We start from the raw sequence: 110,000 nt of genomic DNA on the forward strand, positions 1-110,000 counted from the left end.
AGGGGGAGAGAGAGAGAGAGAGAGAGAGAGAGAGAGAGAGAGAGAGATAGAGAGAGAGAGAGAGAGAGAGAGAGAGAGAGAGAGAGAGAGAGAGAGAGAGAGAGAGACAGAGAGCGAGACAGAGGCTTTGGAGACATGGAGCCCAGGGCCTGGAGCAGAAGGAGTATCTAGGACTGGATACAAGTGTTGATAAGAGCCTCCTGCAGCTCATCCTCGGGGGAAGCCTCTGCAGCTCACAGGTAAGACTGCCGACTGGTCTGTGGAGGGGTGCTGGCTTGGGTCAGATGTAATCTGGTTTTTGAGTGGAATGTGCCTCGGCTGAAATAAAGAACCGCTGTTGGATTTGGATTGAATTGTACCTTAACTGAAACTGAAGTGATAATAGATCTAATATAACCTACTTCACCAATCCATATGTTTGGTAGGCTGAAGATGCTCGCAACATACGACTTGATGTTTAAAGTGAAGTTTAACCCTATATCCTATTAATGGGATAATAGTTGAAATATTCAGCGGGTTATTGCATGATTCATGAAAAAAGACGTAGTGGGCATTGTGTAAGTATCAGTAATTAAGGCTCAGAGGGAAGGACTGGGTGGGTGGATTCTGGTTGCTTTTCAGCCACTGATCCAAGCTCCTCCGACCCGGTCTTCAGACGGGTCTCTTGCATTCTGATGTGGTCTGAAAGGTGCAGGAATTCAAAGAGCAGATTTCAGATGCTGTGTGTACAGTATGAGCATGTGTGGTCATTTGGATCCAACAGGACGTGAACATGATCAGAGTGCGTTTGATGTCAGCTGTGTGACAGCAGCACGTGTGTGTGTGTGTGTGTGTTGTGTGTGTGTGTGTGTGTGTGTGTGTGTGTGTGTGTGTGTGTGTGTGTGTGTGTGTGTGTGTGTGTGTGTGTTGGGGTATAGCTGACGCCGGCAGGCCGAGTGCAGGTGGTCTCCCTCTCTGAGAGTAGGGCTCTGTGGGGATGTCACTCCCATCCATTTGGCGTTGGAAAAACACCACCCCACCCCCTGCCATGGAGGGGCCAAGCAGTCTCCGGCCAGATAGTGGCACCTTGGCGCTGCGTACGCTCTACGGTTCTCTTGGTGGTCGGTTGAATCCCATGGCCATTTCATATAACTCTGTGCCCTGTCTGGAAAGGAATAGCCTCCTATTGTAAGAGATGTTGTCTGTGGCATGTCCTGTGAAGATTTTATCATGGATAATTATTTAATAGGTTTGACATGTAAACAGTCATTTATGGTAGAGAGGCTACTGATTTACATAAAGCACCCGATTGTGTTTCTGCAACCAATCGAGTTGCTTTGCCACTTCGTTGGTGGTACTAACCCTGTTTTTCTCCATTCTTAAACGTCATGGATCACTTTTCACAAGGGGCACAATTTATGAAGTGCCAACAGGTGACAAGTTGTCATTCGAGTATATTTACGTTTATTGGCCTTTAAATAATATACTGCGTATTTTCTTTTTAAACTGGGAAATATCTCGTTTGACTGAAAAACAGACTTGTTCGGCTCCAAACTCAAGACTTTGAACAGAATATCTTGTTTTCTCTACAAGTAGAGCCTATCCTACATCGCTGAGCCAGCGTGAGCCAAGTCAAACATGCTGGGCTGGGCCAGACTGACAGAGAGCGCTGTGTTGGCTTGTGTGCTTGTCCATCATCCATTTCCTAGAGGAATAGAGACAGTAATTCAGACCAGAAGCGGTTATTTTTTCTGTGCACTTCTCAAGGGTTGTTAATCCAAGGCTCCAGTGTCTGTGATTTTGGAAGAGGGCTCCGTTTAAAAGACTTGTTGGATGGTTAAAAAAAAAAGGCTAAAAGTCATTGGCTTCTGTATTCACTCATATAGAAGACAGTGATTATTTAAGTTTCTGAGGTGCAGTTAGCAAAGCCTTGTTATAGAAAACTGTTGGACTAAACATTTTATTTTACATAACCATGTGACTATTCTTTCATTTTAATTAATTTACCAAGGACCATTCAAAATAAACATGTAGGCTATACATTGTGCGTCATGATTTCCTCCATGTTTTACATGACAACCACCCCCCCCCCCCACCCCCCCCCCCTCCTTCTCCTACACTCCTTGCCCCACCCCAGCCCTCTGTGGGCAGATCAGTCAGATATGCAGGCCCTGGAGCTCCCAAAGCCATGTTAACAAGCACCTTTACAAAAGAGAGAAGCTGTTAAACATTCAGGACCGCAGGGGTCTGGCCAGTGTGGAAGGGGGTGGGGGGGGGGGGGGGGGGGGGAGAGAGACTTAAACAGCTAACCCTACAAACTATCGCTCCCTTGTTTTGGGAGAGCAGCTTTAAAAGCCTGCTGCTCAAGTGATGAGTCAGTGAACTGGCAAGACCCTATAGGTGTGGTCAGCGTCAGCACAGTTGGCTTAGTTATTTCTCCTGTTGTCAGAAAGTGTTTCTGTCAAAGCGGGAGCAAAACGACATGGTGAAACTAGCCTGCTAGCAGATGTGGTTGTGTGGTTGTGTGTGTCTGAGAGAGAGCGAGAGAGAGGCATTGCTAAACAACACCAAGCACTCTACACATCCGCCGTTCCTCTCTGGCTCAACCCTGACATTCTGAGTCAGGTTTTGGCCGCGCGAGACGTCGTCGAAGGAGACTTTGGCTGACATGTGAAAGCAAACATCTTTCTAACAAATGCGGTGACTGAGTGAGTGTGTGCCTGATAGAATGTGAACCAGTGAGGTCAGAGTCTCTTGGCTCCAGACTGAACCTGCCTATAGTTAGCGATCTATCTCCCGCCTGAAATCCAAGCCACTCTTCTCAAACAAGGCCACATTTTTGCAGGTTATTTCGGTCACATTTGCAAGTCAATAGATGTGAATAGAACAAGAGAGCCCCCCCCCCCACACACACGCACACACACACATTCTCTCTCTCTCTCTCTCTCTCTCTCTCTTTCTCGCTCTCTCTCTGTCCTCTCTCTCTCTCTCTCTCTCTCTCTCTCTCTCTCTCTCTCTCGTCTGAAGACAGGTTATCTGGCTCGGGGGGGTTGTAACCGTTGCGGATGCGCAGATAACAGACCGCATCTTGAGGGCTGAAGAGAGATAAACAGACTCTTGACGGAACAAGCCTTTAGTTGATTCCGCACCACAAAGGCACCATTGTCTGAAAACAGCCAGACTTTTTAATGGGAGGTGTCATGAGCCAGTCTGCTGACCTGACACTTTTTGTTGCACAACAATGCAGTCAGGAACGAGGCCTACAGAGCCCACCATCCCACCCGCCACCCTCCGCTGTCCCGTCACGCTGGTGTCTCGAGGCCTCAGTCAGAGGTTGCAGGCTTGTTTTGGGGCATGCCAGTTGTTGTTGGCATGAGATATGGTGGTGAGGGCATGCTTGCTGACTTGTCCTTGGGGGAGAGGGCTTGGTATGAATAGCCAGCGGCCGCCTGGCCCGTCGTGGCAGTCAATCATTCCACTGGGGGCCCGGCACGCTGTGCTATCTCAAAAAGAGTCATCACTAAACGCAAAGCAGGAGCAGCACACAGCTGACACTTCATTTGCCAGCCCTCTGTCTGAGTGTTGACGGTGTGTGTAGTGTGTGTGTGTGTTTCTGGGAGCAACGTTTAGTGTGCGAGTTCAACTTTCTACCGGAATCGACCCTTCATCTCATCACCTAGAGGATAGATGTGCGTGTGTCCTCATCTCATCTGACATTCTAACCTACAGTGTCGTGCGTGCATGTGCACTTGTGCCGCGTGCGCAGGCCTGTGCGTCCATGTGGTTCAAGTGAGCACATTCCCTTCTTACATAGATGCACGAGGACGGCACACTGACTCCCGGCAGCCAGGCATACATGAGATTCCGGGGGAGAGCGCAGAGATGTTCTGGCCCTCTACTGTCACGCCTGTGTGTTCTTCAAAGTCTGCAGTCAAGTGTGCCTGGTTTTCTCAGCTGTCTCCCTGCGGCCGTGTGTGCCCTTGCTGGCCATAGGGGGTAGAGGCAGGGGGGGGGGGGGGCAGACTTCTGGACATTGGCTAGGATCCCATTTGATCTCAGCTAAGACCCCCATGAGAAATGACCACAACTGGACACACATTCATCATCTCCGGTGACTTGTTTGGCCCTGGGAGGCTTCCTGGCAGCTCAGCCTACAGTACAACTATGACGACGGCAAAGTCACATTCCATTTTCATTCCACACGCTCCGGCTGTGCACGGGTCCATCTATCCCTACAAACAATATTTAATGATCTTCCTTTGTGTTGGTGTGTGTGTGTGTGTGTGTGTGTGTGTGTGTGTGTGTGTGTGTGTGTGTGTGTGTGTGTGTGTGTGTGTGTGTGTGTGTGTGTGTGTGTGTGTGTGTGTGTGTGTGTGTGTGTGTGTGTGTGTGTGTGTGTGTGTGTGTGGGTGTGTGTGTGTGTGTGTGTGTGTCAATACACTTGTGTAAATGTGTGTGGTCAAACAGACACACACACACACACACACACACACACACACGTGGGGGGTCAACGTAGGGCCACTCTCTGATCTCCCTCGGCCCTATTTACATCTCTCCTTTTCGGTGTCCAGCCAAGAACCAGTCAGCCTTATCCATGCATCCATTCCTCCCTCTCTCCCTCCTTCACCTGTCTGGCAACGTGCCCTGTCTGTCCAACAGATGAAAGGAGGATCAGACACGGCCCTGTGGCAGGTTGGAAAACAAACAGCCCAAAGAGGAGAGAGAGAGAGAGAACAGAGATGAAGGGGGGGAGGGAGGGAGAGGGAGAGAGAGAGAGAGAGAGAGAGAGAGAGAGGAGAGAGGAGAGAGAGAGAGAGAGAGAGAGAGAGAGAAGAGAGAGAGAGAGAGAGAGAGAGAGAGAGAGAGAGAGAGAGAGAGAGAGAGAGAGAGAGAGAGAGAGAGAGAGAGAGGCTTGTGGACATTCCCCATATGGCAGTCTTATCCACAGGGAGTGTGTTTTCCCTAAGGCCGGGCTTGTGTTTATACAGACCTCCAGCTCCACTGATCAAGCCCTCGCTGGATCCCATGTGTTAGCGAGGCCCTCGCGAGACGGAGTGCAGCCGATCACCTCGACGAGCTAAAAATGATCTCTCATTCAGACATGTGCTCCGCAGATAAGGTTCAAAACCTTGACGTGCGAACGGGCAGAGTCTGGCGTTGCTCTTGTGTCTTCGCCGAAGAGGGAAGAAACTATTCGCCTCACACAAAAGGAATGCACGGTGTGGACGCGTCATAACCATAGAGTGTGCTTCCTGTGTGCGTTTTTAACAGTATAGTGAGTAGCAAAGCTACTTGGCTATTGTCACTAAAAACAAGTCTGGACGTCACCTCTGTAAAAAGAAAAAGCTTCTGGAATTTCCTAATGGCCCTAAAACCCCCAGAAGCCACACGAGGGGGACGCATGGATGACACACACACACACCACACCACAGCGTCAGTGAAAGGGTTAACAGTGCTCATTATGAGTCGTCTTTATAATCATCACCGGTGGAGAACCGAGGAAGGCGTGCTCAGATACCATCATGGGCTTCTGGAAGCGGGGGGGGGGGGGGGGGTTGTCGCCCACATGAAGGAGGCGCTGATGGTGTGATTCAGCGCCTAGACAGCAGGCACGAGATGGGAATGAGATGATGATGATGGTGGGGGGGGGGGGGGGGGGGGGGGGGGGGGGAATGGCATTGTGCAGGGGATGTGTTGGGATGTGTTGAGGTCATGGATCCTTAACTAACGTGTCATTCTCTCCATTTCCATCTCTCTTCTCTCCGTTTCCTCCCACGCCTCGCTCCACCTCTATCTATCACTTCTTCTCTTGCTCTCCCTCTACACATCTTTCATTCTCTCCATCTCCTTCCCTCTCTCTTTCCTGCCAGCAGAAGGAGAGGTCTGATGAGCTTGGAGGGTGCGGCGGCGGTGTCGGCGGCTGGTTACCAGGGCGGGGCCCGGCAGCGGGACGTGATGATGGAGCAGAAAGGCAACAAGCTGACCTTTGGCTTCCAGCGCAGCTCCACCTCCGATGACGACTCGGGCTGCGCCCTGGAGGAGTACGCCTGGGTCCCGCCTGGCCTCAGGCCCGAACAGGTCAGCAAGACAATGCGTGGACATAGTTACTATGCTGCTTGAGACTATTGTGGAAGGTGTTTCGCACTGATGCCCTCGGGCCAGAGGCGCTCATGTTGGCCATTCACATTCTTTTTGGTTCTGCAAAGGGTTCCAGAGAGTAATAAGACTAGAGGTGTGGGGGGAACTCAAATCACGTAAGAATCTCGATTCTATTACTACCGATTAAAAATCTCTGCATAAATTCCAAAAAAGTATCATCATCATCATCATTTTGCTTTGCTTTGTTATTGCAGAAGACTGCCAGTAACATGTTTCTGTTCAAATTATTGCATTTATGTTTCATATTGAGTGGACTACACTGGAAAGTGAATCTTACTCAAGGTTTACATATGATTCAGTGTGATTTATTGTGTGTCTACCGCAGTCAAATGGGGAAAGTAACAAAAAATAGTAATCTAGAATCAGATCTATGCATGTAGGCTATTGAGTCGAGAATAGATTTTTTATCAAATCATCGCCCCCCGGAATCAAAATCGAATCGTGAGATTTCCGAATCACTGCACCTCTAAATAAGACATTCTGTTTTGATCTGTTTGAATGCAATTTAATCAATCACAATTTTGAGACAACTTGTTCATTACAAGGCATATTAACAAATACGCTGATGACATGAAGCCTACCTGATATATTTATAAACAATATCAAACAATCTTTAGCCCCACAGCCTGCCGCCGATATTACATTCTGGCCTCCCAAGTCATTAAGTTACCGAGCTGAGACGCTCTTCAGCTATAGTTGCATGGAAGCCCCAAGTGAGTACGCTCAGTATGGCTATATTGAAAGAAATTACAGAAATGAAAACAGATTGCAATATTGAATGATCCTGATTGAGAATGAAAACAGCCGTGACCTGATTTTAAATCCCAACTTTTCTGTACCGCCCGCCAGCCCACTTCCCTGGCCCAGATAAAAGGCACATTTATATGAATAACATCCCAAACTTGGGTCTCTCGATAATGACACCAATGGGAGACACAACCGACATAAACTGCATAAACGTTTGGCCCCTTTCTCTAGTTTGGGGCAGACTCGTCAGGCTCGCCCAGCAGCCACTTAGCTGCAGGAAGTGGGCCTTTTTTTTTGTTTAGTTAATAAACTGTGTTGGGATGGCAAAGTCTGCTTGTGATTATCAGAGATCTGGCAGATGCCAAAGGAGGTTTTAGTGGATTGAGCTGCTCAGTCTTGGAGGGGCTGGCTGTCTCTTAACGGACTGATAAAGCGTGTCTGCAGGGCAGCCAGTGTGATGTGGCACTTTTCCCATATCCACAGGGGGGGGGGGGGGGGCTGTTTTTCCTCCTCTCTCTCCTCTGTTTCTCTCTTGCTGTGTGCTCCCTCTCTCCCCTCTCTCCCTCACTATTCATTACGTTCTCTCTAAATCCACCCCCTAACTTCAGTGTCAGTGTTAGAGCCATGCTTTGCTCAGAGCGCCAAGAACTCTAATCCAGTGGTTCTCAAAGTGGGGCCCGGGGACCCGAGGGAGGTCCCCAGCAGTGTACAGTGAGAGAATAATATAGGCATGACTATTCTGATCTCTCCACCTACAGTATTGACCTTGTTTTGTCACTCTAGTTGTTTCCCGGTTGCTTAACATCATGGCAAAGGTGCTAGCTAGTGTGGCTATTCCCAAAGTAAATATTACATATATGGACAAAACTACTTTGCTAGCTCATTCGCCTTGTAACAAAGATAATTGTGAAGAAAGAGAGCAAGTGGCTTGCCATTTATTTTCCATTTAAAATTGACAGACCTCGAAGGCTAATATATATTTTTTCTAAATACTCTTGTTACACACACATGCAAAGTGGAATTACTAAAGCAGTAAGATGGCAGCGTCCTTGTTGCCTAGAAACACAAGGTGAATAGACAGTTATGGAATTCTGGAATCAAATGCAACAATGAATGTATTGTCAGATAAGGGTCACTGGGATACAGTCTTATCAAATGGGGGTCCTTGGCCAATTCCATGTGAATTTGGGGGTCATTGACATGAAAAAGAGAACCAGTGCTCTAACCCATTGAACTACACAGGACCACACCTCCTTATACTGCTCCCCTTTAAAAAAAACACACACACACACACATGGAAGCAATGCTAGGGCAGTGGAAGAGAGAGAGCCCTAAAGCCCAAACACGCAGGACCCTTTGTATGGAAATGCATGGGTCAACTGTAATGCCTTTACTACAGTCATTCCCCTGAATGGGCTGCATTATGGGTGATCATTACAGTGGGTGATGGCTGACTGTTGCCCCCCCCCCCCCCTCCCCCAGCCCCCGGGGAGCAGGATGAGGGGTAATAGCAGCATGGAAATGTGCATAATTTACGGTGGGGGGCAAACGCTCGGGCTGATTGTCAGGGTAAATGGTCCCCCCTCTAGACTGCCCAAGCAGCAGGAAGCCCCCCTAAACGCAGGAGACCAGCACGTCCCACCTCTTTATCTGGCTGGCTGTAATGACCCTTCCCTCATAAAGCCCATGCTCAGCGGTCAGCCCCAAGGGTCAAAGAGACACTTGAAGACAGGCAGCTTTGTCCTGTTCCTATAGAGACAGGCATATGACAAGTCACCCCCCCCCCACTCTGCCTCCCTCCATACCACCTTGGCTTAATTGAAAAGGAGAAATACATATGTTATTCATATTAGACAGTTCAGTCTGGATTTATGAAGAACAAGACCGTTCCAAAGTGGCAGTGTGATCTGTAATATATGTATGTATGCGATATGTTGATATATGATGATGTTACTTTATCAATCCACTTGGGGAAATTCATATAAACATGTGCGATTCTGAACTGTTATCATAAAAGAGAAAAAGAAAAGGTTCATATAAAAGTTCTAAAACTAAACACCATCTATGAAGTCAGTGTCCCACCAGTTATAAATAGAGCAGCTGACGCAGAGTGTCTCTCGTCTCTCTGGTGTCTTGGTAGACAGCTGTTCGGCCACAAATATGGACTGACTTGTCAGAAAATATACAACAATGGGATTATGTTGTGGTCAGAAAGGGAGGTGTAGGTTACACCTACGCTTATTATCCCTGTAGGCCTCGATGCACTACACCTACGCTTATTATCCCTGTAGGCCTCGATGCACCTACACCTACGCTTATTATCCCTGTAGGCCTCGATGCACTACACCTACGCTTATTATCCCTGTAGGCCTCGATGCACCTACACCTACGCTTATTATCCCTGTAGGCCTCGATGCACCTACACCTACGCTTATTATCCTTGTAGGCCTCGATGCACCTACACCTACGCTTATTATCCCTGTAGGCCTCGATGCACCTACACCTACGCTTATTATCCCTGTAGGCCTCGATGCACCTACACCTACGCTTATTATCCCTGTAGGCCTCGATGCACTACACCTACGCTTATTATCCCTGTAGGCCTCGATGCACCTACACCTACGCTTATTATCCCTGTAGGCCTCGATGCACTACACCTACGCTTATTATCCCTGTAGGCCTCGATGCACCTACACCTACGCTTATTATCCCTGTAGGCCTCGATGCACTACACCTACGCTTATTATCCCTGTAGGCCTCGATGCACCTACACCTACGCTTATTATCCCTGTAGGCCTCGATGCACCTACACCTACGCTTATTATCCCTGTAGGCCTCGATGCACTACACCTACGCTTATTATCCCTGTAGGCCTCGATGCACTACACCTACGCTTATTATCCCTGTAGGCCTCGATGCACTACACCTACGCTTATTATCCCTGTAGGCCTCGATGCACTACACCTACGCTTATTATCCCTGTAGGCCACGTGAGAAGGTGTTCCAGTACCTAAATCTCTTGTCTCCATGTCCTGCTTCATCCAGGTCCAGTTGTACTTCTCCTGTCTGCCCGAGGACAAGGTTCCCTACGTGAACAGTCCAGGAGAGAAGTTCAGAATCAAACAACTCCTCTACCAGCTGCCTCCACATGATAATGAGGTAAGACAAATTTGTGTGTGTGTGTGTGTGTGTGTTTGTGTATATGTGTGTTTGTGTGCACATGCGCATTGCCTGTGTGTAAATGTAAGTATCATAAAATGCGTCCCGGCGGGACCCTCTCATTAAATGCATTGTTACAGAAAAGGTCCCCCTGCCTGGTCCCCCTTTTCCCATCATGGCACCACGCTGCTGCTCACCCTCCATCTTGTTTGAGTAGCTGTGTTGGTCCCCCTCGCCCCCCGCTGGAAACCCAGGGCGTTAACGGCCTCGCCATCTCCATGCCACCCCGCCCCAGTGGGCCCTCGGCATTCACGTTGACATCACGCGGAGGGGGATTTTTGTCTTACGGCCTTGTAGCCGGGGCGTAGGCACAATGCGACTTTTGACTGGATGATTTTACTGTGTTTGCCGGGAGCCCCCGCCGGCAGGATTCCTGTCATAGCAGTGGTTTTTTATGACGCCGGCCCGGCGGGAGGGAGGGAGGGACGCCGCTTGAAAAGAGGCTTTATTTGATGCCACCACCGCCGCGGCACCGCAGCTCGGCTGTCTCCCTTTGTTGCCCGTCTTCTTGATTTCACTCTAAACACAGGCCTTGTTTGTGTAAACGTCTGCTTTCTCCCTTGTTAAGGCTCGGGGAGACATCAAAAAGGACTGTTGTAAAAATACGGTTCTCAATCAGGGCCTGTGGGTGGAGACGTGTGTGCGGGGAGGTGGGGGTTAGGAAGGCCACGCTAGGGTCAAGAGTTGCCTTTGTTCAGCACGTTCTGGTATGCACTCTGCCCCCTCTCGTACTTAACACCGTCTGCAAGCTTTTTTTTTTGGGGTGACTGATGGTTTTTCTGTGGGTATCCCTACAAGCCCACTGGGTGTAACTGTTAAAGGGATATTCCAACAAACATCTACAAACCAGCCAATCAAGCAACAAACCAAACAAAATAACTACAAAAAATAAACTCTCCTTTCCTGGTATATAAAACAAAATAGTCCCAGTCGTGCCTTTAAATCCCCCTCTCTTCCGTTCCTATAGGTGCGGTATTGCCACTCCCTCAGTGAGGAGGAGAAGAAGGAGCTACACATGTTCAGTGTCCAGCGGAAGAAGGAGGCGCTGGGCAGGGGCACCCTCAAGCTGCTGCCCCGCAACCTCCTGCACAGCGTCTGCGAGCATGTGAGTGCAGTGTCTTCCTCCCATCACCTATCGCCGACACACACCGTGATACTGGACACGATTGCAAATAGGTTCATTAATTATTCAGTGGGAAGAGGGCAGCTCTCAATCAATCAATCAATCAGATTTATTTATAGAGCACATTTAAACATGACACATGTCGACCAAAGTGCTGTACAGAGGGTAGATACACATAGATCACATCTCTAGACAACATATAGACAACAATCACATCTCAGTTGTACAGGAGGGACACACAAGCAAACAGCTCTGACACAAAACGCTCAATGTCAAGAAGACTAGTCTTGTGCTGTAGTGAAACCCAATAGTGTTGGTGAACCACGGTAGTGAAAAGCTGATTTGTAGCCGTGTCCTCTATACATGTTTAGCTAATCCAGGGGGGTCGGTTTCAACTACGACCCAGGACAAGCCGACATAAAGAGCGCAGTATCGGCCGCGCTATGTAAGAGGTCCCCTAAACACACGCTGGATTTGCAGTCATGCAGAGCAGCGTCCAGAAGGTCTCACTGCCGAGTTGTTTGGAGTGGCTGGGCGCAGTGTTTAGCTCGCTATTTACAACGGTCGTTGAGCAGCCGAAGGGTGACCATTAAACCTTGTCAAAACACAGCCCCGCTGCGGTAGCTCTCCTCTAGATCTCACTCCTCTCTTTCCCCCCAGAAAAAAAGCCTTTATTTTATCCCCTTGTGGTCACATCTTTAACTGCACCAATTGTTACATTTTAACAGACATTGTCTCCTGACATGGCACACGGGCAGAGGGCAGAGGGCAGAGAAGCAAACAAGTGGACCACACTGAGCTGTTATGACGACCTGACGGTCATAATTCCACTCATCAAGAGATGCCACATACTGTACACTGCTGACACTGTCTTGCACAGATGTCTCCCGCACATTTCACCCCTCGTCTCTAGAGGGCAATGGGACTTAACAGCCATATGACACCCTGGTGTCTATGCGTCAGGCTGTGTATTCGATTAGGAAAGGGGCATTAAAACTAAGCCCATGGCTCCATCTTAATGTATTTGAATGAGTATTGGGTCCTTGCTAATTACAGTTTGGTGTAAAGCCATAGCTATGTCTATGTGGTTGGTAACCAATGAAAGGTTAGATACATGGAGTGACATATTCAGGCAGACAATTTCAGTTCATCCGATGACAGATTTCTCCAATACTGTAGCCATGCGTATGTATGTGCACCATATCCTAAAACATATTGTACGTGCATATTGCAGTGTGCCGAGAACATCAACGGGGGAGAAATGGCGGTGTTTGCCTCCAGGGCGGGCCCAGGGATGTGCTGGCACCCGGCGTGCTTCGCCTGCTCCACCTGCACCGAGCTGCTGGTGGATCTGATCTACTTCTACCAGGACGGCAAGATCCACTGTGGCCGGCACCACGCCGAGCTGCTCAAGCCCCGCTGCTCCGCCTGCGACGAGGTGAGAGACCGTCAGACTGAAACACAGAGAAAACAAGCCATATAGTCTGCAGTTTTATGACCTTTCAAAAAGATCTACTGTGTTGACTCATACTTTGGTTCATGTAGGCGATTCGTCCGAGCCAACGATAACATTTGTCTACTTATTTCCTCATCGGGTTTTTAATGAATCAAATCAACGAGCAACGTTGATGAATAGGCTGGATCCTATGAAAGCAAAAAGAGGGCCTTCTCATCTGAGTGTTGTGTCCTGTGTGTCCGCAGATCATCTTTTCCGACGAGTGCACCGAGGCAGAAGGCCGCCACTGGCACATGAAGCACTTCGCTTGTTTCGAGTGCGAGACGGTTCTGGGGGGCCAGCGTTACATCATGAAAGACGGGAGGCCGTACTGCTGCGGCTGCTTCGAGTCTCTCTACGCGGAGTACTGCGAGGCCTGTGGGGAACACATCGGTGAGACGCCGCTCATTATCACGGCAGTGTTAGTAATATGACGTGATATTTTCGGGGGCATGCAATCTAATCAACTGTATAGCATTTAGAAAAAAAATCACACGTTGCATCTTTTGCCAACTGTATATCCATATTTTACTCGTCCAGGTGTGGACCATGCTCAGATGACTTATGACGGGCTCCACTGGCATGCCACAGAGGGCTGCTTCAGCTGTGCCCAGTGCAAGAGTTCCCTGCTGGGGTGTCCCTTCCTGCCGCGCCAGGGCCGTATCTACTGCTCCAAGGCCTGCAGCCTGGGGGAGGACGTCCACGCCTCCGACTCCTCCGACTCGGCCTTCCAGTCGGCGCGCTCTCGCGAGTCCCGCCGCAGCGTACGCATGGGCAAGAGCAGCCGCTCCGCCGACCAGTGCCGCCAGTCGCTCCTCTTCTCGCCCTCCGTCAACTACAAGTGCCCTGGCTTCAGTGGGAACGCAGACGACACCCTCAACAAGTTGGCCCACATGAGCCTGTCCGACGAGCGGTTCTGGAGGGGCCGCGGTGAAGAGATAGAGGCCCCGGAGGACCAGGAGGAGGAGTGGGCCGAGCACGAGGACTACATGACCCAGTTGCTGCTCAAATTCGGGGAGCACGGGGTCTTCCAGCAGGCCGATGAGTCCAGACCCACCGACCCGTGGGTGAACGAGACGGACGTGAAGGTGAAGCAGGAGCCCTCCAAGGCCGGGAGCGGCGGAGCCGGAGGAGGAAGGGGGAGTCTGGCCAGTAAGAAGTACCAGGCCGACATGTACTGGGCCCAGTCCCAGGACGGGCTGGGGGACTCGGCCTATGGCAGCCACCCAGGCCCTGCCAGCAGTAGGAAGATCCAGGAACTAGAGCTGGAACACGGGGCTGGAGCTGGCTACCAGGCGGAGGAGCAGCAATGGTACGCTGACTCTCTGGAATGTATCACCGACGAGCTCAAGAAGACGGATCAGAGTGTCCGAGACTCCATGGACTCTCTGGCTCTCTCCAATATCACTGGTGAGTAAAGGTGACACTGCCAAAAATGGTTGGCTGCAATAAGACAAGCCATAAACATTGAGAGGAATTTCAGTCCTCTATTGATGTACAGTGTAAGATAACGTGACAATAAATCTGAATATTTTATTTAGAGAGTTGACTGGTACAATATTGTGTACATTGGGGCTTATTAAATACATTCTTAGTCGACTAATTGATTCGTTGATTTAATCGACAAATCTGTAAAATTTCTTATCAAGGAAATTTCCCACATGGACTAACGTCACGGTGACCAAGTGCGTCCACATTTTTATAGGATTCTATCACATTTTCATAACAATAGCGAATATTACTTACCCTGCGCCGTTTTCATTGGGGTTTCTTACAAATTAACGATGTTTTGTTTGTCCTTTATATGCGGATAACATTCAAATCTTAAATTGTACCATTATGTTCCCGTTTAGACAATAAACATAATGCTAATGATGCACTTTTGTTAAGATAATTAGTTTACCATTCGCGGTCACTGTACTGAGGTCGCATTAATAGTTTACCGCTGTTCAGATCGCGTCAAAGAATAGACTCGTCCCAGTGACCTGTGACCTGTGCTAACGCTCTTGGGAAATGTATTGTTGTAGATTTCAACATTTTCACCTTATAATTTTAAACCAATGTTGCCATCTACTGACAACAGAAAGTGTTGTGTAGCGTCACCTTGAGAGGCACTTCCGTAAACACCGTCGCCCAAAAGACATTCTAGAGATTCCCACTTTTTACTGGGAATGGGGCGTGGCCATATTTGGTCCCAGACAATAAGAGTGGCTGCGATTGGTCTACGTTCTGTTAATTTAGAAAGACCACTTTACATCTAGTGCTTCCCACAAATGTACTCATAATTCTTCAGTTAATAACTACCAATCAATCAATTCATTGACTAAGAGGGGGAAGGCCTTGTGGACATTTATTCATTTTCATTCTGCTTCCTCTTCCAGGGGCCTCAGTCGATGGCGACAGTAGAGAGAGATCGTTGGTGTACTCCTTACAAAACTTCCAGGAGCTGGAGACAGAGGACTGTGATAAAACCAGTAACATGGGAACCCTCAACTCCTCCATGTTACACAGAAGCACCACTTCCCTGAAGAGCCTCATGTCTGACCAGGACGAGGTGGAGAACGCTCCAGAGGAAGAGGTTCCTCTCCCAGAGGAGAGGCCCAAACCCCCTCACATGCCTGCCCTCAGGAGGACACGCTCCCAGTCCAGGCCCCAGCAGGTCAAGTTCTCCGACGACGTGGTGGACAATAGCCATTATGACGACCTGCCGGTGCGCCAGCCCCCGATGAGCGAGCGGACTCGGCGGAGAGTCTACCACTTTGAGGAGCAGGGCCAGGACCTTCACTCTGGCCACCAACACCCCCATCACCACCACAGGAGACGCCGCAGCCGCAAGTCTCGCTCGGACAACGCTCTCCACCTGGTGCCCAAGGAGAGGGCCAGGATGTACTACAAAGACGACCACAGAGGGCATGCTCCCGGCTCCAAGGGGCCCCAGGCGTTCTACGGCCAGCCCCCCCACGGTCACCCCAACCCCCATGCCGCCTCAGACTATGGCCTACAGGGCCCAGCCATGGAGAGGTTCCTGGGGATGTGTGGGGATGACGACGACTGGTGCTCTACCTGTTCCTCTTCCTCCTCCGATTCCGAGGAAGAGGGCTTCTTCCTGGGCCAGCCCATCCCCCAGCCCAGGCCCCACAGACACTATTACGCTGATGACTTGCCCAGCCCCGTGTCAGGCATGCCCTCGCCGCCTTACGGCCCACGGACTAAATCCAAAAAGAAGAAGGGACACAAGGGGAAGAACTGTATCATTTCATAAGACTCCTATTGGTCTCCTCTCATCAGCTTTGACTTGCGCTCTGCGATTCACTTCTGCCTCTCATTTGCCATTGTTTTGAATTAACGAGATTTGAATTACTGACACAGCCTGCTTGCAACTAAATGCTTCGATTCTACACGGCACTCTTTCCTGATGCACCAACCTATTTGTATGACACAATATTGTCCTTATTCAGATTCCACACATGTGTATGCTTCTATAACATCACACACACCGCCACCACCAAACAAAACAAAGTCATTCAGAGTAAGCCTATTTATAAACCATCATTTAGATTAACGGAGATTTTTTTATTTAACATTGCAGATATTAATGTATATATTGTAGAGTTCACAAACAGAATGGTTATTTTTATACCCCCCCTCCCCCACGAGTACAAAACTTGTTTTGTAGTAGAATGGCATTGAGATAAAACTGTTGGCAAGATGTTCCACCAGGGTTTCAAAAATTAAATAATGAGAATGACCTCCATGCATGCTTCTTTTGTACAGGCCTATGCAGCCCTAACGTACAGGGGACACTGTGTGTATTATCCAGGGCCAGTGGTCTATTTGTGGGTCATGTTGCATTGTAACAAGTCATTGTAATCTGTATAAATGTACAAACTGGAATATAAGGCTAAGATTGATGAATATTGTAATAAAAAAATATATCATGATTTGAATGTTTTCTCTTTATTACTATTCAACATTTATGGGGAATGGGCATCAAAACAATGAAGACAAACAACATGGTATATGAAAAAAATAACGTTTACATGATCAAAAGATATAAAACAATGAACATAATATGTTATAGTTGAAAAGACGTGTGTAAGTTGGCTTTACACTTAGAAAAATACAGATTGTAAATGCATCATGATTTCCACATTTATACCAAGATAAAGAGTTTGGTCATTAAGAATACTCCATTCTCTATAACTCGGTTGTCATATTGATTAGAATCAGCATGATTCAACAACGCAACAGTTGGGCCTTGAGCTGGGTGAAGAAGCGAAACAATAACTTCAAATATTCCAATAATTGGAGACTGGTTTCAACCTGGTTTCATCTTAGCCCAAAGTAGATCAAGAATTCTGTTAAAACCAAATAAATGTGATTTGCACAAAAAGGCTGTGTTACTACAGCCTAATATCAATAATGGTGTACAACATATATCAAATCAAGTGGGGAAATATGAAAAGCCTTCTGAACTGTGTGACCCCAATGGGATGAACTGTTCAAAATACCCGCTTTTACCTCCAGTGTCTTACATTCAATTACCTTGACAGGTAGTTCAACCACTGAGAACAAATATACACCAATAATCTATTCTTCAACTTGATCATGATCATGAACTGCTGCTGTATGTGCAGAAACGCCTGGATGGCTTGGCTCAAATCTCACATTCCTTTCAAAAAGCCCAGTTTGGGTCCATCAGAAGAACCACTTCAGAGACAGTGGTTCCGTCTCTGGCTCACGTTGAGGTCTCGGGCGGTTGGATGATCTGATCCAGCTCCTTGATGAAATGCTTGAGGTCGTCTAGGCAGCGCTGCTTGATCTCCTCCAGGTTCTGGTTCAGAGGGGCCTGCAGCAGCTGGTCCAGACTGGGCTGCTTGGTCACCAGCAGCCTCACCACCGTGCCGAACGTCTCACAGTCCTGTCTGTACAGCTGCATAGGAAGGAACACGCGGGGCAACCAGTCAATATTCATTATAATAATAATAATAAAAAAAGATCAGTTAAAAACAGTTAAGATTAAGTCAAACAGACTACTCACGGACAGACACAAGCCCACTTATTACACACATAATGCTGCGTGCTAACATATACCTTTGTATAGATATAATATACGTTGTGTATTATGTTTAGTGTATAGTGTAGTTTATAGCTCATTTAGTTTATAGTTTATATTTAAAGTTAGTTTATGGTTCGTTTGTATAGATAGAATATACGTTGTGTGTATTATGTTTAGTTTATAGTGTAGTTTATAGCTTATTTAGTTTATAGTTTATATTTAAAGTTAGTTTATAGTTAGTTTGTATAGATAGAATATACGTTGTGTATTATATTTAGTTTTATAGTTTACAGTTATAGTTTATATGTATGTATGTATAGTTATAGCTTATAGTTATAGTTTGTATAGATAGAATAAACTTTGTGTACTATATCTACTACGGTTGAGGAGCCGGGAAAAACAAGCAGTTTTTCTGAATGTATGTACATTTAAAAAAAGGTGTGGCAATAAAATAATCTGAATCTGAAGTCAAATAGCCCTGATGCCAGTCGTGAACACGCGCTTCCCTCTGCTCCAGACCAAGTCTCTCCAATTCCAACTGTGAACTTAATGAACCCATTCCTGGCATGTAGGTGTATTCAACAGAACAGGTGTGCGAGTGTGTGAGCGTGCGTGCGTGGGTGCGCGCACGCAAGCCTACACAAGTGTGTGTCCGCTTGAAAACAAAAGGGAGCCGAGGTGTCAGAGTATGTTAGCAGGGACCGCAAAGTTCTTTCACACCACATTGTAACAAGCTCTCGGGTCCAGCTCTGGTTTTACTGCCCCCTGCAGAAACGGCTGTTAACCCCTTTATTAGAGTCCCAGGTGCGAGCCCACAAGACCTTTATCACCTGGGGGCCAACGGGCTCATTGTGGGGCCCTGCATTTGATCCCTCCTTGAAGGGCAGGGTCTGGCCCCGCTTTCACACGAGCCTATCAAGTGGCCCCGTGCGTCCCGTCGAGGAGCAGTCTGGGACAGCGGGGTCCTTCAGGGTTCAGCTGATCCTGCCGAGCTGACGCGCTCCTGGGAGGGCGGCGGAGAGGAACGCCTGGAGAGCGTGGGGCAGGCGGTGGGCCTTTCTGTGGCTTAGAGCGGCAGCGAAGACTGCACTGTGTCGACGCCTGCAAATGACTCATTCCAGAAGAATCTAAATAACAGTGGTTCCATAACCATAAGTAATTAATATAAGATACACAACTTTAGAGGCTATAGTGTCCTTCCAAAGAAAATAGTAATAGAAAAGAATAAGGTATGCAGTCTGGACATCGTTAGAAGCATATAGAGCCTACTTTTCTTCTTCTTCTTTTTTTTTTATGGAAAACGTTTTTATTTTTTTATTTGGGGAATAATAGGCGGTAATGACTTTGTCAGATGGAAGACAAGAGTCATTCTTCACATCAATTCCACTAAAGTGGCAAGAGATGTGACCTACTTCTACATAGAACTGATTTAATCAAATGTTTTAACTGAGAGTTAGAACTGTGTCATGTTAAGACCTCATAGCCATTTTAGGAATCTGGGCTGCACCCCCCCCCCCGCCCGCCTTCTGAACAAAGAGAAGAAAAATGCATAATATTGTCCGTGTTGAAAAGTACCGGCTTCAAGTGGAGGTTCAAGGTGCAGCGAGACCTGCTGCCTGTCGACTCACATCAGCGCCCCGGCCGGAGCAGGATGTGAGGTTAACCACGGCGGAGAACAGGCTCTATTCCAGGAACCCGTCACTGTAACAGGGCCATTTAAAACCACTGTCGTTGTTAACTAGATATCATGTGTATCTAGGCTGACTCACAGGGGTGGGAATCACCAGAGGCACGTGATACCATATTATCACAATACTAGAGTCACAATACTAGAATATCGCAATATATTCGCAATACTGGAAAAAATAAAGAATATATATATATATAACATCCGTTTTATCTTATCCATCTAGTTTTTTCTCTATTATTATATAAATATCGATACTTGGCATCAGTGTATTAATATAATATTGGCACACAAAATATTGTGATACTATGCTGTATTGTATTGCTGGGAGGTAGACCAGTCGTCTGGTAATCCGGAGGCTCCCGGTTCGATTCCAGCTCCTCCCGGGCAGCGTGTTGAAGTGTCCTTGGGCAAGACACTTAACCCCTAATTGTTCCTGATGAGCATGTTGGCACCTTGCATGGTTGCCTCCGCCGTCGGTGTGTGAATGTGTGAGTGAACGGGTAAAATGTGCGGAACAAATAGTAAAGCACTTAATAAAAGCGCTATATAAATGCACCATTTTCCATTTATTGATTTTTCACCTCACCCCTACTAACTCATGCTTGTGTGTGTGCTAATCACAAGACCATTTATCAATCCAATTCATGATGACCACAGGACTGTTTATTGACTACTCAAATGACAAGGTTGGTATTCAAAGACAGTGTCATAAAGTAATATAGACTTGATACAGCAACGTGTGTTTGAGCGATTGTGTAGAGAGAAATTAAATAAAGAATTGGGTTAAAATCTGAATCTGGAGTCCAAAGAAAGGGGAGCGGTTTATACTGCTGTAATTAAACAGTTCAATACAAGACAGAGCCAATCTTCCAGTAGCATCACACTCTTGAAAGAGATTAAGTGGCTTACACTCAATTTACAAAACCTTCCTTGGTCTGACCCCTCCCTATTTGATACACTTGTTAAAATTGTCATCTGCTCCCTATAACACCAGAGCTGCTCAGTGCTCACCATATCTCGCTAGATGTTCCCCGTGATAACACTTCCTTCCGTCAATCCTCCATCCAATTGACCTGTCTCAAACCCTGCCCCTTTTCTTGATCCTCCAATCACAACTGTCGCTTACCTCGGACAAACTTGGTTTGTCCGAGGTAAGCGACAGTTGTGATTGGAGGATCAAGAAAAGAGGGCAGGGTTTGAGACAGGTCCATTAGCTGCTCCCAGCAGTTGGAACGAGATGCAAAATACTTAGAAAATGGACAAATTGATCCCCCTCACTACTTTTAAGGACTCCATCGCAGAGTTGTTTGGACACACCTGCAACTGTAATTTGACTGTTCTGTTCATGTATTACATACCATGTAATTTTATTTGGTTGTTTTAATTATTTCCCTACCTCTGTGATGTATGTCTATTTAAAAAAGAAAAAAATCCCCTTTCCCCGTTACCCTTCAAGAGGACCTTTTGTCATCTCACCAGGCCGTTATTGTAAATACGAATTTGTTCTTAATTGACCTGCCTGGTTAAGTAAGGGATAATGTATAGCTAGCTACGAGGTCATTGTCGCAAAATAATTGACCGACAGAGTTTAGAACACCGAGGCGCAGCCGAGGTGTTTTAAACGTCAGTGACGGTCAATTATTTTGCAACAATGACCGAGTATAGGCTATACATTATCCTGCTTATTACATGGCTAACTTACTAACAATATACCTAATTCATCGACAAGACAAGATCAAATGCAGACGCAGTTGTTCTGTGGCTCTGTCAGCCCAAATAAAGTGATTATTATTATCGGCAGGTCTGTGGTCTGATTGCATGACTGAGTGCAGCTGTGCATATGCTGAGCAGCACTGATACAGTGTGTGTAGTGGGCTTGATTGGTCCAGCTGCGCACAGCGGTCATTATTGTTCGGCAGAGGTCCGTTATCGAGTAATATCGGACCTCTGACGAGCGCTATTGACCAATCACAAGCAAGCATTTCGGCGAATGTGAAAACGCCATGTAATAAATAAAATTAACCTACTACCCCATGGCCGCTATCAAGCAGCTCACTGAGGACAACACCGGGAGGCAGCTCAGTCGGGTGTGTGGGCCAAGAACAGCCAGCAAAGGTCAAGAAAGGAGCGATGGGAACAATACGACATACAACTTGGAACAATAAGGTTGGAATTAGGCCAGGGCATGGGAATAGTCAGTGTTATCCAAGAGAAAATGTTGCACATTTAAAATACATAAAAAGAAAGAAAATAATAATAAATAAATTGGTTGACACCAAAGAGCTATGCTACAACCAGGACCTATTAGGATTAGCCTGCATTACGCTTTTAAATAGCTAGACCCAGCCTACTCTACTGAGAATCCCCATCCAATAATGTCACTCACAGGTGCATTCTAATTAGGAGTAGGGGCTGGGGGGGGGGGGGGGGGGTGAAATTGGAGTGAGCCAGGTAAGGTTAAGTGAAATTATACACACACTCCACTATACTCTCCTGACAGAGAAAATGAGGGGTCTTCCATTTTCTGCTCTACCTGCTAATTAAAACTAAATTAAAAGAGGAGCAATGCCTCCAGCCCTCAGACGTCTGAAGGTCTCCTGCATTCACTTTCTATCTCTCTCTCTCACCCCCCCCCCCCCCCCCCACTACCCTGAAAACACCCCTGTTGAACTAGCTTCAACATGTTCAGATAGTCTCTCACACACACACACACACACACACACACACACACACACACACACACACACACACACACACACACACACACACACACACACACACACACACACACACACACACACACACACACACACACACACACACACACACACACACACACACACACACACACACACACACACACACCTATCTGTTCATTCCCGCATCCTTTAACCCACATTCTACAGTCCGCAGGTCACAGCGCTGCTTGCTGTGCTTCAGTTAAGAAGACAAAGACAAAAGCTTCTGTTCCATCTAATATCACGGTGCTTGGCTACAGTGACAAAAACAACTCCGCAAAATGAAATTCCGTCTCCCAAACTAGTTAAAAAGAACTAAAAGGAAATCAGGCTCGGACCCGTGCCACTTTCTTCACTCGAGTATCAGCACAGACGGTGCCATGGAATCATCCGGAAGACCGCAAACTGTACACACAATAGGGAGAGAGAGACGTCAAGAGAAATCACGGGAATGCCGAGAACTCCCGACAGAAATATCCCCGCCTGTGGGAGATGTTTGGACTCTGCCCCGATGCTTTAATGTCTGCAGTTGATGCCGAGCGAATCCACGTCCCCCGCATAATGATAGTCCTCGGTGCCGAACCGCAGGCAGGGCAGAGTTTCACAACACGTGTGGCCAAGTAAGCCCAGGGTCAACTCCATCCAACACCAGCTTCTCTCTGCCAGCCTACGTCCACGACGTACCACCTGGCCCATCATAGAAAATAATTAAACGTCTTTTTATATATATATATATCTATATATATATATAGCATAGATCTGAGTTTTCCTGCATTGGAACCTCAGGTGGAAATGGACCCATCTCAAAACCCCGCCCTCTTTTCTCTATCCTTTGTTTGTCTGAGGGAAGCAACTGTTGTGATTGGAGGATCAAGAGAAGAGGGCAGGGTTAGAGATAGGTCAATTATTTTCCACACCATCTCGTAAGTGTAAAAAAAAAAAAAAGGGGAGTCCTTTGCAAAACATTTGACTTTTAACTCGCAAGCTCTTGAGTGTTAACAGCAGAGGATGGAAAATTGGTTCCAGGCTCGACGATGTGAGAGGAAGCATATAAACGAGACAAAAGCATGTGGTCCATGTCTCAATACCAAGTGCCCCTCCATTCATTTCTAGGACTGATTATGTTTGCCATCTTTCAAAACAAAAAACTTCCCGAAAGCTTTCCCCCCAGACTCGGGCGTGCGGTGACACTGATTATGTTTTCTCTTCGTTACGTCCCGTACACGCTGCGTTATACATTCTGAGGCTTCAAAGTGGAAGAGAGAAACAGGCCTTGTAACAAACAATGAGCTCAAATTAAATGATTTCCCTAGACAAAACCAGCAGCTTGAAAGACCGTAAGCCACCGCGATTGTGCGTGCACTTACACGCGCACGCACGGTTTTCGTGAGAGGAAGAGCCTCGCTCCATATTTGCTATAACACAAAGGAATCTAGGGAGTATTTTTCAAAGCGGGCTTCTATTCTCTCTGAAGTGCTCCCCTGTTGCTAAAACAAACAGGAAGGGTGCGTTTGACCCGCGCGCGCTCTGTGTGCCGTGAGGGGAGGTTGCTCGGAAGTTTGTGCGTGGGTTCCCTCCCTGCAGTGGGAGCCAGTGGGCTGATCCCAAAGCCTGATAGCGGAGGGCCACACAGGACGGGTTGGAGCCCCCCGAGAGACGGCAACAGTGAGGGGCCTGAGAGTGGGCTACCACCCTGATCGGAGGCTTGTGGAGGTCTGAGTTATGGGGTAACAGACAGGGGTGTGTGTTTGTGTGTTGGGATGTAGGGTGGAGGAGAGTTGGGGGGGGGGATTATACATGCGGCTCTCACATGGACGTTTACTGGAGCTCTGTACAAACGAGCGTTGATGCAGGCAGGGGTCCTGCGTAATAAGGGAAGTGGGGTAATGACTGGAGGGCTGGTACAAATTAGAGGATATTAAAAGAGCCATTTTAATCACTCAAGCTGCAAACCGGACCTCTCTGTGGAGGGGGCTAATAGCTGAAATGGATATGTTTCATTTGCACTGATTGAAATGATGAATGAACTCCTCTGAAAATCACTCCCAGGCACTTAGCCATGTCCTGAACGGCTAGTATCTGAGAATAAAACAATGTCCTGGGCGGCTAGTATCTGAGAATAAAACGATGTCCTGAACGGTTAGTATCTGAGAATAAAGCTATGTCCTGAACAACAAGTCCTGAAAACAGGACTTCTTTTTCATTCCCCGCTTGAAATTTAGAAGACAACAAATCAACCACTTCATTGGTCATCCGTGGCACCATAAAAGAGTGAATGAAGCTTTCTAAAGTAAACCTATTCCATCACTCCTGCAATGAAATCTTAAGATGTTCCAAATGTAATATGGCTGCATCCAAGCACCAGAAATGTACTGTGTCATAGCATAATTTATGTTTTGGTTTTCTGACAGCCTTTCATAACCCTGAATCACCCACATAATTTATGTATTACAGCGAGCTCTCGCAGTGACACAGGCAACTACACTGATGAGACAAACTCCCTGCTAGCTGAAAGCGGAGGCCAAGTCCTAGCGGAGTTGTATACATGGAGTCCTTCTTGCTCAGTCTCAATGGGAAGGAGCTCCAGCCGAGGGAGGGAGAGCTGAATGGGCGTGAAGGTGGGCAGTGAGCTCAGAAAAACTGCCATGGACGGGAGCCATCGCTCTAAATCAGCCTGGGCGGAGGAGGTCTGAGGCCGCACCAGCTGCTGCCCCAGCACCAGCATGGACCCGCTCCTTGGTCCAGTGAGCTTGGATCTTCCACTGGAGCTACGGATCTGTGTGTATTCAGCTGAGCTCGAAGGGGGCCAGACGTTACACAGTGAAGGCGTTACTGCACCAGAGGCTAGTGGGGCTTCGCACAGCAGCGGTAATCTGGTTAGAAATGGCAGGGTAAGAATGTGTGCACTAATGCCAAATAAAGTACCACACTGTGGGTGGGCCGCCGTCATCCTCCGGGGCAACTGGTGCCCTGCTCCGACGGGAACAGATAAGTGGCACTGTGGCGTTTACTGTGTGGAAGGGAGGGCAAAACCCAAATAGCACCGCAACCTGAGGTGCCGAGGACTTTTCTCCTGCCAACTCATCCTTCCTTTCTCACTCCAAACGAAAAAATAAAACACTAAAACAAAAGACATGTTACTTAGATGTGTAGGAGGCCAAAGCCAGTAAGACCGATATGAGAAGACACAGATACAATTACCCATGCAGTTTGCCTACAGAGCAGGGATTGGGGTGGAAGATGCCTCAATCACATTACTCAACATCCTGTATAAACCAGCGTTTCCGTTAGCCGGTAATTACCGGTTTTTGACCGGCAAAATATGTTGAAGTCCGAATATTTAAATATCTCCGGTCATAATGTCCGGTGAAAATAATTTCTCTAAGCACAATTTTATTATTTGAATTGTATTAAAATAGGCTCAAATTAAATAGCCTATGCGATGAACAAAACAATCATTACATGTTGCTTCACGCTGATAAAGCGCGGATGGCGCCGCTCGGATGTGAATCTTTTTTTCTTTCTTTTTTTGAGCCTGTCTGTCTGCCCACCACAGAGACCGCTGATGCCGTGGTGAAAGAAAACAGAAACAGAAATGTCGAGCGTTCAGGCCCGAGTGGAAAGTTTAATTCTCCTGGCTGAGGTGCGACATTATATCCACATTTTCCAGTTCACTGATCCAGCCAGGGTTACCAGTGACACAGTTCATTCTGGAACCTCAGATCCCCGCTGATCATGAGGTTCTACAGTATCGCGTTGGATCCATACACGTATCGATTTTTTCGAATGGTGATCAGGAATTGGAATATACCAGTTGGATACCATCTGATGTCAGGTAAGGACTCTATGTTATCAGTGTTAGGATAATCAGAGTAAGTTTGATGAAGTTATAAGCTGTTTTGTGAAATGTCTTCTTGTTTCGGTTTCACTAAAAGTCCGAGAGGAAATCAACAGGGCGATTATCCGCGCGCGGCCGTAATGTGCTTGCGTGCACGTATAATATTGATCATCTAGCGTTTATTTGAAAACGATTCATAAAAAGGCCGACGAATATCAACGTTGTGGAATATTCCACTAAAAGACTATTTTCATAGAATGCTCCAGAAAGAGCTGTTTTTTATCTGAAAACGGGGGCTTTTCTAACTGCTCTGAAACGGCAACGACGCAATAAACAGCCTTGACAGCACCGACTGGAAAATAGTCTTTGATAATGCGATGGGCAGATTAGACACATAGCCATAATTTAAAACATAGATTAGGCGATATTAACGTTAACATTGGCGCCGATGGTGGCATTCAGCCGGTAAAAAGGAAAACCAGGCTGACCGGCATTTCTCGAATATGTCCGGGGATAGAAATCTTGCAGGACATCCAGACCGGCACGAATATGTTCTAACGGAAACGCTGGTATAAACACCTAGAAGATCCCAGTACACATATCAGACTTTTGCTTAGGGATTTTCCAACACTATATAGCCACATGTTTTAGCTAGGAAACTGCTTATGTATTTTAATCTTGGTGTGAATTTTGTGTATTATAGAGTTTTTAACATGTAGGTCTCAGAGGGTCAGAACAGCGCTCCTGGCTCTCCTCAGGGCTGTGTCCTGTCCCCTCTGCTCTACATTCTCTACACCAATGACTGTAGACGTCAGCGGGAGGACAGGCACATCCTGAAATTCACTGATGATATAGTTATCATCAGCCCGCTCCATGAAGATGAATCTGAGCATGGGCCAGTGGTAGATGACGTGATGACGCCTTCCTCCAACTAAATATCACAAAGATCAAGGATGTGGCCATTGACTTCAAAGAAGGACATCTTCTCACCCACCATCTCAGACCTTCACCAAATGTTCTAGCATCAGCTTTGTGGAACAATATAAATCTCTTGGAACAGTAATCGACAATAATCTGAAATGTGATGCAAAATATATAAGAAGGGACAGCAGTGTATGTACTTCCTTAGGAAGTAAAATGCTTTTAATGTAGATAGGGAAATTATGTAATTGTTTTACAAGTAATTTATTGAATCTGTTATTTATTATTATTATTGCTTGGTACGGTAACCTGAGCATCAGAGATAGAAACCACCTGCGCTCTATAGTGAAGGTGGCTGGTGAGGTGATAGGTGTCCCACAGACTCTCCTGTTGGCTATCTTTGACCAGCAAGTTCTCCACAAGGCCAAGTCTATATTGGACAGTTTAGACCAGTGTTTCTCAACTGGTGGGTCGCAGGGCCATGTGTGTGGTAAAAAATATATATATATATATATTTTTGTTTTTAAATTATTTTGTTTGCACTACCTATCTTTGTGAAAGTGGCTTCTCAGCTCTGGTCCAGCTGAAGACAAAGCAGAGGAACAGATTGGACATTGAGCATGACCTCAGAGTTGCTTTGTCTACCATCACCCCAGACTGGAGACTCTTGTCAGGAGCAAACAACATCCCCAGTTATCCCATTAGTTCCCTAGGCCCTCATTAATAAATTTTTCTTAGAAAGTATTCTATTTTCATACGTAAGCACAGAATTTAGAATGTGTGCACGCACAAAAAAAACGGGATTTATCAACCGTGCGTACACAGGTCCTACGCTCCTCCGTGTTGATAAATACCTCTTTGTTCTACCGTCAATGCTTGTGCATGATTATCCATATATGGTCATGAAAGTGATGAAACACCCCCCATGGGATGTGAAATAATGGACTGACCCGAGCGGAACTCTGAGAAACTTCACGGGAGATTGTTCACTGAGGCGCTGCCCAACCAAGAAGACACAACGCGTGTTATGGGATAAATAAAAGGCTGACTTGTAAACGGTGATGTCAGATATCAATGGCTCCCTAAGACCATTGCTGCAATTCTGCCTGGACAGCTCAAAATACTAATAAAGACCGTTCGTTGACCACTGTTTGGCGTTGATGGTTTGATTGATTGATTGAAAAGTTTATTAACAGATTGCAGAATGGGTACAGTACAGTACAGCTCAATACATACAATTGTTAAGGGGATGCAGACCAGAGAAAGACTTTCGTCTTGTTTACATCAGGGTCCCCCATTTTCAATTCATCATGTGTGTGTCATTATAACCGTGCTGTAATATGAATGCCTTTATTAGTTGTGTTCGATTGGCTATAATATGATTTTTAGAGGCATCTATTTTGAATGAATGAATGAATGAAAACTTTATTTAACAGATTGCAGAATGGGTACAATACAGTACGGCTCAATACACACAATTGTTAAGGGGATGCAGACCAGAGAAAGACATTTGTCTTGTTTACATCAGGGTCCCCCCCATGTTGTTGTCGGTATTAGCCTAATACGGTACCGACAACAAAATAGATGCCTCTAAAAATCATATACTATTAGGTAGCCTATATGAATTACATATAATAGCAGCCATAGCCTACATTATGCAACAGTAACTTGCGCATACCAGTGTATGTGACGGACCAGTGTATACCTTATATCATATCATATTCATATAATAGTTTACTCTATCAGCATACCAGCATGTAATACGTTCTGAGTGTGTATCTACCTCAACTCATTATTTTGCGCATAGATTGCATAAATACGGGAACGTTTTGATTTATATTAAAAGGCTTTGACATTGTAAAACTAAATACGTGGAATTCTGTAAGCATAATACAAGTCATATCACCCACACGATATATGCTCTGTGTCCAGAGCATGTATGCTTTTCATTAATTTAAGACACATTATTGCAAGGGTTTTGTAATACACATACACTCTGGTCTCATTGCAATGCGTTTTTTATTCTTTCTTATACAGTAGGAAGGGGGAAGAACACTATATCGTGGGTGTTCATATGACTTGTATTCTGCTTACAGCTTCGAAATTCCACTTGTTTCGTTTAACGTAACTTTTAAATATAATCAAAACGTTCCCGTGTTTCTGCGGTCTGTGTGCAAAATAATAACGAGTTGAGTTACAGTAAGCGGAGCGCAGTCAGTCAGTACACCCCGTATATTCCGATAACGCTATATAAACCATGCTGCATTCATTCTGAGAGAAAATACCTATTATTCCAAATGCTATTTATAGGGTTTTGACCACTACTGTTGCTATTTTACAATGAACTATAATGAATTACGGTTCATACAGAACATGCCAGTGTTGAAACTAATGCACAGAAGCTTATTTCCTTGTTGTAATAATATATTCTACCAACGGGCGCCAGCTACGCATGGTCCGACCTGTGCTTAAATATACGCACAAAGTCAAGCACAAGTTCAAATTGATAAATCCCACACTTTGCTTAGAAATGATCGTACGCACGGGTTACGCACATATCTGTGTGTACGCCACGTTGATAAATGAGGGCCCTGGGATGTTAAGCTAAGAAGTCTGCTAAGAAGGATATATTATTTATTATTATTATTATTTTATTTCATTGTGTTTTTAGCCCTTGCACTTTTGTTGCAACCCCAGTTATCCCATTATTTCCCCCAAACTTACTGTAGGTCTGTTATGTTAAGCTAAGAAATCTGCTAAGAAGCATATTATTTATTATTATTATTACCGGTACATGGCGTTTTCACATTCGCCGAAATGCTTGATTGTGATTGGTCAATAGCGCTCGGCAGAGGTCCGTTATTACTCGATAACGGACCTCTGCCGAGCAATAATGACCGCTGTTCGCAGCTGCAGCAATCAAGCCCACTGACACACACTGCATCAGTGCAATCAGACACACCTGCCGAATGCCGGCGATAATAATTACGACAGCAAAGCCACACAACAACTGCGTCTGCATTTGATCTAGTCTTGTCGATGGTGTAAAATGAATTAGGTATATTGTTAGTAAGTTAGCCATGTAATAAGCGGGATAATGTATAGCCTATACTCGGTCATTGTCGCAAAATAATTGACCTTCACTACGTTTAGAACACCTCGGCGAGGCGCCTCGGTATTCTAAACTCCGTGTCGGTCAATTATTTTGCGACAATGACCATCATTGGGTTTTTAGCCCTAGTTGCACTTTTGTTGCAACCCCAGTTATCCCATTAGTTCCCCCAAACTTAGGTCTGTTATGTTAAGCTAAGAAATCTGCTAAGAAGCATATTTTATTTATAATTTTTTTATTTCATTATGTGTTTAGCCCTAGTTGCACTTTTTTGTGTTTATTTCATGTTTTTAACAGTGCATGAAAGATTGCGTATTACTGCAAAAAAAAAGATTTGAAATAAATCATAGTGGTTCAAAAATTTGGGTCGCGACTTAAAGGATAACTCCACTTTTTTTTTTAAATTAGCTTATTTAACATCTTCCCTGGAGTTAGACAAGAAGATGCATACCTTTTTTGTCTCTGTGCGTGCATTTTAGCTTTGGGAATAGACGCTCCGTTAGCATAGCTTAGCTTCATCACTGGAAGTGGGGGAGGACAGTAGCCTTACAGTGCCTTACAGTGTATTGCAAGGTCTGACATTGACCAAACTTGATATGCATGACCTTGGTGGGCTCTAGGTCAACTCCTGAAAAGGGGGTCAATGTCAGACTTTGCAATCAAAAGTTAGGGGGCTAATAACCCTTGCCATAATTTCAGTGCGCCCCTAACTTTTGATTGCAAGGTCTGACATTGACCCCCTTTTCAGGAGTTGACCTAGAGCCCACCAAGGTCATGCATATCAAGTTTGGTCAATGTCAGACCTTGCAATACACTGTAAGGCACTGTAAGGCTACTGTCCTCCCCCACTTCCAGTGATGAAGCTAAGCTATGCTAACGGAGCGTCTATTCCCAAAGCTAAAATGCACGCACAGAGACAAAAAAGGTATGCATCTTCTTGTCTAACTCCAGGGAAGATGTTAAATAAGCTAATTTAAAAAAAAAGTGGAGTTATCCTTTAATGACTAAGGAAAATGTTGGGTCCCGAGGCTAGACCAGTTGAGAACCACTGGTTTAGACCACCCGCCTCACTCCACTTTGGGACTACCCTCAGGTTAGGGCTGGGCGATTAATGGATTCATTCGAATTCATGATTTAGGAAGATAAAAAAAAAATTATGAAAATCGATTTCCTATTTTTAATTTTTTTAAGAGTCACCTTTTATTTTACAAAAAGTGATGTTTGTTGAAAGTTAGATTTGCACTTTATTAATCCCAATAGGGAAATTCATTCTTGTTTGATGATCAAGAGGCACCTTTTATTTGTTTTAAGTGAAGTTTGGTGAAAAAGCAAGTTATTGCACTATTAATCCCAATAGGGACATTCATCTTTGTTTGATCAAGAGTAACCTTTTATATATATATATATATATATCTATATATATATATATATATATATATATATATATATATATATATATATATATATATATATATATATATATATATATCAGTGGAGGCTGCTGACCACATTTTTAGGTGAAGCACAAATTATTATATTATATTATATATTAAATAATATTTTTAAAACATCCCCCACTGTGTGTCAGTGGTCAGTGGACACAGATGAAAACAAATTAACATTAGGTGACAGCGGACCTGACCAGATGAAAACATATTAGGTGACAGCGCACCTGACCAGATGAAATCATATTAGGTGACAGCGCACCTGATCAGATCAAAACATTTTAGGTGACAGCGCACCTGACCAGATCAAAACATATTAGGTGAAGGTGACAAGGAAGCCACAGACTCATACCCCCCCGGCACTCAACTAACCGCCTCGGACAGTCCTTCATACCAGTGGCCATCAGGCTCCACAACAGTGGGCAGCGACTGCTGCCAGACATCGACCTAGAACTAATAGGAACCCAAGTAGGACAATAACACTACCTTATGCATACTGCACCTTATGTGGATACTGTGATACTGTGAATAATGAATAATGTATATTTCAGTTAGTTAGATAGTAAATTATATTGACCTATTTGTTTACACTGCTTGTGTAGTTTTCACTACCTGTACCCCCCCCTTCCCCCATGCTGCTATGATGCCTGAATTTCCCCAAGGGGATCAATAAAGGAATATCTTATCTTATCTTAAAAGGAAAGATGAAATTACCTACCTGGGTTCCATCCTATAGAGGCAAATCTTTCCTGTGACAAAATGGGATCCAATGTAAAAACTAAGTCAACCAACGAACTAGATTCCTGTACCGGATCTCCTCTCTGGTAAACAAGAATACCTTGAAGACTCTAACAGGAGCACTCATTCAAGGGTACTACGACTATGCTTGCACCTCATGGTACCAAAGCACCTCAAAGGCACTAAAAACAAGATTACAAACATCACAAAACAAACTGGTCAGACTACTGCTTGACCTTACTCCTAAAACCCACCTCACCCCTGTCCACTTTGACAACCTAGGATGGCTTAGAGTAGACGACGGAGTACAGCAACTTGCAATGGGCCTGGTCTACAAGATACACTATACCACTAAGATACCCATGTGCATGTCGAAATACTTCCCAAAGGTCAGTGAATACCACGACCACAACACCAGAGGGAGTTCCACAAATCATGTTCAACCCAGATAAAATAATAATAAAAAAAAAAAAAAAAAAAAAAAAAAAACGTTTTTTTTAATAAAAGAAAATAGTCATAACTTAGAAATTAGATTGCATAGGTCTATGAATCGATATCGCGATTCTGTTTCAATTAATTGCCCAGCCCTACAGTGTGTACAGTAAGTTAGCTTGGTGATTATCATTGTGATGTAGGCTAAGCTGCCTAGCTACTGTTAGCATACAAGCACTGTAGCCTACAGTACTTACTTTTTCATCCACAACGTTTTTTCTGATCCAGATGCATAAATCCACTTCTTCATGTTGCTCAGTTGCTGGTTTATACTTCGATCCTAATGTTGGCGCAAAGTTTAATTTAGCCTGACTTGTTATAGCTGTACAGCTTACTACCTACTAAACAACAACTTTCTCATAGTCTCAACTTTCACATAGTCAAAATGGGTCCAGCTGCATGTGAGGAGGATAGGTTTAGCTCGGGCCAATCTCAAGTTTCTCAAGTTTCTTTATTAGTTGTCATACAGAAGTACAGAATACTTTTATACAAAATGCTTCTTTATGTTACATTTTGTATAAAAGTATTCTGTACTTCTGTATGACAACTAATAAAGAAACTTGAGAAACTTGAGATTGGCCCGAGCTAAACCTATCCTCCTCACATGCAGCTGGACCCATTTTGACTTTGCAATGCAGAAATCTCTGATTGGATTTGCAAGGCTGCCAATCATATTCAACCTCCGTGTATTGGATGTCAAGGGCTGTCAATCAATCAATCCTCCATTCAATGGCAAGAGTTTAACTGCACAGACCGTTCTTAGATGAAGTTAATAGCCTATTTTGATTCGCTGTTATTTATTATTTATTTAACAATGGGTCACACCTGTGAAGTTTTCTTCACGAATAATTACTGCAGGCAATACTGCAGTGCAGGCCTGCTCAGAGCTGTCAATTTTGGCCATTTTTGAAGAAAAAAAAATTCACTGGCATTTTTTTACAGAGGAAAACATTTATAATAAAAAAAAAAATAATAATAATAAAAAAAAATAATATATATATATATAGTTTTTTTTTTTTTTTTTTTTATATATATATAGGTATATGTAAATTAATAATAATTATGAATTATGAGTGAATTTGTGTTTCACGTGTCGTCATAGAGAAACCTCCACTGATATATATATATATATATATATATATATATATATATAATTATTTAAAACAATTTTAAGTGAAGATTGGGTTTGCACTTTAATCCCAATAGGAAAATGTATCTTGGTTTGATAATTTTTTTTAAGAGAAAAAAATAGATTAAAATCGTAAATCGGATGTGGTGTGAAAAAATCTGAGATTTTATTTTTAGGCCATATCGCCCAGCCCTACCTCAGGTTGTAGATTTAGACCCCGACTGACCACCCGCTCCACTCCACTTTGAGACTCGACCCTCAGGTTGTAGATTTAGACCCCGGTTTAAGTGCAATAGGAGTAAACACTCCTTCATTCCCTGCTCAATTTGCACATGTAATCTAGCATGGTAAATATATTTTCCCTGTGCAATAACCCTGTTAAATTTGAACACTTTAGATATACTTAGTTGTGTTCTGTATATTGTATGTCCAGGAGAATATTTTGTACATGTTTTTTTCTTTTTTTCTTAATCTTTTGTCCCGACTGCAAGTCAAGTTTCCCATCTGGGATAATAAAGTTGCACTGAGCTTAACTGAAGCCCTGGTAATGAGTGGAGAGGAGTTACAATGCGGCAAAACCAGCACACAGCCGGCCAAGTGAAGAATTAGCTGCGGTAGGATGGAGGAAAACTCATTACCTTCTCGATTTCCAGAGCTTTAGTTGCTATGGCCTGTGACCGGCGGGCCTTAAAGTCCTCCTCTGGTGTCGGCTTTGGCTCCTGGCTGGCCGCCGACACCTCCTCCGACTCCGGTACAGACGCAGGGGGTTCCTCCTGGCAGGTCAAAGTTCAATGGGTTAGCGCTCAGGTCACGTGGTTTAGAAACCGGTTCCGATTTCAAAGTCTGCAGCGAGTTTGAGGAGAGCCATCGTTCCTCTGTCACTGCCGCTCTTGTGTTGGTAAAGGCTTCATTATGCATGCTGCATGTCAACAGTAAACATGAACGCCTTGCCCTGTACATCTCAGATCAAAGGACTCCAACAGCCAAAGATGAAAGCCAACACCTACTGACATGAATACATCAATCTACTGCATTTTCAAAGGACAAAACGAGGGCCTGCATCGGTCTAATTCAAAGAAAAACTATAGTATGTGTGTTACTCGCTTTTCATTTTATACCTGGGGTCTAAAACAGTGGTTCTGAACCTTTTTGGTTAATGAGCCCTAAAGAACTGAAGGATGCCTTTTCGCGACCCCTGATATAGTTGAGCATAGAAGGAGGAATGATGAACCTCGACCAAAGAATGACTTATTTTCCCTTTAATCGGGGAGAGACTTAAAGGGGATATGCATTGCTATTCCTTGCACTATTTGGGCAACTTTACACAATTCCTGTGAGTCTATGGAAGACATCTGTACGTTTTTTTTCTTTTTTTAATTCATTGTTTTATATTTCTAATGAAGTACTCAAAAGCATAATTTTTCAGCCTCAGGATTTCAGGCTGTTATAGAGAGAGAGAGAGAGAGAGAAAGAGAAAGAGAAAGAGAAAGAGAAAGAGAAAGAGAAAGAGAAAGAGAGAGAGAGAGAGAGAGAGAGAGAGAGAGAGAGAGATGCGTCCCCGACACACACGCAGTCAAGTTTGTGTGTAAATGCTCCGACGAGGGAGAGAGATGGCACACACATTTTTACACACACTTCTGCACGGTCCCGCCGGTCCCTCTCTCTCTCTCGCTCATTCTCTGCCTCTGTTTGAGGAAGTGCCGGATTACACTATGCGCTACAACCATAGAGGGGGCGTTACTGCAGATCAGTACCTTATTCTTGTCAGCAATACCGTCAAATCAGAACAGCTTAATTGAGTGAGGGATCTCGTGAACTCGAGATTAGACTGATGAGTCAATATGATAATTAACAACACAGACCACATTGATATAATCCCCAATTGCTAGGATACAATGCTAAACACTGGAAAAGGCCATTTATAATGCATGGGACCTTTAAGAGGTTTTGTCCAAGAGGAGCACACGGATTTAAGGCAATAAACTTTCTTTTAGACTAAGGTTTCGATGCAGGGTGCATCTTCAACAGAGCCTTTGTGGTGTTGTGGGTTGGTAAAAAAGAAAATCTAAAATGACTTTTTACTATTATGTACCCTAATGCTATGCTACTATACTTATACTACTACCCATCTTGCTAATATGTCTATACTACTATGCACTCAGAGTGCAACACTCAAGCTCGATACTATTTGATGAACAATGCCACATACCCTTAGCTGCCAGAGATGTACCCCTCCTGGTGACTTCTGTAAGTCGCTTTGGATAAAAGCGTTCCTCTAAATTACCAAATGTAAATTGTGTAACTTCTCCCTTCTTTCATGTCCCCTTTTCAGGCCATTTCAGGATTTAGAATTTCATTATGTCACAAAAAAAAAAAAGAGAATAAAACATGTATATATTATTTTCGCGACCCCCAACAATCACCTGACCCACAGGTTGAGAACCACTGGTCTAACAGTCAATGCAATGGTTCGATTAGCATTGAAAGCCGACAACCTTATTATTCTCCGCTTACAAAGTCTGAGAGACGTTGATCCTCCCAGGAAACGGGTCACACTTGGTGAATATTGGCTCGTCTAACGCGACCCTATCCAACCACAGGGACAGAACATGAGCTGCATGCCCTGCAATGCGGGAACGCAATGAGACGCAAAAACGGTAATCTGTGTAAAATTCCATTTGCCATATTGGGTAATGAACTGGTGTTTCCTAACCGTTTGGTCATGACTAGGATAACTGAAAGAGGGTGCTTTTTTTTTAACGGAGTCACAGTTTAGTTTATTTATTGCACCAATTGCAGCAATACCATTTTTCTATACAATAATGGCATTGTATCCAATTAACAAACAGTCATGTGACAACTATTTTATTGCATTGCTCTTATTCTGTCTATTTTTATACTCATTATATGTCTGCACTTTATGCATTGCATTGTAATGCAAATTTTATGTCTGCGTCTATGTTGTGTCTACATCACTGCTGTGAAGCACGTTGGGCTGTAATTCTTGTATGAAAGGTGCTATACAAATAAAGTGTATTATTATTATTAACATATTACTGGTGGAGACAAATCAAATGCAGTTTCTACGCTGGTCACACCTTGACGAGCACTGAGCTGTGAGGTGATCCTTCCTTAGATCCAGAGGGAGTCAGCGATCTGGGCTTATCTGTGGAGACAAAAGAGCAAAGCAGAAGACTCAGTTCATCGACCTCAGACGCTTACAGTAAACAGAGGCAGTTTAGGAAAAGGAGGGAAACGTAATACAGAAGAGAAGAGGGAGACCTAAAGAACACACAAGGATCACCACAGCATACTTTCTTTAATTCTGTTCTATATTAAAAACACATTTGGGAACAATCGTTCTCTTTTTATTTTTTTTACTGCGAGCCACCAAGCACTGTGTTGCAGTTGCACAGGGAACAATGGAGCGGGCAGGAGGCTGTGGTGCGGATGGATGGTATAAATCACCCTCTCACTGGAACGCACGCACAATAGCGGTTGACAAGTTCAGCTGTGACTAAATAAAAATATTGCATTCTACTGGCTCCAATATGTCTATAAAAAAACAAACCAAGCTGAAGATTTTTTGTTTTTATTACAGCAGGGCTCAAAACTAACTTTGTTCTGCGCCGCCTGAGAAGAGATTGTAATCGTCCGGATGGACACATTGACCGTGCCAAAATATACATGTATTTTATGATGTATACATCTCGATCTGTATAGTCTGTACAGTGTAGAAGAAAACTTTTTTCAATCTTTATTGACCATCAGAATAGGATTATAGATGGTGTCTACATCTATGATCATATTCCAATACTCAATAAAGATAAGAAAGATTGAAATTCTAAAAGGTCGACTAAAGACCAATGCATTTGGCAATGAATTATGCCTAATGAAGAAAAAAAGTAGGAAAAAAAGATGAGTATAAGTGATGCCTTCTGAAAGTTGAACTATCCAAATAGTTTGGGCCCTAAGTTAGACTGTGTGCTTATTGACCAAATTCAAATACAGTGTTGGAGCAGGCTGTGTCTGTTGACAGACTCGGTTACAAGCTAAATAGCCAAGCGAGGAAACAATAATAATAACGTTGCTTTTGCAAGACCATGTCCATCACTGGACACGCGCTCTCTCTCTCACCAATCAGAGTGAGGATGAGTGCTCCCCCGACCTGCACCGATTCATTCTCAAAAACTCTGCTACAAGGACTTTATGATTAAACGTTTATAGTTTTCAAGTAAACTTTATGCTTACTGTGGGAGCTTACTTGCATTGCACAGCCAGTGACCTACCGGTAAAGTGGCAAAATGTGTGATAAGAGTGGAGATTCAGACCCGCAAATCTACAATATCTAAGGTATATAGATACTATATCTTAGCTTGCTGGATCGAAGCAGACAAAACACACAAAGTACAGCAATGTTATGTTACTAACTTTGTTAGACGCCCAAATAAATCATTCATTTGGTAACGTTATTATTAGCTTTCGAAATCCTGTTAACGTAAACCAACTTAACTCAATTACCAGGCTATGTAGCCCATTAGTAAATGCAACCCGTATGACTATCAAATCAATCGCTTACGGTAGCAGATTGATCAGCCACCTCAGCTCTGACAGCAGGTGCCTTAGGTCCGTGGGCCATAACATAGATCTACCGCTGGCAAACGTCGAGCTGCCAGCATGTATACGAGCATCACCGGTACTCAGAAATATACACACTCAACTCACTGGTTCACATTCAATGACTCGCAAAGTTGCGAGAGAAAAGAAAACATGTCAAATCAGTCAGTCACAGTGTGATTCTGAAGACAGCTGTTTGAGACTACTTTGACACAGAGAGGTCAGACCCTGAATCACGAGCCAACCCAGCTCAATAAACCAAGGCTATCCTTTTCCCAGCACTTTAGTGGCGAATGTAATTAACATTGATCTACTGCTGGCAAACCTTGAACTGGCATCATGCATATGAGTGCCAGTGATGACGAGGAGTCATCGCGCGCCGTCAGAGCCCCCATGGATGTTCTATCCAGCCCTGTATTTAAGGAATCTCCCATGGCGATGCATTTTGAGCCAAGGTATAATTAAAAACACTTGTTTATTTTCTCCCCCTACTAACTACAAGGCTTTCGGGTTGCGAGACACCCAGTGAATGCTTTAAGTAGTTCTGTTTCACTCTCAAAAAGATGCACAGAAATTCTTTTATTTACCTTTTTCCTCCTTTCTTTTTCCGTTTTTCTCCCATCCCAATGTTAGTCGTTATGCCAATTCCCAATCCCCTTCCTGGTCGTTGCGCACCCTACCCCCTACCGTCGGTCCGGGAGGACGGAGACTATCACATGCTTCCTCCGACACACGTGTACCCAGCCCGCCGCTTCTTTTCACCCGGCAGCGCGGACTCTCAGAGTGTAATGTGTGGAAGGTCACACTACCTCTCTTAGATCCTTCCCTTGCTGTGCAGGCGCCCCGACCGAACTGTAGGAGTCGCCGACCAGGACCCACCCTCACCGGGTTTCCCACCCTCTAACACTGCCAATTGTGTTAGTATGGATGGTCGGCCAACCCGGAAGCACAACAGCTGGATTCGATCCCACTGTCTCTGTGGTGGTAGACAGACGCTTAGTCCGCTGCACTACCCGGCCGCCCTGATGCACAGAAATTCTATGCACATTGTACATTACAGACTGTGTAAATTTCACTTCAAAGTCATGATCAATGTTGACCATTAACAAAAGATAAAAGATCATCAATGTGATGAAGATCTGACTATTCGTACCACCTTGAACAGACCTGTGTGTCTAGCGAGGGAAAGCATGTTGCATAGCATTACACTGGCTTACAACACACACTAAATGAAATATGACAATATATAATTCAAATGATTAGCGACTGATTCACAAGCAGATGTTCATGCATTGCAAATCAACAATAGGCAGAGTGTGTGGAGTTGAACCAGAGTGTGTGAAGCCCATCAAAATTAAATGAAAATATTTCATTCTGCAGGGGCAATGCAGATTGCACATTAAAGCCTAACAATGTAATTGTTAAGAGACCTGCCTGACTGCTGCTGACAACAGAATGATCTGCAATCACAACAGTTCTTGCATGGCAGCATATTTCATATTTCATTGTGCATAGCTTTTGTTCAGTTTAAGCTAGAATCCAACATATTACGAAACAAGATGTTATTTAAAAAAAAAAAAAAAAAAAGGATAACAAACAGCATTTAAGTTGCCAACACAAAACAGAGCATCTGCGTCATCCAGAAACGTCGGATGGCAAGTGGAGATACTGAGGTACAGAGGCAGCTGGTCAATGGGGCGCACACACACCGTCTTATCAGGCACACTGGGCATGCTGCGTTGCCGCTCTGCATGCAATGAACCATGACGGATGGCCAGTCCCAAAGCGTACCCTGCCACAAAAGCCTGACTTCTGCCCCCCCAACAGGGGCACCGGCAAGGGCATATGTCAGCTGTGGCCGTTGAGCAGCTAAAATGCCACCGCTAGCTTATTCACTGGATTTCACTTTGTCCTTTTCGATACCCATTCATTATTCCATTCCATTCATGTCCATCTATCATCATCATCGTATCAACAGGGATTTCAGTGGAAGATTCCCAGTGAGATTTACAGGGATAATTAAAAGGATAATTACACTGTATTTTGACATGAAATTCTTGCCATGAAGTTAAAACAATTAAAAGTACTTCTATTGCAAAATATTCCTCTGTTTGCATCAATACTGCATCTAAACAGGAGGGGAAAGAAGGATCCTCCGCAGAGACCGTATCATCACTGTATTATGACACATCATCACCACTTCCCGGGATGACCGAGTAATTTTCATCAATCGGAGCAATTTTTGTGGGACTGTGGGTTTGTCAAAGTCAAATCCTTCACCCGTCGCATCATACAATTACAACGGCAGCAAATTCTTCCGCAAAAAAGGACTATTCCTCTGGCCTGACCATATGCACAGAGCTGTCTGGGAGGTCATTTGACTCTGTAGTAAAGTGGCTTTCCTACAAAAAGACCCAGTTCCAGGTCCGCGTCACAACGGATTGCTGTAAAGCAGCGTTCTGCGAGGGGAGACGCTGCACAGGACCTCCGTGAGTACGACCCCGTGTGTATTCCTGATCCTCGGCACCAAAATAAACCCTTTGTGTGCACTTTGATGTGTTGGCCTAATTGGCCTTCCAGATGGGGGTCGCGGGGGGACAACTGTTTTCTAACCGTTTTATTGCGTCTTCAAAGGCGGCTAGAGCATGCAGCTCAAAATAGGCAAAGGATGAAGGAGGATAGAACCGGGGCACAAACTCCCTCAATAGAGAAAAGAATTAGATTACATTTCCAAACTCTTGTTAATATGTTTGTACAAGTAGGAGGAAATCAAAGTGCTGACCACGGAGACATTGCGTCACGGTCTGCGCTCCCTTCCCCTCAGGCCTAATAAGTGTGATCCGTCCCACAATGCCAACTGCAATTCATTAACTGTAAGGGAGCCTGCCACATGCCAACTGTTCACCCACGCACACAAAACACACTCGATTCACCGGTTCACATTCAATAACTTGAAGAAGAAGTTGCAAGGGAAAAGAAAATGTGCCAAATGTCAGGTCACAGTGTGATTCTAAAGACAGCTGTTTAAGACCACTTTCACACAACCAAGGAGAGGTCAGACCCCGAATAAAAAAAAGCCAAACCCACCTCAATAAACCCAAGGCTATCCTTTTCCCAGCACTTTTAACGGTGAGCGTGGCGAGTGTAATTAACATCTTAACATGTTCCAGCACACCCTGGGCCCTCATAACGCACACCTCCTCCGAAAACAGATGCTTAGCTCGGACCGGTGACGTCCAATTCTTTCACACTTTTTTTATTCCCTCTCAGACAGATGACTAACCGAGATGTCTTAGCAAGAAAAGTGAAGTGGTGAATCATTTTGTGAACAATGATTGTCCACGCGATTCCAACACATTCCTATATTAATCTTTCGCCAATGCCATTTTCGGAGAGGACTAGAGGAAATTCATAGCTCGACTGTAGCACTCCCATTAGCCATGCCCTCTCGGGTTTCTCACGCTTCGGCCAATCACAGCAAGTCGGGGAGTTCAGGCACAAACAGTCTTCGCTGGCAGCAGGTCAGATGTTAGGGGGCATTTCTACTGTTTCACTGTTGTTACAGTTTAATGGGATATTTCACTTTAGTAGAACTGGTCAGGTTTCAGAAATCCTACCTCTATCTAAGGTCATCTACAAGTAAGCTAGCGACCACTGCTGTCCCTGGCATCAGTTGTCACCACCACCATTCACTTCCATTCATAAATTTTCTAAATAGCATACTTGCGAAGTATAAACAACCTATACAGCAATATTCTGTGTAATATATTTTTGTGTGTCAAAGGTACTTTTTTGAGTTGTTACCACTAAGAAACTATTTCTCACTTCAAGTATAGTTCGGCCAACGGTCAACTTTTCACAGAATGTTTAGAATCTTACTTCCGGCAAGGTAGCATGTAACCATGGTAACCACTCCCCAAACATTCCATACACAGTGCAGTCAAACCTACAACAAATTGACCAGAACTACTTTTATTTTATAAATGTATAAAGAAGACAACAAAACAAACACGTAACTTTTGACTCAGACTTGTCTGTTTTATTGAAATCTGTAGTTTGTTTATACTTCAGAATAGGGCCGTCAGTTTATCGCGTTAATTAGATTCATTAATTACACAGCAAATTATCGCGTTATGAAAATTAACTCCAAATTAATTACAAAAATATATATATATATATTATTATTTTTTTAATAATATTTTCTTTGTATCTCATTCATTCCATAAGAACGTAGAATACACATTTACAGACTTTTTTTTAATATGGTCCATTTGCATGTTCTTGGTATCTGATTCTAGGGACATCTATGGATCTCAGGGAATGTATTCCCAGTGTCAGAAATACTGTGGGCTAGATCCACAAAGAATGGATTGCACGGAGCAAGTTGCACCCTTACTTACAATTCATTATGAATTGAAAATGGGGGACCCTGATGTAAACAAGACGAAAGTCTTTCTCTGGTCTGCATCTGCACGGTGATTGATTGAATGAAAATTGTATCAACAGATTGCAGAATGGGTACAATACAGTACGGCTCAATACACACAATTGTTAAGGGGATGCAGACCAGAGAAAGACTTTCATCTTGTTTACATCAGGGTCCCCCATTTTCAATTCATAATGAATTGTAAGTAAGGGTGCAACTTTCTCCGTGCAATCCATTCTTTGTGGATCTAGCCCTGTGTCTGTTACTAGGCTTGAGTAAATTATAATGAACCAAATGAGAATATCAATACATTTTTTTTTATCTTTGACTGAATAACACCATGCTAAAATTAACCAGACCTGAAAAATCATACAGATTTTAAAATAGATACAGTACTGAATTCTGCAATCCGGACACATGCAATTTTAAATATGATTATAGAATATAGAATATCAGACATAAAATGGTTATGCGATTAAAATGCGATTAATTAGATTAATTAATTACAAATCCTGTAATTAATTAGATAAATTTTTTTAATCGCCTGACAGCACTACTTCAGAAGTATGATATATAGACTAGGTCCTCAAAATGAATGGAAGTGAATGAGGAGCCTGCCACCTGGGAGAAATGGTGGTGTTGACGGCGGACGACAGGGACAGCAGTGGTCACTAGCTGTAGATGCTCTTGAGGTAAGTATGCCAAGTTCTACAAAAAAAAGAAGATCCCTTCAAGAAAGTAAGGATGGAATTCGCAACAGTACAATCCTGAATGTATTGGAAAGTTTAACCTTTAGCAATGGAGAATGTGGAGTTGACGTCATGTGGGTGGAGAGGTTGCTATGGCACTGTGAGAGGATTACTCTGGTCGACTGCGTGTGTCGACAGGCAGATTTCTGGGTTAAAAGATGGTCTGGAAGTCTTGTCGAGAGCCGCCACGGAAAACGCCACGGCCACCGCGGAAGAAACCCCTAGAAACAACCCTGCGGGGAGGTGGAATAGCCTTCATGTTGAACAACAATTGGAGCGATCCAGGCAACATGAAGGAGCTTTCGAACCACTGCTCCCCCAACCTGGAGTATATATCCGTCAAGTGCCGGCCTTTCTTTCTCCCGAGAGTTAACGTCGATCATCCTGATCGGAGCGTACATCCCACCACAAGCAAACACAGGTGACGCGCTTTCCAAACACCATGACGAGGTAAATAGAATCCAAGCAGCTAACGTCGATGCTGCTATTGTGGTTGTGGGTGATTTCAACAGCGCCAAGCTGAGAAGAGTATTGCCAGACTTCTACCAGCATGTGACTTGTAACACCAGAGGCGGTAATATTTTAGACCATTGTTACTCGCAATTTAAGTGTGGATACAAGTCTCATTCTGCCAGTGGATTTGGCTAATCTGATCATGCCGCCATCTTCCTCTCTCCGGAGTATAAACAAAGTCTCAAGCGCGCACCGGTAGTCTCGCGAGAGGTGCAAAAATGGTCTGTAGAATCAGAGGGCACACTCCAAGCTGCACTTGAATGTACAGACTGGGGGGTGTTCCGCGATAACACAGATAACATTAATGACTACACGGAGACAGTGCTGGACTTTGTTTGTACTTTGGTGGAAGAAACAATCCCCACTACCACAATTAGAGTTTACCCAAACCAAAAGCCCTGGGTAGACAAATCCGTCCGTGAGGCTCTGAAAGCGCGCACCTCAGCATACAACGCCGGGCTTGTGGCAGGCAACATGAATGACCACAAGGTGGCGAGATACAACGTCAGGAGAGTAGTAATAGAAGTAAAAAGGCGCTACAGGGATAAAATGTAACTCGAATATGAACAGGCTGACTCTAGAGCTATGTGGCAGGGCCTCAGAACGATGACAGATTACAAAGGCACCTCCCTCAAGCTGAACAGTGACATCTCCTTAGCAAATGATCTCAATACCTTCTATGCGATGTTTGAGGCTGGGAACAACAACACCAGCCTACAAGCCACTGCAATGGAGGGGGGGGGGGGCTGCTGATGGAGACTCAGTGTTCAGGCTAACAGAACATGAGGTGAGGAGGACCTTTAAGAAAGTGAATATCAGGAAGGCAGCAGGACCCCGGCCGCGTCCTAAAAGTCTGTGCCGACCAACTGGCCCCGGTATTCACTGACATATTTAACAGGTCCTTGGAACAGGCTGTCATCCCCACCTGTCTGAAGAAGTCCACTATTATCCCTGTACCGAAAAAATCCAAGCCTGCTTGCCTCAACGACTACTGCCCTGTAGCTCTCACTGCCATAGCCATGAAGTGCTTTGAGAAGCTAGTAAAGGGCTACATCTGCTCCTCCCTGCCCATCAACCTGGACCCCCTGCAATTTGCATACCGCCCCAATAGGTCCACGGAGGACTTGGACTTCCTGACGGGCAGACCCCAGGTGGTGAGAGCAGGCAACTGCACCTTCTCATCCATCACTCTCAACATAGGGGCCCCCCAGGGCTGTGTTCTGAGTCCCCTCCTCTACTCCCTGTACACACATGACTGTGTGGCACAGCGGAACAACAACACAATCATCAAATTTGCTGACGACACAGTATTGGTGGGCCTGATCTCTGCAAACGACGAGAGGGCCTACCTGGAAGAGGTCAAGGTCCTAGCGGGATGGTGTCAAGAGAACAGCCTCTCCCTGAACGTCAGCAAAACAAAGGAGATGATTGTGGACTTTAGGAGGTCGGGGGTCAGGGACTACAGCCCCCTCAGCATCGACGGGGCACCGGTTGAGAGTGTGAACAGTTTTAAGTACCTCGGAGTCCACATATCCGAGGACTTGACATGGACCACACACATTGACAGTGTTGTGAAGAAGACACAACAACGCCTCTACTTCCTCAGGCGCCTAAGGAAGTTCCAAGTCAGTCAGAAGATCCTTAAGAACTTCTACTCATGTACAATAGAGAGCATCCTGACTGGCAATATCACCTCCTGGTTTGGGAATAGCACTGCACAAGACCGTAGCAGACTACAGAGAGTGGCCCGTTCAGCCGAATGCACAATTGGAGGGGGGCTTCCCACTCTCCAGAACATTTACAACAAGCGGTGCATGGGTAAGGCTAAGAGAATTATCAAAGACTCCAGCCACCCAAACAACTGCCTCTTTGAACTGCTGCGGTCAGGCAAGCGATACCTCATGGCAAGCACAGAAAGACTCAGAAGAAGCTTCTATCCCCAGGCCATCAGGATGCTCAACAAACAATAACACTATGTAACAACCATCAAATGCACTCACAGCACACACATCCACACGCACACACTCACTTTAAACAAACAACTCACTGCAGCACCCACTTTACACAGCGCATAGTCTACATACAGCTACAATCATTCCTTGAACACAACAACATCCATGATAAATTCCAATCTGGCTTTAAACCACGACACAGCACTGAAACGGCCCTCCTCTGTGTCTTAAACGACCTGATTTCAGCTGCTGATGCAGGTAACTCATCCCTACTACTACTCATGGACCTCACAGCCGCCTTTGATACGGTAGATCACCACATCCTCTTAGCTCACCTCGAGCATTACGTAGCCCTTAGGGGCCCTGTCTTAGACTGGTTCCGGTCCTACTTAAGTAATAGGACCTTCTCTGTCCAACTTGGTGACTCACTTCCTCTGTGGCCCCCCTCACCTGCGGGGTGCCCCAAGGCTCGATATTGGGTCCCACTCTCTTCCTCCTATATATACTCCCCCTAGGCCAGGTCTTGGCAAAACATAACATCTTATTCCATTGCTTCGCCGATGACGTGCAGGTCTACCTCCCCTTAAAACCCACCCAAGGGAAAACATCAATAACACCACTACTTGACTGCCTGGCAGAAATCAAGTGCTGGATGTCTGAAAACTCCCTGACATTAAATGAAGGGAAAACCGAGGTCATTGTTTTTAATAGTGCCCCCCCCGACCCCCCTCATTGACGCACTTGGTCCCCTGGGTCCAAACCTCTCCACCTCTGTCAGGAACCTCGGGGTCATCTTCGACAGCAATTTTAAATTTGACAAACAGGTCAGCGTCGTAGTCAAAAACAGTTTTTACCACCTTAGACTCCTGGCGAAGACAAAGGCATACCTCTCCCAAAGTAACCTAGACGGTGATACATGCCTTTGTCACCACTCGCCTCGACTACTGCAATGCCCTTTACACGGGCATCGACAAATCCTTGCTTCGCCGCCTGCAACTGGTGCAGAATGCAGGCGCGCGCCTCCTCACCAAAACAAAAAAACATGAACATATCAGCCCAGTTTTGGCCTCGCTCCACTGGCTGCCTGTCCGCTTTAGGATCGATTTTAAATTAGCCCTAAATGTTTTTAAATCACTAAATGGCACGGCTCCTCCCTATCTGTCCGAACTCCTGCACCGCCACACCCCCCACCGATCCCTCAGATCAGCTGACCAGCTGCTACTGGTGGTGCCTAGAACTAGGCTCAAGACTAGGGGAGACAGAGCTTTCTCCACCGCAGCGCCTAGACTGTGGAACAGCCTCCCCCTCAGCGTATGGACCGCCCAGATCCTGGAGGCTTTTAAATCACTTTTAAAAACCTACCTTTTCTCCTTGGCCTTCCCCCCCACTTAATCACCACTAGACCCCTGGCCCTTCTATCCTCTTTGTTTTACTGTGTCCTACCTGTTTTTATTACTTTCATTGCTTTACTATGTTTTTAATCTTATATCTTGCATCATATTATTTTGTTTTTATTACTTTCATTGCTTTATTATGTTTTTAATCTTATATCTTGCATCTCATTATTTTGTTTTTATCAACCTGCCTGTGAAGCACTTTGGTGCCAGCTGCCGCTGCCTGGAAATGTGCTATATAAATAAAATTGACTTGACTTGACTTTAGAACACCTAAACACTTTATATTTATTGGTAAAGAATTTGCACTACAACCCATACCTCATTACACCTTACTGTAAATTGTACCTAAATTGTACCTCATCCCATTTCTGCTTTGCACTATATAGTATATTGTATAGTATATTGTATGGTAACTCAGTTACTTCTACTCTGCATTGAACATTGTACATATGTACATACTGAACACTTGTGTCTACGTATGTGACTTCTATTTTATACTTGCTATACTTATTTTATTTTATACTTATCTATTTTTGTCTAGCACAGTCTCTGGAGTGTAACAGAAAGAAGCATTTTGTATAAAAGTATTCTGTACTTCTGTATGACAACTAATAAAGAAACTTGAACTTGAACTCTTCATCCATTCCTCCACTTTTGACATTTTGCAGTTACAGCAATTTCTCAATACAAATTCATGTGTTCCTTCCAAGACGGCAACCGGCATCTGTAACTCGCCGCCCACTTCACATTCTCCATATCAGTGAAAATATGACAGTAAAGTAGCAGTCTTACTGTAGCAGAGAAACTTACCAAGCTCTCTGTTTTGGCCATGAACCTCTTCATGTCCTAGAGAATAAGATAGAATAAAATATCAAGATCAAACTAGAAATACTGCCTCGCAGTTGTATGCCCCCGCCAGCCAGAAGCCAGTGGAGAATTTAAGAGTAGTGGGCAGGGAAAACATAGGCCAATAAAGGCCGATCTCCCTGTGAGTTATTACGACAAACGGTTCTCAATATACGAAAGGGGCGGGGCTTAAGTGTGGGGTTGGGCACACAGACCAATGTAAATTACTTACTTACGCCTGCTACCCCTTCTGGGGCATAGGCTGTCAACAAGTGATCTCCAGGCATCGGTCTTGAGCCGTTCTCTCCAGTTGGTTCCAGGTCATCTTCATGGTCTTGGGGTCTGCCTCCAGGTATCTGCACCAGGCGTTTCTTGGGCGACCCCTTTTCCGCTTGCCCTGCGGGTTCCATGTTAGGGCGTGTCTGGTGATGATGGTACTTGCGGGCTTTCGCATGGTGTGGCCTATCCAGCGCCATCTGCGTTTCTTAATTTCTGCGGGCAGCTGGTTTGTTCTCTGCCAGAGTTCGCAGTTGCTGATGGTGTCTGGCCATAGGATGTGGATGATCCTCCGCAGGCAGCTGTTAATGAAGACCTGCACTTTCCTGATGGTTGCAGCTGTAGTTCTCCATGTCTCTGCTCAGTATAGTATGACTGCCTTGACGTTGGAAGTCAGTTCTTTTGAGCACCAGATGTTCCGTAATTGCACGAATGCTGTATGTGCTTTCCTTATTCGTGCTCCAACGTCAGCATCTGTGCCGCCCCCCTGCTTGTCGATAACACTGCCAAGGTAGGTAAAGGCTTCAACTCCTTCCAAAGCCTCGCCATCCAGCATGATTGCGTTGGGTGTCGTTTGCTGCATTGGTCTTGAGGATCTTAGTCTTGCCTTTGTGGATGTTGAGTACCACTTGCGCGGAAGTGGATGCCACATTGTTGGTCTTCTCCTGTATGCGTTGTTGGGTGTGCCACAGTAGTGCCAAATTGTCAGCATCCCGTACCTTCTCTGTGCTGTGGAGGTCTTCATTATCCAGTCAATGGCCAGCAGGAAGAGGAAGGGCGAGAGCAGACAACCTTGTCTAACCCCGGTCCTCAATTTGCGCAATTTGCTAAGGTCGCCTTTCTTTGGGATCTTGATGAGGTAGCCCTCTTTCCAATCTCCTGGAACTTCTTCTTCCTACCATATCTTCATGGAGAGGACATAAGGAGGCGTGGCTTAAGTGTGGGGGTGTAGTTGACCTAGACCAATGAGAGTAGTAGTCTGTGTACGGAGTTCATTGACAACTCCCATAAGTCCCACATGAGTCCAAGTGGACGTTTGTGCCAGATTTGAAGATATTCCCGCCAGACGTTCCTGATAGCACATTCGCAAGAGAATGGACCTGTCTCAAAACCCTGCCCCTTTTCTTGATCCTCCAATCACAACTGTCGCTTACCTCGGACAAACTTGGTTTGTCCGAGGTAAGCGACAGTTGTGATTGGAGGATCAAGAAAAGGGGCAGGGTTTTGAGACAGGTCCATTGGATGGACCTGAGGTCACAGTGACCTTGACCTTTGACCACCAAAATCTATTCAGTTGATCCTCGAGTCCTAGTGGATGTTTGTGACAACATTTAAGAAATTCCCTCAAGGCGTTCCTGAGATACTGTGTTCACGAGAGAGAATGGGACAGACGGACGGACCAACGGACAACAAGAAAACATAATGTCTCTGGCCACAGCTGCACCGCGCTGATGCATAAAAACTGGCAGGTGATGCAGATAAAACTAAAAGAAAAAAAAGATCACAATATTCTATGGCTATTTTCAATATTTAGAAATATCACAATATCCATTTTTGGTATGTAAACCCACATGTTAAAATAGTCCAATTGATATCTGCATTGGATTGCAGGGTAATAGGAAGTGTGATACAGTATCAAAACTAGAAACGTGAGCTCAGTAGAGTGCAAATCTCCAACAGGCGGTGGCCACACTTTTCTTCTCTAGTAGCCTACATGTTAGGAGGCTGGGGCTTAAGTGTAGAGGGTGGGGCAAACATAGACCAATGAAAGCAGATCTCCCCGTATTATTCCTATTGCACTATTACACACTACTACACTATGACACTTTTACACACTATTATACTATTAAACTACTGCACTATTACACTAGCACACTAGTACATACCGACACTAGCTCACTATTACACTTTCACACTATTACACTACACTAGCATTACACACTAGCGAATCAGTGTAGTACCACCCTTGTGTTAAAAAGGTGTAACTTTTCCTGAATATGTATTTCAATGGACAATGACGGAAATTAATCAAATAAAATACTTGTCATTGACCGATGTGAAAAAAATATTCCAGCATTCACATCTCTCGCCATGTAGTTGGCGAGATTAGCTCCGGATAGACAAGACACACACACAGACACTCAGCCAAATGAATGCCACCTGGTGGAGATAATGAAACTGTCATTTCAATTGGCATTCTCAAATATCTGATCAATCATTTGGTGAGAAATCTGACTTAATTAAAAAAAAAATCTATTTTAGACAATACAATTCTGTATCCCAATTCATGATGCCAAAACCCACACAGGACACAATAAGGAAATACAAATAAATGTGAGCTGATCCTCAGTAGAGTAAGGACTTACTTCTCTGCTGGAGCTGCTGGTAGGAGTAGCCCCTGTTCGGGGAATAGCTCCTATTGCTGCTGTTGGATCCAGGTCGGCTGAGCATGGACGGCTGGTTCTCCCTCTTGATGGGGGAGCGGTCCCGTACCCCGGTATAAGGCTCCCTCTGCCTGTATTCGTCATGGTCCTCCCTGGCAACAATAATAACACATTCCAGAACTGGTCCAATCTTCTCCATAGTACCTGGCTCGTCATAGCTCTATACATGGTGCGAGCTTGGTGAATTAACTGAAGACAAATGAGGATTGTACGGCCAGTGGGATTTGAAATTGATGCAGAATCAATAAAGGCAGTGGCACGCAACTCTCTTAATTGTCACTTTAGTGGGCAAGATTTTTTTATTGCGTTTACCATGCAAAATGTGTAGTTTATTTTGTGTTAAATTCAAGGATGGGGCTGAATCCAATGGCAAAAGCCAAGTGGCAAATTCCCCCGAATAATGAGCCCGGCTATCATGCTATTTACACTCTTAATTAACACACACCTTCATTTCTGAAACAAACCATAACTTCTGAGAACCACTAGTCACTAGTCTAGTGATTTCAAGCCCTTGATGCCAGTGGGGTTGGAACAAAATGTGTACATTTACTGTGTTAAAAAAGCATACCCTTGGCCTATGTATCCAGGGGCCTGCATCGTCTGGTCTCCTCTGCCTGAGGCGGCTGGAGACATGGACCTCACGGGAGGGTCTAATCCTCTGCTAGTGAGAAAGGGGTCCGCCTTACCACCACTCCTGAAAAAACACAAGTAAATAAATAAATAAATAATAATGATGATACAGAGATAAGAGCGTAAAACAAGGACACACATTTGTGAGGAACAAATTGTAAAGCGCTTTGGATAAAAGCACTATATAAATGCAGCCATTACCATAGATGCAAAGCATTCTTGTATATATTGAACTGGTCTCCCATGGCTAAGTGTGAGTGACTGAATGAATGAACGAGTGAGTGAGTGAATGAACGAGTGAGTGAGTGAGTGAGTGAGTGAGTGAGTGAGTGAGTGAGTGAGTGAGTGAGTGAGTGAGTGAGTGAGTGAGTGAGTGAGTGAGTGAGTGAGTGAGTGAGTGAGTGAGTGAGTGAGTGAGTTGACATTGCCGGTAGGGCTGGGCGATATGGCCAAAAATGTTATCACGATATAATTTTTCATATCGTTCGATATCGATAATTAATATTATCTATATTTCTATTAGTATTTCTTTTCTTATTATTATTTAAACAACAAATGTATGTTTATTTTGCAGCAATTCTTTGTCGTTGCCTTTAGTGTTACAGCCCCGCCTCACACTCCAGTTCTCAGGCTGCAGCTGGTTTGAAAGCAAAAGTACCATGTGCACCATGACTTGCGACTGGAGACTAGCTCTGCTAGCACACATAGCCTACCGTGTACAGACAGTTTCAAACTGTATTTTAAATTAGAAAGCAAACTAAATAAATGGACAAGAGACAAATTAATCTCAATTTGGTCAGTATTGTCATTTGGACAAGCAAAGCCATTACTTTAAGTTGCAGGCAAGAAAGACAAGTCTGTCCACTGTCTCTGGTTTTAAAGCTGCCCTGTTGCAGGTCACAATACAAATAATAAAAAATAATTTAAAGAGAGAAAAAAAGTCGATATTTTTATTATCGATTATTAAAATATATTGCGATAATTATCGTTATGGTTTTATCGCCCAGCACTAATTGCCGGTCATAAGAGGTGCTTTACATTTAAAAATCCTAAGACACTACAGATCATAAACCTTTTAGGAACACCCGAATAAGAATCACCATGTTTCAAACCTTTATTTAAACTTGAAAGGCTTCCTGCAGGTGTGGGCTGATGATGGATTTCACTGAGGTGGTTTAACCCCTTAAGCCCGGAGCCCTATTTTCTGAAAATCCGCCTTAAATTGTGATGAAAAGGAGAATTCAACACCATCCAGCCGTCACTGCTAGCGGAGAAGCTCTCTGCGATGCAGCTGGAGCACGGCTTGGTGGCCTGGATCAAGGACTACCTCACTGAGAGGCCACAGTACGTCAGACTAAAGGACAGTCAGTCTGACGTACTGGTGAGCAACACCGGCGCCCCCCAGGGAACTGTGCTGTCACCCTTCCTCTTCACCCTCTACACCTCAGACTTCTGCCACAACTCCAGCGGGTGCCACCTGCAGAAGTTCTCAGACGACTCCTCCATCGTAAGCTACATCACCGACGATGATGAGGAGGAGTACAGAGCCCTGGTGGAGAGCTTCGTGGGGTGGAGCGACAGCAACCACCTCCAACTCAACACCAGTAAGACCAAGGAGCTGGTGGTGGACTTCCGGAGGGGCAAGAAGAGGCCCCCCCCGATTCCCATCTCCATCCGAGGGGTGGATGTGGAGATGGTGGACTCATACAAGTTCCTTGGGGTACACCTGAACAATAAACTGGACTGGTCGGACAACACAGAGGCCCTCTACAGGAAGGGACAGAGCAGGCTGTTCTTCCTGAGGAGACTCAGGTCCTTCAATGTGTGCAACAAACTGCTGCAGTCTTTATACCAGTCTGTTGTGGCCAGCATCCTCTTCTATGCTGTGGCATGCTGGGGAGGCTACATCAACTCAAGGGACACCAACAAGCTCAACAAGCTGGTGAGGAAGGCTAGCTCCGTGGTGGGAGTCGAGCTACCTAGACTTGAGGTGATGGTAGAGAGGGGGATGATAAGGAAGCTGGATGCCATCATGGAGAACCCCTACCACCCCCTCTACGACGAGCTAGTCAAGATGAGAAGCTCGTTCAGCCACAGACTCACCCCCCCCCGACACTCAACTAACCGCCTCGGACAGTCCTTCATACCAGCGGCCATCAGGCTCCACAACAGTGGGCAGCGACTAGCAGCCTCCAGGCCCCACAACAGGGGGCAGCGACAGCTACCAGACATTGACCTGGGACTTATAGGAACCCAAGGGGGACAAAGTAGACTACCCTGGTACTTTGATTAATGTATACTCAGTAGATAGTAAATTATAACACTACCTCATGCATACTGCACCTTATGTGACACTGTGAATAATGTGAATATTCCTCAGCTAGTCAGATAGTAAATTATATTGACCATATTGATCAAATTGTTTACACTGCCTGTGTTGTCTTTTACTACCTGTATACTGTGTTGTTTTACTACCTGTACCCCTCCCCCCCCCCCATGCTGCTATGATGCCTGAATTTCCCCAAGGGGATCAATAAAGGAATATCTTATCTTATCTTAATATGAATTATGATTTTTCTTTGCATCTTTGACAGTGAATAACACCATGCTAAAAATGACCAGACATGAAAAACTGCCACTGATCTCGTTCAGTACCTTCTTGAGATCATGTGTACAAGAAATCTAAGGAAATTAATAAAGGGAAGATGATTAAACAGAAGGTTTTGTAGATACAGTACTGAATTCTCCCATCCGGACCAATGCAATTTGAAATATTATTATAGAATATAGAATAACAGGCTTATAAATTACCTTATTATAGCCAATTCGCACATTTATAGATTGTGCCAAATCTTATATTTAAAATGCCTGAGTTCAAATTTGGATTTAGTATCACCAGGCGTGCATAAGAACAGATAATGAAATCGACTGTATGTACAGTAGCTTTTTAATTTTTGCCAGGGTGCCACCATTTTGAAACTAATTTCAAATCCGATTGTTGCTACATGCTAGAAATAGGGGAAACAAACTAACTGCGCTCCCATATATGCCAATAACATTACGTTTTGTGGTTTATTATCCAGAGTAATAAGATATATTAAAAAATGCATACAGAAGTAATTAGCTTGAAGCCCCATAGAGGCCTTTGGGAAGTGTCATGCGGAAAAATTCCTGACGTAAAACTTTTCCAAAATGGTCGACTTTCGCGACCAAAACAATAGAAAAACGAAAACGAAAAACGATCTAATAACACTTTAACCTATTGGTAAACTAATTTATTGATAATATACATTATAACTGCTGTTGTGACATGGTTATGATGTTTATACTTGAATACGTTTGAAAAATAAAATTATACTTTTGTCAGACAGTAGACAGATTGATTTATAATGATGTCATTTGCGGTCCGGCCCCAGACCGCACGGATGGAAGAGGTTAAGCTTTAACACAGAGTTGCCAGACTTGAGCCTGCAAATCAGGGAATTTGCTCCATCTCCAAACAGCACTGTTGTGCCGACTAGGACATCCAGTTGAATTACATTTACCTTGACAGATAGTTGAGACAATGAGAGCCACAAGTTACATAGTGCAGCTACGACAGCTCCCTTGACATAATTCCCAGGTCATAAGCTTGGAGCTTATGTTAAGGGCAATGCAGGCCTGAACACACGTCAGGTAAACCTTCATCAGGGTGAAGCAGTGATTCTGTCAGCTTTAGGGAGCTAGGATGAGTTCATTGACTGGTTGGAAGGGACCAAGTGTGATGCAACTTCATGCTCAATTGGGGGAAAGATGGCATAGCCGTCTGGCTGTTGTCCAAGGGGCTGCAAAGCTCTGCTCTTCAAATATGGATGATCCACATGTTGACGATCTTATGGAGCTCGGGATATAAAGGGTAAGGTTGCAGTCGCAAATTGGGCCCCCCACTACTATCTCTAGTGGCAGAATAACAGAGGTGTATGAGGCCATGTCCAGACGAAAACGATTTTGATCTTTTTAGTTTTCATTTATGTAAAAAAAAGTCTTCCGTAAAAACGAAATAGTCTTAAGAAATAAGTACATGCCACAAATGTACAAAATAAATGTCTTTCCTGTTTTAGACGCCGCTCTTTTATTTTGAAACCCCCCGACCGGAAGTGTTATCGTTGTTTGTTGCTAGCAGAATAACTTTTGTCGTCCGGTTCTGTGCTTTTGAGCTAACGTTACGTAACGCTAGTTTCCAAAGGAGATGAGAGAGAGAGAGACCGCGGCTCACATGCGCAAAATGCAGCTACAGCCTACAGGCAATCGATGAGGAGGATTTTAATCGGCAGGAGAGAGAGAACGTGTCAAAGCCGTATATAATATGGTGCGCGCAGCTCAAACTACCTGGCTGTTGTATTAAATTAATTGATTGATGTTTAACTTGTCCCGGTGTCCAGTCCTTTCGACTAGCAAACATTGTCTGTATTTAATGTTACCTCAGGATACCACTGTCTTATTGTAGCAAAAGTTGTCTGTATTTAACGTTACCTCAGGATACCACTGTCTATTGTATTTAGTTGGTTAGCTATTTAGCTAATGTTGATAGCATCAACGCTAGCTGGCTGGCTACAGCTCAACACCAGCCATGGGAATACTATTTACTAAATAATGGAGGCTTTTTAATCATCAAAGTAAGAGGATTTGTCATGATCAACTGAAGGCGTATGCTATGGAACAGTATGTGCTTGGCTACTACTTGGGTTTTCAGAAAAAGGCCCGCTATGTGACGCTAATCTCTAGCTAGTATCGTGTATTTCATCACAGTAGCCTCCTGGTGTTTAATAAACATATCGCGTCATCGGTTCAGGAAAATGCGCATAATTTGTAAAGACGGCGACGCAAGGGGGGGGGGGGGGGGGGGGAGTCTTCAGATTTTCCCACTCTGGGACCCGGTTTCAGAAAATAGCGTCTTCAGGCTCCCAGAACACAGTTCCGTGTGGATGAAAAGTGCATACGATCAAATACTTTGACTGATATGACCGAAATCGGTTTTGTCTGGACATGGCCTGAGACTAGGACCAATCAATCTTGACCACCGTCAGGGATCAACAGCAGATTATACTGGACAAACCTTGAGCAGATAATTTATTGCTTTCCTTGAATTTGTACCTAAACCTGCAGGAACCCAATGGTTGAGCCAGTACTACCCATTCATAGGTCAATAGAATAGTGGATCCCAATACTTCCCCAATCAAACCTCTCAAACTTAAAACAATGATTTTCTAAATCAAGCTTCCAACTGTACATTAGGCTACAGGTAGCCTTAATGGTACTATAATGGTAGCAGAAAATAGTCCATTCAAAGTAAAGTGTAGCCAAATGTAAGTGACAGAAATATTGTGGGTGTTGTGTGTATATTATTAGATGCTATGATCACTGTGCTGTGGGTTTACACAGTTGGCCAAGCTGCAACGCTGCATTCACTGTCCACACACTGACGCTCTTGTTAAGAACTAATAATAAACAACACAAAATACTGGCCTACAATTTCTCCAACACCTGAACAGTTTTGGCTTAGATTCATGGTGTCACACATAATTATAATAATAAATATAACAACTGTACAAATAATAACTGTAAGCATAGATTAGGCGGTTTAAAAAAAAAACACAAGTAAGTTGGTTTCTACAACAGGCTACAAGGGTCATGGACATTTTATCTAACGTTTGGAACTAGAAAGGGTTGAGAGTAATGGAACATGGTTGTTCTCAGAAAGTCTCTCAGTTTACAACTGTTGCCTTCAACTCTAGGCTACTAATGGGGAGTAAAGTTACAGTCATGCAGGCCCACTGTATTTCTGTAGATGACATTATGCACTGGTGAGCATTGTGTTGTGTAAGTCTCTAATAATAATAAAACATTATTTGTATAGCACCTTTCATACAAAAATTGCAGCTCAAAGTGCTTCACAACAGAAAAAAGACAGGCACAAAATAAGCAGTAAGTGTAGACATATAAAATCAGTTTTTCACATTAGGATCCAACATCCCAATAGGTCCCCTTGTTTATGGTTTGATTCCGTTTTTAACTCATTGGGCGCCATTCACGAGAAAAGTCGAGTTAACTCGCCATCGCTTGAGCGCCAATCACGAGAAAAGTCGGGTTTTAATCGTTATTTCTTTTATTCGCTATTGCCATTCATAATTCATCGGAGCAGCCTGTGCATACTGTTCTGAATGTGTCTGAGCTGGCAGACGGTCAATACCGCCCTCTAACGCCTTCGGCCGCTATTGCACTCCATTTGAAACTATGTAGTTTGTTTTCTGGGCCGAGCTGAGCCGTGCGGGCGGGGTTTAAATACTCCGGCAGGACAAGCACTTACAGCAATGCATCAACTAGCCCCTCCCCCCCCCCCCCCCCCCCCATATCAATGCCGGATAAAGTGGAAGGGACCTCCGCGACCAGTACTTGGAATGGCGATCAGATAATTGGATTCTTTTTTTTGCATTACATCAGAGACAAGGTAAGGACACTATATATCCAATCTTGCGTTGATCTGATATTTTTTTCTCCCGTGATCGAAGCTGTCTGTGTGGACTGTGCGTGTGCTGTTTACCGTTGGTGGCGGGGGGGGCGCCCCGCTCCAAGCCCCATTTCATGGGTGCATGAGGAGACATAATAACGATAATCTAGCGTTATTTTCAGAACGATTCATAAATCAAGCTACAAATGGCACGATTTTTAAGGAAATACATTGAAGCGCGGTTTGCTCGAGTTTCTTGAGATTAGACAGAATGCTCTGGAAATATACTCATATTCATCACGGTATAAAACGGAAATGTATGTATGAAAAAATTATCAGTTTTGTGCATGTTGACTGGAAGAAACTCACTGACAATCGACAGGTGTATTAGATCCATAGCTATAATATTTCATATAGTTTTAGCACTCGCAAGTTTGGCTTTCTCCCCATTGAACAAAGTGATGGCATTCTACCCAGAAGGTAAACAACGACCCCTAGCGCTGAATGAGTTAAAAATGGACAATAATAAAGAGTCAGAGTAAAATAGTGCAACAGTGCAGTGCAATAAAAAGTCTAATGGAATGGCCAAAGTAAAATGATGCAAAGTGCAGTGCAATAAAATAGTTCTGAATAAAAGAGTAAAATAGAATGGACAGAGTGAAATAGTGCAATCTACAGTACAATCAGCAGCGACGTATAAGGCTATGGTGAAGAGAGCTTCGCTTCGCTTAGCAATGACTTACGACTGCAAATGATGATACAAATTGTAATAAATAAATAAAAGCTGCACCTGTGGTAACTGTGTGAACAATACATTTAGACTTGGCTTCTAATAGAGACTGGCCTTTATTTGTCAAAATGTGTAGCTAATAAAAAGGACTCGGTTTAATTTGGACTCCGCCCTTAAATAAAAATTTACGGCACACTGTAAAGGGACCTTTCTATGCCAGTTTCAGTTTCACATGGTGTGGTCAACAGCCAACCACAGCCTTAACTTCAACAGATCTTAGTAAATCATCCATTTTAATATATAGCTGTTTTTAGTGATAGTGATTTTACCACTGTTATTTTTGTTCGTTACTGGTAGAGTAATAATGGTAATCATACAGTATAGGCGTTATTAAAGCTTAAACAATGATTAAAGGACCTCATGTAAGGAATAATGTAAAGCACACTGGCCATTATTGCAAAATGAATCCCAACAGGGTGATTAAATAGAGTAAAATGTATTACAATTTACAAACCTTCTGCAAACAGTCCATCAGAAATGTAACTGTTGCCGTAACACTAGCAACATAAATAAATGCTCGACAGTGGTCCATTATTTTCCACAGCGGAAATAGCAGACCATAGAATGCATAGAATGCGCTCAGTGACCAATCAGAAGCCACTATTGAATTAATCTATTACATGTTACACTGCTTCAGTACTTCAGATGGAGACGGAGAACCATTTAAGTACGTTTGATGTTTTCAGAGGAACAATGTTTTCAAACCTTATTATCTAAAGATGGTAAGTTAGAGTAGTGTGTTAATTCATAGTTAAGAGTACTTTCTGGTGATATATCACATTCAAACTCCAAGTGATTTGGATTGATTTTAAAACTGCAAATACATGGACCGTCCAAAGAATTCCAAACAGTCTTATATGGTTCTTCAGTGCAAGGGTTCAATTAGTGGGTCGACAATGAGATCCTGCAACTTTCTAAATACAACAATTGCATTACAAATGTTTCCAATAGTGCCAAGGGCTATTGAGTGTGTACTGGCAGTATTGTTTCGACCAACAAATGACTCTACTTAATACTATTCTCTACTATGAAAACACTGTGGTCCGCCTAACCCGACACACACACTGGAAGCAAAGAGCAGCTCGCGGAGGGGTAGGGATACTATCCACATGGAGGCAGACTCCATTCAGACATACACTGGGAGATTAACTCGCAGCGCCCGCAGAATGCATTCAAAACCCCTCTGCTGTGGCTTCACCACGTGCCTCTCACCTGCCAACAATTCTGTGTCCGCTTGCAGTGTTTCAGGGGTGAGAGGCCAGGCCTAGGTGGCCATTTTGTGGTAGGATCAGTTAGTTTATTTACCAAACGTCATTGTTTTTGTTCCTGGTCCCTGTGATTTGCCTTTACTGAATGCTTGCACATGACATGCTTTAGAACCAACCAGAGGTACAAATGAACCAATGGCACCTGGTCGTCACGACCTCCGACCTCTGCCTGAACTTAGACCACATCCCCAAACAAAGAGCAGGCCTAACAAGGCCTCAAGCTTTTACGACTCAAGACCCGTTTGAAGTAGCAAAGTCCAGCTTTCCATTTGCCAAATAAACTTAATTGCCATCGTTGTAGTACTTCAGTGGTCCCACTAAACTAACAAGACTATGCATAGAAAAACAAGAGCAACAAGCAGGAATTCTATGAGCAGGAATCAAGCAATTATCACGAAAGGTTAAACATTCAACACAAAACACCACTAATCTGTTACCTCTTACTAATGCAGAGAATGGTGTAGTACTCCCTGAGCCCCAAGAGTCAGAGCAAGTAAGCTGTACAACTCTTTACATCTGAAGATGTATTCAAGTGCCTCTTGTAAAACTATGTAAAACAATCCTATAATCTCATCCATATAATCTGCATCTTAGGTCCCCAAAAAAACAAACATCGCCCGTCTGCCCGTGTTTAAAACTAACACAGACCTCAAACAGCCCGAGGTCAATTTTCCAACAGTTTACAAAAACCATTAAACACGACAAGGTTTTAGCCTAGCAAGGTAACTTTGATGGTTCAAAGGGAGAGTGACTCCTAACTAGTTGCACTTCTGGCACTTAACTGAGGCTCCCATTTTGCTCATTATCTGCCATTCATCATCTAAGGTCAAGAGCTCCACAAAGGAGCAGATTGAGCAACCCACCTCTTGAAACTGCCTGCCAAGGTCCCCCCCCCACAGTGAACTCCATTAACACGGTAAGTTCAGTCTATGCATTTGTGTGGGAGCTCTCCAAGGATCACGGAGCAGCCAGCGAGCCGATGCCTCCGTTTTGTGTTAGGGTTGAGGGGGTAGTGAGAGTGGGAGAAGAGCCGTTTGTTTCACGTCTGGGCACTTCCCCACATGGGACACCTTATGCCAGCGAAGAAGACACTCCAAAGACGTCCCACCGTGTTTTCTGCAACCGTGGAGACGACAGAGATGATGCCGTCATCAGCATTGTGACTTAAAAGAGTTGAAACCCAAACCCAAATCTTTGCAAGTCTTCATCGGGTTCTACGGTTAGGACAGTTACTGAAAAAGCCCGAGCGGTCCGATACCGGTACGAAATTAAAATCACGTCATACATAGATCAATAGTCCGTATTAATTAATGTTGCATTTCTTTTTCAAATGTAGCCAAGGGTAAAGACCCTAACCCTATCAAAAAGCAGTGAAATTGTATATTTTATATATAAAGTTTGTTTACCAATGATTTTTAAATAAACAGTGTATAAGTGTATAAATATCTCGGCACATCCCGGCGGAACCCTGATGAATTAGACGCGAAGGAAATGACACCGTCATTCAAGTTTGTAGTCCTAAGAGACTCAGTACTGCATCTACAAAAAACCCTGTAAATAATCTACCCTTTATTCATTTGCTTAGATTTTTTTGTAGACTTGATCTCAAGAAGGTGCTGAATAAGAAAAAGTATTCACATCTGGTCAATGTTAGCACGGTGTTATTCACTGTCAAAGATGAACAAAATAAAATAATAATTTATATCCTCCTTTGGTTCATTACAATTTACTCAAACCTAGTAACAGACACAATATTTCTGACACTGGGAATACATTCCCTGAGATCCATATAGATGTCCCTAGATACCAGGAACATGCAAATGGACCTTGTAGAAGTGGAGCAATCTTCCATTTACTTAGGCTCAGGCTTAAGAGGTTAAACCACTCACACTACATTGAGAAAAGACAGAATGCAATATATACTGTATTTGAATCAACCACAGTAATCCACTACAATCTCCAATAATTTAGACCCATCCCTTCATCAAATTGAGTACCTATATATAGTATGTTTTACTAATTTCTTGCTAAATAATTGTAACTGCTTATGTAAATGTGTCCGTCTCGATGCCGTTTCTTGTCTCGTCTTGCATTGTCGCCATTCCGTTAAACTGTTCTGTGGACCCCATTGGACATAAGCAGGCCAGCTTAATGGGTTACCCAGACAAGACATTCATCTTGTGTGCTCTCTGTGCTTTTTATGTTGCGTCATCCATTTTGTACGAATGCCCAGTAAATCAAATCATCTGCCATAAAAGGATGAAGCTTTACAATGACAGCCACAGAGCCAATTTCACATATGCAGCGAGGACATCATTTTGACAGACAAGACAGGGAGGGCATGGGCCGCTCAAGAGAATCTGAGGAGTGTGTGGTTGAATGGCTGGTGAGGGGAGAGGCCCAGCTGGTTTTCCTGTGGGGGGTTGTCTCTTTGGCCCAGTGAGTAGACACTGGTGCCCTTTGTCCCTGTCTCGGGCCTGGTGCGACTCCGGAGAAGGGGGGCCTTGGCCTGCGAGCTGATTGCCTGCTATACTGGCAGCGCTTAGGCCTTGTAGACACTTCCAGAATATTACATTTTGGAATCGCTTTAGTTTAGTGCTCTTCAAAACTTTGGAGTGACACTGTACACATTAACAAGGTAGACAGCACATCATGGGAATCTTTATAATGGTGCAGTTGGCAATGCAGGCAGAGCTCGAGCTTAAGGACCCCCCCCCCCCCTTGTTGTCCCAGGGCCGATAAAAATAGGATCAGGGTGGATGTCGATTCATTTTGAGAGTTTAAAAAATAAAAACTGATAACGTTACAATGAAAATTATACTGACGTGCACATTTTGTGTAGCACACAGCTCTTATTAAACCACCTTCACAACATAAATATGAACACACACACGTACATTAGCTAGACCCACAAAATCCTGTCAGACGCCTGTCTCCGCTGGTGTTGACTGTCAAGAGTTATACACAATGGCAATGGCAACCCGTGGCAATTATTTTAGCAATGCTGTCAACAACGCAGGTACAGTATAAGAACTGAAATAGAAATCCTCATTGCTTACCAAGTTGAAAACGTCACACACATTTCCCAAAATGTATCAAGTGTGGTTTGATAGCATAGCTTAATAAACTAAAGCCGTTGGCTTATTCTCTAAAAGACAAGTTTATAATTTCTTATAAGTGTTTTCATGCAGTAGGTATGCTTCGATAGTTTCCAAAACTAGGTCTTAGGTGGTTCAAAGTCAAAAGGATTGTGTGGATTTGAGCCAGTTGAGAAAATGTTTCAAAGGTTAATTGTGAATGGGCCATTGATAGCATAGTGTAGAGACCCTGGATTTACCTTCTCTGTGCCGAGCTACAAAAGGAGGGTTCCTGCAGGTTTCAACAAGTTATATTTAAGACTTTTTAAGACCACTCTGAATAGAATTTAATACCTATTTCACAGCCAAACTGGCAAAAAGGTATGAAGGAAAATGACTATGAAAGAAGTAATTCCATACAAATTATTGGGGGTGGGGGGGGGGACTACCCCCTTTGCAGCCTGGACATTTCCGCCAAACACATTTAAAAGTGATACAGAGAAGTTATCGCAACATAGAAATAATTTTCTAATCCAATACATTTTTAAGACCTATCAAAATCATATTCAAGAACTTTTAAAAACATTTTAAGATGCAGCAGGAACCCCATAGAAAGGCAAGACTTAGTAGCAAATGCCTAAACTTTCCCACATTTCCAAAGACGACCCAGTCTAACTGGACACTCGCACCACTACATCTTTAATCTGTACTATAGATTACAGCTGTAGTGGTGCGAGTGTCCAGTTTCTAAAGATTCTATATGTTTACTTGACTATTCTTTAGAATTAGTGATAGCTTCCGTGTCATGTTTTGAAGGGCTGCTTTTTTATGTAGGAATTCTCACAACTGAAGAACCAGTCCAAACTTCGCTGAAACAAATAAAACTCATAAGTCTGATTTAAACTCTTGATTCAATGACATTTTTACAACGCAAGAGCAACACTTCTTGCTACACTTCGAAATCTACCAGGCAAACCATCTCCTACTCATGAGGCATACAGAACACAGAACGCTGCTGCCACTTGCTGGTGAGTTCAAACATTACATGATGCATATGAAGTGCAGCCAGCCACGGCGAAAGAGTCGCTGTGCGACTCCCAATTTAACAATATTGCAGGGATCCAAAAAAGGCAATGATATTTGAGTAAGTATAGTAACTGTACTTCAAATACAATTTAGATAATAATATAGCTGCAGGCAGCAATTAAGGGTCCAAGTACATATGATAATTTAACCCTTGACCACATGGTAAAATAGAGAGGGGAAAAACAACACCACAAAGAAGAAAAAGGACAAGGAGGACGAGATAACTAGGCCAGACAAGGGACAAAGAAACTCTCAGCAGCAATGCGTTGGGCATAAGAGAACAAGCAAACGTTCGCAATAGCTGCAACCTTTATGCGTCACTCCAGTTGACACGTCCCCTTTTAGTCGACTGGCATGAACACACACACTTGACCTCCATGCCCGATTTCAGCCTCCTAGGTCAAAACCTGTGGAGGGTGGGGAAATGTTTGTTGACCGACCGACGACCAACCATAGAGCTGCTGGGCGCAACTAAAAGAAATCTGTGTAATATCAGTCAACATCAGAATATGCATGTCTGTGCATGGCATTTAAAGCAGTCGTTGATACAGTTTGAAATAGTTGTAAAATGTCATATAAGTCATGTAAAGTGAATAGCACTCAGCTTATCTACAGTATGTAGGTATAATTAGTTTCACATGACAGGATAGACAGTGACATTAACTCATTCAGGGCCGAGGCCTTTCCCCATCCTGTTCTAGCCAGGCCAGGTTTCCATTACATATTTTCACTGTGCGTCACCTTGTTTGTAGAGCTATATCTATATTCTATATTATAGCTATTGTTAGATAATCGGGTTCTCAGCCAGTAATCTCTCCGTTTCCCGTGAAGTCTGTGCTGTGTTTATCTCTTACTCATCGTACTGGCTGATACCCTCTCTCTGCCCCGTCACTGCATCCGACTCAGAAGAAAACGACATACTGGAAACGTGATACCTTTTCCTTGATGTTGATGTTTATTCCATAAACATAGCCTCTGTACCAGATGGAAAACAGTTCTGAAAGGTCTTTGAAAGGTCTATTGAATTCCTTAATTCTATTCTGCTATCAGTTTGATGGTGGTTGAGGCCTAGTGGTTAGCCAAAAGCCTTACCCGTTAGCCGAAGCTAGCAATCTCATGGCATTCCCCCTCCCCCACCCTCCGGCTAGGAGGGTGAAGGGGATCTCTGCTGTCTCTCTCTCAAAGTCCCTATGTGTCAGCTTTGCGTCCTAGTCTGACTCAACCCGGAAGAACCCTCAGCTATAAAAGTGTATTTCCCTAGCAACTGCTCTCTCTGACACACTCTAACGTCTCTCCTATCTCTTCCCCATAGCAACGGTTTCTCCCCTCCCTAGCTGACCTAGCTGTTGATATTAACACCTCGGCCGATTACCTTGGCACTATCCCTCGCAGGGCCTGAGTGAAGACACACACTGGCTGTCTCCTCATTTACAGATCTATAGATCTGTCACAGTAGATGTCTGCTGTCATCTACAGATATTTACATTATATACACATATGAAAAACAAGTGCTTCTATCACTATGGATACAATACTATGGACATTTGACAGTAACTATCTTCTGTCCAAGATCCAAAAAATAATGAATTTTTTCATGAATACGTTCACGCGTTCTGCCGTGGTGAATATAAGTATAATTTCGGAATGATCAGGGTTAATTCCTGCGAGGCTGGCTATAGGCCGCAACGTGAATTCTACTAAAAGCATTGGCGTTTCGTCCCTGGACACGCTATTATTTTCAAATCAAATGCATATAATTAGGTATTATGTTTCATCATGAATGCATGAAGGGGGGGGGGGGGGGGGGGGGGCGGGGGTAGTTTCTGATGCTTTGATTGCCAGTAACGGCATTTGTTATTACCACAACACACGCAGATTAGCGGGATCGGTGTGATAACATTGTTGGATCAAGCTGAAATTGACGTCAGATAGTCCTTACCTGTGGTCAGGGGTATTCCAAAAAGAATATTCCAATTGTTTGATCGCCATCTGGTCCATCTGATGTCCATCTGGTCCACGACATAATCCAGCACAACATATCCATCCGTTGTCCCGAAAACTATTCAATGCGATCGAGTGAAGCCCTAGGCTTCCCTGTACTAGTAAACTGTGCCCGGAGCGGTTTAAACGGAACACCCGGTCTGGAACAGAGTTTACTGCACTCTCGATACTGCCTACTAGCAGGATCTGGCCGGTACTGCACCCTGTGTCCCAGTATGCCTTTTAACGGCAACATACGGGTCCGTGACATTGAATAGAATATTAAAATTTAAAAAAGGCTAAAACTATTCAAAAACGTATATATACGTTTATGGCCCTTAACCGTTGGCGCCCAATAACGTATATAAACGTTGTTGGCCGTGAAAGTGTTAATGTCACAGTATAGACCAGTGGTTCCCAAAGTCGGGGTTGCGACCCAAAGGTGGGCCGCGAGCAGCCACGGGAGGGCCGCGAGATTAAAAAAAGAAAATAATTTTTATTTATTTTTTTGTCAGGCCACTGAACTTAGAAGCAGGCCAGGACAGTGTTTCTAGTTGTATTCTAAAATTCTATTCTATTGTATTCTAAAATGTGACTATATGGTTTTATATTAACACTATGATCGCCGATGACGAGTTAAGACGTCATTCCTAGCCATGCTAATTCTGCCGAAGACGCCGTAACTCGTCTTTGATGTCAATATTTCAAAAATCTGTGATCGAAATCATATTTCCCGTCCGGAGCCCTGAGACACACTGCAAAGCTCCACTCAACTCTCTAGCGGTTCAAGAGCGCCATCTGGTGGCAGATCGGCAGATCGCCAACCGGAAATGAGCCTTTGAACCGGAAGTGCTCATCCATATGTGGTCCGGGCACTCGCTATCGTTAGAGAGACTCCGTCTTGACACAGTGAACATCGATCGGTGCAAATAACTCGAAAAAACAACATGATTTGGACGTATATACTATTATACAACCTGGAAATGGATCGGGCATTTCTCCATCCCATAATAGAAAAAAAATCTGTTCCACGCTCATCTGCCAGCGGCGCGAGGAAGCCACGGTAAGATTCAGCGTTATATTCTAACGTGTTCCATATAAACTGCTATGATGAACATATGACCCACTCTGGATGAATCATCTAACGCTGCCCACGGAATTATAAACGATCCCCCGCCCATCCGGTCATCATCAGATGACACGTAGTAACTTCTAGAACCACGTCCAGTTGAAATTTTTTATCTCGCGCCGATTGCTATCAAACTGTATTTCATCATCAATATAATGCATTTGGAGCTATAAATCAAGTTCTGGAGAAAGCTGCAGAAAACGATAAAAACATACTTATACTTTAGACCATATTTTAGTATGAATATGTGAATGAAAAAGTTTAATGTTGCTACACCCTGAACAATACATATAGGACATTGAATGGGTCATAATAATGGCAATTTAGCAATAGAATTTAAAAAGTTATAGCCCTGCAAAGAAGGGGAACTTCTCCATAGACAAATAGAGCTGGCGAGGGATGGTAAATTATGAATTTAACCCATGGCGATCAAAGTGTTAACTTAATAAATAAACAAAAAATGAAAAATCTACTTATTTCAACGAACATTTCAAACTAAATAACAGATTATGCACATAAAACGCTGAAAACAACCGAAGCAACAATAGTATTTTAATGAGGCTATTATTATTATCATTATTATTTTGCAACAAGTTAGCCCTCTCATAAATAGCACATATAAATGAATAACTAACTTGAACTAACTTAATAGGATTGAAGTGATATTTGGCTTAAAAAATCGGTCGCCTGACAAAAAAAAAAAAAAAAAAGCCCGACGATGTGCATTGGGCCGCGGCTCTCTGACGCCTTATTTTCTGGGTCCAGGCCTGAAAAGTTTGGGAACCCCTGGTATAGACCGTACCACCCAGGCCAGGACTTGGACTCATAACCCTTGTAGCCAATGGCAGGTCATGAACATGTTGATCCAACCGAGAAGTGGTTCATTTTGCTTTTGAGTTCTTGTGTGAGCGGTTCACATAAGGGCAGAAATAAAAAAGCTGTCCAAAATTCTGCTTTTGAGATAAAATTCTGAAATCAAGACATTATATAAAAAGATTAGGGCTGGGACTTTATCGCATTAATTTCAATTAATTAACTACAGAAAGAATTCAAAGTAAAAAAAATGTATGCATTTAATCGCATGATGATTTTTCTTTATTGTGTACTAAGAATGTTACATTTCAAAGGAGACCAGACTCATGCATGTGCTATAAGTATAAAGTATAATAAATTGCAACACCGGTATCACAGACTACCACAGCTAACCAGTAGGTTTTTATGTTTTTAAGTCTAAAGAAAGAAAACAGTGGTGGACTTCTTAATTGACCATAGGTGCCAGTGTACGAACGTTTCCTCTCATTTGGGTGGATAACCTCAAGAAATTACAGACCACGCACTTACCGTCACATGTGTTTATTTTTATTTACTCTTTAACTTTGGCCTGATGATGGCACTAGAGAAGAGTGTGTGAAGAGTAGACACAATCCTCTAACCACTGTGTCAAGTTTAATGAAAAGTGACCAATCGGTTCTATGGGCTGCCATAGACACCCATGGCAGGTGAAAGAAAGAAGAAGAAAGAAGAAAACATACAATAGAGGCTTTGCACAGAATGTTTGTGTCACTCTCTTTCTTCTAGTATGGCTGCCTGTAACCGTTGGTAACCACTTTCAAAATGCCTAATAGTAGGTACAACTGGAAAAACATGATATTATTGTTCCTGTACTGTTGACTTGATTACAAGATCCAGTAATAATACACCAAATTATTATGTTTCTGTTTATATATTTCTCATAAATCAACACATGGCAACCCTTGTATCTTCCATTGCCATGTACAAAACAATGGTTGCCATGATGGAAGAAACTACACAAACATTCCATGCAGGCCTAAATTACAATTGGTAATTAAGTACCTACAGTGTTTGGCCCCTAATAAGAGAAACAGATGTTAATTACCTTAGCTCTACCTGACGCCTTACTTGACCATCATCTCTGTTTGAATTGTAGTAAGAGTACGGATCCTCCTGAAAAGGAAAACAGCAAAAACATGCTTTACATTTATTTTTTTTATTTTTATATTTCCCACCCCTCCTTTTTCCTCTGTTTTTCTCCCATCCCAATGTTAGTCGTTATGCCAATTCCCAATCCCCTTCCTGGTCGCTGCGCACCTACCCCCTACAGTCGGTCTGGGAGAGTGGAGGCTATCACATGCTTCCTCCGAGCCAATCAACCGCTTCTTTTCACCTGGCAGCGCAGACTCTCACTGAGAGGGTGTAACGTGTGGAAGGATCACACTACCCCCCTTAGATCCTTTCCTCGCTGAGCAGGCGCCCCGACCGAACTGTAGGAGTCGCTGTTTACAACGACCAGGACCCACCCACTGGCTTTCCCACCCTCTAATGCACATAGTCCATAGGAATGCTGGGGCAGCTGCTCCATTCTGTTCCTTACAAAGTGAAGTTTGCGACTGCTTAACACCTGAAGTAGGTCCCCCAAGAATAAGCTCACATGTTATTTGTAGAATACCGTAATTCCTCTAATAGTAACCGGGTCTCAAATACAAGCCGGGTCTCTATTAATGGCCGGGTGCGCTCTTGAGCTAAGCAATTATAAGCCGGCCTCCTAATACAAGCCGGGTTACTAATATACTGAGCTGCATACTGAGCTAGTTACTTGATTTCACTTTGAAAACGTTGAAATGACCAGTGACCACCTGTAATTGCACTGTTTACTATTTCATACAGTACTTGGTTTCAATAAATGAACCCAGTACATTTTACTGGGTTCAAACTGACACAAAATGTTGATTTATTCATTATGATCCGTTTGAAAATTTGAAATATAGGCCTCCCTCTTATACAGGCCTCCTCCTAATACAAGCCTGGTACCCGCTACAGTTGAAACAAATACAAGCCGGGGTTACTATTAGAGGAATTACGGTAGTTAGAACATTTTCACAACAGGGTCTGCACAGGCCTAAAAAATAAAGCCCTAGAATGAAAATAAGAATTACTGTATTCATCAATGTAGGGATTCGCCAGAATTTGACTTGGTTATCTGCACAAGAACATACAACAATCCACATTGTTGGTAACTGGTAATCACCTCCTGGTTTCGGAATAGCCCCGCACACGACCGCAGCAGAAGCACAGATGCAGCAGATGCACAATTAGAGGTAATGGTAAAAAAATTGCTACATTTATATAGCGCTTTTATCCAAAGCGCTTTACAATTTGTTCCTCACATTTGACCCATTCACACACATTCACACACCGACGGCGGAGGCAACCATGCAAGGTGCCAACCTGCTCATCGGGAGCAATTAGGGGTCAAGTGTCTTGATCAAGGACACTTCGACACGCTGCCCCGGAGAAGCGGGAATCAAACCGGGAACCTCCGGATAACCAGACGACTGCTCTACCTACTGAGCCACTGTCGCCCCGGAGTCTCATGGCCTGTACAGAGACTCAAAAGGATCTTCTATCCCCAGGCCATCAGGATGCTCAATGACTCTATGCAACATTAACCCATTCATCTACACTCATCCACATGCACACACTCAGTTTTCTTTTTTTAAACGTTTGCATTTTTGTACCTCATTGTCTGAATTTTTACTTCATTGTACTTTAGTTTTATATTGTATATTTGTATAGTGTTGGGACCTTATTCTTCTTTTAACTTTTTTACAGTATGAAACACATTCTCATGGGCTCATACAGAACCAAGCATTTCACTGTAATGTACATGTACTTTATACATGACAAATAAAACAAAACTTGAGACATTCTAATAGAACAACACAGTGTACACGAGAGAGGACGTCTCACATAATGCAAAGGCAGCACACCAACTGACTATACAACGAACGTAACATATACAACATATTCAAGTTTCTTTATTAGTCGTCATACAGAAGTACAGAATACTTTTATATAAAATGCTTCTTTCTGTTTTGCTCCTGAGATTGTGCTAGATAAAAATAGATAAGTATAAAAAGTATAGTAAGTATAAAATAGAAGTCAAGTACATAATAGTGATTGACTGATCCAATGGTTCAGCTGATTCATCTGGCAGATGTGTGGTATTTTGAAATACTCAGCATCGGCCAATAACCATGCCCACATGGCCGATTACCTTACCCGAGCCTATTTATGAGAAGATTATATTGGCCAATGGAATCAGGTCCCATGAGCTCAGGTCAGGTAACAGACCACTATCATGGGTATATTTCCCTTTAAAAGGTCCCAAATTGTGAGAAACCTGCCCTTTTGGGGTCTCTGATGGGCTTACTAACACTCAAACTGTGAAAAGACAACCCAGTCAGAATTTGAACTCGACCCATGTTCAGAAACTGTGCCTTTAAACGAGTCGTTTGGACTTCAGTGTTTACGTGATGTCACACCAAATCATTGCAATGCGTGTCCTTGTGTGTATGTGAAAAACGTGTGTGTACAAAATGGCTGCTTGCGCGTAAACCTTCTCTTTTCTACCTAAAGTTTAACCTAAAATATATTTGACAACATTTTTATTGGCAAGTTTGATATGATATTGCTGGATGTTGAGTCATATTTGACCTGCAATGCCTAGTTTGCCAGTTTGATCTGAATTTTGTTCGAAGGTACAGGCTCGTACAGCATTGCTGGTTGTAGTACAATAATTATCATATTTGTACGATCAAGGTGGCTCGCTCGTTACAGACACAGAAAACAGCCCATTGAGAACAGGGCTGAAACAAAGGGGTATAGAGGCATGCTGTATAGGTGTTTCTTCAGCCAAAGAAATAAAGAGACATGTTTAGGGGACTTCAAATACCTATTTAACTTGCTGAAAATGACTACAATATGGGTCCTTTAAAACAATGAATATCAAGGGTGTCTTACCCTTTGTGGGGGTGACGGATTTCTTTGGAAGCCGTCTATATTTGCATTTTCGTCACTGTATCCACGGTCAGTGGATGGGTAAGTGTTTTCACCCCGGTATCCTCTTTGGTCCTGGTGAGTTCGAGAGCCACCGTACCGCTGGTCTTCTTCAGTTCTGTCAGTTCTGTCATACTCTTCTGGTCGAGATAGACTCCTCCTTTCAACTCTCTCAATTCTCACCTTGAACAAAATCATCATCACAGGTTACAGCACTGAAACAAGTAGCTACAGAAAACAGTGTTGATTAATAGGTTGCTTGGGTCTTTAAGGCCGAATTAGACTTCTGTGTGGACTGTTGCGGCTCCTTTCTCAGACCATCATACCTACACATTATTGGCGTCGCCCAAAACGCAGTTAAGTTTTTGGCCAGCTGCACATAGACCTCGCCAGTAAACTCATTGGCTTTGAGCGCTACCCTCAGCCAAGCATCGGCGTGAATTTTACATCAAAGTATACATTTTGCTGTAGTCGACAAGGGCGTTATACATTTACAGATTTTTAAGGATTTTGTTTTAGGAACAAACTACGGTGTTGCCCTTACCATAGACATTAGCAAGAGTCCCACCCATCTTAAAAACTACTGCTTCAAATCGACTATTCCATTAGTCAACTGAACTGAATTAGTCAAACAAGAATTTCTTTAATTGAGGATACTCCTAAAATGTATCATGTTTGCTGATGTGATGTTATTACGAAAGCAATATTACACACATTGAGTGACAAGTATGACCCTTAACACATCTTGCGCCAAAAACTAGTTATCTCGTTATTGCCCGGCAATCGAATAGCGCCAACAACGAGTTAACTAGTTTTTATGATCGTTATTAACTTTATTCGCTATTGGCATTCATAATTCATCCAGGAAGGCTCCGGGAGCCAGCTGGACCCTGTCTGATATTGCAATGCCTCAATACCGCCGCCTGGTGGATTTCGGGTGAGTTGCACTCCACTCTAAACCGGAAGTGGCGCTCTGTGCATCGGGATAAAAGCTCCGGCAGAGATATCTTGTAACGTGGATCAAGATACACACTCGAGTGCATGGGATCGCTTTCGAGACGCAAGAATCAATATGCTTTCGGCGTCTATTGCGTCATACAAACGGAAAATGGATCTAGCAGATCGACATCAAATAATTGGAATATTTTTCCTCCAGTCTCATCGGGCACAGGTAAGAGGAATCTAACGTTATTTCCAGCTCGATTGTCCATTTATTTCATTGCAATCTATCCGATCAACGTATGGCGTCGTACTAAAGAAAGCCGTTAGTGACAATCAAGGAATCATAAAAGACCCCCCGCCCCTTTCCTTCACGCATGATGGAGCATAATGTATAGCGATCATATGCATTTGAAATTTTTAATATAGCGTGTATAGGAACGAAACGGCAATCGATTATGTGTAATACGCGCCAGGGCCTATGACGCGCGTTCTAGGAATTACTGCTATACACTCCAAAAACATACTTACGGTATATTCACGACGGTACTAACACGACAATGTATGAATGGAAGAATATAACTGTTGTGAAGGATCAGATTAAACCGAATATGTATATTTATTTATATATATATATTTAATTGTATTTGTATATCGTTTGATATTCCCTGTATATTCCTTGTACAATATGCACTGAATATCCCTTTAGTCTACTAAACAGCCCATAATAGTTTCATTCTACCATTGGACGAGAACCTGGCGCCAGGTTGCCATACCCCTAGGTCCAAGTTCAATCGTGCCGCCTAACATGTCGTGGCAAGCCCCGGTTCCGCGCAGGAATATGTCGGGCGAAATACGAATGGTACTATTTGTTCATAGCGCATATATATATATGGCGCAAGTAAAGTAGAACTTCCTTTTAGTCCAGTTCTTTACCCTCCAACAGAGTGACAGACGCAAAGCCTCCCCACGACGCACGTGTGGTGTAGTAAGGCCTACTTGGCCCAGAATAGGCATTGAGATATCGTGTAGATTAATAGTTGAATAGTCATAGTTTGGCACTATACCGTCGAGTTGGACGTATTCTATTAAGCTAATAATAGTCTATTTATGTATGGTGCATCGTTCGGTTAGAGTTCTAAAGTTATCAGTACCCCCATCGTTCCTGACGTTATCTGGACGCTTAACCAGGCTGAGCAGACCCCTAGTGGTGCTTGCATCCGAGGAGCTCCGGGCCAAGAGCGACTGGACCTGTATATTGGATTACTCTACCCGGACGACGGCGAGCCTTCCACGGCTTGGATTATGCTTTGGGTGCTTTGATTATTCCATGGATAAAGGCCAACACTGCGGAGTGTTGGAACTACCCCCCGGAGAGGACTCCAGGTGAGACGGCGCTCTACACCAGTGAGGTCGCCTCACGTCTCTCCGTTGTGGACCGGCAGCTACCGTCCACAGAGGGTCCAGCTGTATTCGTCTGCGGTCCGAGGTTCTGTGGGCACCGTGTCCAAGACTTTGGATTCTCCCAAGACACCGTCGGCCAGATGGGATACCGCCAGCGGCTTCTCTAACCCCCCCCTCCTACTGTCTTACAACCAGCGGGACCCCCCCCCCCCTTAGTGTATCCAGCTATAATCATTTAAGTACCATCGCTATCGTTTCCTAAATATTCCAGGTTGTATACTTACTCCCTGCGTAACCAGAGATTGGACATTCAATGTTGATTTACCTACGAATACTCATTTGCCATAAAAGTGCATATTTCATATTTCAAATCATAAATGTAATTAAGTGATCGTTGTATACACCTTTTGCTGTATTAAACCTTCGATTTGGTACATTTGTGTGGATTCGTTTCATCAGGTGGGAAAGTGTTCATCATACTTATATCTTGTACTGGATGGCCAGAAGTTAAAGTACATGAGGTAGTGGTATTAAATATCATATCTAACAATACAGTCAGGGAATTGTACCCCTCAGTTACAATAACGTTTCCACATCCGGAACGATAGATACCCGATGTTGAATGGGCCATAGTAATGTCGATATAGCTATATTTAAAAAGTTATAGCCCTGCAAAGAAGGTGAGCCACTCCATAGGGTTACAGCGCTGGCAGAGAGTGGTATAAGATGGGCAAACTGCATGGCACAGAATGTGTTAAGATTAAGAGGCTGACCACAAGCCAGATGGCCGCAGGTTCAACCCTAACTTCCAAAAGGCGAGGGTATATTAGCTAGCTGTGAGCTGGAGCTGTGGCAGTACTACAGTGCTGTGGTAAACGGTGTTCATTGGCGGAGACTGAAAAACTAGATTGAATCCTGGTCCCAGTGCCGGCCCCATTGTTCCTATTGTTACAGACCAGCCAATAGTATTTGGGCTGTTTGACTGGGATTATTGTGGGTGAGCCTAACCCGATGCATTTCCTATTGAACTTGATTTGTTTATGAGAGTTTCATGTGTTTTCCCTCATGCGAGCCAGGTTGAGTACATGGTGGACGCTGCGACCAGGGCCGCCTCAGGGGGGTGTTATTTTTTATTTTTTTTATTAATTTTTTTAATTTTTTGCGAGGCCCCCCTTCCCGCGAGGCCCTTTTTCATCACAGACCTAAAATCTAGTTTTGCTTATATGCTTATATATTTCACATTAGACACGTTTGTAGAATGTTCCTGGCTCTGCAGCAGACATACTCACTATTGGAGCTCTGGGGCTCTGCAGCAGACATACTATTGGTTTCAATGAAGGGAGGGGTTACATCATGTGTACGCCGGCGTGCGTCAGCTGCGTTTGACTATTTCGCGCGTGCAGCTTTGGAGGTTATGCTTAGTTATGCCAGCCAAAACGAAGAGGACGGTCATTCGGCAGATGGACTGAATATGAAAGTTGTCGCATGTTAGACAGTTCAGTCAGGCTAGCCATCCCGGCTAAAGGCAGGGACAGCTAGTTAGCTTTAGCTACGTTATAATATTGAGTGCTAACGTGTGGTTCAGTCGGGATAGCCATGATGATGTCGGCTAGTAGCTAGCTTAGCTAAAGGCTAACTAGCGTTAGCTAACCTAGAGAGAGCGCGTGCAGCATTGTTATGCCAAGATGAAGAGGACGGTCATTCGGCAGATGAACTTCGTCAACTCCACGCGGTTGTCTCCATCCTCTTGGACGTTTGGCGAGTTTTTAATGCACTCTATTCTATTCCCGCCGTGGATATATCTCTCTCTCTCTCTCGGGAGCCAAACGGGCCGGCTAGCTGTTGTAGTAGCTAACGGTGTGTGGCCTGGTGTCAGCACCTGATGCGAGGGAGGTGAGCTTGGTGTTTCATTATGAGAATATCTCCATGCTCAAGTCGGCTATAGTCCGCGAGGGACTTGTTGCCGGCACCGCTATGGTAAACACCACTCTGTAGTGGGACGTGTATTGCCTTCTTTTTCCCTTCTCTCTTCGGATGAGAAGAGGAAAACACAGCGGCTGTCTGAAGTGTTGGCCTGTATTGCTTTTCTCACGTTGTACAGTTTTTCAGTGGTAGCCGCATAGCTTGCTTCTGCGTTAGCTAGTGGTTAGCGATAGCCGGGTTGAGCTAACTGTTAGCCAGTTAGCTGTTTAGCTACGACGTTAGCTGCTCGTTTTCGCTCGGCTGGGAACGTTAGCTTGATGCTATCAGTTAGCCTAGAGTTAGCTGTTAGCTTGTGCTACGACCATTGACATTAGCCGTGAGAATAGCAGGCCCTGGCACTCTGACATCATCTTTGACAGAAGATGTAGTCGGGCCTGCACCATGACAAGGCTCCGGCCATAGCTTCTTTTTGTCCCGCCAGCGAGAGGCCTTTCGTCAACGTGGAGACCTGTGTTGCGGCCTTTCGCCCTGCGTTCCTTGGTGCAGGTAAGATGTCCATTGGACATTACCCCACTCTTCCTTCCTTCCCCTCCCGAATGTTTTGTTAATAACGATGTTTTTTTCCAGGCAAAACATGTTACTTCACAACATTTGGAGATACGACATGTGCTGTGTGTGAATTGTCTTGGTCGTTTGTGTAGCTTGGGTAGCGTTGGCCAAAGCTGTGTGTGGCCTGGTGTCAGTACCTGGCTACTCTATTTGCAGTTAGCCTATTTAGCTGATGTCGGCCATTGGCTCCTTGCTACTTTGTTTTCTCTGGTATAGACCCTCTTCTCTTTGGATTTAAGTGTTGATCTTTGTCCTTTTGGATCTATGTATATTCATGTTGCCTTTGTGAAGTTATCTTTTCCTTCTGTTTTGTTCTTCCATTAAAAGTTGAATATCCTTTAGGGGCTCATCTTTGCTTATCTCTCTCATACATGCTCTCTCTCTAACACACACACACACAGACATGCTCTCTCTCTCTAACACACAAACACACGCTCTCTCTCTCTCTCTTTCTAACACACAGACATGCTCTATATCTCTCTCTAACACACAAAATGACATGCTCTCTCTCTATATATTTCTCTCTCTTTCTAACACACATATACATGCTCTCTCTCTAACACACACACACAAACAGACATGCTCTCTCTCTATCTCTCTCTTTCTAACACACACAGACATGCTCTATCTATCTCTCTCTCTTCAATTCAAATGGGCTTTATTTCACATTCTTGTATTTCTCTCAGTAGGTATGGGAGTTTTGAGTTATTGTCGATGTTTTCAAAGTCTCTTTGGGTGTTTGCAATTTGTGGGAAGTATGTCTTGGTATAGTGGGCAGGTTGTTAAGAAGTGGAGCTCGGTTTCCACTAGGGCTGACCTTCGAAGCTTTTTTTGGCAATCGAAGCTTCGGGGCCGAGCTTAGATTTTAATTCGAAGCTTCGAAAATTAAAATTAAAAAAAAAAAAAAAAAACTTTCGTAAACTTTGTTGTTTTTAAATGTGCTCTATAAATAAAGTGGGTTGGATTAATTAATTAAGTAGCCCCTTTCGTGACTGCGACGCATCCAACAAGGTTTCACTCGGCTGTGTGATTTAATTCAAGGTGGATCGCTGTTGTCGTTTGAACAACTTCAGATTTCATGGGAACTACCAATCCCCCAAATCAAGAATGTTTAAGATGAATGAAGTAAGATTTTGATTATTTGAAATATGGCCTGTGTAGACTAAACTATGCACAGAATTATGTCAGTCTACAAGGTCCGGATTCTACATGGTCCGGCAATGTAGACCTTGTAGACTCCACTACAGACCAATTATCAGTGAATGTTCATGCATTTTTAAGAAGGGCAACTTCCACAAAAAACAAAGAACTCACCAAAACATCTCAGTAGCACCTTATCTAAATGTTATATTTCATATATGGAGATTCATATTTATTTATGTATTGCATGCATTTCTACATTTTATTTCCTATTTTGTTTATTCATCCCAGTATCTTTCTTTCTTATGTATGGAATTCTACAAGGCGCGCGCACACACGCACACGCACACACACAGTCATTTAGCTGACGCTTTTATCCAAAGCGACTTACAAGTTCTGTACGACAAGACAGCAAGAAGGGTACAACTATATCAGCTGAGTAACAATGTTCATCAAAGTGTTGCGTGTTACAGTGTAGGTTAGTTTATTAGGACAAGTGCATGACAGTAAGGTTAGTCACGGTTAGATTTATGTTCGAAGCTTGTGCCATCGAACGAAGCTTCGAAGCTTCGAAGTATTTAAGACAGCCCTAGTTTCCACCTCATCTTGTGTGCAGTGGGTCTGTCTTCGCTTGGGAGCCAGGTCTGTACCTAGTCAAGGATCTTCAGTCACAGTGCTCAGGTATTCTGCCACTGTGTACTCTCTTTTTATGGCCAAATAGCATTTCAATTTGCTCTGGTTTTGGGTTGTTTCTTTCCAATGTGTCTCTCTCTCTCTCTCTCTGGCCTTGCTCTGGTGGAGGGTCAGGGGCATTGCCGGGTCTGTGCAGCGATAACACTGTATATTGACTGTAGAACGGGAGCTCTCTCTCGCTCTCTCTCTTGCTATATGTTGACTGTATCATGCCCAGCCTCGGGCAGCGCTATTATTTAAGAATATGTTGACTGTATGAAAAAAAAATATATATATATATATTTTTTTTTTTTTTTTTTTACCTTTTAGGGGGGGGGGGGGGGCTCGCATTTAAATCTCGCACAGGGCCTCGCATTTCTCCCAGGCGGCCCTGGCTGCGACACAAGATGAAGGCTTCTCCCACATAACAAACAGTGTTTCATGTTTATATTCATATACTATCGGTTTTGTCTCCAGTCCGTTTAGGTCTGTTGTGTACGTTAAATTACCGCATTGGCCGGAATATACAACGGCCTTGATGATTCAAATTTTTTATTAGAAAATAAAAATTTAAATAAATAAATAAAAGATGCAATCATTATTTTATTTTCTGACAGTTCATTTCACATTTTTTAAACTTCTTATGACCACCTGCTATCAAAAAGTCTTGTCGAGTCATGATGTCCTACTCAATCAACCCTGTGCCATCAGTGGCCAGTCTGTTATTATTCCATCATTTAGTTTCTTAGTTGACAAAACCCGGTCCATGCTTTAGCTCTGCATATTTTATAAACCTATGCATATAACAAATTTGTTTTAACAACCAAGTTTGTTGAAAGTTGTATTCGTTGTAGTTGAAATCTAGTAATCCAATGCACAAAAAGCGAATCACTTAGTTACAAGATTGTGTATATAAAATGATCACTTTGGAACAAGAGAGGCTTTCGTTTAAAAAGAGGCACATCATCAAAAAACAACCACAATCTATTTTGCACATAATCTCACACATACCCAAGGCTCTAAACTATTTTGAACATTTAAATTTGATTTAGTTTATAGTTTGAATATTTCCATCATCAGAGGACACTGAATCCTTGTGTTTTTAATTACAGCTCAATGAAATGATGTAGCTGAAGAAATAAGAGATAAGGATTGCTATTTTTTTAACACAACAAACAACCATGCAGGTGATTGATTGATAATTTTATTAACAGATTGCAGAATGGTTACAATACACAGTACGGCTCAATAAACACAATTGTTAAGGGGAGGCAGACCAGAGAAAGACTTTCGTCTTGTTTACATCAGGGTCCCCCATTTTCAATTCATAATGAATTGTAAGTAAGGGTGCAATTAGCACCGTGCAATCCATTCTTTGTGGATCCCGCCCTCAGTGTCCTCTGGTGACATCACAGGAGGAGATATTCAAACTCATTAACTCAATAATTAACTAAATGAATGGTTGATTATTTGTATTAACCTTTAGCTCTGCTTATTTTCCCACCGCCTCCCATACACTATAAAAATGCTCTTGTAGTAGATAACTTTTTTTGCACTAGAAAAATATTTATTTCAGTGAATCCCTTAATTACATCAATATTATGTCATCAGAAATGGGTTAGGATATGGCGTGAATCACAAAAAAAAAATCCTAACCCACAAGAATGGCACAATCATACTCCCTTATTCAATAACAATGCTCTCTTAATTGGAAAACGACCTATAAGATTCCCTATATGGGAAGAGCAAGGCATACACTCATTAGGGGATGTTTTTAACAAACAGGGTTTTTGTAGTGATAAAGAAATACGCAAAAAATTTAATCTCACCAAGTCCACATGGCTTTTTCACAAACAGTTAGAGCTATGTTTGAAGTCTCACGGTGTTCCATTAGACAGACCAATTGAACACCACAGATACCACAAATTCTTCTACTCAAGAGAGACATCGAGAGGTTTTGTTTCAGAATTTTATCATCAATTACTAACGTCCTCGTATGAAACCCTCCAACTTGACTCTGTCTGGAGGAGGGATATACCAGACCTGGAAAATGACTTTGATTGGCAAGGAGCCTGGGCAAATGTCCGACTTACATCAAGGAACCCGGATCATCAACAAATCAATCTTAACTATATTCACAGGACATACTTGACTCCTATAAGACTGTGCCGAATGGGGCTCAAACAAGATTCCAAATGCACCCAATGTACAAATGGGGACGAAGGGACATTTATGCACATGTATTGGGACTGCTCACCAGTTAAGGCATTCTGGAAAGATGTGACCCAACAAATATCAAAACTCGTATCTTGGAATATACCTGTACACCCCTCGGTATTGCTGTTGAATGATGTTTTTGAGTTTGCAGTGAATCCACAGCTAAAGAGATTGGTTTTATCGGGTATCACAGTAGCCAAAAAGCTGATCGCATCACGCTGGTTTCAACCGGAAAAAATGTGCCGTAAAGTTTGGTTTCTTACATATCTCGATGTAATTTACCATGAAATATCTACAGCAAGAATTCTGGGTCTCAATGAATCCAAAATGTCAATGTGGTTAGAAGTGGTGGAGAGAATAAAAGCTAGCTTATAATGGTAGTGTCTGGTTAGGTGCGAGGGATAGTGGAGGTACTTCTCAAGGTGGGGTCCGGGAGGGGGGGGGTTCGAGCTGAGCATATGTATGTAGGTTTTTTTTTTAGATAACAGGTATTATGGGTATATCTTATATAAAACAACTAACCAAAAGGTGATCTCATTGGATGTGCCCTGACAATTAATGCTTGTATATCTTATCGTGTGTTGTCATGTTTGTTTATATGTTTGTTTAAAAAAGAATAAAAAAATAAAATACAAAAAAGAAATGGGTTAGGTTAAGTATTTAATGTTTGCTATTGACCAATTTGGCCACTGTCACCATGCAGCCTAACAACCAGGGAATGCACAAGTAATATTGTAGTTGTTACATCTAGTAATCTATGCAAGGAAACGATTACTTTCTCTCTTAGTTACAACAACATTGTATGTATATATGCATCTTTACAATGATTACTATTTGGTGAAATAAGTATTTTGTGAGTTTGTTTACAAGGTTCTTTGCTGCCCTCTAGTGGTCCAAAACCTCAGATGAAGAACCTATCCGTCTGTTATAGGTTTTCAGAGGAATGTAGTGGAAGATTTATCCATAAAGATAATAAAGATACTTATCTAATAATAAGAATTGAATATATTCAAATTACATTTGTGGGCCTGATAACATGTTGTTCATCTGAGGATGTGTTTGTCCAATGTCCTATTGTGTGTCAAGACAACCTTAGTGGGGGACACAACAGTCTGACTTCCTCCCTCTGGTCCAACTGCTCTGTTGTAGAACCAATAGAACCATGAGGGCATGGTCCACCACAGGTTGACAAAGACAATGACAGAGAGAAGGGTAGTGTTCCATAGTAAGTCTATGTCACAGATCAGTGTATAGAAGATGTTATGATTCAGTCATTCAGTTCTGTTTCTGCAAAACCTGACTCTGGTCTTTGTTACTATTTAATAAAGTACTGTGTTTATTCTGACACCATTTGTTCATCTAAGTTCTCTTCTAAAGAGAACAATGTTTTCAAACTTTATTGTTGTGTTCACTCATAGTTAAACATTTACTTCACAACTACAAACACATAGGTTGTCAGAATAAAATAAAATAAAAACACTTCAGTGCAAGGGTTTGTCACATTCAGCTTAGTTTGAGTGACAGGCTGAATTAAGTTGTGCTGGTCAGTGACACTAGGGATTGTTTTCTACAAGAAGTATCACTGTATGTAACAGTACATTAGGGCTGTCAACGTATATTCTATATTTGATTTAATCAAATTGTAAAATAAAACATACATTCATTTGTGATTGAATTCGGTTGATTCAATTGATACATTGTTGGAATAAATTGGGTGAACTGCCCCTTTACCGCGCAGCCCTGAATACGCTGCATGACGGACAGGAGACACGCAACGTCACTTTCATGTAGAGGAGTGAAAATTAAATGTACGTTAGGTCTGATTCCTTGAGCTGAAGAACGTGCCAACAACTCAACAATTACATGGTATTATGGCAGAACCCAACTCGGCCACGAAGAGACAGAGTGACTTGCACTCTGATCAACTAGACAGCAAGTTAGTTTGGTTTCATTGCCATTTCATGTCAAGGAAAATAAATTATCCCATGTTTATCACACCTTGTTGGGAGGCGTGTTGCTGTGTATGAATATATACCGTCAACTTTCATTAATTTGATCCCGCTTCGAGAGACAGCCCGTTCTCAATCTAGAACAAATTTCTCCTCAGGCACTGAGAGAGAGAGCGAGAGAATACATTATTCTATATGTATGCTGGTTGTAGGCATCTTGATCTTAAAAGTTCATTTATTTTGTTTATATAATGCGCAATAATAGATATTTGAATAGAATAATACAAGGAATAGAAAAATTGTCAATTTTTACAGCCCTACGGTACATCACAGTATTACATGTTTTATTTTAATTTGTATTAAATTTACAATGATCCTTGATGAATAACAAACATTTGGTAATAATGGTGCATTTATATAGTGCAGTAAACCAAAGCGCTTTACAATTTTGTTCCTCACATTCACTCACACATTCACACACCGACGGCGGAGGCAACCATGCAAGATGCCAACCTGCTCATCAGGAGCAATTAGGAGTTAATTGTCTTGCTCAAGCACTTCAACACACTGCCCGGGAGGAGCGGGAATCGAACCGGGAACCTTTCGATTTCCAGACGACCTCTACCAGCTCTACCTCCTGAGCCCCACATTTATTTGAAACATGCGAGGAAGACCTGCTGCATCAGTAACCAACTTACCTCTCTATTCCCTCTTTCTAAGAAGCGGTCATCATACTCCTCTCTCGTTCTTCGATCTTGTCGATAACCTCTTGACACTGCAAAGTCATTGACATCATTAATCATATCATATTACGCCACAAAGCTATGCCGGCAGCATAGTCTAACATTTTAAATTGCATGGGAAAGGTTTCACAGGGAGACCGCATAGTGGGATATTACCTGCAGGTGTCTCTGCCTCAGACAGTCACAGGAAAGCAGTATTATTTAGGTTTGCATTGCATACTGCAGGATACTCACTCAAAGCAGGTCTTGGAGTTCTCAATGGTAAATGGACTGCATTAATATAGCACTTTTATCCAAAGCACTTTACAACATATGCCTCACATTCGCCCATTCACTAAGATATTCACACACCGACAACAGAGGCAAGCATGCAAAAAAAAGCATGAGAAAATAAATAAACTCTAACCCTAACTAACCTTACTGTCATGCACTTGTCCTAATATACTAACCTACACTAGTCTGTAGCACTCAACACTTTGATGAACATTGTTACTTTGATGAAAGTTGTACCCTCCTGCGGTCTTGTTGTACAAAACGTGTAAGTCGCTTTGGATAAAAAGAGTCAGCTAAATGACAAAATGTACATGTTAATGTAAGGTGCTGACCTACTCATCGGGAGCAGTTAGGGGTTGAGGACACATCGCCATGCTGCCGGAATCTAACCGAGAACCTTCCGATTACAAGACGACCCGCTCTACCTCCGGGGCCACTGTCAATAAATCTCCTATTTGCTGTTCTAGTTGTGTTGCTGGTCACCTGGTAAAAACTGATTGGTATGCTTCTTCCAAGATGATAGACACATGTCCAGTAACACACCAGGAATAGCTAACAGGAGATTTACGGAACTGGGAGAACTTGTTGCTTTGAATAGTGTAGTGTATAATAATATGTGATTCAAATAAATGGCTTTCTTCTGCTACCCTGTGAGACGGAGACACTTGAGACTAATCAATGCAAGTAATATGTATTCTATGTAAAGGTGGCTTGACACGGTTGGAAAATAAAAATGAAGGCAAGTCACTTACTCTTGATGGGAGTAAATGGTTTGGCTTTTACTGATGTCTATGATCAAGATGTGTCAGCAGGGGATGACGAACCTACAAACAGAAAATTGTTACTCACTCATTTAATCTGATTTCAATCAAGTAGATTGATCCCAGATCAGTTGTGTGACAATCGGTTAATATTCTATTACATCGTCAAACAGTGATCCTGACAGGCAGGTAATGGCCCACGTAATCAAATAAGTGTTGAGATAAATCTACGGACAATGAAGTTGCACTTAATATTCCTTCATCCCAACTTGTGCAGAAGGAGGTTCTAAACAGGACACCGGTCAGACGACTGAGAGGGCGGGTAAATCACAGGGCAGTTGTTGTCTTGACTTAAGTAGAGCCAACAATGACATGTTTTATCCTGTGCTCAGGGTAATACCGAGTACAGAGAGCTCATCATTTAAGTGGAAGTAGAGATACAGACACAGGTTCTATATAAAAGATTCAGATGGAGGTAAAAGGGGGCGTGTTGCACATGTTGCAACTGTTGGCATGTTCCTTTAACAAGTGCAATACCAAGCGGGGCTCTTTTGCCTAGCGGTCGCCGTTGGTGGCATTACAGATTCAAACTACCTTTAACGCTAGTTGATGCTCAAGAGCATTTTTATTTCCGTAACGTTACTCCTGAAAGGGTTTAGTGTGAGTTTGTCTATAGTTGCGAAACCCCGTAACCCGACCCAACTCAACCTCTACTATGCTCAACCGCAAATGCAGTCACGTGTAGGATTGTGTAGCTCGTGTAGTAGTTTGAGGAAAAGCCATGCTGGGATTATAAACATTGCGCTTGACGAACGATCGACTGAATATTGCAACTTCAACCAAGGTATTGTAATGACAAAGCCGACAAAGTAATCCCACGCCTTTACAATAAAGACGATTGCACCTGGCTCGCTGATAACAAACTATCATTACACCTGGGTAAAACAGAATCCATTCTCTTTGGATCAAATAGCAAACTCAGCTATTACAGTGGGTGACATTATTGTCACAAGGAAAGATCAAATTACCTACCTGGGTTCCATCCTAGAGGCAAATAATTCCTGTGACAAAATGGCAACCAATGTAATCAAAAAAGTCAACCGACAAACAAGATTCTTGTACCGGATCTCCTCTCCTCTCTGGTAAACAAGAATACCTTGAAGACTCTAACAGGAGCACTCATTCAAGGGTACTACGACTATGCTTGCACCTCATGGTACCAAATCACCTCAAAGGCCCTAAAAACAAGGCTACAAACATGACAAAACAAACTGGTCAGACTACTGTTGGGCCTTCGCCTTACTCATAAAACCCACCTTACCCCTGCACATTTTGACAACCTAGGATGGCTTAGAGTAGACGACGGACAGAGTACAGCAACTTGCAATGGGCCTGGTCTACAAGATAGATACACTATACCACTGAAGGTACCCATGTACATGTCAAAATACTTCCCAAAGGTCAGTGAATTCCACGACCACAACACCAGAGGGAGCTCCACAAATCATGTTCAACCCAGATTCGGCTCAAACAAGGGACTAAACACGTTTTGCAATTATGCCACAATAATGTGGAACGCCCTACCCACAGCTGTAAAGGAATGTGAATCCCTACCCTCCTCCAAACCCGCTCTCAAAGAGCACCTATGGGTGGCTACAATTAGAAACTGGCCCCTGTAAATGTCCAAATACCCCCTCCCCCCAATGTACAGTTTCTTCCCCTTCGGATGTATATATATATTTTTTTTTATGATCTCTTTTTACTACACAGTCCTGTATATCTGTATGTCTTGTACGTCATAAATGTCCTGATGAATTGAAAATGGGGGATCCCGATGTAAACTGTAAACTGTTACTGCCGTACTGTATTGTACCCATTCTGCAATCTGTTAATAAAGTTTTCAATCAATCATCAGCATTTGTTTTATGGCCCATGGTATTTCCATAGTAGATGTTGGCTGTTGGGTCTATAGACAACCGCAGCAATACTAATCAACATTCATCAATTGTATCCCCCGCGCTCTCTCCCCCCTCCCGTGCTCCATGTAACGTGGAAGTGCAGTGGTTTATCCCCCAGATGTGCAATCTGACAGTGACTACATCAGCTGCTGTATTGTAGTTACACTACACACACCTGACATGGGCCACGAGGACACAGCTAGCTTTGTCGTTATGTTTAACGTTAGCTAAGCTAGCAAACCAGCATCGAAAATCACCACTTGCAAAACAGTAGGCTGCTTCGAATTCTCTGGCATACAAATCGAATTTGCTTGCTCCTAAAACAAAGAAAGCATAGCTAGATATCTACCACCGAGTGCTGCTGTTTTCCCTCCTGTGTTATTGTTCTTCTTCTTCTTCGATTAAATAACCCATGTGCCGGTGAGAATATACTGCCGCCTATTGGTTACACCAGGGGGGGTTAACCCCGACTTCAGGGTTAGGGGATATCTGCAGAGCCGCAAGGAGTAGGGTATATCTGCAGAGCCGCAATGAGTAGGGTATATCTGCAGAGCCACAGAGCCCCCGTCACGTGCTCGAGGTGAGAGGCTCCCCCGTCACGTGCTCCAGGTGAGAGGCTCCCCCCCGTCACGTGACCACCACACCACTCACATCCCTGACTGTGTGTCTCGTCAAGTAAGTAGCTGCGTTAATAATTAATAACAACAACCAACTACATTCATAACTTCACTTACATCGCTAAACGTTGGTGCTATTTGCTTTGTGACAATAAGCTACAGTAACTAGTATCTAAACTAACCCTTCTAGAGAATGTGACATTGAGCTAACGTTAGTTATTATAACTATGTTTTAGATTTGACTAGTAGGTTAGTTAGTTAGCCGCTAGCTAATGATGCTAACAGTCAAATCTAAACTAGTTATAATAATTCACGTTAGCTATAGAGGCCGTTGGTGGGCACAGTTAGTTAGTTAGTTAGTTAGTTAGTTAGTTAGTTAGTTAGTTAGTTAGTTAGTTAGTTAGTTAGTTAGTTAGTTAGTTAGTTAGTTAGTTAGTTAGTTAGATGATGCTAGTGTAGCAGTCTGGAAAATATGGTATATTATTCAGAACTGCTGACTGTGTTTATATCCCTTTTTGTACACAAAGACATTCTAACTAGTGTCATTGATTCACACGAACAATGACACAAACGTCCCCGTCCAAAGAGCATGTGAATACGGATTATAAATGACAGTATTGATTCATGTTCTACAGTGCGTCTCCCCCTGTGACTGGCAGGCGGGACCAGCAGGGGGCAGTAGCAGGCAGAGAGTGGCGGAGAGAGCTGAGAGATGATAAAGGGAGGAGTGCAGCGGAAGTCGCTCTCTTCGGCCGTGAACTTGACAACGAGAGGACACAGCTAACGGAGCTCTGGACAGCCCCGTTGCTGACGTTTATGCCGGAGTGCCCCGGGAGAGGACAACGGGTGATAGGAAGTACTGGCTAGTGGAGACGATATCCTAGCAGTACCTGTGAGGTTTTGTCCGCTGCTCACCTACTCGCTCTGTTCCTTTAAGCCTACTCGCTCTGTTCCTTTAGTTTTCTGTTAATCAATTGCATTCTCCTATTCACACGCTTCTTCCCGTAGACGCCGTTTGATTGGTGCTTCCCCAACCACACGCTTGTCAATCTCATCCCGCAGCTGTCACAGCTTGTCATTAAGCATTCCTCTGATTATATATACCCCGATTCCCCATCAAGTGTTGTTGGATCGTTTTGATATATTATCAGCATTTGCTGTTCCTTCCTTGCCTGCTGTTTTTCCCTGTGCTTTGCCTCCCAGGATATTCAAGAAGTATTCCGCTTGGACAACCCGTTCCCCGTGGCGACGCGCTCGCCCTGTTTGATCCTGCTCTCTTTTCGCACAGCGCCTGGGTGAGTTTTGCAAGACTGTCTTTGACCCTATCGTTTTTCGTGTGTGTTAAACACTGAAGAGATCCTGCTTTTTGTCAGACTGTCACTCACCCTGTGCCTGTATTTTGGATTGTTCATTTTGGATAATATTTGCTTGAACATCGCTCACTGTGTGTATTCACACCGAAGATATTATCACTTGGATTATTATTTGGGACTTCGCTCACTGTGTGTATTCACACCGAAGATATTATCACTTGGATTAGTATTGGGACTTCGCTCACTGTGTGTATTAGCACCGAAGATTCTATCACGTGGATTGTTGTTGGGACGTTGCTCACAGTGTGTATTTACACCGAAGATTCTGTCACTGGATTATCTGTTTTGGGACAAGTCACTTCTCCAGTCACCTGCTCTGTTCCCAACTGTACTCTGAGCTAACCCGCTCTCTCTCTCCCTCTCTGTCACCACCTCGGGGAGCTGCCGAGAGGAATCTGCAGAGCGGCTCTGACGTCACAGTCTAATCCTCGGACGAACCATCCCGGGAGAAGCTGCAGAGCAGCAACATTCGTCTATGCTTGTATCCCAGTCTTTGTTTGTTCTCAACCAAGTTATTGCTGCTATTTTGTGAAATAAAACAAGCCCTAGTTTTTGGCAACTCTGAAACAACTCTCTTTGTGTCGTTAGCATTTGGGGTCGGTGTCAAACCATAACATTACGATCCAACCAAAATGACGACCCCAGCCGACACAGAGAGAGTCAGAACAGCACTAGCTAATCAGATCGAGTTGACCAAGGATCACAGTCACCAACTAGAGAGGGCTGCGGCTGCGGTGCATGATCTCAGGGAACTGGTCCAGCCTATTCATGGGTCCCTGGCCGCTCTGGCAGGACAACAGTCAAGTATACTCCTTCATCTTCACACGCTGAGCGACACCGTTAACACTTTAATTGTACCCCCACTTCCTTCAGGAGCATCCCCCGCAGCCCCAGCAGGGCCCACGCTTCCCGATCCCGCACCTCGGGAACCCCGTCTTTCCGTCCCACGGCTGTTCGACGGCAATCCCGAGGAGTGTGCCACATTCATCATGCAATGTGAGTTGGTTTTCCGTCATCAACCCAGTCGATTCACTTCTAGAGGAGCCCAAGTGGCCTATATGACAAACTTGCTCTCAGGCCGGGCTGCCCAGTGGGTCACTTCCTCCTGGGCAATGGATGCAGATTTTTGTTTCTCCTATCCAGACTTCGTGGCTGAGCTCCGCAGGGTGTTCCACCACCCAGCCCGTGGTCTGGATCCTGGAGCCCGGTTGGGTACCTTCCGACAGGGGAGCGGCGGGGTAACAGACTACGTCCTGGAGTTTCGACTGGCGGCGGTGGAGAGTGGTTGGAACGACCCAGCACTTCGCCTAACCTTCATGAGGGGGCTCAGTGACGCAGTCAGGGACCAGCTCGCGACCCGGGAGGAGCCTGACTCCCTCGAGGACCTGTTCAGCCTCGCCATCCGCATCGACGGACGCCTCCAGGAGAGAAGGCGTGAGAGGACCCGACTGGTACCTCCTGAGGGACCCCGGACCCCCCGTACTCATGACGTTTCTACTGGTCGCCCTGCCCTCAACACGACTGGTGGTAGCGTACCCTCCCGTTCGGTTCGCGAGGAGGAACCCATGCAGCTGGGACGCTCTCATCTGAGCCAGGCTGAACGTGAGGCGAGGTTCAGGTCCGGTCTCTGCCTCTACTGCGGTCGGGAGGGACACCGAATCGCCAACTGCCCCACCCGGCCAAAAGATCAGGCTCGCCGAGACCCCGGGAAATCCTGGTGAGCCGTTTTTCCCATTCCCAGAGCCGCGCACCACCTGGCCATCTGATGAGCGTCACCCTGGCCTGGGCGGACCAACGGGCCACGGTGGAGGCACTCATCGACTCTGGGGCAGACGAGAGTTTCCTCGACTTCGAGTTTGCTACCCGGGCCAACATTCCACTTGAGGACCTTGTGAGGCCTTTGGAGATCTTTGCATTGGACCAACACCGCCTGGCCGACATCTCTCAACGCACCTGCCCAGTCGTGCTGACCATCGCTGGGAACCACGTTGAGAGAATCCAGTTCCTTATCACCCGATCCCCTCTCGTCCCGGTGGTCCTGGGTAGGCCCTGGCTCGCGCTGCACGAGCCCCACATCGCCTGGTCCTCCGGTACCATCAAGGGCTGGAGCTCCTCCTGTCACGCCCAGTGTCTACAGGCGGCGTCCTGTCCCCCGCCCCGGAGGCCCGCTGGTGAGTCGCCTCCGGACTCTTCATCCATACCTCCCGAGTACCACGACCTCTTGGAGGTTTTCAGTAAGTCCAGGGCTCAGGCCCTTCCACCCCACCGCCCTTACGACTGCGCCATCGACCTCCGCCAAGGGGCTCCCCTTCCCGGCAGCCGCCTCTACAGTCTGACCGTTCCGGAGAAGAAGGCGATGGATCAGTACATCTCTGAGTCCTTGGAAGCTGGACTCATTCGGCCTTCCTCCTCCCCGGTGGCGGCCGGTTTCTTCTTTGTTGGGAAGAAGGACGGGGACCTTCGACCCTGCATCGACTATCGCCAGCTCAACGAGATCACCATCAAGAACAAGTACCCTCTTCCTCTCATGAACTCCACCTTCGAGCCTCTCACCCAGGCCACCGTCTTTACCAAGCTGGACCTCCGGAGTGCCTACCATCTTGTCCGTATCCGTGAGGGCGATGAATGGAAGACCGCCTTCAAGACCCCCAGGGGCCACTACGAGTACCTGGTGATGCCGTTCGGCCTCACCAACGCCCCGGCGGTATTCCAGGCACTCATGAACGACGTCCTTCGTGACATGCTGGAGGTGTTTGTGGTGGTGTACCTGGACGACATCCTCATCTTCTCCAGGACCCTCGAGGAGCACATCCAGCATGTCCGCCGTGTGCTAGAGCGCCTCCTCCACAATCGGCTCTTCGTCAAGGCGGAGAAGTGCCGTTTCCACTCCGACTCCGTCGACTACCTGGGCTTCATCGTTGAGAAGGGCTTGACCCGAGCGGATCCTCGCAAGATCCAAGCTGTGGAGGAATGGCCTGAACCCACCACTCGGAAGGAGTTACAGAGTTTCCTCGGGTTCGCCAACTTCTACCGAAGGTTCATCCGGAACTACAGTCAAGTGGCGGAGCCACTTACCAGACTGACCTCTCCCGCTCTGCCGTTCGACTGGTCCCCAGCGGCATGTGCTGCGTTCCGCTCCCTCAAGAAGAAGTTCACTTCCGCCCCGATCTTGCTCCACCCTGACCCCAAGAGACAGTTCATTGTAGAGGTGGACGCCTCGGATACTGGACTGGGGGCTGTCTTATCCCAGCGTTCGGCAACGGACCAGAAGGTACATCCTTGCGCCTTCTACTCGCGTCGGTTCCTCCCTGCCGAGAGGAACTACGACACCGGCAATCGGGAGCTGCTGGCGGTCGTGGCTGCGTTGGAGGAGTGGCGTCATTGGCTTGAGGGGGCCGAGGAGCCATTCACCATCTGGACGGACCACAAGAACCTGACGTTCATCCGCGCTTCCAAGCGCCTCAACGGTCGGCAGGCAAGATGGGCCAGCTTCCTCAGTCGGTTCGACTTCTCGCTGACTTTTCGTCCTGGTTCCCGCAACACGAAGGCCGACTCCCTGTCCCGGTTACACTCCAAGGGGGCTCCACCCTCTGAGGATCCGACTCCCATCCTCCCGGAGGCCAGGGTGGTTGGAGCCATCACCTTGGGCATCGAGGGGGTGGTTAGACGTGCCCTACGCTTCCAGCGTGCTCCAAGCAACGTTCCGATTCATCGTCTCTTCGTCCCCGACTCTGTCCGGTCCCGGGTGCTGCTATGGGGCCATACCAGCCGGTTCGCCTGCCACCCGGGCGTTCATCGCACGTTCTCCTTCCTGGCTCGTCGTTTCTGGTGGCCCACCATGCGGAACGACGTCAAGGAGTTCGTATTGGCCTGCGCGGTCTGTGCCCGCAGCAAGGCCTCGCACCAGGCACCCTCCGGGCTTTTACAGCCACTTCCCGTTCCGAGCCGTCCTTGGTCACATGTGGCGCTAGACTTCGTCACAGGTCTTCCCTCCTCCCAGGGGAACACTTGCCTTCTGACCGTGGTGGATCGATTCAGCAAGGGGGTTCACCTCGTGGCCCTTTCCAAGCTCCCCTCGGCGGCCGAGACGGCGGACCTCCTGACTCACCACGTGTTCCGCCTTCATGGTATTCCCCAGGACATCGTCTCTGACCGGGGGCCCCAGTTCACCTCCCAGGTATGGCAGGCTTTTTGCAAGGGATTGGGGGCGACGGTCAGTCTTTCCTCTGGTTATCATCCCCAGACTAACGGACAAACGGAGAGGATGAACCAGAGCGTGGAGTCTGCTCTTCGGTGTGTGGCAGCCGAGAGACCAGCTTCCTGGAGCCGTTTCCTTCCCTGGGTCGAGTACTCCATCAATTCCATGGTCAGTTCCGCCACCGGCCTCTCACCATTTGAGGTTTCCCTGGGCTACCAACCGCCTCTTTTCCCCGCACAGGAGACGGAGGTGGCAGTTCCCTCCGTGCAGGTCCACCTCGACCGCTGCCGACGGGTCTGGGAGATCACCAGGACCGCGCTGCTCCGGACATCTGAGCGTGCCTGTCGTGGGGCCGACCGGCGCCGGGTTCCCGCGCCGACTTACCACCCTGGGCAGAGGGTGTGGCTTTCCGCGAAGGACCTCCCGCTTCGGTCCTCGGCCAAGAAGCTTAACCCCCGTTTCGTCGGACCTTTCGAGGTTCTGAAGGTACTCAGTCCGGCGGCCCTGCGTCTTAAACTTCCTGCGTCCATGCACATTCACCCCGTTTTCCATGTCTCCCGGGTTAAGCCCGTCTCCCTCAGTCCCCTGATGCCTCCAGCTCCTGATCCTCCGCCTCCCGAGATGGTGGATGGTCACCCCCAGTGGCAGGTCCGCCGGTTGATGGGCGTTCGACGGCGGGGTCGGGGGTTCCAGTACCTGGTGGACTGGGAGGGTTACGGCCCGGAGGAGCGGAGCTGGGTCTCCCGACAGCTCATCGTGGATCCCGGCTTGATCACTGACTTCCATCGTGCCCATCCTGACGAGCCGGGTCGGCCTGGTCGCCGGGTGGCTCCCGTGGAGGGGGGGGTACTGTGAGGTTTTGTCCGCTGCTCACCTACTCGCTCTGTTCCTTTAAGCCTACTCGCTCTGTTCCTTTAGTTTTCTGTTAATCAATTGCATTCTCCTATTCACACGCTTCTTCCCGTAGACGCCGTTTGATTGGTGCTTCCCCAACCACACGCTTGTCAATCTCATCCCGCAGCTGTCACAGCTTGTCATTAAGCATTCCTCTGATTATATATACCCCGATTCCCCATCAAGTGTTGTTGGATCGTTTTGATATATTATCAGCATTTGCTGTTCCTTCCTTGCCTGCTGTTTTTCCCTGTGCTTTGCCTCCCAGGATATTCAAGAAGTATTCCGCTTGGACAACCCGTTCCCCGTGGCAACGCGCTCGCCCTGTTTGATCCTGCTCTCTTTTCGCACAGCGCCTGGGTGAGTTTTGCAAGACTGTCTTTGACCCTATCGTTTTTCGTGTGTGTTAAACACTGAAGAGATCCTGCTTTTTGTCAGACTGTCACTCACCCTGTGCCTGTATTTTGGATTGTTCATTTTGGATAATATTTGCTTGAACATCGCTCACTGTGTGTATTCACACCGAAGATATTATCACTTGGATTATTATTTGGGACTTCGCTCACTGTGTGTATTCACACCGAAGATATTATCACTTGGATTAGTATTGGGACTTCGCTCACTGTGTGTATTAGCACCGAAGATTCTATCACGTGGATTGTTGTTGGGACGTTGCTCACAGTGTGTATTTACACCGAAGATTCTGTCACTGGATTATCTGTTTTGGGACAAGTCACTTCTCCAGTCACCTGCTCTGTTCCCAACTGTACTCTGAGCTAACCCGCTCTCTCTCTCCCTCTCTGTCACCACCTCGGGGAGCTGCCGAGAGGAATCTGCAGAGCGGCTCTGACGTCACAGTCTAATCCTCGGACGAACCATCCCGGGAGAAGCTGCAGAGCAGCAACATTCGTCTATGCTTGTATCCCAGTCTTTGTTTGTTCTCAACCAAGTTATTGCTGCTATTTTGTGAAATAAAACAAGCCCTAGTTTTTGGCAACTCTGAAACAACTCTCTTTGTGTCGTTAGCATTTGGGGTCGGTGTCAAACCATAACAGTACCAGTGTTATGATATGAACAATAAGTGCAGAGTCAGGCACTAACAGTCGAGTTATACCTAGTTACAGTGAGCGGTATAGGTAGCGTGCGGCTAAGGATCACAGTAGCATTGCTCGTGTTATACTTAGTTACAGTGACGGTATAGTCTGCGTGCCAGAGACGTGCGGGACCTCCAAGCAGTCTGCCCGGGCGTCAACAGCTGTTTGCACCGGAGAGCTGCAGCACACCTGCTCCAGGCTGCCTGCAGGACACGGGGAGTTCTTTACCACCAGCAGAGGTCGTCATCGCCAGCACCAGCTCAGCCAGCGCTGCCTCTCTGCTACCGCTCCGCCTGCTGACATCCTCGCGAGAGCGTTCGACGCCATCTTGCCTCACAGACAACAGTGGAGTGGCGAGGCGGCCATTTCGGATGAGTACAAACGAGCAGTGATGCTCCCGATTCCATATACAGTATACAGTGTGGTGCTGCCCGCGGGCGAAGTTAACGTTGTTAACCACAGTGCCTAAGGGGATCCCCAGACAATATATACCGGTATTAGCATAGGACTTTTGCAAGATATTTGGTGGGCTCACTCTTTTATTTTATTCCTTTTCTTTGAGCGTGATAAGGCGTGTATTTCCTAAATAATTCCCGTTCTGTGAATCCCTTTATTCTCTTCCCCATGCTTCCCCCTTCCTTCCCCATATTCTCAACCGGGGACAGTAAGAGTGTAATTCCTTAGAGAAGGTAAATACTGTGTTCCGCCCAGACGTGGGCAGCGTTTAGTCTGGGTACCTGAGAGCACTTGGTGCCTGTGTGTGATACTGTAATTGACTTATGCTAATAATTCATGCCATTGATTCATGCCAGTAATTATTGTATGGATACCCATGGTGCAGTAATCACCAGACGTAGCATTGTTGTAACTAGGCTGAGTTACAATACAGTCATCCAGAACGGGAGCACTGTGTGTGTCTTTCATTATTTCTAACCCTAACCCTAACCCTTTGCTACGGGTAATATATGTAATCGTAACCCCTTGCTATTCTACCTTTTCCATTTCCATTGTAAGGGTTCTGGTGTCACTAAGGGAGGGTACTGCTTGCGGGGGGAACCAAGTTATTTCTCTACCATCCGGTCATTAGGTGTGGGAGGGAAAAAGGGGCAACTGTGGAGGGTGAGGGTGTGTTGGGGAGTACTGCTGACTGCTCCAGAGAGAGGGAGGAAGACCAGAGTACCGGACCAGGTTTGTAAACCCTGGGCCTCATCCACCCCCACTGCCAGCCTCCAGTTGACGCTCCGGATCCCAAAGACGGAGGTGCAGCTGGCCAGAGTGCTACTGTGTCTCGCTACCTATTGACCGCACCCCACAGTTCCCACGAAGCAGGGATAATCCACCCTGCTACACTAGTAAAAATCTAACGTTGGTTAATGAAGGTAACAGTTAACGTTATTAACTAATACTGGGCGTTTGGATCGATGATAACGAGGCGAATCCTCCCAGTTAGTTAGCATAACCCAGCAGATTAACTAGTTACTGTAGGTACAGATTGATTGATTGATTGATTGAATGAAAACTTTATTAACAGATTGCAGAATATATGATGAATTGAAAATGGGGGACCCTGATGTAAACAAGACTAAAGTCTTTATCTGGTCTGCATCCCCTTAACAATTGTGTGTATTGAGCCGTTGTACTGTATTGTATACCCATTCTGCAATCTGGTAATACAATGTTCAATCAATCAATCAGAATGGGTACAATACAGTACGGCTCAATACACACAATTGTTAAGGGGATGCAGACCAGAGAAAGACTTTCGTCTTGTTTACATTAGGGTCCCCCATTTTCAATGCATCATAATGTTGGCAAATGAAAGTAGCTAACACTAACAGCAATATATTTCACATTTACAGTGTTGTTACAACAATAATGTCACCACCACCAGTCATGTCAGGGAAGGTGGTTCAAACGACATCAACAACAGCGACACCATTAAAGCCCAACATCCAGGTTAAACCCTACTGATCAATTATGGGTAGTTTACATCATTGGTATATAATTTCATTATTTATTTTTTTCCATTTGACACCGGAAATGCCACTCCGAAAGAGTTAAAAAGGTCCACGCATGAATAACATGCACGTGCGAATCAAAAAAGCTTATCAAACGCCGACGTCACTACAGGTGCATATTAATGAGCCGAATCTAAAAGCTTATCAGACGCTAGCACGGCCGTGACGTCACTTCAGGAAACGTATGCCTTATGCCCGTCCGGGTCATAGTACTATTCGATATATGGCGCTGGCTAACGTTAGCATTATGTCTACTGTCGTGAACCATTTGAGATCGGGGCATGTAGATCAATGGTGGCCCACTCGGTGCATCACAGTTAGCCTATAGCTCCGCCGTCCCTGCTACAGTCGGGACCACTACACTGACGTTAGCCTATAGCTCCGCCGTCCCTGCGGGTGGTTCTCTCCTCTTTGTGTGCCCCCGTCCTCGCGGGTGTCCTGCGGAGGAGCTTGTGGACGCGACAACAGCGGCGGCCGTAGGGTGTTTGAGCCTGTAGCGTTAGTTAGCTCATAGCTATCGTGTACCACTAGCCTTTACGGGCTCGAGCACCCTACGGCTGCCGCCGTTGTCGCGTCCATGGGCCCCCCGGCAGGGTACCCGTGGGGACGGGGTGTACAGAGAGGAGAGAACCATTTTGGGTTGGCCGTTCATGCCGGCCAGCGAGCCGGATGTTGGGATATGTTGTTAGCACAATAGCTACCAAGCTAAGCTATGTTAGCTACTAACGTTATAAACACAATATGTACAACGACACAATGATTTACATTATTACAAATATGGTAACGTGGTTGTGGCTTTTACAAATAGTGGTTAGCTTTAGAGATGGATGGCTATAATCACGGAGCAATAGTGTTAGGTGAAACAGATACATTTTCATTCGGCTAGTAGTAGCAATCATATATCTATGGTAGCAAGGCTCTCTGCCTGCAGTGCCTGCCACTAGCTGTGTGTGACTCTCAGCGCCCCCTGGTGAGCCCCCTGGTGCCCTGCACCTGTTGTGACGAGATCATTTCGATTACACACGCACGTTATGAACCATTGATTAAAATATCCACGTGCGTGGTGATTGTGTTGGGCAGACAAAATGTTTGATAAAAACGCTAAAACTGGGTCAATTTCAATACTTTTTTTTCCTTCTTCATGAAAGTCACCGTTGGCCTAGTCCACATTGTTTATTGAACAAAAATACAACGTGAAGGTTGGCCTTTAAACAACAGGGGAGCGGGCAACAGCAATGGTGCTAAAACAAAACTCCCCCAAGAGGTGAGTAGCCTTGTATTAACGTTAGCTTGATTGATTGATTGATTGATTGATTGATTGATTGATTGATTGATTGATTGATTGATTGATTGATTGATTGATTGATAGATTGATTGAAAACTTTATTAACAGATTGCAGAATGGGTACAATAGCTAACTGCTATTAATGAACTAAGGCTGATTGATTGATTGATTGATAGAAGGATAATGGCAGTGGCAGTCATTTCCCCAACACATGAATATATACACATTATGTTATAATAGTAGCACGTTTCTTTTCAATAGATGGAACACGCTCCTGCACTTCAAGATAATTCCCCACCAAGAAAGAAAAAAGCTCCCATCAGTAAACCTGCATCTACTGATTCAAATTGTTTATTTGAGGCTACAGTTGCAGGTATGCTATGACATTGACAGCTACATTGAAATGTGTTTACTGAATGGAAGAATCTGTGTAGACTCTCAGTAGGACCAGAATAGGTGACAGCCATGTTTTCTTGGTCCCCACATCATGTCTATACTTGTAGCTATATTTTAAAGGTCATATCAGTAAGATTGTTAATTGTTGAATCAAAACTGTCCTCACTGTTACGGAGTGTTTGATTGATTGAAAACTTTAAATTATAAATGTTCACACATTTACTGTAACATACAGGCTGGCATCAGCCACTTGGCATTGTAGCATGTTGATATTGAAATGTCATATAAATAAATTACCACTACTGGATTACTGTGTTGCAAAATGGCTGGCGGTTAATAAAAAAAAAGTGTGCTGTGTCTGGCAAAATAAATGGTAAAAACTAAAAAGTAGTGAATGGTGCATTTATATAAGAGCTTTTATCCAAAGCGCTTTACAATTTGTTCCTCACATTTTACCCATTCACTCACACATTCACACACCGACGTCGGTGTGAGAATGTGTGAGTGAAGGGGTCAAATGTAATGTGAGGAACAAATTGTAAAGCGCTTTGGATAAAAGCTCTTATATAAATGCACCATTGGTGACCATACAAGGTGCCAACCTGCTCATCGGGAGCAGTTAGGGGTTAAGTGTCTTTCTCAAGGACACTTCGACACGCTGCCCGGGAGGAGGAGCGGGAATCGAATCGGGAACCTCCGGATTACCAGACTACCTCCCGAGCCACTGTTTACATGTTATTGAATATAATTCTGTGTCATTTTATGATTAACAAGCAAGGGCATGTGTAACTATTTTGTTGTGTGGCTGATTTTATTTGAGTAATGCATAGATCACAACTTAGTGGGCTGTATTTGAGTAATGCATAGATCACAACTTAGTGGGCTGTATTTGAGTAATGCATAGATCACAACTTAGTGGGCTGTATTTGAGTAATGCATAGATCACAACTTAGTGGGCTGTATTTGAACTCACTAACTTCCTTCATGGTGCAACATGGCTGCTGATCCTGTCTAGCTTGATAACTCACTGAACGTTACCTAGCGACTATATGGTTCATACTGTCATCACGTCTCTACCACTTACCAAGTATTTCTATTCAGTGAAATTGACGAGTGTTGCACTTATTGATTTGTCGTCTGGGAACAGGTGTGAAAAGTGAGGTCAGCGTGCTGTTGTCTGAATATGCTGAAGTGTTAAGGTAAGCTCGGTTACTACAGTAGCAATATGCTGAAGTGTTAAGGTAAGCTCATGGTTACTACAGTAGCAATATGCTGAAGTGTTAAGGTAAGCTCACGGTTACTACAGTAGCAATATGCTGAAGTGTTAAGGTAAGCTCATGGTTACTACAGTAGCAATATGCTGAAGTGTTAAAGTAAGCTCATGGTTACTACAGTAGCAATATGCTGAAGTGTTAAGGTAAGCTCACGGTTACTACAGTAGCAATATGCTGAAGTAAAGTAAGCTCACGGTTACTACAGCAGCAATATGCTGAAGTGTTAAGGTAAGCTCGGTTACTACAGTAGCAATATGCTGAAGTGTTAAGGTAAGCTCGGTTACTACAGCTGAAGTAAAGTAAGCTCACGGTTACTACAGTAGCAATATGCTGAAGTGTTAAGGTAAGCTCGGTTACTACAGTAGCAATATGCTGAAGTAAGGTAAGCTCATGGTTACTACAGTAGCAATATGCTGAAGTAAAGTAAGCTCACGGTTACTACAGTAGCAATATGCTGAAGTGTTAAAGTAAGCTCACGGTTACTACAGTAGCAATATGCTGAAGTGTTAAAGTAAGCTCACGGTTACTACAGTAGCAATATGCTGAAGTGTTAAGGTAAGCTCACGGTTACTACAGCAGCAATATGCTGAAGTGTTAAGGTAAGCTCACGGTTACTACAGTAGCAATATGCTGAAGTGTTAAGGTAAGCTCACGGTTACTACAGTAGCAATATGCTGAAGTGTTAAGGTAAGCTCACGGTTACTACAGCACCATCCTCCAGCATTATAGAATAGAATAGAATAGAAATACTTTTATTATCCCGTGGGAAATTTGACACTGCAAATCGCTCAACATTTAAACATTTAGACAGAACAGGTCACGAATTAGAATAATATAGGTAAGCTCACGGTTACTACAGCAGCATCCTCCAGCACTAGCTGGTTACTACAGCAGCATCCTCCAGCACTAGGTGGTTACTACAGCATTAGTTATGAGTTATGAGTTATACTACAGTAACATCCTCCAGCACTAGCTGGTTACTACAGCAGCATCCTCCAGCACTAGCTGGTTACTACAGCATTAGTTATGAGTTATGAGTTATACTACAGTAACATCCTCCAGCATTAGTTATGAGTTATACTACAGTAACATCCTCCAGCATTAGTTATGAGTTATGAGTTATACTACAGTAACATCCTCCAGCATTAGTTATGAGTTATACTACAGTAACATCCTCCAGCATTAGGTATGAGTTATGAGTTATACTACAGTAACATCCTCCAGCATTAGTTATGAGTTATGAGTTATACTACAGCAGCATCCTCCAGCATTAGCTGCCTGCGGTCACAATTGGCGCTGATGATATTCATGTTTCTTGGGGAAATTACCACCTTATTTTCCTTAGTTTAGATTGTGTTATAAGTAGAGGTGCTACTAAATGATTTTAAGTAATTAATTACAATTACAGCTTCATGAAATGGAGCTGTAATTAACACAACACAAGGATTCAATGTCACTGGTGGCCATGTTCAAACTCATTACTCTAAATAACTGTCAAACTAAATTAATGTGTGCAAAACGGTTTAGAGTTTTTGAATGTGTGACAAAATAAATCAGCATTTGTTTTTGGCAAAGTGCCTCTTTAATAGACTCCGTATTTTTTAAATATTTGTTTTGAATTATATTTTTCCCCCTTCTCTTTCCGTTTTTCTCCCATCCCAATGTTAGTCGTTATGCCAATTCCCAATCCCCTTCCTGGTCGTTGCGCACTCTACCCCCTACCGTCGGTCCGGGAGGGCGGAGACTATCACATGCTTCCTCCGACACATGTGTACCCAGCCCACCGCTTCTTTTCACCTGGCAGCGCGGACTCTCACTGGGAGAGTGTAACGTGTGGAAGGGTATCACTACCTCTCCTAGATCCTTCCCTTGCTGTGCAGGCGCCCCGACCGAACTGTAGGAGTCGCTGTTTACAACGACCAGGACCCACCCACACTGACTTCCCACCCGCTAACACTGCCAATTGTGTTAGTATGGACGGTCGGCCAACCCGGAAGCACCACATCTGGATTCGATACCACTGTCTCTGTGGTGGTAGACAGACGCTTAGTCCGCTGCGCTACCCGGCCGTCCGGACGCGTGTATATTTTCCCTAACGGAGTTGCACTTCCGCGTTCGGTTTGCGCGATCTGATTGGCCACTGACGTTTTTTTAAGCGTCAATCGCGTTACTCCTAACAATCGCGCCAGCAGGCTGTTACCCTAACCCTAATCTTAACCAACTAATCCTAACCCTAACCTTAACCAACTAACCCTAACCCTAACCTTAACCAACTTCGAAAGAGAGCGACTTCGAAAGCTTAACCAGTTTGTTAGGAGTAAGGCGATTGGCGCTGAAAAAAAAGGTCAGTGACCAATCAGATCGCGCAAACCGAATGCGGAAGTGCAACTCCGTTGGGGAAAATATACACGCCGCCCGGACTCCATATTTATTTACCATTTAGAAACTAAACAGAATTGTCATTGAGACAATGGAATTACTGAATTGAAACAAAAATGAATTTTAATTGAATATCGGCAACAAATATTGTCCGTCAGCCTCCTGATTCACCCCCACCCTGCAAAAACTCCACTGGCTCCCCATCAACTACCGAATCCCCTACAAGATCCTCCTCCTCACCTACAAATCCCTGCACGGGTTGGCCCCTTCCTACCTGACCAACCTACTCCACCCCTAGACTCCAGCACGAGGCCTCCGCTCCTCCAACTCCGACCTCCTCACCATCCCCCGCACCAGGCGTTCCACACTGGGAGACCGAGCTTTCGCTGTAGCTGCCCCCAGACTGTGGAACTCCCTCTCCCCCCCCCATCCGAGGCTCTGACACCATCAACCTCTTCAAAACCAAGCTAAAAACCCACCTGTTCACACTTGCCTTCACGCAACACGGCCCCGCTCCCAAGTAGCCCACCCCTGACTCTTTTAACACTTTGCATGCCACGCCCGAGATTTCTCGGGTTTACCCCCCGCGGGTTGAATGCCCACTCACAAGATTTTTTTTTTTTTTGCGATCTGAAATCATATTTCATCAACCAAGTCTACCGTTGGAAATTAAGCTACCTCAGGCGCTCAGATGTGAAAAAAGCGCCCCCTATCGTCTCCCAGGTGGTAATTCACCCTTTTGGATTGAACTCAATGAAAATGAATGAGAAAAAAAAACCGCACCCCACATTTTACTTCTCACTCACGCAGCCGGCATCTACCAGCTTCATGCTGGACTCTCGGAGCCGCGGGGAATATGTGTTTTACTGTATACACAGTGGATCACTAAAAGGAGCGATTTTTTCGAATGGCGATCAGGAATTGGAATAATCTATTTGGATACCATCTGATCTCAGGTAAGGAATCTATGTTACAAGTCTAAGGATAATCAGACCCATTTTCACGGATATATAAGCTTTTATGTGATTATGTGATATCGCTGTTTGACTGTGCGCGCCGTCAGGAAATAGGAGAAGCGATTTTCAGCGCGCGCCACGAGCGTGCATGCGTACACATTATACTATCGATAATCTAGCGTTTATTTGAAAACGATTCATAAATAGGCCGAACAATGACAACGTTCTAGAATATTCCAGTAAAAGGCGATTATCATGGAAACCTCTTTTTTCTCTGTGAAAACGAGGGGTTTTCTAAATGCTATGAAACGGAAATTAACCGATAAAAAAACAATCTGCTTCGACAATGTTGACTGGAAATAGGTAATTGATAATGCGACGGGCAGATTAGACACATAGCCATAATTTAAAACATAGATTAGGCAATATTAACGTTAACATTGAAGTGGCCTTGGGCATTCAAGGGGGTAAAAAGGAATTAAGCTTGGGCAGTCAAAGTGTTAAGCCACAGATTCCGTTGTTTTGTTTTGTTGTTTGTTTGTTTTGTTTGTTAATTTCAACCACTTCATCCAATTGGACAGCACCTTGCTTCCTTTTTTTATCTCTTTTATCTTATTTGTTTTTTCCTGTTGTTACTATACACATATATTCATTATTTTTTATTTTTTATCTTTTATTTTTTTCAAATTTTTTATTTTTCCATCCTTTCCTTGTACAGTGTCCTTGAGTCTGAGAAAGGTGCTTCTCTCTTAAAATCCAATCTATTATTATTATTATTATTATTATTATTATTATTATTATTATTATTATTATTATTATTATTATTATTATTATTATTATTATTATTATTATTATTATTATTATTATTATTATTATTATTATTATTATTATTATTATTATTATTATCATTATTATTACTAAGCATCTGCATCAGCCCTGGGGAAAAAACATTGGTCTAATCCTTTTCTCCAGAGTGGCCAGTGATGGTGGAGCAGATCTTTGCCACTAGATAATTGCATAAGGATAATGGATACAGTGCTCAGGTTAAAGCACATATTCAGGCAGAAGGAAGCAGTTGAATCTTCCCTCAGCCAGATTGCCACAAATATTGTGCTTGTATATTAACCCTTTCACTACCGTCTACCACACTACAGAAGGTTACCAGTGAAAGGGTTAACCTTCTGTAGTGTGGTAGTGAAAGGGTTAACCTTCTGTAGTGTGGTAGTGAAAGGGTTAACCTTCTGTAGTGTGTTAGTGAAAGGGTTAATATTAGGGGTGTAAAGGTACACGTATCCGTACTGGACCTAAGGTTCAGTACGGCTGTGTACCGAACGAATACAACGGTATGTTAACCACTAACAACCACCCACCGGGGGCTGTTTTTGTCACAATCTAATATAATTATAAAAAATATATATATATTATTTAACAAATCGATTATTAATTTCAATATAGAATATTCGTTGACAGCCCTACAAGTACAATCAGTTACTGCACACTACATCACCCCTGAGTGGAACATGGAAAGCCAAACTTTCCCCCCACTGTACCGAAAACCCGTACCGAACCGTGGTTTTTGTGTACCGTTACACCCCTAGTTAATATGCATTCTGTGTCAGAACGTGTCCATGACGGTGCTCTTGCCTCCCACAGTGAGCGAGCGGTGATGGGGTTAGGGTTAGGGTTCTGTTGCAGAACATGTCCATGACGGTCAGGCCCCTATCTACATCACTGAACTCATCCATCCCTACACCAACACCCGCTCACTCAGATCTGCCGATCAGCACCTCCTGGTGGTCCCCAGGTCCAGGCTAAAAACAAGGGGTGATCGAGCCTTCGAGGTGACGGCACCAAGGCTCTGGAACGCTCTCCCCCTGGACCTGCGAACTGCCCCCTCTGAAAACTCTTTTAAAAAACAACAAAAAACACATTTGTTCAGACAGGCCTTTGGTCACACATAGGCACTCTTTCTTGTCCTCACTGTTCCTATAGTTCTGTTTTTAATTAGTGACTGATGATTTTATCTAAATTCTTTTATTCTACTTTTGTATCTGGTTTTACTGTTTTTTAACTGCTGTCTGTTGTCGTCATTTATTTCTGATTTTTTTTTTTATATACTAAGCTGTAGTGTAAAGCACCCTGTGCATTCGTGCTGTGAAGGGTGCTATATAAATAAAAAGTCATTCATTCTTGCCTCCCACAGTGAGCGAGCGGTGTTGGGCGTGTCCCAGTTGAGTCAGATGGAGGGCATCTTGATGGCAGCTAGAAGCCTGGAGGCCCATCGGAGAGAGAAGAAAGATCACCTCAGACAGACCCTCGCTCTCATCTCTGACCAACTGCAGGGTTAAAAGGCAATGATGACTACGTTAAACACCTCGTTCTAATCTTCAGATTGTGCCCATATGCTCCTTAATTAACATGTCAGTGCCTTTTTATTGTGCCTCTTTTTCCATGTTTAATTTGTCTATATCGTCCACGTCAACTCTCACAATGTGCAGTATTTCTGGATAAACCATCAAAGGTTGGAATTGATGCCCTTGACTTACTTAATATATTATTTCAAATAAATTGCTGCCAGGTGCACGCAAGGCAAGAGATAATGTGACTGTCTTATTAAGTTTTTTTCTCCATTCACAGATCGACAGTGAGTGCACCCTTCCTGTGTATTACTTGTGCCGCCGACTCAGATTCCCCTAGGTTAAAAAATAAATACGCAATTTAAATCAGAATATGTTCCATGTTGACTATTTCTGACTTCTGACAAGTTTTTTTCCATTGACAAAAAATAGACAAAAATGTCATCCGTTTACTAAAATGCATTTAGTAAACATTTAGTTGACTAAAACGGACTAAACGAAAAATAAATGAAAATGACTAAATATGATAAACGAAAAAGGAGCACTTGACACATGACTAAGACTAAAACTAAAATGAAAATAGCTGCCAAAATTAACACTGGTTTACAGTGACATTCCATATAAATGCACATAGTTATACATGATACATATTCATACATGATGTTTATAGCATTGTTCTGCATATACTGTATACATACACATATACACACGCGCAAATATATATTTATTCCATAAATACTGTATCATATTATAAATAATAAGCTGTACACCAACTGGGGTGCTCTTTGCCATGGATATGTATGTGTGTATATATATATATCCATACACACGTGGCAAAGAGCACCCCATAGTTGGTATACACAGCTTATTTACAATATGATTAATACATTTGTGTTGGTATGTATATAAAGTGATATACAGTACATATACACACACTGTAAACCCGCACGTTCAAAATAATCAATTAGTTTGAGTAGGGTATACTCAATATTCTATGAAAGTTCTACTAACTTGAATGTCTTGAGTTCGTGTGACGTGTTCTTATGTTTTGAGTAAATAAAACTCATAGTTTTTGATTGACTTGGAACTATTCACTTATTAAGTAAGTATAATGTAAAAGCATAACTTAAGTACAACTTAAGATAATTAAGTAGATACAGACTCTAAACCACATTATGTTTTGAGTAGATAAAACTCATAGTTTTTGATTGACTTGGAATTATTCACTTATTAAGTAAGTATAATGTAAAAGCATAACTTAAGTACAACTTAAGATAATTAAGTAGATACAGACTGTAAACCGCATTATGTTTTGAGTAAATAAAACTCATAGTTTTTGATTGACTTGGAACTATTCACTTATTAAGTAAGTATAATGTAAAAGCATAACTTAAGTACAACTTAAGATAATTAAGTAGATACAGACTGTAAACCGCATTATGTTTTGAGTAAATAAAACTCATAGTTTTTGATTGACTTGGAACTATTCACTTATTAAGTAAGTATAATGTAAAAGCATAACTTAAGTACAACTTAAGATAATTAAGTAGATACAGACTGAAAACCGCATTATGTTTTGAGTAAATAAAACTCATAGTTTTTGATTGACTTGGAATTATTCACTTATTAAGTAAGTATAATGTAAAAGCATAACTTAAGTACAACTTAAGATAATTAAGTAGATACAGACTGTAAACCGCATTATGTTTTGAGTAAATAAAACTCATAGTTTTTGATTGACTTGGAACTATTCACGTATTAAGTAAGTATAATGTAAAAGCATAACTTAAGTACAACTTAAGATAATTAAGTAGATACAGAGTGTAAACCGCATTATGTTTTGAGTAAATAAAACTCATAGTTTTTGATTGACTTGGAATTATTCACTTATTAAGTAAGTATAATGTAAAAGCATAACTTAAGTACAACTTAAGATAATTAAGTAGATACAGACTGTAAACCGCATTATGTTTTGAGTAAATAAAACTCATAGTTTTTGATTGACTTGGAACTATTCACTTATTAAGTAAGTATAATGTAAAAGCATAACTTAAGTACAACTTAAGATAATTAAGTAGATACAGACTGAAAACCGCATTATGTTTTGAGTAAATAAAACTCATAGTTTTTGATTGACTTGGAACTATTCACTTATTAAGTAAGTATAATGTAAAAGCATAACTTAAGTACAACTTAAGATAATTAAGTAGATACAGACTGAAAACCGCATTATGTTTTGAGTAAATAAAACTCATAGTTTTTGATTGACTTGGAACTATTCACTTATTAAGTAAGTATAATGTAAAAGCATAACTTAAGTATAACTTAAGATAATTAAGTAGATACAGACTGAAAACCGCATTATGTTTTGAGTAAATAAAACTCATAGTTTTTGATTGACTTGGAACTATTCACTTATTAAGTAAGTATAATGTAAAAGCATAAATTAAGTACAACTTAAGATAATTAAGTAGATACAGACTGTAAACCGCATTATGTTTTGAGTAAATAAAACTCATCGTTTTTGATTGACTTGGAACTATTCACTTATTAAGTAAGTATAATGTAAAAGCATAACTTAAGTACAACTTTATTAACAGATTGCAGAATGGGTATAGAGGTGTGATAGGTGTGATAGGTGTGATAGGTGTGAGAAGTGTGATAGGTGTGATAGGTGTGAGAGGTGTGATAGGTGTGATAGGTGTGAGAGGTGTGATAGGTGTGAGAGGTGTGATAGGTGTGAGAGGTGTGAGAGGTGTGATAGGTGTGATAGGTGTGATAGGTGTGAGAGGTGTGATAGGTGTGAGAGGTGTGATAGGTGTGAGAGGTGTGATATGTGTGATAGGTGGGATCGGTGTGAGAGGTGTGATAGGTGTGAGAGGTGTGATAGGTGTGAGAGGTGTGAAAGGTGTGAGAGGTGTGAGAGGTGTGATAGGTGTGAGAGGTGTGAGAGGTGTGATAGGTGTGAGAGGTGTGAGAGGTGTGATAGGTGTGATAGGTGTGAGAGGTGTGATAGGTGTGAGAGGTGTGAGAGGTGTGAGAGGTGTGATAGGTGTGAGAGGTGTGATAGGTGTGAGAGGTGTGAGAGGTGTGATAGGTGTGAGAGGTGTGATAGGTGTGAGAGGTGTGATAGGTGTGAGAGGTGTGATATGTGTGATAGGTGGGATCGGTGTGAGAGGTGTGATAGGTGTGAGAGGTGTGATAGGTGTGAGAGGTGTGAGAGGTGTGAGAGGTGTGATAGGTGTGAGAGGTGTGATATGTGTGATAGGTGGGATCGGTGTGATAGGTGTGAGAGGTGTGATAGGTGTGAGAGGTGTGAGAGGTGTGAGAGGTGTGATAGGTGTGAGAGGTGTGAGAGGTGTGATAGGTGTGAGAGGTGTGATAGGTGTGAGAGGTGTGATAGGTGTGAGAGGTGTGATAGGTGTGAGAGGTGTGATATGTGTGATAGGTGGGATCGGTGTGAGAGGTGTGATAGGTGTGAGAGGTGTGAAAGGTGTGAGAGGTGTGAGAGGTGAGATAGGTGTGAGAGGTGTGATAGGTGTGAGAGGTGTGAGAGGTGTGAGAGGTGTGATAGGTGTGAGAGGTGTGATAGGTGTGATAGGTGTGAGAGGTGTGAGAGGTGTGATAGGTGTGAGAGGTGTGAGAGGTGTGATAGGTGTGAGAGGTGTGATATGTGTGAGAGGTGTGATAGGTGTGAGAGGTGTGATAGGTGTGAGAGGTGTGATATGTGTGATAGGTGGGATCGGTGTGAGAGGTGTGATAGGTGTGAGAGGTGTGAAAGGTGTGAGAGGTGTGATAGGTGTGAGAGGTGTGATAGGTGTGAGAGGTGTGAGGTGTGATAGGTGTGATAGGTGTGAGAGGTGTGATAGGTGTGAGAGGTGTGATAGGTGTGAGAGGTGTGATAGGTGTGAGAGGTGTGAAAGGTGTGAGAGGTGTGAGAGGTGTGAGAGGTGTGAGAGGTGTGATAGGTGTGAGAGGTGTGAGAGGTGTGATAGGTGTGAGAGGTGTGAGAGGTGTGATAGGTGTGAGAGGTGTGAGAGGTGTGATAGGTGTGAGAGGTGTGATAGGTGTGAGAGGTGTGATATGTGTGATAGGTGGGATCGGTGTGAGAGGTGTGATAGGTGTGAGAGGTGTGAAAGGTGTGAGAGGTGTGAGAGGTGTGA

The 110,000-nt window shown here is 44.0% G+C and overlaps 2 protein-coding genes across 3 annotated transcripts; one reads left to right on the plus strand and one right to left on the minus strand.

The window, feature by feature from the left end:
• Positions 1-5,865: 5,865 nt before the first annotated feature.
• Positions 5,866-15,993, plus strand: prickle1a (prickle homolog 1a; the record flags this gene model as incomplete). The annotated part of the gene is made up of 7 exons (XM_084334323.1): positions 5,866-6,057; positions 9,931-10,044; positions 11,072-11,209; positions 12,462-12,665; positions 12,929-13,115; positions 13,263-14,132; positions 15,104-15,993. The coding sequence occupies 7 exons, from the start codon at positions 5,866-5,868 to the stop codon at positions 15,982-15,984; spliced, it is 2,586 nt and encodes an 861-aa protein (XP_084190449.1). The 3' UTR covers positions 15,985-15,993.
• A 1,457-nt stretch (positions 15,994-17,450) lies between these two features.
• On the minus strand, positions 17,451-87,396 carry LOC311244687 (uncharacterized protein). Of its 2 annotated transcripts, XM_084334325.1 has the most exons (11): positions 87,346-87,396; positions 85,030-85,101; positions 83,960-84,036; positions 72,373-72,591; positions 69,449-69,516; positions 51,673-51,798; positions 51,027-51,196; positions 48,349-48,384; positions 36,983-37,050; positions 34,523-34,657; positions 17,451-17,655 (listed from the first exon to the last, which is right to left on the minus strand). In XM_084334325.1, coding segments are annotated over exons 2-11 (1,095 nt in total). In that variant the 5' UTR covers positions 85,031-85,101; positions 87,346-87,396; the 3' UTR covers positions 17,451-17,460. The 2 variants fall into 2 exon arrangements, with proteins under 2 accessions (XP_084190451.1, XP_084190452.1); XM_084334326.1 differs by lacking the exon at positions 48,349-48,384.
• Between the last annotated feature and the right edge of the window lie 22,604 nt (positions 87,397-110,000).

Source organism: Notolepis coatsorum (assembly GCF_963971535.1).
Source record: "Notolepis coatsorum genome assembly, chromosome: 18".
Lineage (NCBI taxonomy): Eukaryota > Metazoa > Chordata > Actinopteri > Aulopiformes > Paralepididae > Notolepis > Notolepis coatsorum.

Coding starts and splice junctions, on each gene's coding strand:
- LOC311244687 (XM_084334325.1), bottom strand. Junction 51,799..69,448: donor AGGCGTCAGGTAGAGCTAAG/GTAATTAACATC, acceptor GTGTTTTTTCAG/GAGTGGTGGTAAGGCGGACC. Junction 34,658..36,982: donor ACAGCTCAGTGCTCGTCAAG/GTGTGACCAGCG, acceptor TTGACCTGCCAG/GAGGAACCCCCTGCGTCTGT.